Source organism: Lepus europaeus, chromosome 5 (assembly GCF_033115175.1).
Source record: "Lepus europaeus isolate LE1 chromosome 5, mLepTim1.pri, whole genome shotgun sequence".
NCBI classification, from domain to species: domain Eukaryota; kingdom Metazoa; phylum Chordata; class Mammalia; order Lagomorpha; family Leporidae; genus Lepus; species Lepus europaeus.
In genome coordinates, this window is record NC_084831.1 from 131,353,193 (window position 1) to 131,495,100 (window position 141,908).

At 49.7% G+C, this 141,908-nt stretch overlaps 1 protein-coding gene and 2 pseudogenes across 1 annotated transcript; 1 reads left to right on the top strand and 2 right to left on the bottom strand.

Moving 5' to 3' along the window:
• The first annotated feature begins 11,820 nt into the window (after positions 1-11,820).
• UCK2 (uridine-cytidine kinase 2) lies at positions 11,821-84,521 on the top strand. Its single transcript, XM_062192669.1, has 7 exons — positions 11,821-11,974; positions 72,151-72,310; positions 73,103-73,199; positions 74,432-74,574; positions 79,977-80,074; positions 83,182-83,230; positions 84,160-84,521. The coding sequence occupies exons 1-7, from the start codon at positions 11,876-11,878 to the stop codon at positions 84,297-84,299; spliced, it is 786 nt and encodes a 261-aa protein (XP_062048653.1). The 5' UTR covers positions 11,821-11,875; the 3' UTR covers positions 84,300-84,521.
• On the bottom strand, positions 41,191-41,327 carry LOC133761226 (U2 spliceosomal RNA; annotated as a pseudogene).
• A 41,250-nt stretch (positions 84,522-125,771) lies between the features above and the next one.
• LOC133761098 (peptidyl-prolyl cis-trans isomerase FKBP1A-like) lies at positions 125,772-126,095 on the bottom strand (annotated as a pseudogene).
• Between the last annotated feature and the right edge of the window lie 15,813 nt (positions 126,096-141,908).

Sequence of the window (141,908 nt, forward strand, 5' to 3'; positions counted from 1 at the left end):
GACAATCCTGGCCTCTGCAGCCATCATGCTCCAGGGCCCTCCGGGCTTGCAGAGGAGGCCCATGTCCCTAACACGCCCCTAACAAGAGCTAACATTTCCGCGATGCTGGTGACAGCTGCCTTCCTCTGGAGCTCACCTCCACCCCCTCTCCTGGCTACCAGGCTGATAAATCTGGCTGGGCCAGATAAGGGAGGAAGACACTACATAATTAAGGAATTGCAAGACTTAGGAGGAGACAGGGAAGTATTCCTGGGATTAATATTTATTTTATTTATTATTTTTTAAAGATTTATTTTATTTATTTGAAAGGCAGAATTTGAGAGAGATGGAAAAAGAGAGAGAGAGAGATCTTCCATTTGCTGGTTCACTCCCTGAACGGCTGCAATGGCCAGGCTGTGCCAGGTAGAAGCTAGGAGCCTGGAATTCCACCTGGGTCTACCATGTAGGTGGCAGGGGCCCATGTACTTGGGCCATCTTCTGCTGCCCTCCACATTAGCAGGGAGTAACTGGAGCTTGAACCAATGCTCATATGGGATGCCAGTGTTGCAGGCAGAGACTTAGCCCTCTGTACCACAGCAACAGCCCCTCTCTGGGATTAATATTTAAAGGTGCTTAACCCAGGGAGCCAGAATAGAACATTGAATTGATAGGAAATCACCAATGTGGGAGCACTTGCTCAATACAGATTTAATATCCTACCCAGGTCTCCAGAAGATTGGGTAAACTTGCTAAGGGCTTCTAGAAACCCAGGAAAAATAACGGCCAACTCTCTGCTGGTGCCGTGGCTCAATAGGCTAATCCTCCGCCTTGCGGCGCCGGCACACCGGGTTCTAGTCCCGGTTGGGGCACCGGATTCTGTCCCAGTTGCCCCTCTTCCAGGCCAGCTCTCTGCTATGGCCCGGGAAGGCAGTGGAGGATGGCCCAAGTGCTTGGGCCCTGCACCCGCATGGGAGACCAGGAGAAGCACCTGGCTCCTGGCTTCGGATCAGCAAGATGCACTGGCCGTGGCAGCCATTGGAGGGTGAACCAACGGCAAAAGGAAGACCTTTCTCTCTGTCTCTCTCTCACTATCCACTCTGCCTGTCAAAAATAAAAAAAAGGCCAACTCTCAAAAAAGTGGAAATACCTAACCTAGCCCTAACAGACTGTCCATACTGTAAATGATATGAGGCAAGAAGAGCTGTCAGAAAATTGTGTTCAGGTGGGAAGCCTGGAAGACAAACTGCTTGCTAAGGTCATGAGGAATGAGTTGGTAAAAAAGGTACTAGCAACCCTAAGAACTGTGGTGGGGGCTGACCTTGGTGGGCCAGGCTGACGTTCGAATGGGGTCACAGAGCTGGGTTCATAACAAAATTAGTGTTTTAAGGGACTGAATGGAGGACGAGTCTTTTTTTTTTTTTTTTTTTTTTTTTTGGTAACATCATTACATCAGGTAATTTGTTGTATATCTTGGAAGTTGAGTAGAAAAAAAAATGTTGACATACTCATTGCCTACTTTAACAACTGTCAGAAAAACATAATGGGGTAAGGAGGTGCTTTTTAAAAATTGTTCATAACTGTTATAATAACTTTAATTTATCTTGCATTTTACTGAAGTCTAACAGTGATTCTTTAAAAAAAAAAAAAAAGAAAGAAAGAAAACCTGGAAAGAAAAATAAGAATAGTTGCCATAAGAGGTGTTACACTTTTGACTAAAGCTGATTAAGCTATTTATTATCTATTCAAAAATTGGTTCTTTCATTCCATTGTATCACTATCATAATTTAGAATCATATTGAATTTGTCTACTCTTGTATTCTACTTTATGAACTGAGAGTCTGAAACAAGGCAAAACATGTTGAAATTATGTCCTAGGGTTTTTATTTGGTGATTGAAGGGCAAGTGTTAGGTTCAATATGCTGCTTGGGATACCTGCATCCCATAGTGGAGTGCCTACGTTTGAGTCCTGGCTTCATTTCTGATTCCCGATTGCTCCTACCTTGAGATGCAACAGGTAACGACTCAAGTAGTTGGGTTCCTGCCGCTCACGTGGAAGACCTGGATTGAATTCTGGGCTCCAGGCTTTGGCTTAACCCAGTCCTGGCTGCTATGGGCACTTGGAGAGTGAACTAGCAGATGGAAGACGTCTGTCTGTTGATTTTTGTTTTCTTGTTTTCAAATAACTAAAAATTAACCAAACAAGCAAAGAAAACAAAGTCTTACATTGTGGTGCAGCAGGTTGAGCTGCGGCTGTGATGCCGGCATCCCATGTCAGAGAGCCAGTCCTGCCTGCTCTGCTTCTGATCCAGCTTTCTGCTAATGTGTCTGGGAGGTGACAGGTGATGGCCCAAGCACTTGGGTCCCTGCCACCCATGTGGGAGGCTGAGATAGAATTCCTGACTCCGACTTCAGCCTGGCCCAGGCATGGCTTTTGAGGCCATGCAGGGAATGAGTCATCAGATGAAAATCTCTCTCTCTCTCTCTCTCTCTCTCTCTCTGCCTCTCTGTCTCTCCTCTCTCTTTCTCTCTGAGACTCTGACTTTCAAATAAACAAAGTTGACTGAGATAATCATTCTCTTTTATCTATAATAGGCTAACATTTTAAATAATACATCTTTTTTAAAAAAAGGTTTTGTCCCCTTTGACCTTTTCTATATTAAGGTATAAAATATTTTTCTCTATGCAAGAATATTTAAAAGTGTCCAGAGGCCTCAAGAAGCCCATCCATCCAGAGTTCCTATACATATATCTATCTGTAGATACACACTTTTTCCCCCTCTGCTATCTTAATCCCCTAGCCCTGATGATCCATCTGGTCAAGTGAAGATCCTGCAGACTCTCAGAAGAGGCACCTAGGAATCAAACCAGCCTCTTCCATGGCCCTGAAAGGAGAATTTGGATAATTGCCCCCCTCTCCCTATGGCTGTAGGTTATAGCAGGATTTCTTAAAAACAAAACAAAACAAAAAACCTCTGCAGCTCTGCATGGATGGACTTCTTGGGGGTCTCTGGACCCTTCTCAATAATACTCAAAGTACTCCTGTGTGTACATGTTCTTGCTTTCTCCTGGGGAGGCAAACTGCCATCCGTGGCCACTGGGCTCAAGGCAAGTCACCAGACAATTAACTACTCCGCTGAGGTCGATGCCGCCAGCAGCATCGTCCTCTGCTGCTCCTGTTGACAATTACCACGGTTGGGACCTGGGTGAAGCTAGGGAGATGCCTGAGCATAACACTGAAGGAGATGCTCCTTTTAAAAAATCTATTTGAAAGGAGAGAGAGAGAGAGAGAGACTCATCTGCTGAATACTCCAAATGCCAACAAGGGCCCCTGACTAGGGCCATTGCCAGGAACTGGGAACTCAATGTGGGTCTCCTAGGGGGGTGGCAGGGATCTAATTACTTAGGCCTTCACTGCTGGGGTCACTCCTTTATAAGTTTGCCCTGCCCTTGCACTTCTTTGCCTCCTTAGTTTTTAAAAAACTTTTAAGATTTATTATTTATTGGAAAGGGAGAATTACAGAGGGAGATACAGAGAGGGGGAGAGACAGATTTCTATCTGCTGATTCACTGCCCAACTGATCTTAAGGATTGAGGTTGGGCCAGGCTGAAGTGGGGAGCCTGGAACTCCACCAAGGTCTCTGGTGTGAGTGCAAGGGTCTAAGCACTTGGGCCATCTTTTGCTGCTTTTCCTAGGCCATTTGCAGGAATCTGGATAAGAAGTGGAGCAGCTGGGACTTGAACTGGAGTTCATATGGGATGCCATTGCAGGCAGCTGCTTAACCAGCTGAGCCACAATTCTGGCCCCAGCCTTCTTACTTTTTGTACCCTTGATGTCGTTCTTGTCTCACCCTAGTCTTAGGCCTGTACTACTAACTTTAATATATCCCTTATGGTGTGACAGAAAGAGCATTAATCCCAGGGGGTGGGAGGAGGCAGATTATTTGCAGAGGAGGTGACTCTGGAGCTAATTGGGAAAGATCAAGGAACTCATTGTAGACAAGTTGGGTGGGGGGTGGCATTGTGTTGTAGCAGGAAAAGCCGTCGCTTGTCATGCCAGCATTCTGTATGGGCACTGGTTTGAGTCCACTTTCTATTCAGCTCCCTGGTAATGTGCCTGGGAAAGCAGCAGTAGATGGTCCAAATGCTTGGGCCCCTGCACCCATGTGGGTGACCCAGATGAAGCTCCTGGTTCCTGACTTCAGCCTGGTTCAACCCTGGCTGTTGCAGTCCTTTGGGAGCATGAAACAGCAGATGGAAGATTCTCTCTCTCTCCTTCTCTCTCTGTAACTGTCTTTCAAATAAATAAGACATTAAAGAAAAGTGGGATACTAGGGATTTAGTTTGGGGACAGGAAAGCAAAGAGTCAGACAGGTCTAGAATAAGACCTGTGAACAACGCTGTGGCTCAACAGGCTAATCCTCTGCCTTGCGGCGCTGGCACACCGGGTTCTAGTCCCGGTTGGGGCACCGGATTCTGTCCCGGTTGTCCCTCTTCCAGGCCAGCTCTCTGCTATGGCCCAGGAAGGCAGTGGAGGATGGCCCAAGTGCTTGGGCCCTGCACCCGCATGGGAGACCAGGAGAAGCACCTGGCTCCTGGCTTCGGATCAGCGAGATGCGCCGGCCGCAGCGGCCATTGGAAGGTGAACCAACGGCAAAAAGGAAGACATTTCTCTCTCTCTCTCACTATCCACTCTGCCTGTCAAAAAAAAAAAAAAAAAAAAAAAAAAAAAAAAAAAAAAAAAGACCTGTGAACAGCATGAGGCTAACAGCTTAGAACATAGTGAACAGCTTAGAACATAGTGAATAGAATGGTGCCAAGGTCCGATATCCTGGTGCAGTGGGTTAAGCTGCAGCATGCAATGCTGGCATCCCATATTGGAGTGCTGGTTTAAGTCCCAGCTGTCCCGCTTCCAATCTAGCCCCTTGCTAATGCTCCTGGGAAGTCACAGAAGATGCCCCAAGTACTTGGGCCCCTGTCACTCATGTGGGAGACCCAGATAGAGTTTCTGACTTTGGCGTGGGCCAGATCTGGCTGTTGTGACAATTTGGAGGCTGAACCACTGGATGGAAGGTCTGTTTCTCCTCTAACTCTGCCTTTCAATTGAACAAACAAACAAACAAACAAGATGCTTGCTGGGAACTACTCTAATTGGATGCAGGCTGGGCAAGGCAACAGAATTATTGACTTTATCTCAGCCTCTTTTCAAAGAATCTACTAGAAAGTATGTCCTGGTATGGGGAGGAAAGAAAAAATATTGGAAAATCTTGAGCTAACATCTGCATGTTAACTCTTTCAAATGTCTGTAAAGGCTTCTTGGGACATAATGGAACTTCTAAGTTGAATCAACTAAAATTTAAGAGCTGTTAAATGACTATTATCTTTTTTGTTGTTGTTGTTTTAAATATTTATTTATTTATTTATTTGAAAGGCAGAGTTATGGAGTGGGAGGAGGGGATGGAGGGAGAGAGAGGGAGATCTTCCATTCGCTGATTCACTCCCTGAACTGGCTGCAATGGCTGGGTCTGGGCCAGGTTGAAGCCAGGAGCCTAGAACTCCATTTCAGCCCCCCAAGTGGGTGCAGGGGTTCAAGCACTTGGGCCATCTTTTGCTGCTTTCCCAGGTACATTAGTAGGGAGTTGGATCAGAAAGTGGAGTAGCTGGGACTCAAACTGGTGTTCCTATGGGATACCTGGCTTTAAGATAGCAACTTAATCTCTACAACACAATGAGGGCCCTGACTGTTATCTTTCATCAGGGAGAGTATGTGAATTCAACAAAACAACTTGCGTTTGTAAAATGTTTGCTAGGGTTACAAAATTCTCTCACATTGTCTTTTAAATGCTTAGGTATTTTGTCCATATCTGTTCCCAGTTCCTAAAAAACCCCCTCTCCTAGCCTACTTATTGACATTAAAAAAAAAAAAAAGGAATTAAAGAAAGTAACTTTAAAAATTTAAAATTTTTATTTGCAAGGCAGAGAGATAGAAAGATCTTCCAGCCGGCGCCGTGGCTTAACAGGCTAATCCTCTACCTTGCAGCGCCGGCACACTGGGTTCTAGTCCCGGTCATGGCGCCGGATTCTATCCCGGTTGCCCCTCTTCCAGGCCGCTCTCTGCTATGGCCCGGGAAGGCAGTGGAGGATGGCCCAAGTGCTTGGGCCCTGCACCCGCATGGGAGATCAGGAGAAGCACCTGGCTCCTGGCCTCGGATCAGCAAGATGTGCCGGCCGCAGCGGCCATTGGAGAGTGAACCAACGGCAAAAAGGAAGACCTTTCTCTCTGTCTCTCTCTCTCTCACTATCCACTCTGCCTGTCAAAAAAAAAAAAAAAAAAAAGGAAAGATCTTCCATCCACTGGCTTAAACCCCAAATGCCCACAATAATCAGGGCTGGGCCAGGCCAGAACCAGGAGCCCAGAACTCTATTTTTTTTTTTTAATATTTTATTTATTTATTTGAGAAGTAGAGTTACAAGAGAGGGAGAGATCTGCTGGTTCATTCCCCAAATGGTCCCAATGGCTGGGGCTGGGCAGATCTGAAGCCAGGAGCCAGGAGATTCCTCTGGGTCCCCCATGTGGGTACAGGGGCCCAAACACTTGGGCCATCTTCCACTGCTTCCCCAGGCCATAGCAGAGAGCTGGATTGGAAGAGGAGCAGCCAGGACACGAACTGGTGCCCATATGGGATGCTGGTGCCACAGGCAGAGGCTTAGCCTACAATGCCACAGTGCCAGCCCCCTGCCCAAAACTCTTATCTGGATCTCCCACATGGATGGTAGGAACTCAAGTACTTGGGCCTTCATCTGCTGCCTTCCAAGATGTACATTAGCAAGAAACTGGATAGGAAGCAGGACAGCTCTCGAGAGTTGACCGAGCTATGGGATGTGGTGGTCCCAAGCGGTAATGTAGGCTGCTGTACCAAATGCCCACACTGACACCTATTTTTGAAACTTCGTTGATCAAGACAGAGCTTTATCTCAGCTTTCTGAGGCTGTAATTCACATATAATTCACTGATTAAATTGTACTCATCAGTGGCTTTTATTATATTCAAAGCTGTACAACCTCTCTGACAATCATTCTAGAACATTTCCTTCATCACAAAAAGAAATTCTGAACTGGGTTAAGCCACCGCATGGGATCCAGGTGTCCCCTATGGGAGCTAGTTGAAGTCCCAGCTGTTTTGCTTCTGATCTAGTTCCCTGCTATTGTGCCTAGGATAGCAGCAGAAGATGGTTCAAGTACTTGGGCCCCTGCCATCCACATGGGAGACCCAGATGGAGTTCTTGGCTCCTTGGTTTGTCATGGTCCAGCCTCCTGCTGTTGTGGCCAGTTGGGGTGTGAACCAGTGGATGAAAGATCTCTCTCTCTCTCTCTGTATCTCCTTCCCTCTCTATATAATTCTGCCATTCAAGTAAATAAATAAATCTTAAAAAAAATTTAGAACCTATTTGCAGTCACTCCCCTTTTCCCTCTCCTATTAGCTGTAGGTAACCACTAAGCTACTTCTGACCCTATAGATTTGCCTGCTTTGGACAAAATTATCCTTTCATTTTTATTCAAAAGTGCCCTTGAGAATTAGGAGTTCTTACTTTTGGAACTACTGATTCCCAAATGGTGGATATCTGTGATAAAGATAAGAGAGCTGTGATAGAAATGGGAGGGAAGGGAAATGGGACTTACTTAACAACTGCTATAAGCTAGTATTGGTTCATTTTCACAACCATCCTACAAGCTAGGTATCATTTAACAGTTGGAGAAACTGAGGTTTGCAGGAATCAAGTAACTTGTCTAAGGTTGCAAAATCAGTAGCAAAGCAAAGCTATAAACCTTGGTTTACTGACTAGGGTTTATTCCTTTTTTTTAAAAAAAAAATTATTTGACAGGTAGAGTTATAGACAGTGAGAGAGAGTGACAGAGAGAAAGGTCTTCCTTCCATTGGTTCACCTCCCAAATGGCGGCTACGGCTGGAGCTACACCGATCTGAAGCCAGGAGCCAGATGCTTCGTCCTGGTCTCCCATGTGGGTGAGGAGCCCAAGCACTTGGGCCATCCTCCACTGCCTTCCTGGGCCACAGCCGTGCTTGACTAGAAGAGGAGCAGCCGGGACAAGAACCCAGCGCCCAGATGGGCTGCCAGCGCCGCAGGTGGAGGATTAGCCAAGTGAGCCACGGCGCCGGCCCAGGGTTTATTCCTTTTCTTTGCACTAGATCAGTGGTTCTCAAACTCAGGTGGGCACTAGAATCGCCCGGGAAACTTATATAACACAGATTTCTGAGCCCCACCCCCAGAGTCTCTGATTCACTAGTTCTGGGGTGGAGCCCAGGCAGATGCCACTGCTACTGCTTGTCTGAAACCAGACGATACTTGTATTGTGTTGCCTAACCGCATCTGAGAGAGTGATTGATTAAGGTCACAGAGCTAGCTGTTGAAGTGGCTTTACTATCATCTGGTCATCTGTGCAGAACAGCACTGATGATCTGTCAAAGCAACTGCTGATGGATAAAAGGTGGAAAGCAATCGGAAAGGCAACCCAGGGAACACAAATGCTTTGGATACTCGCTGAAGGGTGATAACTCTATTTTTCAGGTTGGAAAATGAGATAAGCAAATAGAGAATTGATCATAGTGCATGAAGCACCCAGAGGTAGAACATTTCTTTTGGATGCAAAATGCAATGTCCCTTGTGTGGTTCAGAACTGTGGCTACTTAAGGAGAGCAGGCAGGCAGGCAAAGATGGCCAACAGCAATGTGTCTTAAGTGCTCCTCGGCTACAGCTGCAGTTGCATACTCATGCTGACTTCATCCCCAAACGTTAACCAGGCCAGAATTTGATCAGACTGAAATCTGTATAAAGAACAAAGAAAGATCACAGAGAATGACAAAATATATTTCCTTGAGTTCTAACTCTGGATTTTATTTAAAATATCTGATTTTTTTTTTTTCTCTTAATGGAAGGATAAAGAAGGCAGCTCAAAATCACTTAATTCAGAACCTGCAGTATAATTGCTACTGTAGGCGCAAATGTGATTTGAACATCCCTAGCTATGGGATTTGGTGACCAGGCTCCCACGAGAGGATGACACAGCATGGGGAATAGCACAGGCAGCTTGCCTCGCCTTGTAGAGAGCAGAGATGCAAAAGTCCTTGTTGAGGTCACTGGTGCTGAGAGTATTCTTAATCATTTAAATGTGCACTGGTAACTTCCTTATGTGCAGGCAAGCCAGCCCTAGGGAAAGTGAAGCAAAGTGAAAACAAAGAGCACAGGGTGCAGCCGGCTCTCCTCCACTAATTAGGCCTTACCTTGCTAGAGCAGGCTTTTGGTTTTTGTCAGAGCACGGTGATGTATATTATCTCACGCCGAGATCAAATATTACTATTAAACAAGGAGCAGGGGAGTGTAGTGTGTTAGTTCAGCTGAGTCAGCTGGACTAGTTACTAGATACACCAGGACTAGATGTAGGCATTTACATTTACTCTGGGATGCCAGAAAAGCAAAATATTTACAAACCATAGTAACTGCATGGACATAATCAAAGGAACACCATCTTTGCTTTCAAAAGGGTGAAAAAGTGTTTCCTTGGTGGTGCCCTGGTACTTCCCTGTCTGTTCATTCATTCATTTACCAGTCCTGTACTGAGTGCCTCTTACTTGCCTGCCATTCTGCTGAGTGAGCCTGGCAAATGTAGAAATTAGACATGGTGTCTCTTCATTCATTTAGCAAATATTTATTGAGGTCCCACCAGAAACTGTTCTAGGTGTTAGGTATAAAGCACTTAAAAAAATATACATGTAGCTCAGTTTGGAGGAAGCTGATTCAAACTAACAAAGCAAAGGGAAATTAGTACTAGGACAGTACATAGCACACAGAAAGAGGAGGCGGCGGGCAGAGGACTGGTGATGTGAGAGAGAGAGAATGGTGCAGTGGTGATGGTGGGTTCGAGGCAGTAGGCAGTCCGTGTTTACTGTCAGATCTTTCAACTGTGTTTGAAATTTTTACAAGATTATGGAAAAAAGCTACAGTGATGATAAGAAAGCCGAAGACTAGGAAGCGTTCGTGAGGGTTGTGCCATTGCTTCGTCCTCGCCTTCTTTCTCCCAGCTACCTAACAGCCCCATGCTAACCCTTAGCTGTGGGTTCAAGTTCCAAATCCCAGCGGGCCTTATTTTGGGCTGTACAGAATTCTGTCAAAGTCCGACCTCTTTAATGGAGAAGAGTTTCTGGGGAGAAGAGGTCAAGCATCAACCAAACCCATCGCTGCACAGCCGCGTGGTAGGGCACCCTCCTCCTCCTGGTATGCTCTCGCAGGTGCCTGCCTCTGACACCTGTAACCACGCTCATCTTAGTCTCCTGTCTGAGCTGCCCTGGAGTTTGCTGTTGGATGGCGATCTAAACCATTTCCACAGTGGAAACAATGTTTTTGTTTTCTGATCATTTTAATTTTCTTTAGTGATGTTTTCAACATAGTTTTCCACTGAAGGCAGTTTACTAAGAGAATGCTATGGACTTGAGTTCAGTTTTAGACTCTAAGGGCCCAACAGCTCCTGGTTACCGATCCCGGATTCACAGAAGCAGGGACTGGAAGTTTCTAGTCTGGCCCTATCTCGCCCAGGCATGCCCTGGCCAAACTTCTCTTTCCAGTTTCTGTCCCTCAGGGGTCCTTTGCCTTCCAGCACTACCAGAGGGTCTTAGTCCATACCGGGCACTATTCTAAGACTTTACACAGACCGATTCATAGAATCCTGACAAAACTCTAGGGAGTGCACTGTCATCGTTATTGCCATTTCACAGATGGGAACATTGAGGCCCAGGAAGACTAACGTGCTCATGGTCCCTGATGTGAGCTGGGAAGTTTGGCTCCAGGGTCGGAGGCTGAGTGCTCTCTGGCACTAGCTGGTGCCGCATTTCCAACAAAGTGCCGAATCGCTGATCTCTGAAAAACCAGTTCCATCCAAGGCATTGACAGGACAGCACGGCATGAAAGGTTATTTTCACGTTCCCACAAAGCCTCACTGCACAGGAACCTCAGTGCCTTGGGATGAGGGGCCGTGGTTTGGATTTTCAGAGACAGGGCACCCTTCTCTGCGGAGTCACACGAGGACAGGCCTGCTGGACAGAACGGCGTCTGGGGGTTTCCAAGGCAGGAAATATCTAAAGCCAACGGCTGACATGTTATTTTGGCAAATGGGGGGTGGGGTGGGGTGGGGTGGGGTGGAAAGGAGAGATCTCATCTTCTGAAAACACAAGTTTTTGGCCTGGATGGTGGGTAAATGACATTAACTCTTTGTTTCGGCCTCACCTTCCAAGCTTGCTCTAATGTAGCTCCTCAAGCTCTAATGTAGCTTCTCAATCCCCTCCATTATCTGAGCTGCCCACGGAGCCCGGGCTCGCTGGCTCGGCATCCCGCTGGAAAAGGGTAGTGGCGCGCCACAGGAACGCGCAGCAGCCGGCCTCTTTCCCCAGGTGGTGGTGGTGGGGGTGCTGCCGGAGGGCGCCGGAGAAAGGGTTAAGGGCGGGTGGGGAGGAGGCTGGGCTCGCACCTTTCCCAGAGCCCGCGGGCGGCGGCGGCGGCGGCGGCGGGGCCCGGGAGGGGCGGAGGCTGGGGCAGCCGCCTCGCCGCCTCCGCCTCGGCGAATAGCAGCGCGCTGCCCGCCGGATTGGAGCAGCAGCATCACGCTGACCTCTGCCTGGGATGTAAACCGGGCCGCCGCTGCGGGCAGAGGAAGGCTCGCGGCTCCTGCGGGAAACCCAGCGCCACCAGCGGGCTCCGAGCGGCCAGCGGGCGGGCGACGGCAGCCTTGGCCCAGGCAGCGGCGGCTGCGGGCAGCGGAGGGAGCCGGCGCGGGCACGGGCGGGGAGCGTGCGTCCGTTCGCACAGCAGTGGGAGGAGGGGCGGCGCGAGCCATGGCCGGGGACAGCGAGCAGACCCTACAGAACCACCAGCAGCCCAACGGCGGCGAGCCCTTCCTGATCGGCGTCAGCGGGGGCACGGCCAGCGGCAAGGTACGGCAGGCCGCGGCCGCGCACCCTTCCCGGCCCGGGCCCGGCGGCGCATGTGGCCGGCGGCCGCGGCCCGTGTCAGTTGCGGCAGCCACCGCGTGGCCCGCGCGCCTCCTTCGCGAGCGGCCCCGCGTCTGCCCCCGCGCGGGCCCCGAGGCGTCGCGGTGCGGGCGGACGGAGACCCGGGCCGCCCAGGCCCCGGAGGTCCCCGGCCACGGTGGCAGGACGGGCGCGCTCCCTCTCGCTGCGCTCGGCCGCGGCGGCAACTCGTGGCCGGGGTCCTATGGGGGAGGGGCGGCGAGAGCGGATGCTTATTGTCTCACAAGTCCAATGTGAGGGGAGAGGGCGTTCCGCAGGGCCCCCCACAAGCCCCCGAGGGCGCCCCCTCCCCGGGTCTCGCGCGGACGTGCGCGCCCTGCGGCGCAGCCTGGGCGCCAAGGGCGGAGCGAGCGGGACGCCGGCCCGGGAGGGCTGCAAGCGTGGCGCGAACGCGCGAGGCGGCGTCCCGGGGAACGGGAGCCCACTTGGGGATTGCAGGTCCCCCCCCAACCCCAGGGGTGGGGTGAAAGCCCGAGGGTCGAATAGGTGCAGGGACATCAGCGAAGGGATACTACTGGGGGCTTCTGATGTGTTGGCTCTAAGAGGAGACGCGATCGGCTCCAATGAGAAAGTTGTGCCGGCTGCAAGTACTCGTCCGGGTCGTGCGCGTCTTGCGTCCGCGGAAAAGGGGCATCGTCTGGGGGTCTGCCTCCCCTCGGAACCAGTTTTCTTTGTTTTCTCAGCCCTGCGAGGGGAGCCCTCCCAGCTGAGCCCCGGGCTTTCTCCGCAGGTGGAGCGGGGTGGAGTGGCTCCCCCACCCCCCGACCCCGATGGCTTGCTCTCTGCGCCCCTAAGATGCGGTACTGGTTTCGCTGCGGTGGAACAGCCTCCGGCTTGGCTCGGAGCCAGGCTCCTCGAGGGGCGCCGCGGGGGAGCGGGGTCCCGCGCGCGGAGGTGCCGCCGCGCCCGCGGAGGGCAGAGCAGGAAGGCGGGTTGGCGCCATGAGGCGCGCCACGAGGTTTGCGCCGCGAGCCGCCGCGGCCGGAGCCCCTCCTCCATCTTGCTTTTACGCGCGCGCCAGGGGCGCAGAGGCGGCGCGGGCGCGGCGGAACTTCTTTATGGACCAACTCTACCCTCGTGCCCCGGCTGCCAGGGCTGCGAGCCCCCCTGCTTGTGTTTGCTCCCTAGTGGGCTTGTCTTTTTCTTTAATTAGGGATTTCTAAATGTGTTCTGCACTGGCACGTCTAGTTATTGGAAGCCAGCTCCTTCGGGAAGCCTGACCCGGGCTTATAGAACTGTTGTTGGCCTCGCGTTTTCCTGTTGCACGGGACCCTGTTTTGTCCCTGGCTGTGTTCCCAGCGCTGCCAGCCCGGTGCCTGGCATATACTGGGGATCCAGGCAGTCAGTCCGAAGGCCGGTCCTCTCGGGGAGGCACGCTGTTCAAACTTGCAGATGAGTGGGGCATTCAGAAACGAAGTGACCTTGAAAACCATCTAGATAAGTTTTTAGCCGCGGCAGACGGGAAAACGGAGGCCCTGGACGGTGAAATAATTCTATTATTCCGCGAGTTTCTCGTTGATTACCTGTTTCCAGTTGATAATTACTATATGTTTGAAATGTTAAGTGAGCCATTGGGGAACAGCTAATTCTCTGCTGTCCCCACTTCTCACCAAGGAGGAGGAGTAGAAAGGGTTACCAGAAAGGACGGATCTGTTTTCTTGTCATTTCCAAAAGTACATTTTGGAATATGATACTTTGTCATTGCTTAATATTATTTTTTATGTATATGTACTTAGTCCGGGGTGTTGGAGTTCTAAAATTCCATATGGTAAGCAGTTGACTATAAGCATATCCTGATTTTTGATATTCCAGTCTTTGTTGCTTTTCCTGCAAGGGATTCACAGAGTTCTTTGTTTTTTGGTGATCAGCCTCAACAACCCTACCTCCTTTGGAAGTCTCCCCCTGGCATACTGATGCAGGGGCCTCTGTGTGCTGGTTAGAGACACTGGGGAGAGGGAAAAGGGTTGAGAGCATCACCAATACTGATAACTTTTAGAGCTCGAAGGACCCTCAGAGCCTTTGGAATCCAACAGTTGAGAAAAATGCGGCCTGAAGTTAATACTGTCTTCAAATCGTCTTCGTAATGGTGGGGCTAGGACCAGACCAGGGCTGCTCAGTTCCTGCTACTGCCCTAAGGGTTGACTAGGGCATGGAGAGAGTACCAGCTAGCACGGTCCACTCAGAAATGACTACAGAGAGAATGTTGCATTTCCCAGGCTGTAAACCCAAAGGGAGTGGAGAGGCAGATGGCTTTGCACCCCACAGCCCCAGCACTCCTCTCCCGGTCCCTCTTCTCTCTGGAAGCACAGCTTCTCCGAGGGATGGATACCTTTGCCAGCGTGGCTCTAATTTGTCTCAATGTTGTGGCTGCCCAGGGTACAAATACTTTATCTCAGACTAAATTATTTGGGTCATAAACGCCAGGACCAGGGAGCTCCCTCTATTGTGTTTTGCAGTTTATTTTCTAAGTGGAGATGAATTAGAACTTGAGAGTAAACTCTTGCTGGGCCCTCATGGCCAACCATTGTTAAAAAACTCACCTCCAGGTTGCGGGTTGAGAAAGCCATGGTGACTGTGTTAAAAAACCAGATTCTTGAATTTCCTACTAAAGGACAGGGCTGGATGCAAGAAGTAACACTGGAAAGAGAAAAGAAAAACACAAAAGGCAAAAAACAATTTAAATTTCTTTCTTTTAAGGCACAGTCCTTGTATATAACCTATGTACATCTTCCAGTACACTTTATTTTTTTATTTGTTAAAGATTTATTTATTTGAAAGGCAGAGATATAGAGAGGCAGAGGCAGAGAGAGAAGAAAAGAGGTCTTCCATCTCGTGGTTCACTCCCCAAATGGCTGCAGTGGCCAGAGCTGGGCCGATCCAAAGCCAGGAGCTTCTTCCAGGTCTCCCACGAGGGTGCAGGAGCCCAAGCACGTGGGCCATCTTCTGTTGCTTCCCCAGGCCATAGCAGAGAGCTGAATGGGAAGTGGAACAGCCGGGTCTGGCCCATGTAGGATGCCAGCACTGCAGGCAGTGGTTTTACTCCCTATGCCACAGCGCTGGGGGTGAGGGGGTGGGCTCTCCCCCCAGTTTCAATTTCTTTGCCTCCCGTGTGCCCATGACTTTAGGTGCCCACTCCCTCTCCTTGCTTTGTTCTGCTCTTCCTGTGCTATCAAGGGAAGTGGTCTTCGTTAGTGAGCTCCAGGTGTGTCATCCTCCTTTGTGGAAACCTTGGGTGATTTCCCCTTCCCCTCCCCCACCTACCCCTACCCTTGCCCAAAGAACAGGTGAAATACTTCAGCATGGTACAGATGCCCCAAAGGGGTGCCAGAGTGTTCATTTCCCCCCACTGCCAGCTGCACACAGACTCATCTCAGTGAGATGCTTTCGCTTACATTTCTGCTCGGTCTGCTCCCAGTGGCCTTTAGTTCTTTCAAGGTTCAGCTCTGTTAAGACTTCCTCCAGGGAGCATTGCTGTCCATTTCCTTATTCAGATTCATTTTTCTGCCATCTCTCTTGCTTCTATGGATTTGCTGCATTTTATCTTGTGCTGTGCTGGCTGTCTGCTTTCCCCACCAGAGCACACATTCTGTAAGACAGTGCTGGATTAAGGATGTGAGGTTGAGAGGGGGGAATAGGAGAGAGCTGTCCTTAGTGTTTTACTGCTTACAAGCTGCTGAAGCTGGTTTTCCTATCAAGCCAGTTTATCACTCAAGAACTTGATGAGCTCTTCCCTTTGAAGTCCACAGGGCAGATGTCATGGGTGGCTTTAGTGGAGGATGAGTTCAGAACTAGGACTGGGACCCAGATTTTTTCTTTCTTCTAAACCTGTGCCTTTGGTGAACTTTCCCCACAAGCAGCAGCCACTTGGTGTAGGTATTTTTAGGGAGGTTGTCTGTGGATGAGTAATACAGGACAAGAGAGGAAATTGCAGCCCTCAGAGGTGTGGGCCGGCACCTCAGCTCAGCTTGACCGTGAGTCAGCAGCTGCTTTTGGAGGCTTCAGAGTGTGCTGTGTACCATGTCACCGTGGCTCCCATCCGATCTGCTCCTGTACCCACAGAAGCCATCCCAATGCCGTGAGATACGTATTCCACACCCTCCTTCTATCAGGTGCCCCCAGATCTGGGGCATGGGTTTGGTCCTTCCGCCCCATCTTTCTGAGCTGGCCTTGTGTGTTTGCATTCCCTCAAACTGCTGTCTTGATCCTGAAGGCCTCCTGTGATCCGGCCATGCCACCCCTCTGCGGCTCTACCCCTTGCTTGCCCAGTCCCAGCCACACCTGCTGCCTGGCCAGCTGCGCTTTCTCCCCCACCCCAGGCGTTCTGTGGCTCACTCTGCCTCGCCTACCACAGTGCCGGGTGTAATGAAGCAGCCGCAGCAAGGCTCATGGTCTCCTGCAGCTCCTTTCCCCTCTGCTGTCTTTCTTGCAGCTGTATTTCCTGTATCCCTTGGTTGTTTGAGTGACTTAACGTTCCATTTCCGATGCTCACCCTGTCTGACCACCCAGCTCCAGCCCCATCGTAGCATTCGTGGAGGTCTTCTGCATGACCCCGTGGCTCTGTGGGGCTGGTGTTGGTGAGGTGAGGGTCTTTGATGCAGACAGATGGTATTTGGGAATTCCACTGCTGAAAGCCTCGCCTTTTTTTTTGCTAGTCATCTGCAGTGGTGCTGTTGGAACTGCTTGAAATCTTATACTTGTGTCTCAATTTTTAAACTCAGTGCAAAAATAAAAAGGTTTGAGAGACTATCCCTATAAACATGTATAAGCTGACTTATTAAAGCATTTGATCTTATTTTCATCTTTTGTATATTTGAATTATATACATATACCCATATATTAATTGTGAAGTACAAAAGTAGGATTTATAAAAGGACACAAGAAAGATGAAGCAAACAGTTCTTTCAGTGACTTAAAACCTTTTGATTCTTGACATAATAGTTGTGATTAAAGAGTGTTTGATTTTTAAAAATCTTGTTAACTTTGTGAGTTTTGGGTGACCTTGGTGATACTAGCTTTGGTGATAATACATGACTGAAAGACTTGGTCTAAGTTTAGCCTTTTTTAAAAAAATTTATTTTATTTATTTGAAAGATAAAGTTACAGAGAGAAGTAGAGACAGAAAGAGGTCTTCTATCTTCTGGTTTACTCCCCAAATAGACACAATGGCCAGAACTGAACCGATTAGGAGCCAGGAGCTTTTGGGTCTCCCACATGGGTGCAGGGGCCCAAAGACTTGGGCCATTCTCTGCTGCTTCCCCAGGCACACTAACAAGGGGCTGGAACCAAAGTGGAACAGCTGGGACTTGAACTGGCGCCCTTATGGGATGCTAGTGCTGCTGGCTGGGGCTTTAACCCCTGCGTCACAGCACTGGCCCCTGTTCTGCCTTTTGAATTTCGATGTAGTCACTATCATATATTAAAAATCCCATAAAAAGGTCCAGGTGGAAGAAACTCATCATTTGTAGCACTTATCACTGAATCTTGATGTTCCCATCCCCCAATTATGCAGTGGCTTTACTGAAAGCCAGTTAGAAACTTTTTATCTTCTGTTATCCATCACTTGTTTCACAAACCAAGGTGCTACATCTAAAGTTTTCTACCTAGTAGATTAAAAACCTATTAAAGGGGCTGGTGCTATGCCAAAGCAGGTAAAGCCACCACCTGCAGTACTGGCATCCCATGTGGTTCGAGTCCTGGCTGCTCCACTTCCAGTCTAGCTCTCTGCTATGGCCTGGGAAAGCGGTGGAAAATGGCCCAGATGCTTGGGCCCCTGCACCCACGTGGGAGACCCAGATGGAGTTTGGGGCTTCTGGGTTTGGCCTAGCCCAGGATTAGCTGTTTTGGCCATTTGGGGAGTGATTCAGCAGATGGAAGACCTCTCTTTGTCTCTGCCTCTCTGTAACTCTGCCTTTCAAATAAAATAAATAAAACTTAAAAAAAAAAACTCTTAAAAATATATATCTAGGTTAGCAATTACAAGTTTTTACAAAATTATTTATTTATTTGAATGGCAGAGAGAAAGAGTGATCGCCCATCTGTTTGTTCACTAACCCAAATGCTTACAACAGCCAGAGCTGGTCCAGGCTGAAGCTGTTAACTGGGAATTTAGTGCAGGTCTTCCACGTGGGTGGCAAGGTCCCAGCCACTCCAGTCATTCATCTCTGCTTCCTCCCAGGATGTGCATCAGTAGAAGCCTGAAAGTGGGAGTGGAGCCAGGACTTGAATCCAGGCTCTCCGATGTGGGATGCAGGCATCCCAAGTGTCGCTTTAACTGCTGTGCCAGATGTGTGCTCCACAAGTTTTTCTTAGGAGGTTTACAGGTGTTTATGTAGTTTTTGGCAACAACGTTGCTTAACAACAGCCACATTGTCAAATAAGTTTTTGACAGATACTTTGATAGCTTTGAAAATGTGTTAATATTCTTTCAGTCCTATATCAAACAATAACAAATTTAAACAAAATTGAAACAGTGAAATATTTCCATATGAGCAAGTGGCTGCAAAATGTACATGAAAGGAAAAAGGAAGAAAGCAGGTTTTCTAGAAGACTGAATGAGAGGGGTAACTGGTCCCGCAATCAGTTGACAGACATGTGAGAGTAGAAGTCTGACATGAGAAAGCAAAGCAGTGATAATAGTCCTAGAGGTACCATCAGAAGACATGGATGCAGTAACCTGAGTAACAGCTGCCCAAAGCCCTCCAGCCTTGGGCTTTCAGGCCACTCCCTAGCAGTGGTTAAGGTATGATTTGAGAGAATTGGGAACAGTGGGAAATGTGGTCATTCTGGAAAACTTAGTCTGCTTTGCAAACTGGCTGTTTAAAATGCTCTTTCCTTGGCATATATACATATAAATATACTAAAGCAATTGTCTCCTGTGGGTTACTCTCCTGGCACTGCAGGCAAAGTATCCATACTGTTTCTGTGACCCACCATGCTTTTAGCATTCTACAGCAAAGATAACTAGCAGTACCTTTTCTGTCTTTCCCATGTGGTCTGTGGTAAGAGTTCCACCTGGCGCAGGCATGGCAGGAGCAGAAGTCTTTTATTATGCCTTACTGTAGAGTAAGTAGGGTGTTATTGCTTTAAACAGTCCATAGGTAAGCACCTGGCTCTGAACCACCACTTCCTCCCCACCCTTCACCCCGTGGCTGAACAGCAGGGAGCAGGGGCGGTTGTGTGCCATTTGCCCTGACCCATCTAGAAGTCCAGAGTTTAGCCGTTGGCTCTAGGATTGCCCTTTCCTTAGCAGGTGCATCCCTTCCTGGCCCTTTGCACCCTTGTAGAGAGAGCATGTTCCAGAGTGTAGGGGGCAAGAGTGCCAACTTCCGACCATGGTTTTCAAATGTGTTTGTGTTCATAGCCACTAAGGGCTTTTGGAAAATTCTGTCTCCATTTGCACATTTTTGACATCATATGAGGAAAGAGTTGCAAAAGAAATGTTTTCTAATATATTGTAAATGTTGACTTTTTTTTTTTTTTTTAGATTTTATTTGTTTGAGAGATAGAGTTACAGTCAGAGAGAGAGAGAGAAAGGTCCATCTGCTAATTCACTCCCCAAATGGCCACAACAGCGAGAGCTGGGCCAATCTAAAGCCAGGAGCCAGGAGTTTCTTCCAGGTCTCCCAGATGGGTGCAGGGGCCCAAGCACTTGGGCCATCTTCCACTGCTCTCCAGGCTATAACAGAAAACTGGATCGGAAGTGAAGCAGCCAGGACTCAAACTGGTGCCTATATGGGATGCCAGCACTGCAGGCAGTGGCTTCACCACTATGCCACAATGCTGGCCCCAAATGTTGACATTTTAAAACTGTTACATTACTCTTTTAAATGTATCTGGAGGGCTCAGACTACTGTAGTTATTTGACCTATTGTTATCCTCTTGAAAATACACGAACAGGGGCTGGCATTGTGGCATATTGCATAAAAGCAGCTGCCTACGATGATGCCAGGGTCCCATATGGACACTGGTTCAAGTCCTGGCTGCTCTACTTCGTAATCTAGCTCCCTGCTGATGTGCCTGGGGATAGCAGTGGAGCATGGCCCAAGTGCTTGGTCCCCTTGCACTTCACTTGGGAGACCTGGAAGAAGCTCCTGACTCCCGGCTTCGGCTTGTCCCTGCCCTGGCCATTGTGGCCAATTAAGTGGGGGGTAAACTAGCAGGTGGAAGACCTCTCTCTTCCTTTCAAATAAATAAATAAATAAATCTTAAAAAAAATAGATGAACAAGCTCTTATTTCAGTCTGAAATGTTTGTATTTTCCTTTTTCCTCTTTGAAATCATATTTAAATTCCACTTCCCACAAAATGTTAATTTCATTTAATTTATTTTTATGTTCAGGTCTTTTATTGATCGTTCTTTCATTGATCGTTCTTTCATAGTGATTTCCTCTTTTAAGTCTCTTAAGTGTTAGTTTCTTTTGGATTATAACACATCTACACTGACTGGTATAAGTTGATCAAAACAGGTATGAGATTACCCTTTTTTAAAAAGATTTATTTATTTATTTGAAAGGCAGAGTTACAGAGAGGAGAAAGGGAGAGAGATCAATATTCTATCTGCTGGTTCACTCCCCAGATGGCTGCAATGGCCAGGGCTGGGCCAGGCTGAAGCTAGGAGCCGGGAACTCTACATGGGTGGCAGGGGCCTAAGTGCTTCAGCTATCTTCTGCTGCTTTCCCATGTGCGTTAGTAGGGAGCTGTATTGGAAGTGGAGCAGGGGGCTGGCGCTGTGGCTTAACAGGCTAATCCTCCGCCTTGCGGCGCCGGCACACCGGGTTCTAGTCCTGGTTGGGGCGCCGGATTCTGTCCCGGTTGCCCCTCTTCCAGGCCAGCTCTCTGCTATGGCCTGGGAAGGCAGTGGAGGATGGCCCAAGTCCTTGGGCCCTGCACCCGCATGGAGACCAGGAGAAGCACCTGGCTCCTGGCTTTGGATTGGCGCGGTGTGCTGACTGCAATGCACCTGCTATAGCAGCCATCTGGGGAGTGAACCAACGGAAGGAAGACCTTTCTGTCTCTCTCACTGTCTAACTCTGCCTGCCAAAAGAAGAAGAAGAAAAAAAAAAAGAATGCCAGAAACTGGCAGCCTCTAGACTTGTAATCCTGCCTTAATTTAAGTCATTCATTTCTAGGAGCCAGCATTGTGGTACAGTGGGACATGTTGCCACTTGCATCCCATATTGAGGTGCGGGTTCAAGTCCTGGCTGTTCTGCTTCCTGTCCAGCTTCCTGCTAATGCACCTGGGAAATGCAGCAGACGATGGCCCAAATACTTGAGCTTCTTCCAACCTGTTGTAGCCATTTAGGGAGTGAACCGGTTAATGGAAAATCTTTGTCTTTCTGTTGCTTTGCCGTTCAAATCAATCCATCTTTTAGTCATCCATTTTCTAGTACCAGCACAAGTATTTTCATCCCTTCTCTTCACGTGGAATCCAGAGAGAGGACTCACGGACCCTTCTTCTGTAGAGTGAGTGAAGCCTGGTTGTGAAAGGGAAAGTTTGCAAAGGCAAACCTCCCATATATGAATTTAGGAAAGACTCCTTTTAGGGAAGTTGAGGATCAGGGACTTGATTAATGATTCCCTTAAAAGTGCCCTCGCCTCGGGAAACCTTCTTGCTACCTGAGTTTGAAGGCGCTTGGCCGAGGAGATGGTTTCTGGCTCCACTTTGCCACTTGCTTGGTATCTGTGTTACCATTTACAGGACATAGTGCATTGCCCTTCCAGTTTCACAGTTCTGCAGCCAGCCTCAAGGAACAATCCAGGAATTATTTCTCATGCTGGTCACAGTCACACATACCAGGTACCAGATCTGAACCTGTGGGAGTGCTGGCATCTGTAAGCTCCTTGGGTGAGATTCTGGAAGCCTGCTGTCCCTGGCCACTTGCTTGCACTCAGCTCGACTGGATAAGCAGCCACATGGCCTGGGACCCTGTATGCTTACTCTCACTTCCTTGCCCTTTTAGATTTTGCTTCTTTTGCTTGGAGCCCCCATCTTCACCCACCTTCCTTTTCCTTACCTAGATAATGCCTGCTGATGTTGCCATGTGCGTTTGTGTCATGAACCTGTCATAGGCCATCTCCTTCCCACCCGGTGTGTCCTTGGCTTGTGTGTCTGTTTCTCTATGCTGAGCTTTCAGGATCAGGGACTATGGTTTCTCTCACTGTTGACTCATGTTAACCAACAGCCTAATCCAGGCCAGGTAGGTTCTCAGATGTTTGCCAGATAGCCAAATATTAAGGCCCTCTTGCTCCAACTCCACTTAAAAAAGGGACCTCCATATGTCCAGTCTGTAACTCCTGACCAAGCATGCCTGCAGCCTTCTGCATCTCAGTGGGTCATCCTTCCAGTTGCTCAGGCCTAAAACCTGGTGGTCATCCTTGTCCACTCCTTGATTTGCTTCCAGTTCACTGTCGCGTCACAGTCTGACCACTTCTCACCTCCATTGCACCTACCCTGACCCACGCCTTCCTCTCTCGCCTCTTTCTGCCCTTGTCCTTACCACTCTGTCCTCCTCAGCAGTGACACACTGATCTGTGTTAACAGGAGAGTTGGACAATTCCCTGCTCTGCTGAAAACCCTGCACTGGCTTCCTGTCCTACGCCCAGTACAAGCCAAAGCCTCAAAGACCCACAAGGTTCTCCAAGTGGGTCCTTTGCACTGGCTCTTCACCTTGCCAGCACATCTTGTCCCCAGAGGGGAGTGGGAGCGGATACCTCAGCTACCTCAGTCCTAATGCTTCTAATAGCTAATGCAGGCTGGTTCATTTTCTTGCCTCCTTCAAGGTGTTTGCTCATCTGTGTCCTTCTCAGAACCCTTTTTACAAACTTGCACTTGGTCGACACACCTGTCTGTTGCACGAATGGTTGAAGAATGTGTTGCTCCTTTACTCAGTCTTATTATGAGTCTCTTGGTATTTAGACCTGGGTGCTGTGTCTCTTTATGGGAGACATGCCTTGTTGTCCCTTTACTACTTGCATTGATGCTTTCTCTTGGGGCCGGCTCGTGGGATATGATTGCTGTACCTGCTAGATAGACAGCTTAGATGCTCCTTTAACAGTACATTTTAAAATATACATATAAGGGGCCGGCACTGTGGCTCACATGGCTAATCCTCTGCCTGTGGCGCTGGCATCCCTTATGAGCACTGGGTTCTACTCCTGGTTGCTCCTCTTCCAGTCCAGCTCTCTGCTGTGGCCCGGGAGGGTGGTGGAGGATGGCCCAGGTGCTTGGGCCCTGCACCTACATGGGAGACCAGGAGGAAGCACCTGGCTCCTGGCTTCGGATCCGTGCAGTGCCGGCTGTGGCTGCCATTTGGGGAGTGAACCAACGGAGGGAGGACCTTTCTCTCTGTCTCTCTCTCTCACTGTCTGTAATTCTACTTAATAAATTAAAAAAAAATATATATATATATACACACACATATAAAATCGGCCAGAGAGCGATTTAGCAACTCTTGTCAAGTTGTAACAGGGCTGTCAGCCATTTTATTTGAAAAAGTTTAACTGAACGTTTGATATGAACTACATGTTTAACTCAAGAAATACTATGAGAGTGGAATTTGTTGGGATGAGCATTTGAGATTCTCATATCTGATATCAGTGCCTGAGTGTTGAGTGCTGGCTTTGCTTCCCATTGCACTCACTGCCACCCATGTGGGAGACCCAGATCGAGTTTCAGGCTCCTAGCTTCCACCTGGCCCAACCATGGCTGATGTGGGCATTTGGCGAGTAAACTAGCAGATGGAAGACCTGTCACTCTGCCTTTCACATAAAATGGAAATTGAAAGGCCAGTTAGAGTGAGAGAGCATCTGAGCATTTCCATTACTGTTTCACTCTCCAAATGGTTGCAATGACCAAGGCTGGGCCAGGCTGACAAGAAGCCTGGAACTTCATCTGGGCCTCCCACGTCAGGGGGAGGGGCCCAAGCATTTGGACCATCTTCTGCTGCTTTCCCAGGCACATTAGCAAGGAGCCAGCTGGGAGGCAGAGCAGCCGGGACTTGAACTGGATGCTAGTGCCACAGGCAGTGGCATGACCTGCTGCAACATGATGCTGGCCTCCAGAATAAAACTTTTTTTAAATGGTTTATTTATTTATTTATTTGAGAGCTAGAATTATAGACAGAGAGGGAGAGACAGAGAGAAAGGTCTTCCATCCACTAGTTCACTCCCCAGAATGGCTGCAACTGCCAGAACTGGACTGATCTGAAAAGCCAGGAGCCAGGAGCTTCTTTCGGGTCTCCCACATGGGTGCAGGGGCCCAAGGACTTGGACCATCCTCCACTGCTTCCCTGGGCCATAGCAGAGAGCTATGGATCGGAAGAGGAGCAGCTGGGACTCTAACCAGCACCCATATGGGATGCCAGCACTGCAGTCAGTGGCTTAGTTTACTACACCACAATGCCAGCCCCCTGGAAGCATCTTCTAAACTAAAAGGATTATCTTTCCTGCCTTAGAGAAAGATAATTGCAAGAAAGATGTTTGGGGAAAAGTATGTCTCCTTTGGGCAGCTTGCAGCATTCTCCTGTAGGCCTTTTCTGGCATGCACTGAAACTGGGAGAGGCTGAGCGGAGTGGGAAAGCCTGGCAGCTTCTTATCTGGGTTCTGTGTGCTTTGTTGGGAACCAAGCACGTCCTCATTGAGTCAGAGGCTAAAGACGTGACAGAGTCGCTGGGAAAGCCACGTGGACAACTCTGCATTGTCCTGTTTGGCTGATCAGTGTTCTTCCTTCCGTCAAGACAGATCTGTAATTTGTATTGCACGCTTTTAAAGTGTCTGCTGTGAAACAGCAGTGTTAAGATTGGTAACATCACTACTTAAAACATTTTTTTGTTTTTGGCTTTTGACAAAAGAAGCACACTGTCAATTGTGGTATAGCTATGGTCTTTTCCACGCTAGTAAATATGTGGTAGGATTAAGAAGAAGTAGTTCTGAGCGTGGGCAGTACTCAGAACCCAGGGCAAGTGTGCTGGGGGCTTGTGTGGGTCATAGGTTGGCATCTCTGCCAGCAGGTGCATTGGGTTGGCTGAGGCACGACTGCCCTGGAATGGCAGAGAGTTCCTAGGGCTCCGTAATGCTCCCTCATATGGCGAACGCGTAGCGGTGGATGGAGGGACTTTGTCTGGAATTTCTCCGGAAGTCCAAGCTTGGTGAGGAGGTTGGCTGAGAGCTTCGCTGTGACACACATCTCAGCCGGTGGTGATCCTGTCTGTCAGAGTAAGACAGACTTTAGTCAGTGTCTACGTTCTTTTCCATCTTCCTTTGTGGAGAAAGTATTTGAGAGCAGGCCGGCGCCGCGGCTCACTAGGCTAATCCTCTGCCTGCGGCGCCGGCACACCAGGTTCTAGTCCTGGTTGAGGCGCCGGATTCCGTCCCGGTTGCCCCTCTTCCAGGCCAGCTCTCTGCTGTGGCCAGGGAGTGCAGTGGAGGATGGCCCAAGTGCTTGGGCCCTGCACCTGCATGGGAGACCAGGATAAGCACCTGGCTCCTGGCTTCGGATCAGTGCGGTGTGCCGGCCCCAGTACGCCAGCCGCGGTGGCCATTGGAGGGTGAACCAACGGCAAAGGAAGACCTTTCTCTCTGTCTCTCTCTCACTGTCCACTCTGCCTGTCAAAAAAAAAAAAAAAAAAAAAAAAAAAAAAAAAAAAAAAGAAAAGTATTTGAGAGCAGAAGAGAATATGGAGTGTCACCCAGAGAACAGTCTTCTAGAAGGAGATAGAAGCTGAGTGTGTGCTCCGTGTCTTGATTCCAGAGGACGCCAACTGAAGTGCACCTAGGTTGACTGGGTTCTGGATGCAGAGTGGTCAAGAGACATCCATGCTGGAGGCGGAAGAGCTTGTGTTCCGGACGTGGCCTCTGGGAAGAGTTGCGTCGCAGGCCTGCTGTAGGGCTCCACTGGCCGGGTTTTGGTGAGGTTTCAAGTCCTCCATGAGACAGCACTGAAGGGTTATGCTGTCTCTACTTCAGTTAGGATTGAGAACCTCTGCTTTGTCCTGCTCATGCCCTTTTGGTACATTAGGCCCCCAGAGCTTGATGGGGTGAGAGACACGTGGGCTTTGGAATCAGGGCCTTGGGTTCACCTCCCTGCTCTGTCACTGCTACTGGTTTCTTCTTATGCCTGCTCCCAAATCCGCCACAAGGAGATGAGGTCTTGTCTGCAGAGCTGTTAGGCTTGAATGGAGAGATCGGTGCAAAAGTATACACATAGAGCATTTCTGCAGTGGGGAGGAGTTGCTTGCCTGCAATGTGACACATGTAACCATAGATAAACTGTTGCAATAGGCTTTTCTTTGGTCAACTAAAAAAGCCATTTCCCCTAAATTTTATTTGGGGTTTTGGGGGAGGAGAGAGAGAGAGAGGGAGAGAGAGAGAGAGAAAGAAAGAGAGACAGAGAAAGAAATCTCCCATTTGTGAGATCATTCCCCAGACACTGACAATGGCCAAGACTGGGGACAGGATTGAGGCCAAGCTGGATTCAGGGAATGCAATCCAGGTCTCCCATATGGGTGGCAGGGACCCAAGGACTTGAACTGTCATGGTGCCTCTCTGGGTCTGCACTGTCAGGAGGCTGGAGTCAGGAGCTGGAGTTGGGAACTGAGTCCAGGTACTCTGATATGGAACATGGACATCTAAATTGCTGGACTGAATGCCCAAAACTCAATCACTTGAGCCATCATCTGCTGCCTCCCAAGATGTGCATCAGCGGGAATGGTATATATTTTTAAAGATTTATTTGAAAGAGTTACAGAGAAAAGGAGAGACAGAGAGAGAGGTCTTCCATCTGCTGCTTCACTCCCCAATTGGCCGCAGTGGCCAGAGCTGTGCCGATCCGAAGCCAGGAGCTTCTTCTGGGTATCCCATGCAAGTGCAGAGGCCCAAGGACTTGGGCCATCCTCTGCTGCTGTCCCAGGCCACAGCAGAGAGCAGGATCAGAAATGGTGCAGCCAGGTCTTGAATTGGTGCCCATATGGGATGCTGGTACTGCAGATGGTGGCTTTACCCACTATGCCACAGCACTGGCCCCATCTTTTTTATATTTTTAAAACATTAACTTTTTTAATTGGCAAAAATTTTATGTATTTATGGAATACACATCGATTTTTTAATACTTTAAGATTTATTCATTTGAAAGGCAGTTACAGAGAGGCAGAGAGAGAGAGAGAGACTGAGAAAGAGAGAGAGAGAGAGAGAGGTCTTCCATCTGCTGTTTCACTCCCCAGATGGCCACAATGACCAGAGCTGGACCGAATCAAAACCAGGAGGCAAGAACTTCTTACTGTCTCCCACGTGGGTGCAGGGGCCCAAGGACTTGGGCCATCTTCCACTGCTTTCCCAGGCCATAGCAGAGAGCTGGATGGGAAATGGAGCAGCCTGGCGCTCATATGGGATGCTGGCACTGCAGGCGGTGGCTTTACCTGCTATGCCACAGCACCAGCCACAAAATTGATGTTTTGAGATACGTGTGTGTGTGTGTGTGTGTAGTGGAATGACTAAATAAAGTTAATCAACATATTCATTACCTCACTTATTTTTTGGTTGTGAGAACTCTTAAATGTACTCTGAGCTGGGCAGATGATGTGGGGCCATGGGTTGAGTCACCACTTGGGATGCCCACATTTCATATTGGCGTGCTGAGGATTAAATCCCACCTCCGCTTCTGATTCAGCTTCCTGCCAGTGCACCTTGGAGGCAGCAGATGTTGGCCCAAGTACGTGGGTTCTTGACATCCATGTGGGAGACCTGTATTGAGTTCCTGGCTCCCTGCCTTTGGCCTGGCCCATTCCTGGCTGTTATGGGCATGTGGGGAGTAAACCAGTAGAAAGCACTCTCTCTGTGTCTCTACTTTTCAGATAAGTAAATAAATCTTTTAAAGTGTACTTGTGAGTTTTCAAGTATACAATACATTGTTATTAATGATAGCATGTCGTATAGTGGTGTGTTGGACTTCTTCCTCCTCTCTCTAGTCAATTCTAACAGGCACCACTCCCTGATGACTTCCAGGAACGGTGGCATTGATAATGATAAGGACCCACTAGTTATGGTTTGATTCCCACTGCCTAATGTGATGTTAATTACTTAGGCAGTTGCCTTTCTTCTTTACCCGTAGGCCCCTAGCTGGTCAGATTGGGCACCTTCTCCTAGAGTTGACCTTCCAGTTTTCTTTAGAAGAACTATTTCTTTAAAAAGAGTTGAGATAACTTTTTTATGATTGGTACTTGGAGGCAGAAAAAGCAATTTATTAGTATTAGCTACTTTAAAAGAATTTTTTTTTATTTGAGAGAGAGAGGGAGAGAGAGAGAGAGAGAGAGAGAGAGAGAGAGAGAGAGAATAGGAGTGCTTCCATCCAGTGGTTCATTCTCTGAATTTTCATAATAGCCAGGGCTGGGCCAGCTTGAAGCCAGGAGCTGGAATTCTGTCTGGGTCCCCATGTGGGTGGGGATCACCTGCTGCCTCTCAGGGTGCACATTGGCAGGAATCTGGATCGGATGCTGAGCAGCTGGGATTTGAACCCAGACACTCCTGTATGGGATGTGGGTGATCCAAGTAGCGGCTTAACCACTGTTGCACAGTGCCCACCCCTATGAAAGCCCCCCCCCCCCCATACTTTGTTGAGAGGTAGAGTTAGAGAGAGAGGGAGAGACAGAAAGGTCTTTTATCAGCTGGTTCACTCGCCAAATGGCAGCAATGGCTGGAGGTGGGTAAATCCGAAGCCAGGAGCCAGGAACTTCTTCCCGGTCTCTCACGTGGGTGCAGGAGCCCAAGCACTTGGGCCATCCTGCACTGCCCTTCCTAAATATGTATGGAGCTCTTACAAGCGTGCCAGGCACTCTGTGCGGCGCTGAGAATGCAACTGTCTGATGGAGAGAGCTGCTGACTGCGCAGGCTTCCGCGTCTGGGGCTACCTCACCCATGTTAACCCCGAGCACCGCAGGGTTCCCACCCACCCGCAGGTGTGTAACACAGAGTCTGCCAGAATGAGCCACCTAACGCTCCCTCTCCTGGTGTGTTGGGGCACTGGTCCCCTTGCATCAGGGTTGGCAGTTCAGCTTCCAGGATTCTGGAGCGTAGGTGATCCGTCCCGTGTCTGCAGCCTCTTGTGTGGAGAGGGCTTCAGTCTGCCGTTGAAGGGCCGTGAGTGCCACGGATGTGGTGTGGTCCCTTAAGTGTTGTCGTAGATCAAGAGGGGTTGGGACGTGGTAGTGGCCCTGGTAAAGCTTTCCTTGCTCAAGTCACCCGCAAGCACGCAGCCTCCAGAGCCTGTTAAAGCTGTCCTTGTCTTCCTCTTCTGGGACGCTGGGCTCTGCCCAAGTCCTCTCGGAGCCGCCACACTGGTTAACTCTCTGCCTCTCGCGTGTTTCGGATGTGGATGTCTCACAAACCCAGTGGGTCCCTGGGTCTCTGTATTCTCCTTTGGTCAGTGGTTATCTCATTGCTCGTTTCCTGCCCCACATCCTTTCCTGGGCCGCATTCTCATTCATTCAGTGAGTCAGGGGCATTTCCGCTGGATGTTCTGGACGGAGTGTATCAGGAACCAGACTCCCGATCATCCCCAGGCTCCTCCACTGCCAGCCACAGACCTGCAGCACCACCTGTATTTTCACCCCTCCCAGGCACAGAGGCCAGAAGCCCTGGCACATCCCGCCGCTCGCCTGGTGCCCGCCATCCTCCTCTCCTCCTTCCAGGCTGCCCCCATCGTCTCTCGCCTGGGTAGCTCTCCGGTGGCCGACTGCCCAGCCGCCAGTCTGGACCTCCTCCAGAGCATTTGCACATTGCTGCTGAAGCGATCTTTGACGGAAACGCAGCTCCCATCATGTCTGTCACTCCTCTAGAATTCTTGAGTGAGCGGCTCTCCTTCCCGCAGTCTTGCTGTCAGCGCTTCCTCCCAGCTAAGCATGGGAGGGAGGATTAGGGTTTCCACCCTCATTCCCAGCACTCCCACGTGCCATACCTGTCCTTTCCCAGCTGCTTCCTGTTCCCAGATCTGAGTGCCCATCCCCCGTCTTTGCAGTGTACCCTCCCCTAGGAAGCAGCCCACTGCTGTCTGAATTAAGTCCCTAGCCAAGGTGTTTCTTCTCTTCCTGCTGGAAGGTAATTTTTTTAAAAAAAGATTTATCTTATTTATTTGAAAGAGTTACAGAGAGAGGGTAGAGACAGAGAGGTCTTCCATCAACTGACTCACTTCCCAGATGGCGACAATGGCCAGAGCTGTGCCGATCCGAAGCCAGGAGCCAGGAGCTTCTTCCGGGTCTCCCATGCGGGTGCAGGGGCCCAAGGACTTGGACCATCTTCTACTGCTATCCCAGGCCACAGCAGAGAGCTGGATCGGAAGAGGAGCAGCCGGGACTAGAACTGGCGTCCATATGGGATGCTGGCAAGCTGGGGCTTTAACCCACTGCGCCATAGCGCCGGCCCCCAGAAGGTAATTTTTAAGGCCACCGTCTTTTAGCTCTGTTCATGATGCCTGGGATATACTAGGTGCTCAGAAATAGTTGAGTGAATGAATCAGTATTTTTTTTTTTTTTTGGCCATGAATGGGGAAGTGGGTTATATTAGGGGTCCATTGGGGTCATCTCCTTCTTTAGTGTAACATTGGAATGTAAGATCTGAAAAGTTAGTCTCACACGTCCAGTTCTTGGGAAAGTCAGCTTTGACTGAACTCTGCCTTTAAAGCAAAACCTATTCCTCTTCTGTTGAGTGTTTCAGCAGATGGTTCAATTTCAAGAAGTAGATGGACATAGTTTTTTTTTTTTTTTCTTTTTTTCTTTTCTGAGGGGTGATTCAGGCTTGTAATTTATTGGAAAGAACAAGTTGTATCAGGTTTTGTCACCATTTTTCCTGTAAAACAGCTGTAGTTCTATCAGCATTCTCACTGCCACTCTATTCTGCTGTATTTCATTTTCCTTACATCTCTTACTGCTACCTGAGTTTATTTATGTGTTTATTATCTGTTTCCTCTCAATGTGCGTCTTCTCACAATAGCCAATACATCTGTGCACTGATGATGTGCTAGGTGCTGTGCTGGGTGTTAGCTTCTGTGATCCTCCTAAGAGCTCCCACGAGTTAAGTTACTGTAATTGTCCCCAGTCTCCGCATGAGGAGACTGTAGCACTCAGAAGTTGAGTATCCCCTATCCCCGGTGCCATGGCCAGGAAGTGGTGGGCCTGGATCCCGAGTGCAGAAACCCGGTCGGCTCTAATGAGTCTCAGGGCAGGTGTTTGACAGGGCAGGTGCACTTCCTGGTGCCGTATCTGCAACCCAAGAATGACACCGCTGCATAGTTGCATCATGAACCTGACGGACCTCAAGTGCAAAGAAAAACAGACTCCTTCAGGACCTGTGATCCTGGGAGATAATGAGAAATACATATTTGACCTCTGCTCTCTGCTTCCTGGCACAGAGCGTGTAACTTTGTTCAGGATGGCCCTGTAGATAAAGGGCACTAGGAGAGCCATTCGTTACAATATTTGGTCTGATTGCTGCTTCCTGACGCAGAGCCCCTGAGACCTTTGTAATTTCCTGAGTGATAACAGCATCTAAATCCCTGGGGATTTCCTGTGTGGTGGGAGCATCTTTTGTTCCAACAAGGCAGCTCTGGGTGGGCTCCAGGATAGCCTCAGGATAGGGGCTGGTTGCTAGGGGCACCCGCCCCATGATTAGAGGGTTTGACATCCCAACCCCCTCCTCCTGAGGAAGGGAGAGGGAGGGACTACAGTTTGAGATGAGCACCAGTGGCCAGTAGTATGATCAGTCATGCCCAAGTAATGGGATTCCCATGAGATGCCAGAATGACAGGGTTTGGATGAGCTTCCAGACAGCTGGCTCCGTGGCGTGTCTTCCTCCCTCTCCCCCACCCCAATCCCACATACAAACCAGAGGGCTTTCAGACCACTCTTTCTCAGAGTCTGCAGTCTGGTTGTTTTCCTGATGGAGACTTTTTTCTTCTTCTTTGAGTTAGTGCCCTGCGCACAGGTAGAATCCTTTCTAACACGTTTGTTTCCCTCCACGACTCCCAGGGGATCATGTCCCTTGAGATAGGACATTATCTCAGCTATGTACCTGATGCTCCATGTCAGTCTCCTGAGGTTTGGAAGCCTTTTAGTGTCCCCAGCAGTATCCTGGGGGTGCAGGTGCTCCCGCAGGTGGCTGCTGCCACCTGTTGCCTGTTGATTCTTGCTGGAAGAGGTCATTGCTGGAGAAGGGAAGTTAACGTTCCTGAATTCCTGATGATAACCTTTGGGATTGTGAGCATCGTGGTGAGGATTGACTGTGGTCGTTTCCTAGTCCCTGTAACTGTGCTGATGAGAGAGAGAGAGTGAGTGAGATGGACCCTTTTTAAGATACGTGGATGCTGGCTGAGTCTTGTCTCAACCTTCCCCTGTAGAGGCGACCTGCAGTGTCCTTGGAGGCATTGGTTCTTGGGGCGTCCTGAGGCCCCTGCGTGGGCTTCAGAAGAACCGTCGATCCCCTGAAGCTGTGTGCGGGTCTTGTCAAGTGTGTGCTGGTTCCTAGGGCCCACGTTCCATCCCAGATCTCAGCATGCAGGCGGACAAGAAAGAGCCCCCTGTGATAGGGGCGGGGTGTCAGTGCAGTCCCCGTCTCCTTGGCAACAGGATCCTGGAAGCTGACTGGATTTGGGGATTCAAAATATTTTTTTTTCCTAGTCTTGGAAAATGAGGTGGGTGGGAATAAAACCAGAGTTCTTTCTTGTCCAGGGACATGTGAGCCCAGCCTGTGTGCAGGGGGTACCAGTTAGACCAAATCGTCACAATACGATCGTTTAATTGTAGCCTGGAACAGCAATGTCATTGTCATTGCCTGCTCTTGTCCTCTTTAGAGTCTGTACTGTGCTGTACTTGCAAACAGCTCGTAACCTTGTATTTACCTAACCGTTTTTATTTCCAAATGCCACTGCTGCAGGTTGTGTGTGCATGTACATCATTAACAGTTTTTTGTTTTTTGTTTTTTTGGTTTTTTTTTTAAGAAAAAGGTGTATTTATTTATTTGAAAGGCTGAGAAAGAGCTTCCATCTGCTGGTTCACTCCCCAAATGGCTACAACAGCTGGGGTTGGGCCAGGTTGAAGCCAGTGGATCTCACGTATGTGTAGCAGATGCCTAAGCATTAGGTCATCCAGGAATTTGGATCCGAAGTGAAACAGCTGGGACTTGAACCAGTGCTCAGCTATGGGATGCTGGCATGGCAAGCTGCAGCTTAACCTGCTGTACAACAATGCCAGACCCCATCATTAAATATTTAACCTATAAATTATCACTGTGGTAGAGGTAAAAGAGCATATGGTTCAGAAAGACAAACCATGCTGTCTCTGCTCATAGTAGCTCTGCCACTTCTTAGGAGAGAGTGATCTTAGGCAGTTAGTTGTCATGTCTCATTTTCTTCACATGTAAAACAGGCACCAAAATAATGCCTACCTTGATTATGCGGGCATTTTTAGAAGTTTAAAATTTTATTTATTTATTTATTTATTTGGGATGCAGATTGGGGGGGAGGGCGGGGAGATCTTCCAGCCTCTGGTTCACTCCCCAAATGGCCAGAATGGCTAGGGTTGGGCCAGGCCAGAAACAGGAGCCTAGAGCTCTATCCATGTTTCCCACGTGGGCTACAGGGACCATCCTCTGCTGCTTTCCCAGGTGCATTAGCAGGGAGCTGGATCAGAAGTAGGGCAGCCGGGACTCCCACTGATGCTCAGATCAGGGGTGGCTCGCGGATGGTGGCTTACTCCGCTGTGCCTTAACACTAGCCCCAGTTATTACACAAAGTAATGTAGAAAAGGCAATTGAAGGGTAGCCTCAAGACATGGTAAGCAGACAGTAGTGCTAGCTGTTAGGGTGGTAGTGGTGAGAAAAGGATAACGGAACTACCCCCGCTATGATGCCTGTGGCCAGGAATTGGTGGGCCTTCCACCTGCAGCTCATCTCATTGCCTGGAAACAGCCACTTTCAGCTCTTCTGCTTATTTCGCCTGTTATTTGTATCCATATTTCAAAAAAAACACATGTACATTGCTATGTCCCAGCCCCCCTCCCAGTATTAGGCATTCTTGATTGATTTCTAATGTAGATTAGGTTTTAGCCGATAACCTCTTTCTCCACACTTAAGTTTTGACTAAATTAGCACTTAGTTTTTGTTTATAATTATTTATTAAATGTTAAATTATGTTAATTTAATTTTTATTATTTTCATTTATATGAAAGGCAGAGCTGTAGCTCTCTTTCTCTCTCCCTCTGTCTCCGAAGAGGAAAGTAATCTCTTGCATCCACTGATTGACTCCCCAGATGTCCATGACAGAAGCCAGGAGCCCAGACCTCAGTCTGGGTCTCCTACATGGGTCGCATGAAACGGGAGTGCCACCACCCGGAGTATGTATTAGTAGGAGGCTGGATCCAAAGTGGCGCTGCCAGGATGAAACCAAGCTCTTCGATATGGTGTGTGGGTGTCCCAAGGAACATCGTAGCCACTGCCCCAGACATCTGTTCAAGTGAGGGAACTTCAAAAAATTCATGGAAAATGGAATTGGAAAATAAGGAGCATTTTCCGTGAAATTTTTGAATGCCTTTCATGTTGTCACGGGTGTGTGAGCATTGTAACTGGTAATCTGCATTGAAGAAAACTTTGCAAGGGCTCGTGTTGCCTGGTCTTTGGCTGTGCGTGTGAGTAAAGGCACCGTGGCTGCTATCTGGCTTTATTCTGTGAGTCGCCCACTTTTCTTTTCAGCCGCTCAGCTATACCCCCGAGGTTCGGGTGCGGCAGCTGGGACTGTGGAGGAGAATCTGTAGAGAGTAAACAGTTCTTTTGAGAGTCACGGGGCTTCGCAGGTAGAGGAGGAGTTTGGGTCATGGTCCCAGCTGCCCTTCGTGCCTCAGGCCCGTGTCACCTGTAGCCAGAAAAGCTTCACTACTGTCAGAAAATGTGATGGGTCATAGGAGTGCACACCCGGTTAGTTGTGCATGGCTTACAATGTGCCCGTCATGGGAAAAAAAAAGGCAAAATAGTTAGATCAGGGAGAGTCGACAGAAATGATAGCAGAAAAGAGCAGTTTCCTTAAAAGCACATTGCAGATTCCCCACGTTGGAATGCCAGTGGTGACGCCCGGGGCTGGGGTGTCGGGCAGAGGCTAGGCAAAAGGGCCCTGTGGTTTTGTGGGTCTCGAGTGTTCACCAACAAGCTGGAGAGAGGAGGGCAGGTGGCAGCATGTGTCCGCTCTGAGTGTCACGCTGGGGGCAGGCATTGGTGAGACTGTGGGCTCCAGGCCAGCCGAAGCCAGCTTTCTCACTGGGGCTGCAGTGCATGAACCGGCCCTGAGGCGATCCTGGTCAGGGCCTGAGATTGGCAGGAAAGGGGAGTGAGGCCGATGCTTTTCCTCATGTGGCAGCCAGTGCTTGGGCACTGATTATCGTTTTACCCAAAATGACAAGACCCAGCAGGGGTACAGAAACGTGTTATCTATTTTTTTCTTAAAGATTTATCTTATTTATTTGGAATACAGAGTTACAGAGGGAGGGAGGGAGGGAGGGAGGGAGGGAGGGAGGGAAGGAAGGAGGGAGGAAGGGAGGGAGGCAGAAAGAAAGAGAGAGAGAGAGAGAGAGAGAGAGAGAGAGAAACTTCGGTCTGCTGATTCACTCCCCAAATGGTCACAGTGGTCATGGCTTGTCCAGACTGAAGCCAGGAACTTCTTTCAGGTCTCCCATGTGGGAGCAGGAACCCAAAGACTTGGACCATCTTCCGCTGCTTTCCTAGGCTGTTAGCAGGGAGCTAGATTGGAAGTGGCACCCCTATGGGATATCAGAGACAGCAGCTTTACCCACTGTGCCGCAATGCTGACCCCAATGTGTTATTTACTTCCTTCCTTATTTATTTAATTTTATTTTTTTTAAACATTTATTTATTTATTTGAAAGTCAGAGTTACACACAGAGAGAAGGGGACGCAGAGAGAGAGAGGGAGAGAGAGAGAGAGAGAGAGAGAGGTCTTCCATCCTCTGGTTTCACTCCCCAATTGGCCGCAATGACTGGAGCTGCACCACTGCACCGATCCAGCCGAAGCCAGGAGTTTCTTCCACGTCTCCCATGCAGGTGCAGGGGCCCCAAGGACGTGGGCCATCGTCCACTGCTTTCCCAGGCCATAGCAGAGAGCTGGATCAGAAGTGGAGTAGCCTGGACTTCAACTGGCACCATTCGGTATGCCGGCTCTGCAGGCAGCGGTTTTACCCACTCTGCCACAGCAGCGGACCCTCTTCCTTATTTATTTCTAAGATTTTTATTTATTTGAAATGCAGAGTTATGGAGAGAGGATCTTCCATCCATTGCTTCACCCTGCAAATGGCTGCAATAGCTGGGCCTGGGCCAGGCTGAAGCCAGGAGCCTGGAACTCCATATGGGTCTACCATGTGGGTGCAGGGGCCCAGGTACTCGGGCCATCTTCTGCAGCTTTTCTAGGTGCATTAGCAGGGAACTGGATCAGAAACTGATCAGCTGGGACTCAAGCCGGCACTTAACATGGGATACTGGTGTTATAGGCAGCAGCGTAACCTACTGGGTCACAAGCTGGTTCCAAAGAAATATGTAATTAGTTTCTGCTTAAAAGAGGGCTCCTGGGGCCAGCGCTGTGGCGTAGTGGGTAAAGCTGTCACCTGCAGTGCCAGCATCCCATTATGGGTGCTAGTTTGAGTCCTGGCTGTTCCACTTCTGATCCAGCTCTCTGCTATGGCCTCGGAAAGCAGTGGAGGATGGCCCGAGTCCTTGGGCCCCTGTCTTTAGATTGGCGCAGCTCCGGCCATTGCAGCTGTCTGTTGAGTAACCAGCCGATGGAAAACCTCTCTTTTCTGCCTCTGCCTCTGTAACTCTGCCTTTCATATAAATAAACAAATCTTTTTTTTAATAGGGCTCCTTTTCCCAGATTTGGCACTAGGTGTTTTGGGGAATCAGTGGCCCGTTTTGGAGAGCATAGAGAGGGACTGTGATAAGCCTAGGAACGTGGAGCAGGCTGGCTTTAGAGAAGCAGCCTGTCTGTTGAGCTGGGTCACAGAGGATTTTCTCTCATTCAAGGTGATTTTTCTTCCTTCTCTGTTCTTGGTGTGGTGCCTGATTCCATGTTTTCCCTGCAGTCTCGGCTAAGTCTTGCTGGCAAGGCATCCCAGCCTCTGACTTGGTCATCTTCTGCGTAAGGGAGGCATAATTATTAACAGGCAGAGATGGACTGGATCCACAGGCACAGTGACTTGGGTAACCCAGAGAGGGTGTGATTTGGTGAAAAGGAGCTGAGTTGGCTGCTCGTCGCCCAGCCAGCCGCCTAGGGTGTAAATCAAGGGAACTGGGTTCAGCAGCTTAAAGTCCTTCCCAGGGCACCGAATCCAAGCCTCTGGGAAGGCAAGCCCAAGCTTCTGTCCCTCCTTTCTCCCTGTCTCATCTGTGGAGCTGGTCCAGTGCACCTGCTGTCTGTGAGCTCATTGGTCCTCCTTCCCAGTGGGGGCTGCAGGAGTGAGCCGTGGGGGCGTGTGAAAGGCGGCGTTGTTGAGATGGTTTCTCTCTGTCTCTTGGCTTCACCCACAAGCACAGGCTCTCAGCTTCTTGCCTTTCTCTTAGCCTTTCTTTGAACATTTAGGAACACTTGCTCTTTGCCCTTGTTCTTTTTCCTGGATTTGGGCGTGGTCCTCAGGGATGAATCTCAGAGCCCGACCTGAGTACCTGGTGCAGTTTGGCTCAATGTGAAGATTCTGAAAAGTCCTCTAGTAGAGTGATGAGAATCAAAATCAAGTGACAACGCTGCTGCTGTTGCTTTGTGTAGGACAGTTCCTTCTTCCCTCTACCCCCGCCCCACATTTAATAAGTAACATACTCAGGGTAATCTTGACACTGCTTGTGGTCCTTTTTTTTTTTTTTTTTTAAACATTTATTTATTTATTGAAAGAGTTCCAGAGACTCAGAGAGGGAGAGGTAGAGAGATCTTCCATCCACTGGTTCTCTTTCCAAAATGACTGCAATGGCTGGGAATGGGACAGGCCAAAGCCAGAAGCCAGAACTCCATCTAGGTCTCCCACATTGGTAGCAGGTGCCCAAGGATTTGGGCCATCATCTGCTGCTTTCCCAGGGGCATTAGCAGGTTTAGAAATAGAGCAGCTGGGACTCAAACTGGCACTTTTATAGGATGCAAGTGTCACAGGTGGCAGTCTAACTCACTGTACCACTGTGTGTGTGTGTGTGTGTGTGTTTACTTACTTATTTATTTGCATTAAGAGCTTCACCTGGCCATCAAAACTTTAGGCAAGAGATAGGCATTTGGTACAGTGGTTAAAATGCTGCTTGGGATGCCTACAACCCATACCATAGGGTCTGGGTTTGAGTCTTGTTGGCTCCACCTCTCTCTCTCTCTCTCTCTCTCTCTTTTTTTTTTTTTTAATTTATTTGGAAAGCAGTTAGAGAGAGAGAGATTGATCTTCCATCTGCTTATTCATTCCCCAGATGTCTCCAACAGCTGGGCCTGGGTGGTTGTAAACCAGGAGCCAGGTCTCCCGGTTGCGATGGCTGAGGTCTAAACACTTGAGCCATCTTCTGCCACTTTTTCCAGGTCATTAGCAGGGAGCTAATGGCTCAAACCTGCGCCCTTATGGAATGTTGGCATTGCAGGCAGTGCTTTTCCCACTATGCTGCAGTGCTGGTCCCTTGTGTATCTTTTTTTAAGGTTCCTAGGTCAGGGGGCCCACGTGGAGCCCCACCACTAGGTCCTAGTTCTCTTTTCCCTGCCTGTTGACGTCTGTGTTCTCCTAAGTCCTCCCCATGTGGGTAGGAAGGATGGAGTGTGCGCTCGTGCGTAAGACTGCACTGGGAAAGGAATGGCACGGGAAGTGTGACCACAGCTCTGCAGAGACTGCGGGGATATGGTGTCGGACTAGTGGATCATCAGACATCTCTCAAGTGACAGAGTTGTCTTCCTCTTAAAGCTTGTTCCCCAGGCTGTCCCCTCCTGGTGCCTTGATGCTGATTTCTTTCAGCTTGCTTCTTTTTCTGGGAGTTGACTTGTTGTGTCAATACCAGGGCTTAGTCTGTCCTCCTTGTGAGCCCCAGGGGCCAGGATCCAGGAGAACCGGCTGTAAGACTGGGCTGGAGTCAGGCTCACATCTGATGATGTCTCCTTGGTCTAAGTTGAGGGAGTTGAGGGAGGGGACCGGTGTTTGGATGCTGGGGAGCAACTCCGTGTAGAACAGATCTCCTCAGTGGTGTTGATGCCTACTTGTATTTGTAAAAGCAGCTAGATATTTCCCTGTTGCGTTTCCTACCCCTAACTTGTTAAGCATATTTGAGATTTGTCTTAGAGAAGAAATAAACAAACCATGCCAACTATACCAAATGAAAGAAGTGGTGTTGTGTCTGCCTGCTTAGTCCAGTGCGTTCTGGCTCCCCTTCCAACCAGGTGTTGGCAACAAGGATCTTTCTCCATGAAGGAGTTTGACTTCGAGGTTGTCTTGCTTGACCTCTCTGCCGCCTCCCCTGAGTACGCGGCTCCTAGAAAATGCTTCTTCCTTCTCTACCCTCTGCTCCCCTTGATGCTGGCTGCTCTGTTTATCACCCCCAGCGTTACCGGGCTCAGTAATAGCTGGGAGCTTCTCCCGCCTTTGTCTCCGTGCCTTAGTGGTGTCTTCCTTCTGGAGTGTTTCCCTTCTGGGAGACATGTGAATTACTGTCTCCAGGACCCGTAACTTGGATTAGCTGTGAGGGCTTTTGGAATGTCCACTCCCAGGGTAATTGTGTTTACTTACTTGAATATCAAGATGTCATCTGTCGGAGTTCCTTCCTTAATGGTTGTAGATTCTCGGACACTGAACTTTCACCAGCATTTTCAGAAGTCTGGAAGTCAAGGCATCATTCACATCCCTGGTTTTTTTTTTTTTGTTTGTTTGTTTGTAAGACTATCTATCTATCTGTCTGTCTATCTGAAAGGCAGAGTGTCGGTGAGAAAGAGGGAGATCTTGCATCCACTGGTTCACCCCCCAAAATGGCCACAGTGGCTGAGGCTGGTCCAGGTTGAAGCCTGGAGCCTAAAACTTCAGCCGAGTCTCCCGCATGGGTGCAGGGGGGCCCTTCTGCTTCTTTCCCAGGAGCTGGATTGGAAGTGGAATAGGCGGGACTCTGGCTGGTACAGACAGGCAGCCTTTCCCCCTGGGCCACAACTTTGGGGGGCCCCTAACACCCCTCTTTGTTCTGGGTTGCACGTTGTGAGGCAGAAAACCCTGAGGGCTTTTGAAGGAGGGGGCAGGCAGCAATCAAGCAGGGGGATCTGCAGTGGCTTCACCAGGCACCTGTCAGCCACAGCAGCCCTGAGCCCACAGGAAAAGACTTGGCCACAGGGCAGGCATTTTAGCCTAGCTGTTAAGATGCCTGAGTCCCTTGTCAGAGTACCTGGGTTGGATTTTTGGCCCTGACACCTGATTCTGGCTTCCTGATAATGCGGAGTCTGGGAGTCAGCAGCGATGACTCGAGTGATTGGGTCCCTGCCACCCTTGGGAGACCTGGATTGAGTTCCTGGCTCTGGCCCAGCCCAGGCAGGCATTTGGGGAATGAAGCAGCAACTAGGAGTGTCACACAGACACACATACACATATACACACACGTGTGTTATCTCCTGTTGGAACTTTATAGCAGCTGCCACAGGGAGGGGTGGAGAGCAAGTGGCGCCTGGTCCTTGGGTATTCAGAACTTCATTCTGGTAATTCCTTGTAGGACCGTGACCCAAATAATGCAGAGACCCAGCAGCTAGTGAGAGGACTTGGGCCATCTTGTACTGCTTTTCCAGGTCATAGCAGAGAGCTGGATCAGAAGAGGAGCAGCCGGGACTAGAACCGGTGCCCATATGAGATGCCAGTGCTTCAGGCCAGGGCGTTAACCTGCTGCGCCACAGCTCTGGACCCAACAATTTTAAAATTTATTCTCATTTTTATCTGAAAGACAGACAGAGATCTTCCACCCACTAGTTCACTGTGCTGTAAGTGCCTGCTACAGACAGGCTGGGCTAGGTTGAAGCCAGGAGGCCAGAACTCAATTCTGATTGCCCATGTAGGGGGCAGGAACCCAGGTACTCGAGCCATCATTTGCTGCCTCTCAGGGTGTGCATGAGTAGGAAGCTGGAATCGGAAGCAGAGCTGTTAACTGAATCTAGGCATTCCAATATGGAATGCAGGTATCCCAAACAGCATCCCTGTGCCAAAAACTTAACCTATGAATTACACTTGATCTTAGCCAAAAGGCCGAGAAGCGATACCCCTATGAATTAATCTTATGTATGTGTTGGAAAACAAAAATCAAATAGTTTTTTTTTTTAGTATTTTAAAGGTTTATTTATTTATTTGAAAGGCATAGAAGAAAAGAGAGAGATAGAGATAGAGATAGAGAGAGAATCTTCCATCCACTGGTTTGTTCCCCAGATGGCCACAACGGTCAGGGCTGGGCCAGGCTGAAGCCAGGAGGTAGAAATTTCTTCCAGGTCTCCCAAAAGGGTGGAGGAGCTCAACTACTTGGGCCATCTTCTGCTTTTCCCGGGAGCATTAGCAGGGAGCTAATCGGAAGTGGAGCAGCCAGAACTTGATCTGGTGCCCTGATGGGATACTGGTACTACATCCGGTGGAGGCTTAACCTTCTGTGCCACAGTGCCAGCCCCCCCAAAACACATAGTATTAAGGAGGCTGGTGCTCTGTGAGATTTCAGGCATCTGCTGAGGGTCCTGGAACCTCCTGGGGCAAGGGGAACGACTGTATTGCAGAATATTCACCAGGCTGTTGTTTTTCTACCTGTGTCTTTTTCTATCCTAGAGGGATGGATGCTAGTAAAATAAGCACAAAGGACTTTCTGTATCTCCGGACTGACATTAGATTGTAATTTTTCAGGGCGCACCGGAAGCAGAAGGCCTGGGTATATGCAGTGTAGGTGGGTAGGCTTTCTGAATTCCTTCCATGAACACAGATTCCCAGTCCCTGTTTGAGTCTTCATTTGTTCTGCAGCAGAGGTGTCCCAAAATAAGGTGCTTAAATATAGCCAGGGAGCCTGCTTCCTCACAGCTTGTTTCAGAGCAGCTCACACAGTTTAATGCATTGCAGCAGGCACACAATCCCCCACGGTAGGAAGTCAGTCTGTTTTTACATATGTACGTATATCCAGTCACTTCCTACTTTTCTTTGCTTTTTGGCTCGCAAGCTCCATCTGTCCTGTGTGAGCTGACTGGCGTTTCCAGGGTTTCCTCTGGGGTCTGAACACACGCAGGGCAGTGGAACAAGGGCTGCTTGAACCTGGCTTGCACTGTCTGTTCTCAGACAGCTGCAGTGTGTGGACGCTGAAGCACCTGTGATGTGGAATGTGCAGGTTCCGGGAGTGTGTGTGGTTACGGGTGCAGCAGTGTCTCAGAGCAGGGTGGAGACACAGAACTGAGTTTCCTTGTCCTGGCCAGGGTGGGACATTGGGAAGAACTGTGGAGCAGAGAGGTTGAGATACTCTGAATTTACTCTCTGCTCAGCTTCTGTGTACTCGGGTTTAGGGAGACTAACCTCTGATTTTCTATCATCTGTTTAGTGGGAGGGAATCTGTCCTGTGGCACCTGGGTGTTAATGAGAATACAGTATGCAAATTGGTATAAAAATTTCTTTTTTGAGAGAGGCAGACTGACAGAGCTTCCATCCACTGGCTCATTCCCCAGATGTCTGCAATGGCTGGGTCTGAGTTAGACGGAAGGTGGGAGCCTGGAGCTCCATCCAGGTCGCCCACATCATAGCAGGGACCCAAGTACCTAAGCCACTGCCGCTGCCCCCGCCCCCCTGGGTGCACATTAGCGGGAAGCAGTGGAGTCAGACGTGAAGCTGAGACTCCATCCCAGGCCCTGTACCATGGGCTGCGCGTGTCCCACCTGGCAAGTTAACCACCGGGCCAAACTCCCAATCCTGAAAACCTTTCTACCTCTCTGTAACTTTCAAATAAATAAAGCAAAACTTTAAAAATGCCATTTAATATATATGTATAAGTTATACAATATATTACATAGTATAAAGATACTTCAAAAAGTTCATGAAAAATGGAATTAAAAGATTATTTTGGTGCTAATAATTTTTAAATTCATGCATACAAGCAGTTGTCCAAAAAGTTTGTGGGAAAGGCATATTTTTAATAATTACACATGGATTTCAAAAGGTTTTTTTTTGTACCAAAATAAACTCACCTTTGATTCTGTATTCTGCCTGTTTTTTTTTTTTTAATTATATTTTTTTAAAAAAGATTTTATGTACTTATTTGAGGGGTAGCGTCCGAGACAGAGAGAGGGAGAGACAGAGAGAAAGGTCTTCCATCTGCTGGTTCACTCCCCAAATGGCTGCAACAACCAGGACTGGGCCAGGCTGAAGCCAGGAGCCAGGAGCTTCTTCCAGATCTCGCACATGGGTGCAGGGGCCCAAGGACATTTACAGTTGTCCCTTGGTGTCTGAGGAGGATTGGTTCCAAGCCCTTTAGGTAAAATGCTATAATATTTACTAGAACCTACATGCATCATCCCAGGTAGCTTAACTGATGTTTAGATTACTTATAATTCCTAATGCAATTCAAATGCTACATGCCAGTTGTTACACTGTATTGTTCAGGGAATCATGATAAGAAGTTTGTACATGTTGAGTACAGATGCAGCCTGTCTTGGTTGGTTGACTCTTTGGGTGTGGGCCCTGAAAGTAACACATCCCTCATTGTGTAACGTATGTGTCCTCCTCCATTTATAGTAGATGAGAGAACTAAGCCTTTTTCATAAGAAATGAAAGCAGCGGTGGGCATTTGGTGCAGTGGTTGAGACACCTGCTCCCCATAATGGAGTTCCTGGGTTTGAGTCCTGCCTCTGGCTCCTAATTCCAGCTTCCTGCTAATGGGTACCCTTGAGACTAGGCAGTGAAGGCTCAGCTGGTTGGATCCTTACCACCCACGACCCTCGTGGGAGACCCAGGTGGAATTCCTGACTGCTGGCTTCAGTCTCCTGCTAATGCACACCCTTGGGAGGTGGCTATGATGGATGGCTCAAGAGATTGATTCCCTGCCATCTCCCATGGGAGACCTAGATTGAATTCTAGCTCCTGGCTTCAACATGGCTCAGCTCTGGCTGTTGCAGGCATTTGGGGAGTGAAACAGTGGTTGAGAGATTTCTCTGTCCCTCTTTGTCTGTCTTTATTGCCTCTTAAATAAGTAAGATAAAGCATTACACACACACACATACACACACGCACAAATACATACATACACACACTAACTGGTCAGAGCCCACAGAAGCAGTAGATTATTTATACTACTAGCCATCTGATGTGTTGATTTACTCGGCAAACTCAAACGCCTATCATATCCTGAGTGTCTGGCTTTTCAGGAATTAGGTGGCTTTTATTTGCTTGCTGTCTTTCAAATTTTCTTTCTCCTTAGTAACCACTAATGAAATTCAAAGGCACTGAGCTTTTAGAAACGTTTCCCCCTCTTTTAACCCATGCCTTCATTGGTTCTTCCTCTTATATTCTAAGTGGACATTCCTGGGTATATTCATCTTGCCGGTGGCTAGAGTGGCATCTCTTAGAAAGTGTGACTGAGAAGTGATTTCAGTGGGTGAGCTGTGAGTTGTGACATGCAGTCCTAGCAGGTTGCTTGTTCGGTTGGCCAGGAGATGATGTCACTGCTAGCCGTCCCGACGTTTCAGCATTGGGCTTCTCTGGTGGGAGCTGGACAGCGCTAGCAGATGAATTCATTGGAACACACCTCAGAGGCAAGTGTCACTGCTTTGGCTGCTGCAGGTGTCAGCTGGGACAGAATTAAGGGCATGTGTTCCACACAGGCACGCCAGGCCTCAGGGGCTTTCTCTGTACCTCTTGCTGTCCCAGATAGGACTAAGAAGGCCTTTGTCCACGTGTCGTCCCTGTGCAGAGAATGCTTGAGGGGCTTGGGAAAGCCCTGGGCTCTGGAGAGCACTCGCAGTTGCTGGAGTTCTCTCTCAGGTGAGCCTCAGTCGACCGCAGTGCCGGGAGCTAGGCGCCAACATCGTCCCTCCTGGTTTAAGACGCGGTAAAACCAAGGTTCAGAAAGGAAAGGGTCTAGGGTTCCAGGGGTGGGGAACGTCCAGTCCACAGGCCTTATAAGGCACACAGAATCGTTTGTTCTGGCCCTGCCAAGGCAACCACAGGCGGGGCTCGAAATTCAATCATTGTGTAGCAGGCTTCACTTGTAAGTTGATAATTTTGCCTGGTCCGCAAATGATGTTATAAATATCCAAATGGCCCTTGGCAGAACCAAGGGTGCTTACCCCTCACCTAGACTGTTTTCTCCTGCATCCTGCTTGCTCTCTGCTAAGCTGAGCAGGGTCCGCCGAGGCAGTGGGCAGTGTAAGGCACTCAGTACCACTTGAGTCACTGGCACGCAGAGATGAGTAAGGCCGAAGACGGCTGCTATTACCGATGACAGTGCGCTTGAGTGAGTGGCATAATTCGGAGCAGAGTGCCATGGGAATACCCAGGAAGGCGGCGGGACTGCCTGGGGTGGGGAGTTGAGAAGGCAGACAACAGGAGATGATGACTGCACTTGGATTGGGAGCATGAGCAGGAGGTAGCTAGGTCGGCGGGGGTGGGGTGGGGGTGCGGACAGGCACAGGGTGGTGGGCAGACAGAAGTGCAGGGAATGGCAGCTTGTGCTCATGCTTGGTTCATAGCAGGGTGAGGGCCAGAACAGCAGCCTGAGGCCAGCTAGACAGCCACGTGCCACGGGAGGCGTTTGGCTGATGTCCCGTTACCACTGTACGCAGCTCCAGCTGACATCTGGCCCAGTCCCCCTGTCCCGTGCTCTGGCCTTACCATCTCCTCATTACACCTCTCAGCCTTGGCCTTAGGCTGTCGGTGTTGACTGCATCCCCCCAAAAAGGTTCAATCTGTCTTCAGGAGAGACTTCCTGATGTCCGTATGTGCTGGAAGGATAGAGAGGGCTCGGGAGCCTTGGACAGGATGGTGTCTAGAGTTAACTGAGAGAGTGGGAGATGTGAGCATGGTAGAAGGATTGCTCCTTCCCAGCCCTTATGAGAACTAGTGAGTTCTCATAAGGTTTGTGTGTGTGTGTGTGTGTGTGTGTGAGGTTGGCGTGTGGGGCACTAGTAGCATTTACTGAGTATTCCAGCCACTGTGCAAAGTGCACATAAAAGATGATAACCCGTAGGTTCCCTTCTGGAAGCACGAGGGCCTAGCCCTGGGTTGCAGGAGAGAGACCAGAGGCTCTGAGTGGTTAAGTAGCATACCCAGGGTTCCTCAGCCAATAACAGGTGGAACCATGATTCCCGTCTGGGTCTGTCCATCCCTTCTTGTATGCCCTGTGCCTCCCACACAAGCAGGTGGGTCTGTTAGTGGTGCCCTGAGTGTCATACAGAGTCTCTGTGATTCCCAGTCTGCCCCCTTGGCAGCCTTGCCTGCACTAGCTCTATTCGATGACAGGTGAACAAGCAAGCAGCCAGCTCTCTGAGAGGCTTGGGAACTGATCCCTGGAGAGAGTAGCCAAGTCCAGGAAGGTTACGCCAGGCCTTGCAGTAGAAGTGTCTGGACGTGTCAGAAAATCTGTTGAGCCAGCGGCGGCTGCTTCACCTCCCATTCTGTAGGCCCCTCGGTGATTCCGTGCCCTCAGTCCAGGAGAGGTCCATTCGATGGAGGCAGAGTTTGAGCAACTTCAGCACCTGTGCTTTGGGGAACTTCCCCCTCTCTCCCTTTCCTTATCTCCTGCCTCTGCTATAGACACTTTCTCTTCCCTATCTCCTGGTGTGGCTGTTCACAGTGCCCTGGCCAAGGGCCATTTCTTGCAAGGACAGAGAGGTGAATTGCTGAAGAAGCAAGGGTGACTGAGGAGGCCAGGCGTCCCAGCTGTGACCAGAGCAGCGACAGTCACTGTGGAGCAGCTGCTGTCTTATTAGCCGTGTGGAGTTTTGCTGCCAGGTAAACCATGTGTGCAGCTCTCCAAGATTGGCATCTACCGGATAAATCCTCTGCTGGGATTGCTTTCTGTTGTTACAACTCATTTAATGACCTTGTGTTTTGAAGAATGAGAATGATCCGAAAGGTCGCTGAATTGCAGCGTTTATGACACGAGGATATAATTAAATCTACATTAAAAGGGCACATTTCCCCATACGTACTTTGAACTTCCTGGAACAGGTGTTCTGAGCAGGTGCCACTTTCTCAGCCTTCCCTCCAGAGGAGTCGGCAGCCTGGGAGTGGAGGGTGATGCCCGTTGCTACCCCTGCATCTTCTGAATGATCCCAGGAGTCGCTCCCCTCCAGAGCTCCCATCCAGAGCTCGCCAGGCTGCTGGCTCATCCCTGGCTGCTGACTTGGTTAACAGTAACCAAACCTCTGTGCGGTCCCTCCACATACTCCTTGTTCCAAGTGTGTTGCAGCTCATGATGCAGTGACCTGCTGCCCTCTGGGCCCAGGTCCCCGAACCTTCCCCTGCATGGCAGACCTAGAGAGTGCTCTGTCAACAAGATCAGTCCTGTCCCAAAATCCCCTTTTGGACGCTGCTTCCCTCACCTGCCCACCCTGCTTTGCCCATCACGGCAGGCCTCTCCCCTGCAGCCCTGCCTCACTCTCACACCCCAAAGTCTCCTTATGGGTGGACACTTCTCACTCTTCTTTGAGCTGCTGTTTGGTGTCGAGCCCTCAGCGTTCATTACTCACTTCTTTGAAGCAGGCTCAGATCCCCATCGTGTTTTGCTGATCAGCTCCGCATGCCTGCCCTGACTCTGTGTACACCTGCTGCCCTGCAGAGTAGATATGAGAGGCTCCCACCTGTGTCCCACTATTTGCAGATTGATAGAAAGAGATCTTCATTCACTGGGTCATTCCCCCAGTGCCCATAATAGCTGGGGCTGGGCAAGGCTGAAGCCAGCAGCCAGGAGCTTCTTCCGAGTCTCTCATGTGGGTGCAGAGACCCACGTACCTAAGCTGTCATCTGCTGACTCCAGTGGTGTGCACTAGCAGGAAGCCGGAACAGAAGCAGAGTCAGGACTCGAGCCCATGCACTCCCGTGTGGGATGCGAGTGTCCCAAGTTGAGGCTTGGCCTACTGCACTGCCAGGCCTGCCCCTTTAGTTGCTGTCTTTATCCACCTTTGTCCCCTTCCTCTTCAGTCTTGTCTCCCGGCCACACAGCTCTACTTCTGAGTTGTCCTTTTCTCTGTAGAAGCACTCCCTGTGTTCCGCTGTTGGGAAGAGGGCTGGGGACAGTGACCACAGAATGCTAGCTCTCCTTTGCTGCAATTTTGCATGAATATTTATGCCGAGTAAATGGTTGGGCAATCTCTGTCGCTGCCTTTCACTCCTTTGTTTCTGTTAGTGTCCTTGGAACTGGCGTGCTTGATACTTTGCCAGGACTAAGAAGATGCTTGAAACTGATTTTTATTGGGGAAACAAAAGAAAAGCAAAATCCCTTAGAGTGTGCAATATAGACAACAGGAGTTGACTGGTCACGATCCTAAAGGCTATTGAGTATCCAGTGAGGACTTGTTTCTGCATCATAGGTGGTGTCTGTCTTGTGTCCTCTCATGGCAGAAGGGCAAGAAGACTCCTCCGGGTCTGTCTTATAATCCCGGCCACAAGGCCAGAGCCCTCATGCCCTAATCACTCCCAAAGGCCCTGCCTCTTAATGCCATTGCACTGAGAATTGGGTTTCCACGTGTGGATTTCAAGGAGCACAGATACACAGACCATACAGCAGTTTGTCAGATAGGATGTTTTAACTGCAGGAAAACGGATGGGCTAAGGCTTACCAAATTTAAGGTAGGGGTCCCCCACCTGGCCCTGTTAGAGATGAAGCAGCTCAGGCTAAGGGAGGTTAACTGCCTTGTCTGAGGTCAGACACAGCCACATCCAGACTCAAATACAGGCTTGTGCAACTCAAGCCTGTTTTTCTCTTGGTCATGTTATGCTGCCTGTAGCCAAATACATACCAGTTCTATGATTCCACTTTTGTGACCTCAGCAGAATATTTTATCATTTTCCTGGAGTGATTGGAAATTACTGGGGCAGTCTGGAGACAGCAGGGTTCCGATAGAGGCGCTCATCCGCTTGTCTCCTCCCCCCCCCCCCCCCCCCCCCCCCCCGCCGTCCTTGCTTATTGAAGAGAAAATCCTCAGTGCTCTTATCTGTGATCCTTCGTGGAAACCCTTAGCTAATTACTTCATTGAAAAAATTAAAGCCACCTGCGTTGACTCTCATCAATCTGTTGATCTGCTTAGTCTCTTAATCTCTGCTTTCCTTCCCGTTTTGAATCCAGAGCCTCAGATGATAAAGCCCTCTGAAGCTAATGCCTTCACCCTAGCCCTGGAATGTCTTGTGTTGCATTACAAACAGCTGAAGTGCACAAGTGCTCTTGCGAAAGCAGTCAGGGCCAGGACAGCGCGGCATTCCAGGCCAGAGACAACCCCGGTGTGTACAGTCTGGCTCTGGCTCAGTCTCTGTACCAGGCAGTGAGGTGCAAAGCTCATCCATCTGCCTCCTTGGGGGAAGCCGCCTCTCAGTCGGCCCCTTTAGGGACCAACACTTGGGAGACCTTGATTTTAGAGAGCAAATTATGGGGAAGTAGTCCGAGAGCCACTTTGTTTCCTTAAGGGGCAGGTAGCGAATGGAGCCCCAGGCTAACTCTCAGCTTTTTGGACTTCGTTGGTGGCACAGTCAGGTGGCTTGCTGGCTGCTGGCAGTGGCCATGTCTCTGCTGACCTCAGAGCCAGCCAGGTGGGCTCTGGTTTCAGCTCACAGGTCTTATGTTGGTGCTAAGTGACCTTGAGAAGACACCGGAAACTTCTGTTTCCTTTTGTACCAGGGACCGAGAGAAGCACGCAACAGATGCTAGGCTCCCTCTCTTTCGCTTCCCTTTTTAGGCTTTCAAAATCTGAAAATGAAGGTTGGATTTCGTTGCAATAAAGAGTAAGTAACAGGGCTTTCCTCTGTAGAACAGGGAAACTTTATTTCTGTTGGGGATTTTTGGATAGAGATCATTTCTACCATCTAGTTCCCAGCTGCCCCCAGTCCAAAGGAGAACTTAGGAACCTTTGGGTCCAGAGCAAGGAGGCGGACAGCTGTTGGCAGTGGTCATTCAGAGGGCGCGGCACTTCCCATGGCCAGGTGCTCCGGGGCAGGGACGCTAATGATCTGCTTTGCAGAGAGACTCCCCAAGGTAATTTATGCACTTGTGGGCTCATCTGGGTGGACACACAAAGCTTGCAGAACCAGGGAGGTTTGGGACAGAAGTGGGAAGACATGTTGCCAATTCTGCACAGCCAGGGAACTTTTGGATGGTCATGTGTGTGTGTGTGTGTGTGTGTTTGTGTGGGTGTGTGAGTGAGAGAGCGAGCGAGCGAGCATGCCTGCTCAGAACTGCCTTCGGGGTGTTGCATAAAGAAGGAAACATTCCTTGCAAGCCAAAGGCTGTGGTGGGTAAGGGGAGTCATCATTGGAACCAGATGCTAAGGAAGCATGCTGGAAACCACGTTGCACCTGACCTTAGCACAGCTGAGCCTCCATAACCTCCAGCAATGCAGAGTGGACGTGGTCATGGCCTAGCCGTCGTCTAGTGCTTCCTGGTGGCTGGTCGGCCGGCTGCTTTGATCCAGGACGGAGATTAAATTTCTCTGAAATTTCTGTACAAAGCATTTGTGGTGCATCTTAGTTTCTTGTTATGTTTCTTTCTTTCTTTTCTTTTTTCTTTTTTTTTTTAAGATTTCTTTTTGTATTTGAAAGTCAGAGTTACACACAGAGAAAGAAGGAGAGGCAGAGAGAGAGAGAGGTCCTCCATCTGCTGGTTCACTCCCCAATTGGCCACAGTGGCCAGAGCTGTACTGCCAGGAGCCTGGAGCTTCCACTGGGTCTTCCCAAGGACTTGGGCCATCTTCTACTGCTTTCCCAGGCATAGCAGAGAGCTGATTGGAAGTGGAGCAGCCAGGATTTGAACCAGCTGCTGCATGTTGGATGCTGGCATTGCAGGCGGCGGCTCTTCCTGCTACGCCACAGTGCCGGCCCCTCTTGTTATGTTTCATAAGATGTCATTTATTTTTCAGCAGTTCAGCCTTCTTCTTCACCATCCAGATAAGTGAACTCATGGGTGAGTCTGCCACCATTTGGTGTCTTCTGTGGCTTTTCCCTCCTTCAGTTAAAACATTTTATTGGAGGGCTCCTGTTGTGGTGCAGCAGGTTAAGCCACGATAGCATCCCAGTGCCTGTTTGAGTCCTGTCTGCTCCTCTTCCAATCCAGCTCCCTGTTGATGCACCTGGGAAGGCAGCAGAGGATGGCCCAAGTACTTGGTCCTCTGCCACCCATGTGGGAGAGCAGGATGGAGTTCCTGGCTCCTGGCTTTGGCCTGGCCCAACCATGGTTCTTACAGCCATTTGGGAAGTGAACCAGCAAACAGAAAATTTTGCTCGCTTGCTCGCTCGCTCACTTGCACTCTCTCTGTTTGTCTTTGTTTCTCCCTCTCTGTCACTCTGCCTTTCAAATAAATAAATCTTTTAAAAAATACATTTGAGAGGTGCAGAGACAGAGAAAACGAGCAAGCGAGTACTCCCATCTACTGGTTCACTCCCCAGAAACCTGCGACAGCCAGGGCCAGAGCAGGGGAACTCGTTCCAGGTCTTCACTTTGCTGTTCAGAGCCCAGTGGATTGAGCCGTTCCAGGTCTTCACCTTGCTGTTCAGAGCCCAGTGAATTGAGCCGTCACTGCTTCATCGTCATTTTTAATGAAGGAATTGAGTTTTGAGCTAAAGGTTAATGGACAGACTCTTCCCCCGCCCAGTCAAGGTTTCAGGGGCCCCCTTTTAGCAATCCAAACCTAGAGGATATCTTGATTTTAGCAACTCTTCCTTGAGAAATTGTGAGTTGCCTGCAGCATCGTTTTTATTGAGGCAGTAGCAGTGTACAGAGATTGGTACAATGTGATCCTTGCTCTTCACTAATACAATCTAGAGGAGGAGAAGGGAGTGGTAACATAAGTAATTTTTCTCATTGTGGTTAAAGCTATTATAATGTAGCAGTTAACTGTTTTACAGTTTTGTGGCATTAAGTACACCTGCATGGTCTCAGCCATCATCAACATCCATCCTGCAGCCTTTCATCTTCAGCTCAGGCTGTGTAACTCTTCATCAGCAGCTCCCTGTTTGCCCCTTCGCCGGCCCCCGGCAGCCACTGTCCACTCTGCCTCTTTGGTACCTCGTGGAAGCGGAGTCATACAGTATTTGTCTCTTTGTGACTCAGCTCAATCCCTCAAGGCTCACCATGCTGTATTGGGTGTCAGAATTCCCTGACTTTTTAAGGCTGTGCTCCAGTGTGTGTGTGTTTTAAAGATTTATTTATTTGAAAGGCAGAGAGGCGGGCCTCTGCTGTGGCGCAGCGGGTTAACGCCCTTTCCTGCAGCGTCAGCATCCCGTATGGGCGCTGGTTCATGTCCCAGCTGCTCCTCTTCCCATCCAGCTCTCTGCTATGGCCTGGGAAAGCAGTAGAAGATGGTCCAAGTCCTTGGGCCCCTGCACCCATGTGGGAGACCCGGAAGAAGCTCCTGGCTTCAGATCAGCCCTGCTCCGGCCGTTGGAGCCATCTGGGGAGTGAACCAGTGGATGGAATCCCTCTCTCTCTGTCTCTACCTCTCTCTGGAACTCTGTCTTTCAAATAAATAAAATAAATCTTAAAAAAAAAAAAAAGAGAGAGGCAGAGAAAGAGAGAGTTAGAGAGAGGTCTTCCATTTGCTGGTTCATTCCCCAAATGGCTGCAACAGCCAGAGCTGGGCCCATCAGGAGCTTCTTCCAGGTCTCCCACGTGGGTCAGGGGCCCAAGCACTTGGGCCATCTTCCACTGCCTTCCCGGGCACATTAGCAGGGAGCTGAATCAGAAGCGGAACAGCCAGGACTCGAAACGGTGCCCGTATGGGATGCCAGCACTGCAGACCACGGTGGCTATACCCACTGTGCTGTAGTGCCAGCCACTCCATTGTACCTTACTCACTGGTCTGTCAGTGCATACATGGGTTGTTTCTAACCTTTGGACTGCTGGGAATAATGTTGCTATGAACGTAATTGTGCAGATCCTGTTGGTCCTGAATTTAAGTTCTCCTGGGCACATATCCAGAAATGAAATTGCTCGATCATAATGGTAATCTTATGTTTGTTTCTATGTATATTTATTTATTTGAAAGAGAAAGATGGAGAGAGAGAAGAAACTCCCCCATCTACTGGTTCACTCTCCAAATGCCAGCAACAGCTGGAGCTGGGCCAGGAGCTGGAACTCATTTGGTTCTCCCAGGGTAGCAGGGGCCTAATTACTTGAGCTATGACTTCTTGCCTCCCAGGGTGTATGTTAGCAGGAAGTTGGGATCAGGAGTGGAGCCAGGACTTGGAATCCCTGCATTCAGATATACATGCAGGTGTCCCAGTAACCGGTGGGCTAGCGGCTATGGCAAATGAAATGCCCATCCCCCTTTCCCATGCCCTGCAGTCCTTCCTCTAGCTCAGCCACAAACACCCCCACCCCTTTTAAAACAGTTGCTATCCCATTGGGTATGAAAGGGTATGTCATTGTGGTTGTGATAGACAGCAGGCGGGGAGCTTCCTTGAGGAACCTTCTAGGGTCTATTTCTTAGACATCTGCAGGAATCGTTTCGCGTCTGGAGGATGGAGGGGGAGGGAGATTAACAAGTTAAGATTAGAAGCCCATGGTATATTTTGTGCTTATTCATGTCTTCAGTTATATATGCATTGTTTGGACAACAGACATTCCTCAGTACTTAGTATGGGGTGTTTTGGGGGGAGGGGTGGAGTTCTTTTGTGTGTGTGTGCGTGCTAGTGTGCACTGATTTTCCTTATTTGCAATGGCAGGAAGCAACAGGATTTCACAGTCTGCAGAGGGAGAGAGAGTATACCTTGGGTTTAAGAAGAGCCTTAGAAATGGCCTTCATTTGTGCAGCTGTTCTGCCGATGCGCCAAGTTGCCCTTGGTGTGATGCTGGGGACCAGAGAGGGGAAGGCAGATCCATGTCTCCCTGCTGATGAATTCCAGAGGGTCACAGCTGCAGGTCTCTGTACCTCCTTGTGTGTGCACAGGAAGCTCCTTACCACCCACTCGTTTCTTTTCGATCCCTTGTCTGCACCCTGCCTGGGTGTCTGGCTCATCTCTAGAGGCTCCAGGGAGCTGCTGGGCTGGCGCCCTCTTGTGGTCCTCTTTTGATATGTTTGTGCGCTAGGGAGATGAAGGCAGAGCGCGAGAGAGCCACTGAGTCAGGAAGGCATGACATTGTGGAAAAAAGGAAACTTGGAGGAGTTAAAAAACAAATCTTTGGGGGTGGGGTGAGGAAGCTGTTGCTTTCTGTAGCGTGATAACACAAGATCAGTCATTTTAACTACATCAATTAAAAATCAGAAAACGTCTCTTCAGAGTAAAAAGATAGCTAACTGGAAAGAATTTGTGATACAAATGAGAAGTAGTCATTTTTCTTGATATGTCAGAGCTTGATAAGTCAATGAAACTAGTCGCAGAAGGGAAGTTAGGATATCAACAGACGAGCTCCGAGAAACAGAAGCCTTTTCGTAATACAAGAGATATTTATCTTCATTTAAAACAGGAAGGCAAAACTAAACACTGAGGAGCTAGATATTCCCAGCGTGGGGAAATAGTATATGTAGACTGTTGATGCTGGGAGCTATCTGGGCTTATGATGGAAATAAAAACCAGATTCTTTGCTGTAGCAACGTTTGTTTTAGCAAAGGGTGAACATAATTTGAATGTCTGTTGGAAGACTAGGCATGGTTTCTTCGAAAAATGGAATAGTATGAAGCTCTTAAGGAGGCAGTCCTGGGTCAGGCGATTAACCTGGTAGTTAAGATATCCTGACTCCACCTTTCTGTTAATGCATATCCTGGGAAGCAGCAGTGATGGTCCAAGTTTTAGGTTCCTGTGAGCCCTGCGGGAGACCTGGATTGAGTAATTGGACCCCAATTTCAGCTTGGCCCATTCCTGGCAATTGCAGGCTTTTAGGGTATGAACCAGTATGTGGGCGCTCTGCCTGTGTGTCTCTCTGGCTCTCAAATAGATTCTTTTTTTTTTTTTTTTAAAGGCTTACTTATTTACTTGAGAGGCTGAGTTATAGAGAGAGAGAGAGAGCGCGCGAGAGCGAGCGTGAGAGAAACAGAAAGAGGTCTTCCTTCTGCTGGTTCACTCCCCAAATGGCCGGTGGCCAGAGCTGTGCCAATCCGAAGCCAGGAGCCAGGAGCTTCTTCCGGGTCTCCCATGTGGGTGCAGGAGCCCAAGGACTTGGGCCATCTTCCACTGCTTTCTCAGGCCATAGCAGAGAGCTGGATCAGAAGAAGAGCAGCTGGGACTAAAAACGGCACCCATATGGGATGCCAGTGCTTCAGGCCAGGGCTTTAACCCACTGTGCCACAGTGCTAGCCCCACACAGGCAGTCTTAAAGACACTGAAGGCTTTGTAGGAGGGAATGATGGTGCAGGCCACAGGTGTGTGTGTTTGAAAGTTTACACATACTCATGGTTTTATTTTAAATTTATTTATTTATTTGCATTTGATTTGAAAGGAAGAGCGAGACACACACATACGCATACACAGAAAATCTTCCGTCCATTGGTTCAATTCTCAGATGCCTATTAATAAAAAATGTTATTTTCATTTGTTTGAAAGGTTGAGCAATTAGTGAGACACAGACACAGAGACCGAGAGAAAGGTCTTCCACTTGCTGTTCACTCTCCAAAAGCCCACCAAAGTCAGAGCTGGGCCAGGCTGAAGCCAAGAGCCTGGAACTCAATCTAGACCTTCCACATGGGTGCAGGGCACGGGTACTTGAGCCTTCATGTGTTGCCTCCCAGGGTGTGCATTAGCAGGAAGCTGGAATCGGGAGTGAAACCACGAGTAGGAAGCAGTCACTCTGGTACGGGATGTGGGTCCCCCAAATGGTGTCTTAACTGCCAAGTTCTCACCCTGCTCGTGCTGTCTGGAAGTGCGTGTGCAGGGAATTGAGCAGAGCCAGAGACACAGCGAACCAGGTGGCCAGGAGATGAGGAAGGAGGAGACAGGTTATGTGTCCTATATTATTCTCTTGTTCCATATGAATTTCATACCATGTTGGGGATGCGTTTAAAAAGTTAACTACCTTGAAACATAGATAACGTGCAAAGGAAAAGGTTGATCTTCTCAAGTAGAAAGGACAAGGTAAGAACTCAAAAAAAATAGTCAGGGTTGGGTGTTGTGGAGCAGTGGGTTAAGCTGCTGCCCCTGACTCCAGCATCCCGTGTTGGAGTGCCAGTTTGATCCTGACTGCTAATGCACCTGGTAATCAGCGGATGATGGCTCAAGTTCTTCGGGCCCCTGCTCTCCCATGTGGGAGACCCAGATAGGGTTCCTGGCTTTGGCCTGACCCAGCCCAGACTATTGCAGGCATTTGGGGGATGAACCAGCAAGATGGAAGATCTCTGTCTGTGTCTCTGTGTCTGTCTGTCTCACTATTGCTCTGGCTCTCAAGTAGGTGAAGATAAAATTAAAACATTTAAAAAAATTCAGAATTTCTCATCTGGTTTTTAGATTTGCTAACGTAGGGACTGCTGACAGAATTCTGACCTAAAGAGAGAAGAGTGAAGGAAGTGGACATATGATTGATTGCATAGACCTGGCCGCTCAGTGGAGGGATGGCTTGCTGGTCTAGGAAGTGATGGGATGGCAGTCATCTTGACAGGCTGCCGCGCTCACAGGGGGTCCCAAAAATGTCATAGAAAACACTTCTCACGGTAAAAAGCATGCAGGACTCAAAAAAAAAAAAAATTGTGCTGAAATATACTTATCTTTTAATTCAGTTTTCCCAGGAACTTTTTCAAGTTCTCGCAGCTATATATAGAGATGTCTGGAAAAGTGCTTGCCAAAGTGGCTACCACATTTATCTCTGGTGCTGTGCTTTAGCCAGTATTATTTTTTTAAATTTTGTTTTACTTTTGGTATCTTTTAGAATGCATCATTTTAATTAGGGAAAGTAGAGCTCCCAGTCTCTGTGGCCTCTGTGGCCTCTGCTCTCGCCCCTCCTGCCCCCAGGGCGCTCCTGCTTCATCATCTCGGTGAAACCTCCTGCTTCCTTTTCAGCCCCCTTTTCAGACTGTGTCCTTTACCTGTTCCCTTGAAACTTGTCTTTCCTCACTTCCCCTCTTTCCCAGCCCTCCCCTGCAGGCGCAGCGCCTGGAGCTGGCCTGGGCCCTCTGTGCTCCTCACTTTGGTGGATCCACTCTCACACACCCAGCTCTGGATCTAACTGAAGAATCGCTCACTACTCCTGAGTCAGCTCTGCCTGGTTTTTATCATTTCCTTGCCTTCTTGTTGCTTTCTCCCCAGTACGACTTTGCACACAGAAGAATGGCAGATGTTCCGAAACTTTCATTTCATGTATTTCTTCCTGGGAGAACAGCCTTCAAGCTTACGGATTCACGTTGTCATCTTCTTTTTTTAAGATTTATTTATTTACTTGAAAGTCAGAGTTAGAGAGAAAAGGAAAGGCAGAGAGAGAGAGAGAGAGAGAGGTCTTCCATCTGCTGGTTCACTCCCTAACTGGCTGCAATGGCTGGAGCTGCGCCAATCTGAAGCCAGGAGCCAGGAGCTTCTTCCAGGTCTCCCATGCTGGTGCAGGGGCCCAAGGACTTGGACCATCTTCTACTGCTTTCCCAGACCATAGCAGAGAGCTGGATCGGAAGTGGAACAGCCGGGACCTGAACTGATGCCCATATGGGATGCTGTCTCTGCAGGCAGTGGCCTTACCCACTACGCCACAGCATCTGCCCCTGGATTCACTTCTTTACTATCTGTAGTGTAACAGCAGAGCAGACACTGGTGTCAGGAATTCTCCCCTCCTGGAGCACTGTTTCTGGGACTTCAGAACCCTCTGGGCCATTTCCTGGGCCACCCAGCCTGCTCCTGAGTGAGTACGTGTGGCTTGATTCATGCACAGAGATCTCCTTCATGTAAAGATCCCTTTTCTTCCACCATGAATTTTTTTGGTGGTGTTAAACTTTTTTTAAAGAGGTATTTATTTTATCTGAAAGAGTTACAGGGAGGGAGGGGGAGGAGAGGGAGAGGGAGAGGGAGAGGGAGAGGGAGATCTTCCATCTGCTGGTTCACTCCCCAAATGGCTACAGTGGCCAAAACTGGGCCAGACCAAAGCCCAGGAACCAGGAGCTTCTTCTGGGTCTCCCACGTGGGTGCAGGGGCCTAAGACCTGGGCCATCTTCTGCTGCTTTCCCAGGCCATAACAGAGAGCTGGATGGGAAGTGGAGCAGCTGGGACATGAACCAGTGCCCATATGGGATGCTGGCACTGCAGGGGGCAGCTTAACCTGCTCTGTCACAGTGCTGGCCCCCCACTATGAATTGTTAAACAGATCCTTTTATAGATGGTCTGGTAAGGAAGGCCCTCCAGGGGAGGTGCTGGCTCCTGCCCGGGTGTTTGCTCTGGTGGCTGGGGCAGGAACGCCGACTATAAGGAAGCAGATACTTTTTTTTTTCCTGGAACATAATATATCAGCACCGGTGTACTGCTGTCATTGTGGCGTGTAGCTCAGCGGTATGATAGTGTAGTTTTGGACCAAGTATATACTGACGGTTATGGATCGTGGTAAAGTTTTCAACTGTGTTACCAAAAAGAAAACAATAAATAAATCAGAATGCTACCTTATGGGCTCTTCAGGCAAGTTTTGAGTGAGGATTTGAGGCATCTTCAAGAAGAGAATGTTCTTTACTGAACACATATTTTGGGCGGGCTTCTGTCTTTGCAAATCAGCCCATAATACTAAGGCCCATTCCTGGATTGGATGTTGTTCTGTTCACCGTTACAATAAGGACACCAGTTCTCAGAAGTCAACTTGCGAGAGATGTACCCTGTGTTGGATAGTCGGGAATCGCGCCAGGCCAGATTCTAAGAGGACCCCGCTTTTGCTTCTTGCCCAGGGGGCATCTCTGTGGGAGCACACAGGCTCCTTAGGGCGTCTCAACACCTGTGCAGCCTGGAAGCTGCTGCTCGTTGAGAGGACCCTGGTGCCCACTGCCCCACCTGGAGGTGACTTCTTGGTCACTAGGGGAGCGGTAGATGACGCCGGGTGCTCAGGTGGCTTTTTTACTTTTTGAGTGTTTATTTAGTATGTATGATACTTATTAACCAGGATATTTGGTGAAGCAGACACGCCTACACTACAGATAGCTACAGTTTATTATTAGAGCAAACAGAAAGTGCCAGGAAAAAATTGTGCAAGAAAAGACTATAAAATGCAGTGACAGGGAAGGAGCGAAGCGCCGTCTGCGCGCAGGACTGCACACACATACGAGTCGAAGAAAGCAGTCGTGTCCTCTGGGACTCGAAGGAAGAGATTGAAATCAGGCTGCAAACTAAGATAAAATAAATAAAACAAAATAAGGGTGTTAGTTTCCTGGGACTGTGGGAACAAATGGCCGCAAGCTGGGTGAGGAGACCGGAGTCTAATGTCCGGCAGCATTGCTTCCTCCTGGGCAATCTGAAAGACATGTGGCCCTGTTTTTCTTCTAGGTTTTGGTGCTGTACCTGGCGCACGCGCGCCTCACTCCTCTGTCTTCAGGCGGCGTCCCCCCATGTCCCTTTGTCTTCACCTGTTCTGTCTCTTCCAAGGCCCACGCTATCTCAAGGTCCTTACTTTAATTACACCTACAAAGACCTCCCCCCCCCCCCCATAAGATGACCGTCTGAAGTTCATGGAGTTAGGACATTCTCCTTATCTTTTATAAAATTATTATTATTTTTTTTATTTGACAAGTAGAGTCCTAGACAGTGAGAGAGAGAGACAGAAAGGTCTTCCTTCCGTTGGTTCACCCCCCCAAATGGCTGCTACGGCCGGTGCGCTACACTGATCCGAAGCCAGGAGCCATGTGCTTCTTCCTGGTCTCCCATGTGGGTGCAGGAGCCCAAACACTTGGGCTATCCTCCACTGTCCTCCCAGGCCACAGCAGAGAGCTGGACTGGAAGAGGAGCAACCGGGACTAGAACCTGGCACCTGTATGGGGTGCCGGCCACCGCAGGCAGAGGACTAACCAAGTGAGTCACAGCGCCAGCCCCAACATGCTCCTTACCTTCAGGAGCAGCAGTTCACCCCACTCCCTCAGAATTTTGAAAGAGAGGCTGAATTTTGGGATAGAAGAAAAGGCAAATAGCATTCATTTCTCTCTTTTTTCCAATAAAGTTCTTTTTTAAATTTTATTTTATTTATGTATTTGAAAGTCAGAGTTACACACAGAGAGGAGAGGCAGAGAGAGAGAGAGAGAGAGAGAGGGAGGGAGGGAGGGAGAGGGAGAGAGGTCTTACATCCACTGGTTCACTCCCCAATTGGCCGCAATGGCTGGAACTGCACTGATCGGACGCCAGGAGCCTCCTCTGGGTCTCCCACACAGGTGCAGGGGCCCAAGGACTTGGGCCATCTTCTACTGCTTTCCTAGGCCATAACAGAGAGCTAGATGGGAAGTGGAGCAGCTGGGACATGAACCGGTGCCCATATGGGATGCTGGCACTGCAGGTGGCAGCTTTACCCGCTACGCCACAGCGCCAGCCTCACAATGAAGTTCTTATGTTGAGATCTTTGTAGGTTCACGTGCACTTAGGAGAAATAATGCAGAGGTTCGTATGTCTTTTGCTCAGCGTCCTGCATGGAAATAGCTCACAGAACGTACTACCAGGGCATTGGCCTTCGTATAGTGAAGAAGCACAGCATTTGTATCACCAGAGCATCCCCCGTGGCCTCATTGGCTAGCCATCCCTGCCTTCCTCTTTCTTCCTCCTACCCCCTTCTCCCTAGCCCTGGTCAGCCATTAACCTGCTGTCTCTGTTTTTTAAAAAAGATGTTACTTATTTATTTGAAAGACAGAGAGAGACACTGATTGTCCATCCTCTGGCTCATTCCCCAAATTTTCACAATGGCTCCGGCTGGGCCAGGTCAAAGCCAAGGAGCCTGAGACTCAGTCTGAATCTCCCATGTGGGTAGCAGGGGCCCACGTAGTTTGACAAACATAGCTTCTGTGAGTATTTCTGTACATGTTTCTGTGTGAACATGTTTTTTCATTTCCCTGGAATAAATTACCACGAGTACAGTTGGTGAGTATGATAGCTGCATGTTTAGTTTTAAGAAATAGACTTCAGTTCAGTTGTGGTTTCACAGCAACATGGAGTGAAAGGTACACAGATTTCCTCTCTTCCCTCACCCCGTATATGCAGAGTCCTGGTTACCAGCATCCTGCACTGGAGTGGGCCCTTGAGTCCAGTGGATGAACCCACATTGACACACTGTGAGCACCCGAAGACCGTGGTTTCCCCTGGCCTTCACTCTGGGTGTTGCGTATTCTGCGTGATTGGACAATGTGTACTGACAGGCGTCCACCATTGTACTATTATACAGAGTGCTTTCTCTGTGCTAAAAAACTCTCTGTGCCCTGTTTATTCATTTTTCCTTGCCTCTGACCCCTGCCAAATTATGATTTTTTTTTTTAAGGTTTACTTGTTTGTATGAAAGGGAGAGTTGGAGAGACAGAGAGAGAGAAAGCGAGCGAGAGAGTATCTTCCTTCCATTGGTTCACTTCCCAAATGGCTGCAACAGCCTGGGCTGGGCCAGGCTGAAGCCAGGAGCCAGGGGCTTCTGGGTCTCCCACGTAGGTGCAGGGGCCCAAGGACTGGAGCCATCTTCCACTGCTTTCCCAGGTGCATTAGCAGGGAGCTGGTTTGGAAGTGGAGCAATTGGGACTTGCACTGGCCCCATCTTCTGATCTTTTTATGGTCTCTATAGTTCCACTTTTTCCAGAAAGAGTTAATTTTTATGTAAGATACTGGTTTAGGCCGATTCATATGTTTGATCTGTGACTGTGCCACAATGCCAGTCCTGGGATTTCTTTTCTTTTGTGCATTTTTTTGTTTTTATTCTGGAAGGGATTTGGGGACCCTAGAGTTGGTGACCAATGACGAATCCAGCAAAATCTGGAAGGATACACTCATGGGATTTGAGACTGCTAACAGAACCCCTTTCTTCAAGCGCTCCGGGGAGTAAATACTAAATTGAGTTTTCATTGAAGTAAAAGAGACTCAGAGGGGAAGGGAAGGGCAGTGGGTGCCTGACACATGTTTTCTGCTTCCCCCGCCTTCCCCAGCTGCTGTCAGTTGGGCATTAGATGCGAGGCTGGAGGAGGACTAGAGATTTTCTGATAATCAGGTAGTTGACACCTGCTTTCTCAGGGTTGGACAAGGATTATGGGGTAGCGGAGTTAATTGAAATACACTGTGCAGTTCAGTCCTGTTGGGCACTGCCTGCCCATGTGTGGCCTTGGGTTAGGAAGGGTTCAGCAAAGGAACCGGCAGGCATGAGTGCTCAGCTTTGTGCAGCCATTGTTTCAAAGAGAGGAGGGTCAGCTGGCTTTCTTTGACTGTTCATATGACCTGGCGTCTGTCCTTGAACCCCTTGTTTCTGTGACAGGTCCTGTCTTTGCTCAGCAGCAGGCTGCAGCAGGCAGTGGGTTTCGATGTGCCTCCCAGCACCCGCGGCTCGGGGCTGCGCCATCCTGACTCGCCTCCTGACCCCTCCCCAGTAAAAGAAGGAAGCACGAGCCTGTTTTCCGGCTGGCCCCCTCTCTGCTCCTGTCTCATATACAATAAACTGATCAAAGCCCCCAGCAGGCTGAGAGCTATTCTGTTTTGGGGGGACGGTGGTTGGTGGTGTTGGCAAATGCGTGTGCATGGCGTGGTGCATTTTATGTTTGTCCCATGGGGATAGATACGAAGGAGAATCCACAGATTGCATATTCAGGCTTAGGCCACGCAGAGACGGGCTCACACTCACTCCCGTTTCCTAGGAGATGATTCTTATGTGGCCAAGCTGGGAATGGAGCCGCCGTAAGGGGTGTCTCTTGCCTCGCCTACGTGCCGGGTGGTGTGGAAGAGTGACACCAGTTGTCATTTCTGACGGGTTGTCTCCCATGCCTCCCTGCACGTTTCCCCAGGTGCTTACTTGGTAGTGGTCGCAGTGTTGGCTCCAGCCTGAGGTCTGCCCTCCTGTTTGACATTCACACGTTGTCCTTGAACCCTCCCTGATCTCATGGTCAGGCTACCTCACAGTGAGAAGCTGGGGATGTCTTTGGGAGCCTTCCTCTGTGCCGCTTTCTCCAGGGAGTGGCCAGTTCAACACACGGCAGCCAGTGTGTGGGGTAGGGGAGCAAGGGGCTTCAGACACTCAACTCTGGCAGGCCATTTCTGCACACACACACACACACACACACCCGTATGTGGGCTCATCTGCTTCTCAGAATGTCAATGCCAGCCCCTTCACGCATCTAGTTAGCCACCAGAGAGCAAATTGTGCACAATCAGAAGTGACTCTTTTCTCTCTTTAACTGGTAAAATGTCCGTCAGAACCCCTGACTGCTCCGGAAGCTCAGGAGGAGTCTGCTTGGCAGAGCCCCGCCTGCGTAAGTCACAGAGCTTTCCTGGGAGTGCTCTGGCTGTGTGCAGGCATCGCACGCCTGTGTGGGCCATGGTGGGTCTTGGGATGAGGCAGGTCTCCCCTTCCTGATGGTGCAGCAGGGCCAGCAGTGTGCAGAGGGGTTAAGTGTGTGCGTCTTGAAGCCAGCCTGTCCCAGCTGAAGACCGGTCGAGCTGTTCTCTGAATGAATGAGCCTGGGCCAGGTCACCTAATCCGCCGCTCTTCGATTCAGTTTGCTGTTACGTAAGAGGGAGATCATCGGAATGCAGTGTAACAGTTTGCATAGCATTTGCATTGTATCAGGTATCATGAGTGACCTACAGATGATTAAGTACATGGGTGGGTTATATGCAAATGCTGTGTCATTTTACCCAAGATTCTGGAGCATTTTGGTATCCACAGATCCCAAGGGACAACAGCCTGAGACCGCTTCTGGCGTGTAGTCTGTTATCGATTGTAACTGACCATATTGCTGTTAGTTCTGAGCCAGTTCACTTTCCAAGTGCTGGTGACACCAAAGGGAACAGAGCCAAACATGCCATTTGATGATTCCGGAAGTGGATTTTCAAGATGTCTCTGTAGAAGTTAATGAGATTAGCATCCACCAAAAAGCCCTGGGGACCTGCTCTTGCTGGTGGCTGCTGACCAGCCAGAATGGTTCAGAGACAAAGCCTCCCTCCCCTCGGGGTCTTCTTGCAGCACCACCTGTGGGTCAGGGGTCAAAGCTGGTGGCCTCTGTGTGTGTGTTGGGGGGTGTTCCGTCTCTGCATAGTCTTTGCGTGCCACCTCCTGTGTAGAGAGTGTGGTCTGCAGTACAGGCAGGAGCTGGAAGTGGGGAGGATGTTGAAGTCAGTGCTGACATCTCTAGGTAAACATGGCCTGGCAGGAGACAGAGCGGGCCAGTGGTCTGGGGACCCTGGTCCAGGCAGATGCTCCCCACCCTACCTTCTGATACTCGAGTGGAAGTGACCCGGCTGCTGAGCTCCCTGTGCTGCTGTGATGATTAGCACAGCCTTTGGGCTAGGGTGAGAGGATTTCCCAAGCTCTCAGGAGAACATTGACACCGGGCGCCTCCACTAAGGTGTGCGGCTGTGTGGGTGTGGACATCAGTGTTAGGATCCCTGCTGCTGGAAGTCACAGAAAACATCAATAAAACAGGAGTTAGGGGCCGGCATTGAGGTGTAGCCGGCAGAGCCACTGCTTGCAATGCCGGCATCCCATATGGGCGCCCATTCATGTCCTGGCTGCTCCACTTTCTCTCCAGCTCCCTGCTAATGTCCGGAGAAAAGCAGCAGAGGATGGCCCAAATCTCACCCGGGTGGGGAAGACCTGGATGAAGCTCCTTGCTCCTAGCTTTGGCCAGGCCCAGCCCTGGCCATTGCCATCACTTGGGGAGTGAACCAGCTGATGGAGAGAGCTCTCTCTGTCTCTCCTTCTCCTTTATCTGTAACTCCAACTTTCAAATAAATAAACCTTTAAACACAAACAAACAACAAAAAAAACCAGGAGTTCAACAAGATAGCTTTCCTTGCTGTCTCAGACTGTGCTGCTGTAACCACGTGCCTGAAATCGAGTCATCCATTTCTTACATGAGGGCTGCACTCTGCTTCTACAGTGGTCCTTCTTGCCGCATCTCCTGTGTCCTCACATGGGAGAAGAGAATGAACCCACTCTCTCAAGCCCTTTTATCAGGGCCTGAATGCCACCGGTTAGGAGGATTCTAACCTCATGCCTTAATCTCCTGCAGGCTCTGCCTCCTAATGCCACCACACTGGGGGTTAAGTTTTAACTTGAATCTCTGGGGGGCACATTCAGACTTCTGTCCTCTCTCTCATTCTTCTCTCTGCTCTGAGGTCATTCGAATCTTGGGCCTCTTAGGTTCCGCTACTCCCTCACCCTTCGTTGGCAGCGTTGCAAGGTGGCTGCTTGAGCTTCGGCCATCAGGGCTTCATTCCAGCCAGCAGGAAGGAGGGCTAAGAGAGGGGACAGTTACTTCTTGGAGAGTCCAAGAAGCCGCCACTTGACACTGGTACTTATCTAAGTCAGATCTTACTGTGGCCACCAGGAGCTGCGGAGGAAACTGGGGGATGGGGTCACGGGCCCAGGTGAAAGCCGGGTCTGAGTTTGGGCACACGAGCAGTATGTCTGCTACGTGTGTCATATAAGCTTGTTTGGCGGCTGGGGAGGGTGGCCTGAGTGTTGGCCGATGATAACAGGGAGCAGAGCCAGCGTTACCTTTATAGTTCCAGGTGTATGTGAAGAAAAATGAGGGCTTCTGATGGATTCTGACATTGCCTATGGTCGTCTAACAGATACTCGAGTGAACCCCAGCCCCTCCCCCGGCCATGTCTCTGTGCCAGGACCCTAGGAATAAAAGCTGAGTCACCCTGGTCCTTGTCCTTAGAGCACTGGATCAGCCTGTGGCTGCCTTTGGATATTGGCGACTCTTTCTAAATAGTCGTTTAGCGAGTTTCCGATTCAGATCTCGTGTGCACATTGGTGACTGTGTTGCACCTAGAAGGGCTTGCCCTGCACTGCCGGGGCAGGGGGACCTTCCGGAATGCCTGGATTCAGATGGCCTTGAGATGATTCCATGGAAGCCCCACCCTACTGTGCCGCCTGCTTCTGATTAGAGTCAGGTCAGCAGGTTTGAACTTTGTTCTCAGCTCACCCAGGGCTAATGACTGGTGCTTTGGTTTTCTCGTGCCTATAAATTAGAGCTTCTGCACTGTATGTGGGGAGCAGTCCTGCCCCCAGAGGAGTGACGTGATGTCTGGGAGGGGGGCATGCTGGTTCCTTTGGGACGGACACCATGTGAGTTAGTGGGTATGCTTCTGACTTTACAAAGGGGAGAGCCACTGCTGTCAGGTGTCACATTGCATGGTCCTGGAGCTGAGGAGGATGAGCCTCTGGCCTTATTGCACTAGTCCCTGCTGGGTGCTGACCCCAGAGCAGGTGTTAGCCACATGTTTGCTCCCTGTTCCCGAGAGCGGGAGGAAGTGATGGGTCCCTGCTCCCTGGGCTGTGGGCTTCCTGGGTTTTCTGCCCTCTCGTTCTAGAGCAGCTCGCCCAGGAGTGACAGACCACATGTGGGCAGAGTGACCCTTAGCTGGAGCAGTGGCAGCCCAGTGCCCCTGGGACACTGACTGCAGCCTGAAGCCCTCCCCGGGGCTGAACTGCTCTGAGCTACTCAGCGTTGGGCTCCAGTACCTTGACGCTGGGTTCTTAGCACCTTGGCGTTGAGGAGTGTGGAGCACAGGTGACCAAGTAGCTGTCAGGACTTGATTGCCCCATGTGTCTTACTCATTCGACAGTATCATAATGGGACAGGAGGGTCCCAAGCGCTAGGTCCTGGAAGACACACACACACACATTACACATTACACACACCCCAGAAATAGCACGGTAAGAAGGAGCCAGGGCTATCCAAGCCACCTCCCAGGAAAGAATGATGCTAGAGACACAGCCTTTCTGTAGCAGTGCAGGGACCCAGCAGCTTCCTGAAGGAGTTCATTGTTGAGCACATCTGGTGCCCTCTGGCTCTTAACAGCTGGATTCTTTGAGCTTCCGTCAACATTTCAAGAATGGTTTTGTTTTGGGGGTGCACATCCCTTGCTGTGATGCCGTGGGATGAGAGTTTTCTGTTTGGGACCCCTTCCCTCCCCGAGCAGTGTCCTCCGGGAGTGGAGTAGCTCAGTGGAACACGCCGGGGCAGACGCCACCACCACAGCTGTAGTTCTGACATAGTGAGAAGAACTGCGGCTTTGGAGCGGGACGATCGATGGTTTGGGCCTCAGCTCTGTGACCATGCGCAAGCCGTTTAACTCGATCCATTCTCTAACCACCTCTTTCCTCGTGAGAAAATAAATGAATAAAATAATATCTTGGAAGGAGTCTCATGAAGTAATGTCTTCAGAGTATCCTACAAGTGAGGAAATTAAAAATCACTTTCATGGATCCTGCCATCCATGTAGGTTTTTTTTCTGCTTTTTTTGAGGATTCCTGGACGTACTGAGCTGACCTTAACTTTGCATTCAGACAGCAATCTGTAGTCTCAGCGGGCCTATCCCTCTGCTCCTCCTAAGTGGCAGTGGACAGAATATAGGCTGGGTACTCTGTGCCACACATGGACATCTCAGGCAGAACTGAGCTGAGCCAGCTCCACAGTGGGCAGTGGCTGCCTGCCTGTGAGGTGGCGCAGGGCAGCTGTGTAGGAGAGGTGGAGTCTGGCACTGGAGCGTAAGGGCTGGAATCCCGGCTCCAATGGGCGCATCCTTTAACCTCTCTCCCTCCCAGCATTCACCCCCAGCACTCATAATTTCCATCTATAAGGTCACAACAATTGAAAAATTTTAAAGTGCGGAGCCCAGTGTCCAGCATGTAGGAAGAAACTTGGCTCATGTTATAAGAATTACTACATTGCATTGTGCTAACATACATGTTTTAAAACTTAACCATCCTAACCGTGCTTGCGTGTACACGTCAGCAGTGTTGAGTATTTGCATGGTTGGACAATTCCCCAGAACTTTCTTGTCCTGTAAATTGAAGCTGTATCCTTTCAGTCACCCCCCGTTTCCATCTTCCTGCACCCCTGGCAGCCTCCAACCAACTTGGCTGTTTCTAAGGACTTGGCTGCTCATGCACCTGGAAGTGGAATCATACGGGCTTTTTCTTGTTGCTCCTATGGTTAAGTGTGGGCCCAGTTACATCCTCTCCAGCCCATAGCTTTCTGTAGGCTCATCATTGTCTGCCTTTTCAAACCCCAGCCCTGGGTGAATTAGTTCTTGTCTTAAAGGAACAAGATGACACTCTGAAACCTCATTTTAGCCTTATGAAAAGGCGGCAGAATTAGGGAAAAAAAAAAAAAAAAGATCCTTAAAGGATCCTTAAAGGAGGTGTAAAGAAGTGGGTGTGGGCATTAGGTAAGGAAGAGACCCTTCCCTCATGGCAGAGTGGAGCCCACAGAAAACCTGTAGGAAAACAGAGACCACCACCACTATCAGCCCCTATGGACATGTCACTCAGATTCAGCCGTTCTCTTGGTCTTGTAAGATTCCATTTCTAACACAACCCAGGAGTAAAGAAATACCTTAAAAATGTAGATGACTGCGGAGGCAACTTTGTTTTGCTCGTTCATGTGGTGGTGTTTATCTCTGGGTTGCGACTTCTGGGTGGAGATCAGTAGGAGGCAGGGCTGCAGGATGGTGGGCAGGTCATTTACCTTGCCCTCCTCCTCCCTGATGGAGAGCGCCTGTGACTCCTAAGGGTGGCTGGAATGGAGCACTTGGCATGGGGCCAACCATGGAATAAGCAGTCAGGTGCAATGTCAGGCAGTGATGGTGTTTCTGTGGAAGGAAGGGTCACCATCCATCCCTTGAAGACAGGAGACGCGCAGCTGTGAGCTAATGAGGCTTTGCAGTGAGCACTGGCTTTCCAGAGCCGTACCTATCGTGGGAGCTCAGCTTTGTCTTGGGTTGTGTGGGTCGAGGGAAAGGGTTGTCTCTCTGCAAAGTTGGGTGGTATGACTTTTATATATATATATATGACTTTTTCAGCAGTGATGCGATTACTTTGCGTATGAACAGCGTTTTCTGAGTTTTAATTATAGGTGAAAAGTAGTATGATTTTGAGGGCCGGCGCCGCGGCTCAATAGGCTAATCCTCCGCCTGTGGCGCCGGCACACCAGGTTCTAGTCCCGGTCGGGGCGCCGGATTCTGTCCCGGTTGCCCCTCTTCCAGGCCAGCTCTCTGCTATGGTCTGGGAGTGCAGTGGAGGATGGCCCAAGTGCTTGGGCCCTGCACCCCATGGGAGACCAGGAGAAGCACCTGGCTCCTGGCTTCGGATCAGTGCGGTGCGCCGGCTGCAATGGCCATTGGAGGGTGAACCAACGGCAAAAAGGAAGACCTTTCTCTCTGTCTCTCTCTCTATCCACTCTGCCTGTCCAAAAAAAAAAAGTGATTTTGAAATATCTAGAAGAAATTCTAGTAGTAAAGGTTATAGTAGATTTTACCCTCACAGAACCTTAGGATGTAAGAAACAGCTGCCGGTAGTAAAAGGAAAGCATGGCCTTCTGATATTTAACAGTTCAGGTTTATAATTGCATAGAATCTTTCATTCCTCTCGGATCATTTCAACCACAAAGTTTTGTTTTGCTTTAAATAATTTGAAAGTCGGAGGAGAGAAAGACAGAGGACCCTGTCATCCACTGTTTTACTCTGCAGATGTCTGCAACAGCCAGGGACGGAAGCTTGGAGGCTGGAACTCAGTTCGTGTTCCGCACACGGACAGCAGGAACTCAGTTCCTTGAGCCGTCATCACTGCCTCCCAGGGTCCACCTCAGCAGGGACATGGGTGGGAGCTGGTGCCGGGGGCTCTGACACAGGGGGCGGGGGTCTTTGCTGGCATCCTAACTGCTATGCCAAACGCCTGCCCTGCATTTTCACTTTTGAATACAGTTAAAGTCATGGCACAACTTCTATCTACCCTGTAGTCCAAAGTAGCTTAATATGCTTTTCAGTGCTAGTATGAAAGAGTATGATGGAAGTAAAAGAACTTATGTTCAAATAATCAACAGGTGATGATGATGATGGGCATCAATGTTTCCTCAAAGAGCCTGGGTGGGGTTGGGTGTCACAGCTTGTACCACAGAGCATGTTGTGCAAAACTGTTGAATTTATGTAGACTGGAACAGCAGGAATGGCGGGTTTCCTTATGCTCAAACACATCAAATGACTTTATAAGAATTATAGCTTAAAATATCTTCACAGCTGTCTGTGTTAACGTCAGTTGGTCTAATAAAATAAGCTCACTATTAGGCATCTAAGGTTGAACCCAAGAATCCTCTGGATTCGTTTATTTTTTAAAACTCGATAATTGGCCCACCACTTCCGCAAGGAGGCTTAAAGTTATGGTTTCTAGGGTTTTTATATCAACATTTTTTTATGTTACTCTTTGCGTCAAAAGTGAAAAAAAGTGAGTTACTTTATAAACATAATCCTTATTTTGAATGTACTTGTTTTTATAATTTTCCTTTTAAAAGGAGTGTATGTTATTGGGGAGAAAAAAATAGATATATGAGGGTACTTTATTTTTTTTTTTACTTAACAAATATAAATTTCGAAAGTACAGCTTTTGGATTATAGCGGCTTTTCCCCCCATAACCTCCCTCCCACCTGCAACCATCCCTTCTCCCACTCTATCTGAGGGTACTTTAAAAAGTTAATGGATGGCCAGCGCCACGGCTCAATAGGCTAATCTTCCACCTGTGGCACCGGCACCCTGGGTTCTAGTCCCGGTTGGGGTGCCGGGTTCTGTCCCAGTTGCTCCTCTTCCAGTCCAGCTCTCTGCTGTGGCCTGGGAAGGCAGTGGAGGATGGCCCAGGTCCTTGGGTCCTGCACCTGCATGGGAGACCAGGAGGAAGCACCTGGCTCCTGGCTTCGGATTGGCGCAGTATGCTGGCCGCAACGCGCCGGCCGTAGCAGCCACTTGTGGGGTGAACTAACAGAAGGAAGACCTTTCTCTCTGTCTCTCTCTCTCACTAACTCTGCTTGTCAAAAAAAAAATAAGTAAATAAATAAATAAAAAAAGTTAATGGATAATGCAGTTTTATTTTGGTGCAAAAAATTTTGAAAGTCATGTAGTTCGCCCGTTCTTCATTCCTTCCTTAAAAAAGATTTATTTTACTTATTTGAAAGGCAGAGTTAGAGAGAAGGGGGAGGTACAGACACAGAGACAGAGATCTTCTATCTGCTGGTTCACTCCTCAGATAGCTGCAATGGCCAGGACTGGGCCAGGGTGAAGGCAGGAGCCTGAACTCCATCCTGGTCTCCCACGTGGATGTCAGAAACCCAAGTACTTGGACCATTATCAGCTGCCTTCCTGGCACGTTAGCAGGAAGCTGGGTCAGAAGCAGATTAGCCGGGACTTGAACTGGCACTCGATATGGGGTGCAGGCATCACAAGCAGTAGCTCAACCTGCTGCACCCCAGTGCCCGCCCCAGTGTGCAGCTTTGAGGTCTTTTGGAACAGGCCTCCCTGCCCTAAGTGGTTGTTGTAGGCATTGATGATGTATGTGTCTCACATCACTCTGAAGCTGAAGAGGTCGGTGCCTGTGGACTAAAGCACAAGTAACCAGCAGAAGTGGGGGTAAAGCCTTGATCTTGGCCTGACCCCTGGCTGTGACTTTAATTCTGTCACTGTAGAGGGAATTGCGGGGGTTCGAGGGGTGTCCCACGGGCAGTGCAGCTGCCTCTTGATTCCCGGGGCCAGTGTCATCCGTGTGCCCTCTGCCCGTACCAGGGAGCAAGCAGGCAGAATCAGGTGGTGACATCTCTTATTAGAGGCTTTGGGAAGGGCTTACGTCACTACAGAGGCCTGAAGAGCAGTGACTGTGCTAAGCAAAGGGGGAAGGGACCCCTGTCTCCCTGCATCCGTTCTCCCTGAGCCCTGCAGCTCTCTCACGGTCCTTTGGTTTGTTCCTTCAGAGTGGGTGTCAGCTCAGTGGCCCTGCCACCCACACTCCTGTCTCTCACTCCTTGGTACTCTCTTCCCTCCACACAGTCCTCTGTCTGCGCCAAGATCGTGCAGCTCCTGGGCCAGAACGAGGTGGACTATCGCCAGAAGCAGGTGGTCATCCTGAGTCAGGACAGCTTCTACCGCGTCCTCACGTCCGAGCAGAAGGCCAAGGCCCTCAAGGGCCAGTTCAACTTTGATCACCCGGGTGAGTCAGGGTTTAAAGGGACGAGTGGTGTGTGTGTGTGTGTGTGTGTGTGTATGCACGCACATGTGTGTATAAGAGAAACAGAGGGAGAGAGAGAAGAGAACACACGTGAGCTTGTTTGGGAGTGGTGGGTTGGGGGCAGTTTCCTTGTCCTGCTCACGAGGAAGCTGCTTTGCTCCTCTGTCCCAGTGTATAACATAGGGGCCTAATAACCACCTGTCAGGGCCATGCTGGGGCTTATGGGAGAAGGGATTTTGAAATGCTCCCTTGTAGCCCTTGCCTCATATCTGGGTGAGTCTGAACATGGTGACTGTCTATGAGCCACAGACAGAGCACACACGCCAGTCCTGGCACTCACTCTGACCTGAGGCAGCCTCTGTCTCCCTGGTGTGGGTGCACCCAGTGGGTGGGTTCAGCCCAGCGGCCGGCAGGAAGAGATGGCGAGTTTGGGTGCTGCCTGAGCGAGTTTGTCCTGGCCGCCCCGATCGGCACTCCTTGCTCTGGTTTGGGTTTCTTATGGTGGTTCGGCGTGGTGCCCGTGGAACATACCCCACCTGCTGTGAGTCAACTTTCCAGACTGGCAGATACCAATCTCAGGACAGCAGCTGAACCTCGAGGCGAGAGAGAGCTGCCTGAGGCCAGGGCAAGGATGGTGAAGAAGGAGAGGCGAAATCTGGCCAGAGCTTGGCTTCTCTAGTGCGAGGTGCACCGTGGGGGCGAGGGGTAGGGGCAGGACAGCAGGAGAGATCTTTTTAAAGCTGAGAACCATTGGTAACAGTGCTTCTCCTTCAGATGCCTTTGACAACGAACTCATCTTCAAGACACTCAAAGAAATCACAGAAGGGAAAACGGTCCAGATCCCCGTGTACGACTTTGTGTCCCATTCCCGGTAGGTAGACGGTTCTGGACTGGGTTGTACCGCTTGCAACCCAGAGTGTCCCCCTTGGTGTGCGCTGGGCCTGCTTCCCCACTCAGGACACTTGGGGCCTCTGCCCTGGCCCTGCAGCAGCGGGTGGCAGAGCAGTGGCTACACTGTGGGTTGCACCCTTGGCAAGTTCACCTAGGCTCTTCCTGGAACTGTCCAGCCGTCCTGTCTCATTAACGCTGAAGGAAGAGATCACGACTGGGGCTTGGTTGAGGAACTGCACCAAGCTTGTTCTGATCAACACCCCTGAGCTGTTGTTCCTGGAACACACGAGGAGGAGGGGTGGAGGGAAGGTCAGGAAGAACAACAAAGAAAACAGTTTTTTCTGCTCTCCTGGGTGAGCCGGGCTTGGACCGAGATGGAGAGGTGTGAGGGTGTGCTCCCAGAATTCCCTCCAGGAAGCATGCCAATCCCATCATGCCAGCCCTCTGAAGGGAAGCCTCTGTTTCCATGACCCTGAGTAGGAACAGAGTCATGGCTTAACCCATCACACCCCAGCACCAGCCCCTATAGCAACCTGTTGAGAGCAGGCAGAGCCGGACCCAAGCAGACGCTCCCTCTTGGAGCCATTGATTATCCATTTTTGGAATTTCTTGTCCCCACCTGCCTTGGGGTGCAGATAAGGGCGGCTGCCCCCAGGGACCTGTGTCCTGACCCGCGACCACTGTGCTGGCTTGGGGTACAGTCAGATCAGATAGAACTCGGGACCTGACTTCTGCAGAGACGCCTTGTCTGGTCTGTCTCCTCTTGTTCTAAGCCTTGTGTCCTCCTCTCTTCTGTCCCGGTCTCTGTTCTTTCTTCCTCCTTTCATTGGCCTCAGGACCTGGGGGAGGGCTGGGGCTGCTGAGAGAAAATCGAGCCTCTGTGTTTCAAAGTTCACGCCGCGAGGTTCCACAGATGCCTGGCACAGGGCATTCCTAGGACGCCCCCGGAGAAGCAAGAAGTGGCGTCTGCTGTTGTCTGTCTGTGTTCTGCGACCCACAGCAGGTTTTTTTGTCCTCGTGAAAAGGATGTCTGCCCTCTCTGCTTTGTGGCGAGAGCCCAGGAGAGCTGGTCAGAGGAGCCCCTTGTCCTCGCCGTGAGCACTTCCTCTTGGCTCCTGGGTGGCGTGGAGGGCTATTCTGTAAGGCCGTGGGAGCCATGCTCCTTGACCCCTGCGCCGGCCCAGCCTGCCCTCATGTGCCCTCTGCCTGCAGGAAGGAGGAGACGGTTACGGTCTACCCCGCCGACGTGGTGCTCTTCGAAGGGATCCTGGCCTTCTACTCCCAGGAGGTCCGGGACCTGTTCCAGATGAAGCTCTTTGTGGACACAGACGCCGACACCCGGCTGTCCCGCAGAGGTGCGTTCCTCAAGGCTGTAGATGGCTGTCTGGGACCAGGGCTGGGGGTGGGGGTCAGGAGCCTGTGACGGGCCCTGAGCAGGAAGCATGTGCCTTGCCTGGGGCAGCTGTGTGGCCCAGCCCAGCTGCGTCTGTCCAGCCCCAGGATGTCCTCCTGCCCAGACTTCGGTGACATTTGAGAAGGGATTAGTCACTTACTGTTTTGGATAACGAAAGGCCTGTGAGGTCACTGAGACAAAATAAGAAGTTGACATTCTGGTTTTGCTGGGAAAAAGTGTGGTGCGATGCCCGCGCTGCCTGTGAGTTCCATCCCCTCCCCGCCCCCTTTGCAAGGTATCAAAACCAAGATGCCTCGATGATGGGAACTAGCCACAGGGCATCTGGGGACAGGAGCCCTCTGTGCCCGCAGTGCTGGGCAGCTCATCCTCCCAGCCTGCTTCCCTAGCCCCTTCGTCCTGCAGAGAGCTTTGTGGGGCCCTGCTGCCCTTCCCAGCCAGCCCAGCGGCCCTGTTCCCTCATCAGGCTTTCCTGAGTGAGCGTCTGCGCCCTGCTGAGCCGGTACCTGGGACGGGAGGCACAGGCGCTCAGGATGGGGGGCTGGTCTGTGATTTAAGCTCCGTAGACACCGGGTGGAGTCTGCTTCCTGCAGACTTCCCGAGGCTTCATGCTGAGAGAGGGTGGGGGTGGGGCGGATGGACAGCATCCAAGAAGGCGCACGTCGCGGGTGCAGACAGAAGTGGCTTGTTCTGAGAGTGGCGGGTGTCTGGAGCGTGCAGAGGATTGTGTTGAGGAGGTGCTAGAAAGTAGGGCAGGGCCAGGCTGTGAGGACGGAGAGTGACTTGGTCTCTCTGGGCAATTTTGAGCCGGGGGAGGCAGATGAAGTGACCACCGCCCTGTGCTGCACCGCCATTGACTGAGGAGGTGTTGAGTGAGGACTGTGGCCGGGGAGTCTGTTTGGAGACTGCTTTGCTGACCTGGACACGGGCCGTCGTGCTGCTGTGTGGGAGATGGAACGTGGGCTGGGGAGACTTGCAGAGGGCATTAGCAGAGTGAGAATTGACAGGACCTAGCACGGGTGGTTGAGAGGTGGGGTGACTCATGAGGAATGAAAGGTGACCGAGGTTTCCGGCTCTGTTGTGCCCGGGAGGAGGGAGGCGGGGAACGGCAAGCTTAGCTCCCTATCACAGAGCACATTCCCAGTTTTGTGGGCCCCGGCCGAGAGCCTTCTCCCTCCCGAGGTGGGTGGCTTCCATTTCTTGGTTGGTGAAGCACATCTGTCACCATCCAGGTGCGTGCTGTCGTCACAGGGGCTCATCCTACAGAAGAACCAGCCCTGGCGTTTGCCCCAAGAGCGGTTGTGAGTCAGGGTGGGGACAGGCGGGACCACGTGGAGGACAAGAGTGGGGGGTGGGTTGCTGTGGTTTAGGCCCTCCACAGAGCCTCCTGGAGGCTTTGTGGCACCTCAGGCTTGGGTTTCGTTATGGGGAAGCCAAGGGGAACAGGCCTCTCGGGGGGGAAGGCTCTAGATGAGGCAGGATGTGTGGTCACCTTTGAATCAGTGAAGCCCCAGCCTGGCAGCCCCCAGGGTCTGGTTCAGCACCTTTGCCAAGTTAGGGAGGCAGCACGGTGTCTCAGGAGCAGCACATTTTGGAGTCCCGTGAACTGGGCTGAGTTCCTGCTTCCCAGGCCTGCGACCTTGGGCAGATGGTGTTCTAACCTCTGTGTGTGTCATTTTCCTGCTGGATGATCGTAGCCGATGAGTGTTCCTAAGGCAGGTGAGGTGCCAGGTGGAACGGGCATTCGTCAACGAGTGTCTGCCCGGTGGATGAGAGTCTGCTTTGGCTCAAGCCACCCACATCCTCTGATTTGCCACTAGGACAAACCACTAGGTCAGGGCCCCAGGAGCTGGTGCCAGCATTGTCCAGCAGGAGGGCCCAGGGAATTAGAGCCGTATCAGGAGTTGTGGCCTTGACATTGGAAAGTCAGTGAATCGTGGGCCTCTAACTCAAATTGGGGTCATCATGGTGTGAGTTGAATAGAACACTCTCCCACTTTCTTGTCCTGGGACCCTTAGGAGGAATGGGGGTAATCCCCAAGGTGATGGGGCTGTCCCTGGGGGCTTCTGTGGGCCAGGTCTGCCAGCGTCTGCCTTCCCTAGAGCTTCCTGTCTCGGACCTGCTGACTTGTCACCTGCCCACAAGCCCTCCCCTCCCCCCATGCCGATCACATGAACCCATTCTCTCTCCACGTAGGACAGGAAACATGCCTGGCATGTGCTTTGGTGGGGGGAGGGAGGGGAATGGGTTAGTCAGGAGCAGCTGTTGGGCTTGAGAACATTCCCAAGTTGCTTCAGGATTTCACCCATCTGTTTGTCGCCCTCCTGGGCATGAGACCCCCACACGAGGGGGGAGGGGCCTGATGAGGCACCCCTCCCTCCCTCTTGCCGTTCAGAGGCCTTGGTTTCTAGCAGTGCCGGCCTCTGTGTCCCTTCTTGCTTGTCCTTGACTCTGCCCTTGGCCACAGGAACAGGGCAGGGCTGGGGGACTTAGCACAGTGGACGCCTGGTCCCCTCTGCACCATTCTTTGTGCCTGGATCACATAGAATTGGGGCCGCAGTGGCCTTTGGGATGTCCAGTCTGTTCTTTTCCTGTGGGGTAGCATGTTTCCTCACCTGGCTTCGGAAGTGAACTGACTTAGCCACTGTGTTTTGGGTCCTTCTAAATGTGCCCTCATCCTGGGCTGACCAGAAGGAGTTCTGCTGGGTTTGGAAGGGCCTAAGCAGACGTCCAGGCAGGGGCTCTGGGTAGACCAGTAGCTTCCTACCCTCTCCTCCCTCCTCTGAAAGGGCCTGTCCTGGTCCAGCAGATGAGCTGGGGTCCTAGTGAGGCCAGGGGCAGCTGGCTCTGTGTCTTCGGTTTCCCATTTGTGCCCTGGCCCGGTTCAGACTGCGTCTTTGGCTTGGCCCTGTCTCTGGGCTGTGCCTGAGGGGCAGGGCGTTTCATCACAGCCAGCTGGCTGGCCCTGTGTCATCCTTGGCTTGAGGAAGGGCCCAAGGCTGTTGGGGAGCAGAGGTGGGTGGTACCCTTGGCTTTTGCGTGTTCCCTCTGTGTGGGCCTCCTGCTGACCCCCATCTGTCTCTCTTCTCCCCTACCTGCCCTGTTTCTTCTACGTTACTCTGTCTTGCGGGGTGTCTGCGTCCTGCGGTCCCCTCCTGGACCACACCATCACCTGTCCAGCTGCGCTGCAGGACTCCCTGCTTTACACTGCTCTCCTTCCTGCCCGAGATCCTGGTTCCTGTGCTGCCATTGTGCTGTGTCAAGGAGCCATAGCTCTGAAGAGGGTGCTGTCATCACAGTCATTTCAGAAACGCGTGTGCATGGGTGCTGTGTCCTGGCTTCTGTGCGGAAGGGTTCTGTGCTCCTCTCTCTGTATCCTGCATAGTAACTTTAGGAAGAAGGTCCTGCTGTTGCCGCTATATTACCACCAAGGACATGGAGGTTCAGAGGTCACAGAGGAGTTGCTGGGGTCAGCATTCACATGCAGGCCAGTTTTCACCCACAGCAGGTAGTGCTGGAAGCAGTCTGGGCTGCTCGGCAGATGCCCCGTGAGTCACCTCCTTCCAGGCTTCTGCATGGCCACTTGCTTCTCTCCGGTGACAGAGCAGATGAGGCCACCATGTCTGCCAGACACAGGGAGCCAGAAGCTGGGGCCACGTGAAGGAATGCGGGCGTGCCGGGAGAGTGGCAGAGGCCCCCACGTAGCCAAAGCCATAAGCAGTCGTGTGAAAAGCACATCTCGTAGAACAAACTTGGCATTGGGCGTTGGCAGGGAAGTGAGCACTGCCCGTGTATGCGTGTGTGTGTGTGTGTGTGCGCGCGCGCTTTAACCCCAGCCCTGATATCCTCCCGATCTGGTTTCCTTTTTCCCTTGACCTTTTTCTGGAAACGTGTGAAGAGCCGGAGGCTGCACTCTGTTTTGGCCACGTTGCGCTCTTTGGCTATGTGTGCCAGAGCTCGGAGGACTCCTAGGGGCCGGCCACGTGGCAGCTCCTCAGGACTCCCTCTGGGCTGAGCATTCCCAGCCGATGCCTGTGTTGCAGTGCGGGAGAAGGCCGTTTCCTGGCCAGGCTGGGCTGGGCCAGTAGGAGGGGTTGTGAGGCAAGCCCTGACACATTAAAGACCAGGCAGCCGTCTTATTACCAGGACGCATGTGCTAAAAATCCACTTTGTAAATGGAGGAGCTGGTGTGAAAGTCGGATGGTGGCGTCATTAGTCCCCGGCTGGCTCCCTGGAACGCGGACTCCCTGACGGTTTCCTAGCCTTCTGATCTGAACCCTCGCTGCATGCTTCCTTCCCTGCCCCTGCCGGTCTGCGCATGTGCACCTGTGGTATTTGGAACCACAGCTTTCCAGAAATGAACAGCGATTGCCTGTGTTTGTTGACAGAGAGCTTCACCCCACCCTGAGTCTGCTAGCTGAGAGGTGGCCTAGGAGGAGCTGAGGGGCCGTTGCCAGTGACTGTGGGCGGATCTGGTAACCTCTGCCGTGGTGATGAAAGACTTGGCAGCTGGGGAACAAGTTGTAAAATAACATCCGGCGGGCGAGGCCATTTTGATCTGAGAGCACCTCCTTCCAGAGTCAGCCCTGAAGGGGAAACCGAGGCTCCCAGGGGTTAATGTGCCATGGCACCATCAGGATTCTGCTCCCTTTATTCCATTTCTTAAGCTCTATTAAAAAAAATGTGGGTGAAAAGTCCCTGAATAAAACTGACCGGGGGAAGAAAGAAGAGGAGAGAAGATGGCGACTTAGGGTCTACCTGGGCTTCTCCACGGCTCCAGCCCACAGTTTTCTAGACCTTGGTTTTCTCCTCTTCGTGAACTGATTTTCCTGTGTGCAAACCTGTGTACGTGAGGGCGGCGGGAATAGCTACCATCCCGGCATGCTCTGCCTCCCCACCGTCTCTCAGGGAGTGTGGGTGGGAGCCAGATGCAGCAGGTTGCTTGACTTGCGAACACAGGTAAGTGCAGGGGACAGGAGGAGGCCCCAACACCTTGCTTCCTGTTAGCGGTGAGCTCTCCAGGGCTGTTCTTACCCCCTTCCCTCTTTTTTGGGGATGACATTGCTTTTTTGTTTGGATCAGATGTAGAGACAAGAAGGTCGTTGGCTCTGGCCAGGCATTCTTCTTGTTTCAGAGAACATTTTGTCACAGCAGAAATCTGACCATAGTAAACCAAAAAAGAATGTAAACTTGGCTATTTTCTGAAACTGCTGCTGATCAGATCTTGGCCAAGTCTCTCTGGACTCCGGCATGTGAATCACCCAGAGCAAATGTGGGGCCTGTGCAGGCCTGGCCTGCCTCACGGGGGGCGGGCATGCTGGCTGACTCTTTCTCCTTCTCTTACAGTATTAAGGGACATCAGTGAGCGAGGGCGGGACCTGGAGCAGATTCTGTCTCAGTACATCACATTCGTCAAGCCCGCCTTCGAGGAGTTCTGCTTGCCAGTGAGTGGGGTTCTTTGGTTGGTTTCTGCTGACTGTAGAATCTGGAATTTTTTTTTTTTTTTTGGTAAGATTTATTTATTTGAAAGGTGTGGAGTTCCAGAGAGAAATCTTCCATCTGCTGGTTCTCCCCGCAAATGGCTGCAACAGCCAGGATCGGGCCAAGCCAGGAGCCAGGAGCTTCTTTTGGGTCTCCCACGTGGGGAGAAGAGGCCCAAGCACTTGGGCCAGCCTTTGCTGCTTTCATTTACAAAGGCACATTAGCAGGGAGCTTGATCGGAAGTGGAGCAACTGGGTCTCGAACTGGTGCCCATGTGGGATGCCAGTGCTGTAAGCCACTGAGCCATAGTACTTGCCTCCTTGATTTATTTTTTATTTACTTAAAAGGCAGAGTTAGAGAGAGAGAGATATTTTCCATTTACTGCTTCATTTCCCAAATCTGTGGCATGCTGAAGCCAGGAGCCTGGAGCTTCTTCTGGGTCTCTGGGTACAGGGACCCAAGCACTTGGGCCATCTTCCACTGCTTCTCCAGACACATTAGCAGGGAGCTTGATCGGAAGTGGAGCAGCTGGGTCTCGAACTGGTGCCCATATGGGATGTTGGCGTTGCAGGCGGCAGCCCTACCCATTACGCCAGAACACCAGCCCCAGAATCTGGAATTCAGGAAAGCACGCAGAGATATTTGAGTAACTCTCACTGCTCACATGAGAGGGCAGCCTGGGTGCTTTGAGCTCTGCTATTGTGTCTCCAGGTAGCCCTTTTAGGGTAGAGCCAGTCTTTGGGTTGCCATTTTGATCCCCAGCAAGTCCTACACATTTTTGTGTGGTGGGGTTGTGGTGTGGGACCCTCTGTTCAGGTTGTGTCCTACCTCATGATGGCTCTTAGAGGAGCTGTGACAGTTGGAGTGAACCTTGCTCAAACCTGTCTTTGGCCCCTGGAGAGGTCCCAGCAGGGATAAGCTTCCTGACTCATGCCCTGGCATAGACTTCAGGTCCTCCTTGTAGTCCTCCCCATGGTGGTGGCTGGGAATTCTCTACAGAGGTAGCTTTCAGAGAAGAAAGTAGGGCATGAGGGTGGAGTCCGCAGCCCAGGAGACACCATCTACTTCTGGGGTTGGGCAGGGGTGGCACAGAAAGGTAGACATCACGGGAAGTGGGGGAGATGGTTTAGTCTGGGGAGGAGGAGAATCCTACACCCGAGTCATTGTGCCTTCTCCAGCTTGGCCACACCGTGATCAGACTCCTCAATTATTGATAATTTAGCTTCAAAGCGGGTGGAGGGCAGGGAGGGAGAGAGGTTGGGACTTGATCTGGTCTTGGGAAAGGTCTTCTGGGGTGCCTACCATCTGGGAAGGCCTTGAAATGGGTTTAGAGTAAAGCTAGGTTTGGGGATTTTTCTGTTTAACAATTAACTTTTTCTCCTTCTCTCCTGGAAAAATGTGTTCTAAACCTGTCATTGTTTCTTTACATCAAACCAGACTTCTGTTTCAGATCAGGGGCAGGTGGACTTTCTGAGTTTGCTGAGTAACCTTGAGGCCCTGTTCATTGCCTTGGGGACGGTTAGGTTACAAGATTAGGTTTCTGGGAAGAGGACAGAGTGTGCCAAGGAGCTAGGAGATCCTTTCCTGTTTTCTTTTTTTAAAAGAAAAAATTTTTTTAAAAAAATTTGAGAGGTAGAATTACAGACAGAGAAGGAGAGACAGAAAAGTCTTCCATCCACTGGTTCACTCCACAAATGGTCACAATGGGCAGAGCTGGGCCGATATGAAGCCAGGAGCCAGGAGCTTCTTCCAGGTCTCCCACACTGGTACAGGGGCCCAAGCACTTGGGCTGTCTCCTACTGCTTTCCCAGGCCATAGCAGAGAGTTGGATCAGAAGAGGAGCACAAACTGTGGCCCATATGGGATACTGGTGCTGCAGGCAGAGGCTTAACCTACTACACCACAGCGCCAGGCCCATCATCTCCTCTTTTCCATCATCCATTTCTCTCCTGAGAATCGTCCTGCTCTAACTTAATAACAGAAAGTGAGTTTATTATTGGACAGTGAGTTGAGATGACCGCCAGTTTCCTGCCATTTGACTTAGTTGTCATGCAGCTCAGAGTTACAGACAGACACTTCCTGGGCTGCTTTTGTTGATCCTACTGTCCAGCTACTCCCTGCTCAGGGAGGACCAGCACATTGCTTTGCAAGCCCAGAAGCCAGACCTGATGTACACCTGCTTTGTTTAGGCTGGCTTTGGGCCTGCTGCAACTGCATTCAACAGCATCAACATGGAAGCTGCCTGGGGGAAGAGGGGCTTGTGCTTGTCATTACTAGGGTGTTGTTTGCTCTTAGGCTAAACTGAGCTCCTACGCCAGGACATGGGTCCTTGTAAAACAGCCCACAAAATCTCAGCAAGGTCAATAAAAGCAAAAGAAATGGGTCTAGCTCATGGTGCCCCCCCCCCCTTTTAAAATCTTTACATTGTATAATAACAGCCAGTGGCACTGGCTATGGGTGGGGATTACTTTCCTGGCTTTGTCCTTGCACCTAGGGGTCAGCGGTGCCACCTCTTAACCCCGAGCATAAAAGGCCAAGGTGAACTGCTCCCTTTTCACGTTTAGGCTTCTCTAATTTATGTTTTTCTTAGTGGCAAAGATGCAAGTATGTACTTGGTTTCAAAGACCATGTCCTCTGTATAGGTTACAAGCGGAGACATCGCTAACAAGAACTTAAGCAAAAGCTGATTTATTATCATTCAAAGTAGATAAAAATTTGGGATAGATAATTAAAATGTCAGATTATTAATTGGTTTTGAATGAGCCACCCAGTCGGATCATTTCACATTCACGGGAACATAAAAGTCCTCATTCCTTGTGCCTTATTCTCTGCCTCCCTTCTCCCATCATGTTCCAGCTAAATAAGGCCTTTGTTGGGGGCCCCCAAACCTCTAGGTGTGCCTCTGCCATGATGAAGTGGTGCACAGGATCCTATTGGACGCCTCTTGCTGTGCCCCCTGGGGTTGGTAGTAGAAGGCTGGCCCTTTCCCGTGTTCCCTTGGAGGAGGAGCTCGGGCCGGTTTAATCTCTGAATAGTCCCATTGATGTCTTGGAAATCTTTTTCTCCACAGACAAAGAAATACGCCGATGTGATCATTCCTAGAGGTGCAGATAATCTCGGTGAGTCTGGGCCGGGCGCCGTGCTTTGGTGTGAAACCTGTGCCCTTTGGTTAGGCGTACTGTGGGGCAAGATGTGGGCCCTGCAGGCATGTCTGTGCCACTAGCCCGAAGCTGTGAGCGGAACAGTTCTGCTGCCTCACGTGGCTGGCCTCATCCAGGATGATTTGCCACCATGCTCATTCACGGCCCCAGTGTCGTCACCCAGTCCCGGAAGCTTCCGGTTGACAGGATCTCCCATAACCCCGAGACGGGCCTCAGCTCCTCCGCCTTTCCTGACACTTTTTTTTTCTTTCAAGAGTATAGACCCATTTTTCATTAGAACGGTCCTGCATGTGGGCACATCCTTTGCTTCCTTGCTCTGGGCGTGAGCTGAACGGTCAGGAGGGAGTATTGTGCATCACATCAGCAAAGGCTGGATGCTTCCTCCTTATTTGGAGACGTTGGCATTGATCGGTTGATTGAGGTATAGAATTTATTTCCAAGGTTAATAACAGATCTCCGTCCTGCATTTGTGGTGGAGGGAGAGAAGGGCTTTCTATGGGCAGCTGGTGGATATCCTGGAGGAAGGGTCTCCGGACTTCTGCGGTCAGGACCGTGAGCAGGCCTCAGGTCGGCAGTACTTTGCTTGATTGCTTCCTCCAGTGGTGACTCCTGACCATCTTCTGCTAAGAAGCCCCTTCATGAAGGGCTGCCTGAATGCCAGGCATCGTCTGCCTTGTTCCTTTGCACTCTGCTGTGAGAGGTTGCTGCCCCGTCACAGGCCCCGGAAGGTTGAATGATTTGCCCGCTAGGGATGGAGCCACCTCCCTGGAAGCCTGCCTCTGGTTCCTGTGTGTCCTTCCACCCAGACAGACCTGAGTGTGCCCACAGCCCTGCATGCGCTCTCGTCCCTCCCTCCTTTGCTAATGCCTCTGGTCTCTGCCCCACAGTGGCCATCAACCTCATCGTTCAACACATCCAGGACATCCTCAACGGAGGGCTTTCCAAAAGGCAGACCAACGGCTATCTCAACGGCTACACCCCTTCACGCAAGAGGCAGGCATCAGAGTCCAGCAGCCGGCCGCATTGACCCCTGCCTCCTTCAGACCCCGGCCCCTATCTCCAGGAGACAGAGGAGGGGTCAGGAGGCACCATCCATCTGTACATATCGTTTCCTATGACATTACTGTATTTAAGAAAACACCACGGAGAGGAAATGCCTTTGATTTTTTTTTTTTTTTCTTTTTGTACTTTGGAACGGCGAAATGAAAACAGAACTTGACCCTGAGCTTAAATGACAAACTGTGCCAACTACTACTGGTGATGCCTAATTATGAATCCAACGTGTAACCAGTTATAAATACATATATATATATAAAAGGATCTATTTTTGTGTAAATGTACAAATACTGTAAAGCTGTTTGCCGTAAGTATTTTGCAGGAGGGCCTGTACTGAGTGTTTGGGGTCTGGAGCTGGAGTTCCTCCAAGGGGAAATGGCCTCATGTGTTCTAGATGGGACAGGCTCGGGCACCCGTGGGGTGCGTGGAGGGAGGAGGCTGGCTAGCGCCTGGCTGCCCTGATGACCTCCAGAATGGGGTTTGAAACCCTTTCCGTGTTCCCTCCCTCCCTCCCTCCCTCCCTGCCTCAAGTAGAGCTGGAGCGTAGTGACAGATGGGTGAGGGACACTCCTATCTTTTTTTTTTTTTTTTTTTTTGAGTTGAAATGAGTTAAGATTTCAACTCAAAAGTCAAACTCAGGGAAGAGGCCCACTGCGGAGAGCCTGAGCCTGCCCTGGCTGCCTGCCTCCGGCTGCTGGGGTGGCCCTGTGACGCCCTCCTTGCTGCTTCTCAGAACCTTCGAGAAGCCAGAGTGGCCCGTCCTGCCCGGTCAGGGAACTTACACGGGACTCACTTCACGAACGCAGTGAGGAAGGAAGGCGCGGAACCGTGCCTCCTGCGGCGTCCGGGGCAGCGCCGGCTCTTTCCGCTTCCCAGAAGTAACGGGTCACATCCCTTGCGCATCTTCCTGGATTGCCAGGCGCACGGCGGCCCCTTGGTGGCGGACTCGCGCTCGCAGGGTGGCGTTGCTTGGGGCGTGGTGGTGGTGATGGTGGGCGGTCGTTTTTGTCCACTGTGACCGCTAGGGTAGTGGGCAGGCATCTTTCCCCCACCACGGTGGCCGTCTGCGGCGGTTCATATCCAGTGTGGCCCAGCGAACTTGGCGCTGCTGACCAGGAGGGGCCTGGGGGTGGCGGAAGCCGCTTTCCGGAAGTGTTTAAAAGCAAGGCTTGTAAATCACAGGCACCTATGTCGGAGTCTTAGATTGAGAACATCCTGGGCCGAAGCTCATTGTCTGAAAGGACTGCGGATTCCCGACCTTGTGGGTGCCGGGGTGGAGGAGACGGGAGACCAGACAGGAGGGGACTTGAGCATCGTCAACCTCTCGGTTTCCGCATCTGTATTCCTAGTGCCTGGTGGGCCACGCTCTCTGCGGACGCCCTTGGAGACCCTCCTGTAGCCCTCAGAGCCCCGGCCGAGCCGTTTTCAGTTAAACCCGACTCTGTTACTCTCGAACCCACGCCGAATCACCCACCTCGGACTCGGCGCCGTCCAGGCCGCCCGAGTCTTCGTTCTTCTGGACTTAAAATTGGGGCTCCAGATCTGTTTGGCTATTAAAAACGAAAAGTCAAACCTAGTCCCCGAGAGCTCAGGAGACGGCACCGCCGGCCTTGAAGGGAGGCCTGGTGGTGCCAACCGTGACCTTGAAGCGGGGATGGCTGCCCCGGTGCGCTCGTGCGACTGGCGCGTTCCAGCCTTGGTGTCTGTTCTCTCCGTAGCGTGCCTCGCACGGTTCTGGGGTGCAGGGTTGACGGCAGGCCTGGGTCAGGATCCTGAGGACGCAAGGGCTGCCGGTCTGTGCTAGGGGAAACCTCTGCCGTTCAGTGGGTAGGGCGCTCAACTTTACTTGAAGAAGCTCCCAGGTGCCAAACCATTTAGTGCCTTGGCTGTCTATCCCACTGCCTTGGAAGAGGGATTCTTCTCATCTCTGAGCCTTGACTCACTTAAGCTGCTTCCTCATTGACCTGTGGTGTTGGGACCAAGCCTCCAGAATGAGCAGCCCCCCTCTACTGCCCTGCCTCTGCTAACGTGGCCACTGGAGCGTGGCTGGGACACAGAGCATTGGTCCTGGGTGCTGTGGCACACCATGCCCGGGGCCAAAAAGGGCTGGGAAGCTCTGCCCCACTCTGTGGCTGCTCTGCCTGTATCCGTTCATATATCTGAACTTGAGCTTACCATAGGACAGGTTGTGGCCTTCATTCTTTTTTCAATCTCTGATTCCATTGGAGAATTAGACCTCCTAGAATGGAGCCATGGCTGTGGCATCTGTCATCTGGGTCCTCTTTGCTCTTCAGGGAGAGGCACAGAGGAGCAGAGTGGGGTGAGGTTGCTCGCAGTGGGCATGGGAGTCCTTTGGCTTCAGAGCCACCCAACGGTGCTTGCTTCCCCTTCCCTGGGTGGTTGCTTCCACTTCCACGGGTGTTGTCTGTGGACCACACCTTGTGTCCAGGGAAGGCTTGGCCTCATACTCTGTCATACCAATGGAACTTCTGCTGTCCTGAGTTCCTACTAGGGTGGGCTGAGACCAGCATGGGTGGAGAGACAGGGTCCGAAGATGAAAATTCTGTGACTTCCAAGATTCTTTTGGTTTGTAGTGGACAGGGCGGACTGTTGAAGAGGTGGCGGGGTGCAACACCAGGACCTCCAACAGAAAGGGCAGGGCAGTCTCCAGGCCACCTCCCCCAAGGACGACCTTAAATCACCTCTGCTTCTGCCCTTGGCCCACAGCGGGGAGGGGTGCCGGCTCCTGCCTCTCCTGTGCTTGGAACTCGATATTTGTCATTGTGCCTGAACGGGTTGCCTGCTTCTCCTGGAGCCACCGGGGCAAGCCAGAGGCTTGTGTGCTCCTCGGAGCAGTTGGGAAGTGGAGGGACTCCAGCAGGGTTGGATGGTGCCTGACTTCCCTTGCTGCCCTCTGTGGTGTAGTTTCCTCTGTTAGCAACCTTGACCTTGTGCTGGCACCCAAGGCTGCAGAAAGGAAGTAGCCTCGTGCAGGCAAGTATTTCCCTCTGCCCCAGGGGTCTCCTGTGTGCTGGGCTGCTTTTGGCAAGGCCAGGGTAGGTTTTGGGGTGCAGGGCTGTGCTTCTGGGAAAGACCAGCTGGACTTCGGCCACCCTGGTCCGTCACATTCGGCTCAGGGTGGAGTCGGGGCAACATTCTTGGTGTCAAAGTGAGGGAAAGGGGTTGGGAAAGGCACGGTTGGGACGCAGTTGGAGCTCCAAGTCCCCTTAAATCACACATTGTGGGGCCTTCTCTTGCCCTCACTGGGCCAAGCGGCTGGTCTTTCCCACACACTGGAGGCAGCGAGTGCCCACCTGGTCCTGCCTCAGGACAGGGTTAGTAGCTACATACAGGCTTAGACGTTTGTTTTCCTTGGAGATGCTTGCTCTGGCTCCTTTTCTTTTTACCGCCTCACCTTTATTGTTAGCAGTTACAGAAGTGGCCACGTATTATGTACTTTGCTGTCAATAAAGACTGAACAAATGTGACCCAACTTTCGCCTGCTTTGTGGTGCTTGGTCTGGAGCAGCGCCCCAGGGTGAGGGGCGGGTGTGCTGAGCCTCGCAGGTGCAGATGTGGGGGTCACCCAGCCTGCTGTGGCTAAGCCTGTCGGACCTGGAGTATAAGTGGGTAGACCCCAGACCTCAGCTGGGCTTGCAAAGTGGACTTGTATTTCTCTTAAGCAGGAAGCCTGGGCCAAAGTTTCTGTGAGGTCTTGGTTCTTGGGACTTTCTGGCTCTGTGTCCTCTCTGCTGTCACCCAGCTTATGCATCCCCCTCCCCAACCTCTTTCCCTGAGCCAGTCACTCAGCCCATTCCTGCCCTTTGATGTTAAAAGTGAAAACAAGGGGCCCAACACTGTGGCATAGTCTATCTGCTTATGGCCTGAGAAAGCAGTGGAAGATGGCATGAGGGCTTGGGCCTCTGTACCCAGGTGGGAGACCCTGGAGGAAGCTCCTGGCTCCTGACTGTGGATTGGCCTAGCTCTGGGGAATGAGCCATCAGATGGAAGACCTCTTTCTATCCCTGTCTCTCTCTGTGGCTCTGCCTCTCAAATAGATAGATAAATCTTTAAAAAAAAAAAATAGTAAAACCAAAATTTTCCAAGTGGGAACTTTTGAGTGGGGTGGGCAGTGGCAAAAGGAATATTTAGAGTTTTTCAGTGCAAACAAGGCCAAGTTGGAGCCATAAACAGCTGTGTGCTCTAGAATGAGTATCTGTATGTCCCTGTTTTGAAAAGACCTAGGTCATCCACCCAGGATTTAAAAATGATTGGCTTTTGTGCTCATGGTAGCATCTAGCCCCTGCCAGCTGTCCCCCTCTTTACCAACTCCCCTTTCATCCCAAAAGACCCTCACCAGTGAGCAGAGCTGAGCAGCTCTCCCAGGCCACTTGCTGGTTTTGGACAGTTGCAATCCCATCTGGGCACTGAGCAGCTCTTTCATCAGGATGCACCCTTAGGAGGCTGCTGGGTGTTTCGAGTAACTGCTCGGGGCCGCCACAAGAGCGGCTGTTAGCAGGCAGCACTGTGCTTGGTGCCTGGCTTGTGCTTGATGCCATGCAGTAGCAGTGGAGCAAACTCATGCTTATCTGGCCTGCCGTTTCCCTGCTCAGCGTCCCACTGTCCCTGTGGGCCACCCCTGGACTCATGCTTTGCACGGTTGCCATTGGAGGGACAGCGGTGCAGGCTGGCAAAGCCCTCAGGGACGTGTGCTTGGTGACAACGCCCTCTGAGCCAGCTTTCTGCTGCACAGCCAGGAGACACCTGTTTAACCAGTGCTGTTCTAATCAAGCTGTGAATGAGGTGATTAACAGAAGCCTGTTAGAACCTGCTTCAAGGTTTTAGAGGAGAGGTGGAGAAGGAGAGACTTAACGTGGGAAAGTCTGCCTGGGGAGGATGGGCCCAGAGATGGCTTTCTATCTGTTCTCGCGGAGGGGTGTTTAGAGTTCTGTTTTAAACCAGAACTTAATTAAATGATCTACTTAGAATTTAACAAATTAAATTAAAAAAAATTAAACCCAGAATGAAGAATGAAAGGTAAACAGAGGTGGAGGGATCTTTCATCTAGTGATTCATTCCCCCAAAGTCACAACAACTGGGCTGGACCAGTCCGAAGCCAGGAGACTGGCACTCAGTCTAGGTCTCCCACGTGGGTGGCAGGGACCCCTGCTCCTTGAGCCCTCACCTGCTGCTTCCCAGTGCGCACATTAGCAGGAAGCTGGAGTGGAAAGCAGAGCTGGGACTTGAACCCAGGCACTTCGATATGGGACCAGCATCCCAAGAGGCATATTAATCAGGTAATTTTAGAATGGCATAAGTACACTTGCTGGATTTTTTAATTTCAAGTTGGTTTATCTGACTGGCAGAATGAAACACACACACACACAATCTTTCACCTGCTGGTTTACTCCCTAAAGGTCCATATCAGCCAAGGCTGGGACTTGCTGAAACCAGGACTCAAGAACTCCATCCATCTAGGTTTCTCACATAGGTGGCAGGAACTCAAGTACTTGGCCTATTGTCTGTGGCCTCGCATGTGCTTTAGCAGGAAGAGCTGGATTGAAAGTGGAGTTGCCAGGATGCAAAACCAGCACTTGGATATGGAATGCTGGAGTCCCAAGTAGCAGCTTAACCTGCTGTGTCACAAAGCCTGCCCCACTTGCTGGATTTCAAACTATGCCCATGTATGTGCTTATATGTGTTTTCAATAAACCATGGGTTAAACTAAAGTAGCCAAGTGAATCAATGTGAGTTAGAAAAATCCAGTCATATTTTCAGTTAACGGATTGGTGGCAAGGGGCAGGAAAACCTGGGATTGTGCCTTACCACATGCATTTTTTTCAAAAAAATCTTTATTTGAAAGGTAGAGTTGTAGAGAGGCAGAGGCAGAGGCAGGGAGGAGTCTTCTATCTGGTGGTTCACTCCCAAAGTGGCGGCAACAGCTGGAGCTGTGTCAATCTGAAGCCAGGAACCAGGAGCTTCTTCCAGGTCTCTCATGCAGATGCAGGGGCCCAAAGATTTGGGCCATCTTCTACTGTTTTTCCAGGCCATAGCAGAGAGCTGGATTGGAAGTGGAGCAGCCAGGATTCGAACTGGTTCCCATATGGGATGCTGGCACTGCAGGCAGAGGCTTTACCCACTACGCCACAGCACCGGCCTCAACCACATGCAGTTTTCATGCAGCCAAGTCGAGACATGGATTTGTCTTACACTGAGGATTGGTTTCGACTGGATTTGATGGCACCTACAACGTATTGCTCTGAGTGAAGATGACCTGGGTGCAGTGCAGTGCTCACTGAGCTCTGACTGTCCTGGTCCAGGTGTCCAGATGGACTTCTTCCTCTGTTAGTGCCATATGTAGTTTACCTTTTGTTTCTGACTTTTCAGCTTCATTGTAGTCTTCACATTTGACTTTAAAAAAATATTTGTTTATTACAGAGAAAGAGAGTGAGAGAGACATAGATATTCCATCCACTGGTTCACTGCCCAGATGGCTGCAATGGCCAGTGTTAGGCCAGGCTGAAACCAGGAGCCGGGCGCTTCATCCGGGTCTCCCACGTGGGTGCAGGGGCCCAAGCACTTGGGCCGTCCTCCGCTGCTTTCCCAGGCGCGTTAGCAGGGATCAGGATCTGAAGTGGAGCAGCCGGGTCTGAACTTTGTCCATCTGGGATGCAGGCATCATCTGCTATGCCACAGCGCTGGCCCCGACGTTTGACTTTCCGCTTCTTAATTACACCTTCACTTTGCTTCATTTTATTCTTAAAACAGCCCTGCACAGTATGAAAGGAATGTGATCATGCTTTGTTTACTGAAGAGGAAACTGCTGAACCCAAGTGACTGCCAGGGGTTAGGACAATCTGTCTGGTAGCCAGGTTGCTTGGTGTGTGTCTGCCACCTAGTGGTAGGATTCGGATCGCAGCATGTCATTTGCTTAGTCACCGTGGTGTTTCTAAATTGCCCATGTGCCCTTAGAAGTCTAGCTACTAATATGTGACTTATTTATTGCTAAGTAGGAAAGCCCTCACTAGGGAAGATAGCAGCTGACCCTCTTTCTGCATTGCTACAAACCATTGCAATGATTCCACAAGTTGGCTGTCGTAACCAGTGAAGGACTTACTGAAAAACGTTACTGGGGCAGGGCAGGCCTAGCAATTAAGATACGAGCATCCCACTTTGGAGTCCCTGGGTTCTATTCCTGGCTCAGGCATCCTGAAAGGCAGAAGGTGATGGTTTGGGTTCCTGCCACCCGTGCAGAAGACAACCAAGATTGAGTTTCCAGCTGCCAGCTCTCAGCTTTGACCTTGGTCCAGCCCCGGCTCTGTGGGCATTTGGGGTATGAACCAGCAGATGCGCTCTGTGTCTTTCTCTCTCTCTCTTATATAAATAAATTAAATAACCTTAAAAATGACCTGGGTGTGTCCCCAAGAATTCTGTTTCTGTAGGGGGACAATGTTTTATAACCGTGCAGTAGATCAGACACATAGGGTTGGAAACCAGGGGGCCTTATGCATTTCATCAAGAAGACCATGAGACCTGTGCTGCTGCCAGCATTGAGGGTCCCGCTTCTCCCACTGGGTGCTGTGAAGGCTGAGATGAGGCTGTGAGTGTGTCCTCAAGCCCATTCACTGCTCTCTCAGCGTGTCAGAACCCAGCAGGCCTGGGGCTGTGCCCACCGTGGCAGTCTTCCTCGGGATGTCTGCCAGAGCTGGGCAAGCCTGTAGACACCCTGCAGGTTGGTGGCCTTCAAGCACGTCTTAGTCACTGAGCCCTGCATGAACCTGAAGTCTCAGGGTAGAAATCAGAGACGAGAGGGGCACGTGTTTGGCATGGTGGTTAAGCCGTTGCTTGGGATGTCCACACCCCAGCTCATACTGGAGCGCCTGGTCTCAATTTCTGTCTCCATTCTCCATTTTCCGTTCCCGTTTCTTATCCTGGGAGGCAAGAGTGATGGCTCAAGTGCTTGGGCCCCGCCACCCATGTGGGAGACCCCAACCAGGCCCAGTCCAGGCTGTTGCAGGCATTTAGGGAGTGACCCAGAGGATGGGAGATCTGTCTCTATTTGTATTAAGTAAATAAAAATTCAAATAAAAATTTTGAAGAAATAGCAAATTTCATTTTGAAAAATAAGAGAAAGAGAAAAAAAAAAAAACAGACTCAAAAGCCAGCAAGGGACCTGGAATTCCATCTGGGTTTCCTGTGTGGATGCAGGGGCCCAAGCACTTGGGCCATCCTCTGCTGCTTTCTAGACACATTAGCAGGGAGCTGGATAGGAAGTGGAGCAACAGGTGCTCTGATAATGGGATGCTGGTGTTGCATGTGGCGGCTTAAGCTGCTGTGCCAAACGTCGGCCCCTGAATCAAGGCTTTGGAGAGAGACTTGAACACATCCAAAACTTCCGCTTGGAAGTTGGGGACAGCTGTGTTCTGTGAAAAGCATTCCACCTTTACAAGGGTTTCAGTGTTGACTGAACAAGGAGGGAATGTGCTTGAGAATGTAACTCTGGGTTATGCAGACCTAGACTGCAAACTTTGCTCCCTCACCTACTGCTAGCTTGGCTGTTTGGCCTCAGTGGCTGCCACTTGAACCCAGCGCTACCCTCTGCCTTGTCTTGGGTGTTGAAGGCCGGTCCCCGTCCTGTGCGCGAGTTGCCTGGCACGGCGGTGGTTCTTGAGTTTCTGGTGTGCCCCAGTGTTGGGCTGGGTGGGTGAGGCTGTGCTCCTAGGAGCAGCCGCTGGCTTGGGGGAGGAATCCCTGTGCTGATTTCTCGGCACCTGCTGCTGGAGCCAGCTCTTGGAGAGGCAGGAATTTAGCAAGAGCAAACCAGGAAACTTTGGCCCAGAGACATTCAGAGCGGGTTTCAGAGCAGGCCTGTCCCTGAGGCTCTGAGCTGTCCAGGCCTGAGACCCACCCACTTCCCGGCTTCCACTTGCCTATCCCGACACCCACCCTGGAGCGAGGTTCTGAGGGGGAAGTTGGGCTCCTGGGTGGAGTCAGAAAGGATGTGAATTGCATATATGATTTAGTAATTTTAAATGTATCCTAAAGCTTAATTGTACGTGTCTTAGGACCTCAGAAAAATGAGCGCCAAAAAGTTGTAGCATCAGAAACAAAGGGATGGATATTGTGACCTCTGGCTCTGCAGCTGGGGAGGGCCTGCCCTGATGTCACACAGGCCTAGGGGCATTGGCATTAGTGGTAGGACATTGTTCCTGGAGCCCCTTCAGGGCCAGGGTCTTCTACCACTAAGATGTGCCTGGCTAGCAAAATGCATTTTTCTCAATTAGGGACTTGCATTTTTTTTTTAAAAGATTTATTTATTTATCTGAAAGTCAGAGTTACACAGAGGAAGGAGAGGCAGAGAGAAACAGAGAGGTCTTCCATCCGCTGATTCCCTCCCTAATTGGCCGCAACGGCCGGAGCTGCACTGATCTGAAGCTAGGAGCTAGGAGCCAGGAGTTTCTTCCAGGTCTCCCATGCAGGTGCAGGGGCCCAAGTACATGGGCCGTCTTCTACTGCTTTCCCAGGCCATAGCAGAGAGCCAGATCAGAAGAAGAGCAGCCGGGACTTGAACCGGTGTCCATATGGGATGCTGGCACTGCAGGTGGTGGCCTCACCCGCTACACCACAGCACCAGCCCCGGGACTTTCATCTTTTTTAAAATTTAATTTTACTTTTTGGTGCCAAAGACCTTCTGGCAGAGGGACCTCTTCTCATGTTGATGTTTTTATCCACATGGAATTAAATCCAGTAACCATCAAAGGAAATCAATTCTGTTGAGATACAGTGATGTGCGTGTGGCTTCAGTAACACCCAGATCCCGTGGCAGGTGCACCGCAGCTGTGGGGCAGTGATGGGCCCACATGATAGACTGCAACTCTGCAACCACTCTGTGTTGTGAGGTGCCCAGGGCTCCTGTAGCCAACAGATAAGAACACCTAATGTTCCACTGATTTGTTGCTTCCAAATTGTCTTCCTGATGAACGGAAATGTTCAGTTTCATTTAGAGGCTCGTGAAAAGGAAGTGTCATTTGTCAAGTGCCTGGATCGCCTGAATTCCCAGGGTTTTGTCCTGAATCCTCAGACTGAGAGGCCCTAGTCTGATCCAGATTGCCTAGTCAGCTGGGGAACCTGGTAAAGAATGGTAGACCAGAGGTGTTCCCGTGACCCTGTGTGACTTGAACAGTGCTGGGCTTCTGTACTGCCTCTGACCAGCACACACGAAATGGGGGTCACAAATACAACTTAGCATGTTCTTGGAACCACATTTGACAGAGTAGAAAGCAGGTGAAATTAATTTGAATTATATATATAAATACTATTATTTCAACAAGTAATCAATATTAAAATTACTCATGAAATATTTTGTATTCTTTCATTGTTTAAAGTCCTTGATGTCTATTTGGCACTGATGGTACCTGTCAGTCTGGGCCAGCCACATGTCAAGGGCTCAGCGACTGTACAGCTGGTGGCTACCTCATTGGGCAGCACAGGTCAGTAAGTTAGAATTATGTTGTGTCAGGACCCTGGTTGGATGGTCCCCTTTTGCCTAAAGGGATAATAGGGCCCAGAGAGAGGAAGTGACTGACTTACCTGGGATTGTGGCTCGTTAGCTAGAGAGCAGGGCTTCGGGTAGCCCTGGTCTCGCGGGCGGTCCTGTTGCTGTTGGGTGAAGAATGCATTTTTCCATCCCTAGGGCTAAGGAGGCCTTGAGCGTTTCAGGAAGAGCGTAGGCTTTGGGGTGTCCCTTCCTGAAGCCCAGAGAAGGAGAATGCTGGGAGAACCGCTGGAAGGAGCCGAGGAGAGAACGGCCTGGGGAGTGCGGGGCTCGGAAAGTGTCTGGGATGGAAGATGGGGTGGGAGGGCAGGATATGTGCTGGCCACACAGTGGGTGAGGATAAGATGAATATTTTACATGGGAATTCAGGGAATTGGAAATCGGAAGAAAGCTATCAGTAAGGAACACGGTAAAAGGATTTTGTGACAGTATTGAGTGGATGGGAATGCATTAAGAATCCATTTATTCCACAGAGGTCTGGATGAAATAATTATGAAATGGAAGGTAGAAATGGCTGGTCATTGAAGGGAAAGAGGAAATACCAGAATTCTCTGGTTCTTACCTACAAACAGAAGGGAAGACACCGGGGAGTGTTTCATCACATCTCAGCGGTGTGTAGTTAAGTTGTTTCCTGGGCTGGCATCTCTGTGATGGTGGAGAGGCTGTCTGGCTGCTCGTAGTATTCCCAACACTTGGCAAGGTGTGATTCCTGTCCGACTGTCAGGTGCTGGGCACATATTCAAGGAACAAATGAGGATCAAGGAACGGTGACTCGGGGGGAGCTGTGCCTGCCGCGCAGGAGGGGCGCACAGCCAGGGCCCCTCGTTCTGGACTGAGCTTCCCACTCTTGCCCTGGTGTGCTGGCCGGTGGCTCACTCGTGCCAGCCACGTCCTCCAAGAACTGAGAGCCTAATCCCGGCCCTCCTCAGCCTAGGGGTCCAGTGGAGCATCACATGGAGTCTCAGATTCAACAAACATGAGAAGCAAGGAAGTGGCTCATGCGAGCCTGAAGCTCTTTTATTTATTTTCACTACAAAGTGCAATTAGGCCAAAGTGCTGAGAAGAATGCTGCACGTTTGGCTCAGACCAGTGAGCTGAGGAAGGCCAGATCAGAGCAGATGAGATCATCCAAGTGGATCCAAGGGGTCAAAGCCGGTGTCAGTCAGGTTTGGGGCCGTGCCAACCAAAGTGTCGGCGTGTCACAGATCTAGCCCTGCCCGCTGTCTGGAAAGGGCCAGGCATCACTGAGGGAAGAGCCCTTCCAGGTAGGATTGGGTTCTATTGTGTATCATAGGAAAACAAGCTAGCTCACGCCCCAGGTAAGTGACTAGGGTGAGGTAGAAGTTTGTTCTGCTTGTAAAAGAAATCTAGGAGTTGGAAGTTGAGGGCTGATAACAGTGTCGTCTTCATGTCACCTGAGACTCCGGCTACTGTGTTTATATCATCTGTACTTGGTTTATATTTTATTTTGTTTAGATTTTATTTAAGCTACACAAATTTCATGTATGTCATAGATACAGATTTAGGAACGGAGTGATGCTTTTCAGCCCGGCCTCCCACCCATGCTTCCACCTTTCTTCCTCCTCTCTCTCCTATTCCCACTCAATTTTTACAAAGATCTATTTTCAGTTTAATTTATATTCATAAGATTAACCCTACACTAAGTAAAGAGATCAGCAAATAGTATGGAGGAAAACAAAACAAAACACTGTTCCTCAACAGTAGAGACAAGGGCTGTAAACAACCATCAAAGCCCAAGTTGTCAATTTCACTCTATTAGTTACTCTATTAGTAACTCTATTAGTTACTACAGATCAGGGAAAACATGGTATCTGTCTTTTGGACGCTGGCTTATTTCACTAAGTCTAATGGTTTACAGTTGCATCCATTTTGTTGATATTTTATTTTTAAGTCTTATTTATTTATATATTTGAAAGGCAGAGGAGAGAGAGAGAGGGAGAGAGAGAGATATTTTCCATTTACTGGTTCACTCCACAAATGCCTGAAACAGCCAGGTCTGGGCCAGGCCAAAGCTAGGAGCCAGAAATTCCATCCGGGTCACCCATGTGGGTGGCCAGAGCCCAAACACTTGGGCCATCTCCGTTGCTTTCCCAGGCACTTCAGCAGGGAGCTGGATTGGAGGCGGGGCAACCAGGATTCGAACCATCCCAGTCAGGACTTAATCTGTACTCTTACATGGGATACCAGCAGCATTGCAGGCAGTAGCCTAACCTGCTATCCCACAACACGGGGCCCATTTATTTTATTTTTTAAAAAGAGAGAGAGAGAGAGAGAGAGAGAGCGAGCAGTCCCGTTGCTGACTCACTCCTGAGATGCCTACAATCTCATGGTCCTGGCCAGGCAGAAGCCAGGAACCAGGAACTCAGGCTGGGTCTCCCAGGGGGTGGCAAGGATGCAACTACTCAAGTCATCACCTGCTGCCTCTCAAGATCTGCATTAGCTGGAGGCTGGAAGTAGGAGTGGAACACGGACTCAGACCCCAGCACTCTGATACGGGATGCAGGCATCCCAAGTGGCGTCTTAACCACTGTGCCAAATGCCTGCCCCTGGCGTATATTAAAAAAATCGCTATGAGGGCTGGGCTTGTAGCATATAGGATAAAATTGCCTCTTGCAGATGCTGACCTCCCACATGGGTGTCAGTTCATGTCCTGGCTCCTCCTCTTCCTCTTCTTTTAAAAGATTTATTTCTTTATTTGAAAGGCAGAGTTATAGAGAGACAGAGGCAGAGAGTGAGAGAGAGAGGTCTTTTTTTTTTTTTTGACAGGCAGAGTGGATAGTGAGAGAGAGAGGCAGAGAGAAAGGTCTTCCTTTTTGCCGTTGGTTCACCCTCCAATGGCTGCTGCGGCCGGCACATCTCGCTGATCTGAAGCCAGGAGCCAGGTGCTTCTCCTGGTCTCCCATGCGGGTGCAGGGCCCAAGGACTTGGGCCATCCTCCACTGCCTTCCCGGGCCATAGCAGAGAGCTGGCCTGGAAGAGGGGCAACCAGGATAGAATCCGGCGCCCCGACCGGGACTAGAACCCGGTGTGCTGGCGCCGCAAGACGGAGGATTAGCCTGTTGAGCCATGGCGCCGGCCAAGAGGTCTTCCATCTGCTGGTTCACTCCCCAGATGGCTGCAATGGCCAGAGTTGTGCTGATCTGAAGCCAGGAGCCAGGAGCTTCTTCTGGTCTCCCATGCAGATGCAGGGGCCCAAGGACTTGGGCCATCTGCTGCTGGTTTCCTGGGCCATACCAGAGAGCTGGATCAGAAGTGAGCAGCCGGGACTTGAACTGTTGCCCATCTGGGATGCCAGTGCTGCAGGTGGCAGCTTTACTTGCTACGCCACAGCACCGGCCTCTGCTCCACTTTTGATCCAGCTACCTGCTAATGGCCTAGGAAGAACAGTGGAAGATGGCTCAAGTGTTCGGGCCCTTGCAACCCACATGGGAGATCTGGATGGAGTTTCTGGCTCCTGGCTTCAGCTTGGCCCAGCTCTGGCCATTGTGGCTACTTAGGGAGTGAACCAGTGCATGGAAGATCTCTCTCTGTTCCCTGCCCCGTGCCCCAGTAATTTTGACTTTCAAATAAATAACTCTTTTTTTAAAACTTTTATTTAATAAATATAAATTTCCAAAGTACAGTTTATGGATTACAATGGCTTCTCCCCCCCCATAACCTCCCTCCCACCCGCAACCCTCCCATCTCCTTCTCCCTCTCCCATTCCATTTGCATCAAGATTCATTTTCAATTATCTTTATATACAGAAGATCAAGTTAGTATATATTAAGTAAAGATTTCAACAGTTTGCAACCACACCGAAACACAAAGTGTAAAATACTGTTTGAGTACTAGTTATAGCATTAATTCACATTGTACAACACATTAAGGACAGAGATCCTACATGAGGAGTAAGTGCACAGTGACTCCTGTTGTTGACTTAACAATTTGACACTCTTGTTTATGGCATCAGTAATCACCCCAGGCTCTAGTCATGAGTTGCCAAGGCTATGGAAGCATTTTGAGTTCGCCGACTTTGATCTTATTTAGACAAGGTCATAGTCAAAGTGGAAGTTCTCTCCTCCCTTCAGAGAAAGGTACCTCCTCCTTCTTTGATGGCCCCGTTCTTTTCTTTCCATCTGGGATCTCACTTGCAGAGATCTTTCATTTAGGTTTTTTTTTTTTTTTTTTGCCAGAGTGTCTTGGCTTTCCATGCCTAAAATACTCTCATGGGCTCTTCAGCCAGATCGGAATGCCTTAAGGGCTGATTCTGAGGCCAGAGTGCTGTTTAGGACATCTGCCATTCTATGAGTCTGCTGTGTATCCCGCTTCCCATGTTGGATCGTTCTCTCCTTCTTGATTCTATCAGGTAGTATTAGCAGACACTAGTCTTGTTTATGTGATCTCTTTGACTCTTAGATCTATCATTATGATCAATTGTGAACTGAAATTAATCACTTGGACTAGTGAGATGGCATTGGTACATGCCACCTTGATGGGATTGAATTGGAATCCCCTGGCACATTTCTAACTCTACCATTTGGGGCAAGTCTGATTGAGCATGTCCCAAATTGTACCTCTCCTCCCTTTCTTACTCCCACTCTTATATTTAACATAGATCGCTTTTCAGTTAAATTTAATCAAATAAATAACTCTTAAAAAACAGAAACACTATGGCTCAGGAAGCCTGCTGGTGGTTCAGCCAACAGATTCTCATTCAATATGGAATGAAGTAGAGAAAGGCATGCCTCATTCCCACTAAAGAAGACTTCTCAGAAGGACCACATGACACTTCTGCTCACATCTTATTGGCCAGGACCTAGTCTGTGTCTACATTTACCTGCTGGGAAAATTGGGGAATGTGATCTTTTTAGCCAAGTACATCCTACCCTGAATAAAGGAAGAAATGCAAAAGATAATATAAGAAAGAATCAATGTGATTTTGTTTTATTTTCTAAAAAGCAGTTTTACTGAGGTTTGATATTTAATAAACCACATATTTGAAGTGTATGATGTATACACCTTTGGAACCATCACCTTCTAAAAGTTCCTGATGCCCTTTGATTTCCTCTCTCCTACTCTAGTACTCTGCCTTATTATGGATTACCTTGTACTTTCTTGCAAAAAAGTTTGTTTGTTTTTTTTTCCCCCTGGGGTTAGCATTGTGGCATGGCTGGTTAAACCTCTGCTTGCAATGCTGTCGTCCCATATGAGAGCCAGTTTGAGTCCTAGCTGCCCTGCTTCTGATCCAGCTCCTTTGCCGATGCACCTGAGAAGGCAGCGGAAGATGGCCCATGTACTTGGGCCCCACCACCCATGTGGGAGGCCCAAATGGGATGTTTGGCTTCTGGCTTTGGCTTGGTCCAGACCTGCTTGTTAATGGCCATTTGGGGAGTGGACCAGTGGGTGGCGGCTCTCTCGCACTCTCTCTGCCTTTTCTTCCCCCCGCCCACCCCCTGTTGCTCTACCTTACAACTTAATAAACCTAACAACAACAACAACAACAACAAAAACCATTTTTATTACCTAAAAATTATTTATTGGGGCAAACGTTGTAGTATAGTGGGTTAAGCTGCCACCTGCAGCACTGGCATCCCATGTGGGCGCCAGTTCAAGTCCCAGCCTCTCTACTTCTGATCGAGCTCCCAGCAACTGGGAAAGCAGCAGAGGATGGCCCAAGTGCTTGGGCCCCTGCACCCACATAGGAGAACCAGAAGAAGCTCTTGGCTCCTGGCTTTAGCCTGGCTTAGCCCAGCCATTGCAGTCATCTGGGGAGTGAACCAGTGGATGGAAGATCTCTCTCCCTCTCTGTCTCACCTTCTCTCTCTCTAACTCTTTCAAGTAAATAAATAAATATTTAAAAAAATTAGTTATGGGGCCGGCGCTGTGGCGCAGCGGGTTAAAGCCCTGGCTTGAAGCGCCGGCATCCCATATGGGCGCTGATTCTAGTCCTGGCTGCTTCTCTTCTGATCCAGCTCTCTGCTATGGCCTGGGATAGCAGTAGAAGATGGTTCAAGTCCTTGGGCCCCTGCACCCACGTGGGAGACCTGGAAGAAGCTCCTGGCTTCGAATTGGCGCAGCTCTGGCCATTGTGGCCATCTGGGGAGTGAACCAGCGGATGGAAGACCTCTCTCTCTCCGCCTCTTCTTCTCTTCTCTGTGTAACTCTGACTTTCAAGTAAATAAATAAATCTTTAAAAAATAAAAATAAAAAGTTATTTATTTATTTTGTTATTTGTTTGAGAGACAGAGAGAGAGAATGAGTGCTCACATCTGGTGGTTCACTCCTCAAGGACCTGTAACAGCTGGAGCTGGGCCAGGCTGAAGCTGGGGTCTGGGAATTCCATTCACGTTTCCCACGTGTGTGGCAGGAACTCAAGTACTTAAACCACCATCCCCTGCCTGCCAGGATGTGTTTTATCTGGAAGATGGAACAGAGCTGGGATTTGAACCCAGGCACTCCCATGTGGATTATGGGTACTCAAAGTGTATCTGAACTGCTAGGCCAAATGTACAACCTATTTTGTATTTTCTAGAGTTTTATATAAGTGGAATCATATAATATGTAATTCTTTCTGTCTGGCTTTTTTCTACTCAACTTAATTTTGAAATTAATCCATGTTGTATGTATCAAATCTTTAGGGGGGGTTGTTTATTTTCTTATTGAATTTTGAGAGTTTTTTTTAAAAATATATCTGCATACCAATCTTTTGCAGTTATGTTTTGCAAGCTTTCTCTTATTCTATGGCTTGTCATTTTTCTCCTAAGACAGAGTCTTTTGAAGAACTAATGTGTAAAATTTTGATGAGGTCTGATTTGTCAGATTTATCGATTTTTTTCCTTCTATTAGTTGTGAATTTGGATTACATCCAGGAAATCCTTGTATAACTCAATAGCACAACAATTTTCTCTTGTTTGACTTCTAGAAGTTTTGTGGGTTGTAGATTTGTCTACACTTAGGTCTATGATCCATTTTGAGTTAATTTTTGGGGGGATGTGAGGGGTAGATGGAAGTGCATTATTTTTGCATGTGGTTTCCATGTATTTGTTCTTGCACCATTGTTGAAGACTGTCCTTTCTCCGTTGAGTTGCGTTTGTACTCTATGTCAAAAAATTAGTTGTTCGTATATATGGGTCTGTTTCCAGGTTCTCTGTTCCACTAATTTGTCTATTGTGGTGTCATACCACACTGCCTTGTTTATTATAGCTTAATATTAAGTTTTGAATTGAGTCCTGTTAGCCTCCAACTTTATTGTTTTTCAAATTTTGTTTTGGCTGTTGGAGGTCGTTTGCATGCCTATATGAATTTCAGAGAATCAACTTGTCAATTTCTATAAAAAATCCTCTGCTGGAACCTCCGTTGGGATTGTGTTGAATCTATAAGTCAATTTGGGTGAGGATTGACATTTTATCAATGTTGTGTCTTTTGACCTATGACCAAGGTATAACTGTCAGTTTATTTCGGTCTTTTAAAATTTCTATCAGCAATGTCTTGTTGTATACTGAATGTACAGATTTTGGATACCTTTATTAGAGGCCTCTGCATATCTCATATTTTATGATGCTATTGTAAGTAGTATTTTTTTAAAATCCCAATTTGTAATATTTTTTGCAAGTACATAAAAATACAGTTGACTTTTAATGCATTGGTCTTTTATCCTGTGATCTTGCTAAACTCACTGGTGTTATTATTTTTAGAGTGGTTTACGGAGGGAGCAGAGATGAAACATTGTTTCAATACATGTTTTAACCAACAGTTCTTGATCTTGCTGTAACAGCTTTTTATTGTCTTTCTGCATTTGGAAAATAGATGTTATTGTCTTTAAAATATTTATTTGAGAAGGAGAGGGAGAAAGAGTGGGAGGGGGATGGCATCCTCCCATCACTGGTTCGCTCCTCACATGCCTGCAGCAGCTGGGGCTGCAAGGGACTGGGTCTAAGCCCGGAGCTGGGAACTCCAGGTGTCCCACATGAGTGGCAAGTACTCAATGGCTTGAGCCATCACCTGCTGCTCCCAGGTACTGCACTGGCAGGAAAATGGAATCCAGAGCCAGAACTGGTTATCAAATCCAGGGAGCAGGATGTGGGATGTGGGCGTCTTAACCAGCATCTTAACATTCTATATTTTTCATACCTTAATGGTTATCTTTTCCCCCAAGGTTGTTTGTTTGTTCGAGAGGTAGAGTTACAGACATAGAGTGGGAGATACAGAGAGAAAGATCTTCCATTTGCTGGTTCATTCCCCAAATGGCCACAATGGCCAGAGCTGGGCCGATCTGAAGCCAGGAGCCAGGAGTCTCCTCCAGGTCTCCATGCAGGTGCAGGAGCCCAAGGACTTGGACCATCTTCCACTGCTTTCCCAGGCCATAGCAGAGAGCTAGACCAGAAGAGGAGCAGCCAGGACTCGAACCGGTGCCCATATGGGATGCCGGCACTGCAGGCGGAAGTCTAGCCTTCTACACCAGAGTGCCAGCCCTTCTAAAGCACATTTTTAAGTGGTTCTTTGACAGACGGCATTAGAACCTCTTTGTTGGAAGATGTCTTTGTTTTGCCCTCATTCTTGAAAGACAATTCCACTGTTTCCACATTTTGAACAGATTTTTCTATTGCTTCTGACATTTTTTTTTTCAGTTACCTTTGTTGTCTTTGATGTTCTGCAGTTTGTCATGAAGTGTTGTGATGTGGATTTGTTTTTCTTTATCCTGCTTGTGCCTGTTCCTCCTGTTGGCAAGATCTGTGTGTTTCTTCTATTCTAGAAAAACTCATACCTATTATCTTTTCTGATGTTGTCTTGTTAACCTATTCTCTCCTCCAGATTTGCAGTTATGTGCATGTAACTTTGTTCTTTCCTTTATGTTTCTTAACTCTCTTGCTTTATTTTTCACCTTTTAATGCCTCAATGCTACATTTTAGCAAAATTGCTTACATCTAGTTGTCTCTGCAGCCCTGTTCAGTGTGCTATTAAAAACCTATCTAGGGGCTGGCGCTGTGGCTTAGTGGGTAAAGCTGCTGCCTGTGGTGCCGGCATCCCATGTGGGCGCTGGTTCGATTCCTGGCTGCTCCACTTCTGATCCAGCTCTCTGCTATGGCCTGGGAAAGCAGTGGAAGATGGCCCAAGTCCTTGGACCCCTGCACCCGTGTGGAAGACCCAGAAAAAGCTCCTGGCTCTTGGCTTCGGATAGGCGCAGCTCTGGCCATTGCGACCAACTGGGGAGTGATCCAGAGGATGGAAGACCTCTCTCTCTCTCTCTCTCTCACTCTCTCTCTCTCTCTGCCTCTCTGTAACTCTGCCTTTCAAATAAATAAATAAACAAACCAACCAACCATTAAAAAACCTATATATTGAGCTTCTTGTAGCTTTTTGACTTCATTGGCCACATATTTAGCTTTTCTGTTATATTCCCAGACCTTCTTACTGATCTCTACAGTGTCTTATTGTTATGTTTTCAGCTCCTATCCTTGGCCCTGTAAAATTTCTTTTTGTTCTATGTGCTCAGCTATGCATTAGGCAGGACTTAATTTTTTTTTAATCCAGAACTTCCTGATATTTTCCAGAAGGAGAGTTTTCTGCTTATCTGATCCACGATGGTGAAGAAAGTAAAAGTGTCTCTGTGGTGTTCTCCAGCCTTTTTTCTCCAGAGGAGTTCAGCTTTGTCCACGGGATCTTGTGTCACTTTGGAGTTGCAAGACTGGCCTTGCTGTACGTAAAGTGGGATGCCTGGGCACGGAGTGCTGCTGCCACAGTTAAATCCGAGGCTCTGCAAGGTAGGGACTGTGACACGTCCCCCACTCTCTTCATGTGTCTCTGCAGAGTGCTTGCCCATATAATCAATGCCTGATGAACAGTTGGCCCATTGGTTTGTTTGACTTTTGCTTTAGAACCAGACTCTACTAGTGTGAGTTGTGCAAGTATTTTTTTAAAAATGTTTATTTTATTTATTTCAAAGGCAGAGTGAAAGACAGGAAGGGGGAGACACACAGAGAGATCTCCACCCACTGGCTCACTCCCCAAATGGTGGCAATGGCCAGGTGCTGATATCAGGAACCAGAAGCTCCATCTGGGTGGCAGGGACCCAAGTACTTGAGCCACCTATTGCTGCCTCCTAGGATGCATTGGTAGGAAGCAGGGTTGGATATAGAGTAGCCAGGACTTGAAGTTTTGCTCCAAAATGAGATGCGGGCATTGCAAGTGGAGGCTTAACCCACTGAGCCACAGTGCCCACTCCCCACCCCCCCGCACATGTGTTTTTAAGGAGTTTCACAATTATCTGTCTGAGTTGCTCCTAACGAGAACAGTGCACTGAGGTCCAGGTATGACTGGGCCTCCACGCTCAGCGCCCCTGCTATTCGTCGCTCTCAGAACTGGCCACTAGATGGTGAGAGTGAGCCACAGCACAGTGGAGACCTGTAACCTTCAGAACAGGGAAAGGACAGGTAATGCAAAGACCTTAGGGAACTCCTGGCCTGGAGTGTGCCAAGCACCTGTCTGCCCTCAAGGACTCATACATAGCGCAGGGCCACTCATGTGTGGACATAACTCTCATACAAAGCAGAACAGAACACACTCAAGCAGGTGCAGTTCCAACTCCCAGACCTGGGGGTGTCTCACAGCAAGGGGCAGCTGTGACGTCTGCTCTGTGGGCTCAGGTTGGCCAGTCTGTAAGGGAAATGTATAGGGCCTGAGTCGCCCACCCTGCAGTCTCACCCAACCTTGTAGTGCAGTGGTAGCTTGTGCATACGTCTTCCCACTCCCTGCCACTACTAGCCGTCACCAGGCTTAGCTTTGCAGTTGGCTGGTTGCATGCTCCTGGATTAACCACCCTCTCATCCTTAATCCCTGTATTTAGGGATGGTAATGCCACGTCCTTACCCCTTCACAGGCTTGTGCCAACCTTAAGTGAAGCAATGCCCCAATGCTTGAGAGTTCGTAAGTGCTATATATTTATGAGGCCTGACAACGCTTGTTGATAGGAATTTCTGCACTCTCCAGTGCTCAGGAGGGCTGGGCCTGCTGTGGGCATTTACAGAGTTGGTAAGAATGTAAACACTGCTGCAGGCAGAGCCCCGTGGCTGCCTGATAGATGCCAGGCTGGTTCAGACAGAGCCAGGACAGCAGTGTCAACAAAGCATTGGGCTGGCCCTCGCCAGGAGCTGATTCAACCTGGCATCGGAGAGGGGTGATCCTGTGGGTGGGACCTGCCCCAGCCTGGGGAGAGGAGCTCCCTGCCCCAGACTTTGAGGGAGAGTGGATGTGGGATGGAGTCAGGCTGTGTGGATGGAGGGAAGGCTGCTCTCACCCTTGGGAAGAAAAGCCAATGTCATTTCCAGGGCCACAGTGGTAAAGGAACTGAGTGGCCAGTCTCTGACCCATGGGAGGAGGCCAGAGGAGGACAGGGCAGAGTCCCCATGCTTGTCCATGTGTTGCACCAAAGAACACCCCCATGAGCTCCTCAGAACTCTATCCCTTCACAGGCGATTTAAAAACAGTCTGGGGGTTGACACTGTGGTGTAGCGGGTTAACTCGCTCCCTGAAGCACCATCATCCCATATGGGTGCCGGTTTGAGTCCAGGCTGCTCCACTTCAGATCCAGCTCTCTGCTATGGCTTGGGAAAACAGTAGAAGATGGCTCAAGTGCTTAGGCACGTGCACCTGCATGAGAGTCCTGGAAGAAGGCCCCTGGCTTTGTATGGGCACAACTCCAGCCATTGTGGCCATCTGGGGAGTGAACCAGCAGATAGAATTCCTCTCTCTCTCTCTCTCTGCCTCTCTGTGACTCTGCTTTCCAAGTAAATAAATAAATCTTAAAAAAACCCAGTCTGTTTGTTGATTTGATCACAACCAATGTTTAAAAACTTTGGTTAAGGCGAGAGCTCCATGCAGGCATCTATGGTGTGTATGTGAGTGTGTGTGTGTGGGTGGGTGGGTGTGTGTAGAGGCTGATGGTGTGGGCTCTGCAGGAAAGGCTGTTTTAGAAGAGCATTTCCTCTTGGAGGGTTGTAATCTGTGCTTTGACTGCTGTTTTCACATTAGAGATTTTTTTGTTCAGCCAGGATCCTGCAGTCCACAACAACACCATCCAGTTTGCTAATAATTTGATGACAGAGATCTCGAATGCAGCTCTAACACACTCAGATCTGGAGATGTTTCCTTTGTTTGCGTGCGGCTGTGAGAGCACAGGCAGAGGGACTGATGCATGGCTTCCCCTGCAGCAGCTAGGAGGATCTGGCAGAGTTAGACTCTGTGTTGGCCACAAGTCCTGTAATTACACCATTTCATTCTCCCCGTGCGAGGTTTCAAAACTCCACCAGGGAGCGGAATCGCAACTTCTCCCCTTCATTTCATTCATCAATCGTTTAGCTAGGCAGTCTCCCCAGCGTGCCTGTCTTGAAATGCATTGTTTTGTTTTAAAGCTCATTAGAATCCTGAGAGGTAGAGTATAATGCCCCTTTTTCCATAAAGGGAGTTGAGGTTTAGGATAAGTTAAGTAAATTGCACCAAGTCAGCAATACCTGGAGAAGCTGAAATGTGACCCTGTGTTTTCCTGACTGCAAAGCTTAAACCCCTATACATGCCCTTACCTGGTGCTGCAGCCTCGGCTACGACATGCTGTCTCAAAGGCCGAGTTCTGTCCTCCTAGGCTCCATGGATCCTGGGTATACTTACAGGGTCTCTAAGGTACTCCATGGAAGCCACTGTCCACCTTAGCAGGCAATGATTACCATGGGTCCCTAGCCTTGCCCTCGTGTTCCCCTATAGTATCCCCACCCAGAACATCATCATTCATATCTGCGTTTTATGGGCACTTTCCCAACAGACAGGTTTCGAGCTCTGTGGCTTGGCTTGAGCCTCCCTCCCGTGGCTGTTCCCTGATCCCGCAGTGGCTTTTTAGGGGAGGGATATTGCTTCAGAGAGAAGCAATCATTAAGCCTTTCCCACCCAGTGTTCTCAGCTCAGGAGAGTGGAAGCAGGCGGGTGCAGCCTGAGAAGTGTGGGCTTGAACTTGTCCTGGGGAGGATGCAGGGGAAAGTGAGGTTTGCTGGGAGCAGAGTGGTCAGCAGGGGCCTGCACCAGGGGCTTCTGTGCAGAGAGCTGGACGAGCTGTGACTGGGGGGGGGGGGGGGGGGGGAGCAGCAGGGGGCATCCAGGGAGTGCTCCAGAGTGCTCCTTCGTGAGTCTCCTGTCCGTTTCCTGTTGCTGTCCTGGGACATAGACCAGAGGCTGGGATAGGAGAGCAGGAGAGCAGGGGGTGAGTCTTCTCGTAGTCTTCACACATCTCACAAATTGAAACCATTCACTTGGAGAGTGTGGTTAAATCCAAACAAGGAGACTGCCCAGGGATACTGATTTATTGCATCCATAAGGGCATGTCATTCAATAGTACTTTCCTAAAGATGGGGTGTGGGAAACCTCGCTACCTCTGCAGAGTGCACGCCTGTGTCACTGAGCACAGGAGAGGACACTCCAGCACTGGATTCTGGAGCTTCTCTTTGGGACTGTCACCTGCCTCCGACTGACCAGCCTGGAGGGTGCAAGGGAACAGCACAGACTGGGATGTGGCCTGGGGAAAACAGTTTTGTGCCAGCCAGGCGGGGGAAGTCTTCCCACCCCTTATAGGATCCCTGAAAATCCTGGCTTAGGACACTCACAGACCTGGGTGCAAACCTCAACTCCAATAGCAATCCACGGGGTTCAAAGTCAGGACTTGGCTTGTGAGGGCACTTCACAGTGTTCAGGGAAAATGGAATACAAATTTATTTTTTGATGCAAAAATTGAAACACATGCAGTTTTTTTCCCCCTACATTTTCTGTGAGCTTTTCAAAGGCCCCTACAATGCATGAATGTCAACATTTTTTATGCCCCAATAAATTTATCTTTTAATTCCATTTTACATGAATTTTTGAAGTACCCTCATAGCTTTGGGAAGGAGAGCAGAGATTTAGGAGAGGCAAGAGAAGGACTTCAGAATCAAAAGATTCTGTTAATTTAGGGTACCGGCACTGTGGGATGGTGGGTTAAGCAGCTACCTGCGATGCAGGCATCCCATATGGGCACTGATTCAAATCCTGGCTGCTCCACTTCCAATCCAGCTCCCTGATAATGCACCTGGGAAAGCAGTAGAAGATGGCCCAATTCCTTGGGCCCCTGCACCCACGTGGGAGACCCAGAAGAAGCTCCTGGCTTGTGGCTTTGGCCTTCCATAGCCCCTACCATTGGGGGCATTTGGGGCGTGAACCAGTAGTTGGAAGAGCTCTCTCCCTCTGCCTCTCTCTGTGTGTTTGTGTCCCCTGTAATGCTGCCTTTCAAATAAATAAAAAATAAGTCTTAAAAAACATTCTTCTAATTTAAAAACATTAATTAATTAATTGAGAGGCTGAGACAGGGAGTGCTCCCATCTGATGGTTCACTCCCCAGTGTCTACAATAGCTGGGGCTGGGCCAGGCCACAGCTGGGAGCCAGGAACTCAGCGCAGCCTCCCTCATGGCCCCAACTCCTTGAGTCGTCACCATTGCCTTCCGGGGTGCACATTAGCAGGAGGCTGGAACCGGGAGCAGAGCTGGGACTTGGACCCAGGCACTTTGATGTGGGATGCAAGCGTTCCAAGCAGTATCTTCTAGGCTGTGTGCCTGCCCTAGATTTCTGGTCTTGATCATCTTGACCAGGGTGGTGGTTTCTGACTGTGTTCTCAACGTGACCATGTGCCCAACTGTACACTTAGGCTTTGTTATCTTTTCTGTGTGTACATTTCAGTAAAAGATACTCATCTTAAAAAACAGCCAAGTTTCCCCAGTGACTGATCTTGTGGTTGGATGAGCCTCCTTGTGCCACAGCCTCACCATGAATAGCACTGCCTGTTCATGGTGTTGGACGAAAGCCTGTGGGCTTTCCGGGCAGAGCATCGTTCCCTGCTCAGTGAAGATTTCTTGTCTGCTGCAGCTCCCGTGGCTCAGGCCACACGGCCCCCTGGGTGGGACTCCTGCATGGGGCCCTTGCAACTCCTCCAGGGCTCTGCTCACGTGTTCCCCTCCCTGAGCATCCGCGAGTCCTATTCAGGCCATGCAAGGAAGCCCCTTTTCCTTGCCCTTAGGTTTATCCTTCACTCCTTTTCTCTCTCTCTCTCTCTTTTAAAGATTTATTTTATTTATTTGAAAGACAAGAGTTACAGAGAGAGGTAGAGACAGAGAGAGAGGTCTTCCATCCTCTGATTCACTCCCCAGATGGCCGCAACGGCTGAAGCTGCACTGATCCGAAGCCAGGAGCCAGGTGCTTCTTCCGGGTCTCCCACGTGGGTGCAGGGCCCAATGACTTGGGCCATCTTCTACTGCTTTCCCAGGCCATAGCAGAGAGCTGGATTGGAAGTGGAGCAGCCGGGACTAGAACTGGCAACCATATGGGATGCCGGCGCTTCAGGCCAGGGTGTTAACCTGCTGCGCCACAGCGCCGGCCCCTTCACTCCTTCTCTGTGTCCCCCACAGCCCACCCCCAGCCCTTGGTGAATGACTCAATTGCCACCTCCCTCCCCACCAGCAGGCAAAGAGCACAGTGCCCTGTCCCACAACTTGGTGCCCCCGCAGACCCCTGGCCAGCCCGTGCTCAGGAACATGGATGAGCCAAGGCATCTGCAGCCCCTTTGGGGGCCGTCCGGTGAGGCTCCCTCAACGGGAAGGATTTGGCGTGCTTCCCCCAGAGTTGTGCCTTTGTTCCACCATCTTGCATTAAAGTGGCCCGCTGTGTTTCCACTCCTGGGAAAATGTCACATGCAAAATACACAGCAAGTGTTAGATGGCGCATCTGGTCTGCCGTCTTGACAGGAGAGGCATGAGGAGCCACGGAGGCCTCAGCGGCTGGGGCTGGGCGTCAGGTTGGACCTGCGGTGCTGTCCCAGTGCATCCACTGCAGAGGTCCTCGGCCAGGGAGCTGAGTGCAGAGCGGGCTCAGCTCTCATTAGCCAGACTCCTCTCTCACTGTGCATTCGTCCTCCCAGCCTGCTCCTCAGCTCTGTCCTCTCTCACCGTGCATTCGTCCTCCCAGCCTGCTCCTCAGCTCTGTTCTCTCTCACCGTGCATTCGTCCTCCCAGCCTGCTCCTCAGCTCTGTTTCTTTCCCTGCTTCTGGGACAATGCCGTCCCTGCTGTCTTCACAACCGATCCCACATCCGCTTCTTAGCTTGTCCATCACCTGCCCTCTGTCTGTCAGTGAAGTGCTGTAGGGGCCTCAGACTGGCCTGGGCTCCCTGCTCCCGGTCTTGTCTTTTCTAGCCTACTCTCCCATAGCAGCCATTGGCCATATTTTACAAAATGTAAGTGCAGCAGGTTCAGCTGTGCTTGGGATGCCCGCATCCCATACCAGAGTGTGGGTTCGAGTCCCACCTGCTCTGCCTCCAATTCAGCTTCCTGCTAATGCCTCATGGGAGGCAGCTGATGACCATTCAAGTGTTTGGGCCCCTGCCACCCACATTGGAGACTCAGATGGAGTTCCAGGCTCCTGGCTTCAGCCTGGACAAGCCCTGGCTGTTGATGGCACTTGGGGAGGGAACCAGCAAATGGGAGATCTCTGCCTGTGTCCTTGTCTCTGTGTGTGTGTGTGTCTCTCTTGGCCTTTCAAGTAGATGAAATAAACATGTAGAAAATAAAAATAATAGATGGGAGTAAAATCAAACCATTACTTCCATAATCCTCCAGTTCCCTACACACCGAAGAATACAGCTCATAACCAACAAGGCCCCAGCTGCCAACTCTAAGCTCTCGCCTCTCACCACCACCCCTCGTGCTTGTTTCAGCCATCATGCCTCACTTGCTAGTGCTGGCTGGTGCTGATGACTGCATTGCTCCTTTGCACTGGGAAGTTCTTCCTCTGATATCCATATTTTCTCACTCCATTGGGGCCTCTGCTGTCTGACCCTCAGAGCAGCCGTCTTTGGCCAGTCCGTGTGTCCCTTAAGCCCGATTTAATATTTTTGGTGAATGTTTCTGTATCTGTGTCTATCTTTCTCCCAGCCGATAGTTTGAGGTCTCTCTCCCCACTAGAGTGTAAGCTTCTGTGGTCAGGGGTTTTGGGTTGTTCCCTACTGTGTTCCCAGGATCTAGAAGATTGTCTAGCACGTAGAGATGTTCAGTAATACTTAGTGAATAAGTGGATGCAGCAAGATAGTGAATGTGAAATACCTTGAAAAGTATAAGTGTTACCTCTTTTTTTTTCAACTATTTATTTATTTGAAAGAGTTACACAGAGAGGCAGAGAGAGAGAGAGAGAGAGAGAGAGAGAGAGAGAGATCTTCCATCCCCTGGTTCACTCCCCAGATGGCTGCAATGCCCGGAGCTGTGCCGATCTGAAGTCAAGAGCCAGGAGCTTCTTCTAGGTCTCCCATGCAGGTGCAGGGGCCCAAGGACTGGGGCCGTCTTCCACTGCCTTCCCAGGCCGTAGCAGAGAGCTGCAAGAGGAGTAGCCAGGACTTGAACCTGCACCCATATGGGATGCTGGCACTTCAGGCCAGGGCTTTAACCTGCTGAGCCACAGTGCTGGCCCCTACCCCTTGGTTGAGACAGCTGTCCTCTACCACACCCAAGTCACAGACCAGTTAGCAGGGGCCTGGCTTCCCCTAGACGAGTGATGGGAGCCTGGCTTTGGAATGCACTCATTGGGTCCAGATGGCAATTCTATAGCTTGTTAGTTGAGTGTTGATAAACTCTTAGTGTTCTCTGCTGTTTAAAAAAAAAAAAAAAAAGCCATACGTGTGTCAAGTCTTATGGGCGGTTGTCGGAGGTGCAGATGACACACCCTTGGCCCAGCGTGCCACTTACATACTCACAAATGCCTGCCACGTCACCCTGCATTCAGGAGGGACATATCAGGAAGTCCCCTGGGCCACAAAGCTGCCTCATGGTCTCCAGTTCAGCTCTACCAACAAAATGGATTTTTAAAAGCACACCATCTCATTTTTGTCTTTTTCCTCCATTGGTTCTGACCCCAGAAGGAGAAGACATACGTGTTATTTCTTGGGCCCCTGTATGCCCGACCTTATTCCCCACACTGGTCAGGTGGGCAGGAGCTCATGTCCTCCCTGCTGGCGAGGGCAGTGAACTGAGGCTTAGACGTGACGTGGCCTGCGTAAGCTCACAGCTAACAAATAGAAGTGGTGAGTCGCACTTGAATCACCTAGCCCAGAACCCAGACACGTCCCCTTTTCCCACGGCTGTGTGTGGGTGCGCATGGGCCAGGGCGTGACCTTTATGTGGGCAGGAGAGAGGAGAAGGTGGAGCTGGTGGGGCGTGGCAGTCAGAGGCACTGGGACTGAGAGACAGTACCCAAGGCAGGTTTGGGGATGTGTTTAGTGGGGCCACAGGGGAGAACGGCACAGACTCCTGCTCTCCCGGCCTCTGTAGCATGGACTGGGAAGTGCCCGGCAGCGGATTAGCTGGAGCCCTGGCCTCATCAGAAGCCCCAGCTGAGGCCAGGGTGCTTGTCAGAGACAGGCAGGGGGGTCCATAAAGCCGGGAGCCTCCCCCCACTGCAGAGAAAAGAAAGGAGAAGCAGCCTGGCTAGGAAGGCTTGAGTAAGACAGAAAAAGCAGCTCTCTGGGAATCCAAAGCTTCCAGGCCTGGGTAAAGCCCTGTCACATCTCACTGTCTGCACTGTGGCCACGTGCTCCTGGCTGCTCACTGCCGATGGGACCGGAAGGGCTGCAGTTTGAGCCACTACCTGTGGTTGGGCTGAGCCTCGGCTGCAGGTAGCCCCAGCCCCAGGCACACGGGGGCCGGCTACCCTGAGCCAGGCTTGGAGGTTTGGCAGTGGTACCTGGGTCTGCGCTGGGACTCCCATCAGGGAACACCTGAACTGTACTGACTGCTGCCCCAGGCACAGCCTGGGCCTGGCCACTTGCCTTGTTTCCTTAAATGCTTCCACAGCATCCTTCAGCTGGGGCCCTACAGGGGCAGGGGGTGGGGGTGGGGTGGGGTGGGGGTGGGGGTGGAGGTGGGGATTGAGGGTGAATACTCCACGCCCTGTGAGGGAAGCCTGGGGCCTCAGGATCTCAAGAGAGATCCTTAAAGCTTTTGTTATGCAGGGAGTCCTCATTGGTAATAATTTGCCTAAATTCTACCTGCCTCTTAGGGTTATTGTGTTCTCAAAACTAGCTGTCCTTATGCCCCCCCCCCTTTTTTTTTGATACATTCATTTATGTGAAAGGCAGAGTGACAGAGGAGGAGAGCCAGAGACAAAGATCTTTTATCCTTGGTTCATTTCCCAAATGGCTACAACAGCCAGGTCTGGGCTGGGCCAAAGCCAGGAGCCAGGAACACCATCCTGCTTTCCCACATGGGTGGCAGGGGCCCAAGGATTTGGTCTGTCTTCTACCACCTTCCCAGGTGCATTAGCAGGAAGCTGGATGGGAAATGGAGCAGCCAGGACTGGAACTGGTGCTCCGATATAGCAAGCCGGTGTCGCAAGCTGGGGCTTCAGCACTGTGCCACGATGCCTGTCCCCACCCCGTTCTGTCCTACCTTTCAGGCCCCACAGTTTTTCGTGGAGTTGCAAGTTTCCACATCTGTCATTCCTTTGAGCCAAAAAATCGTCTCCAAGAGACCTCTAGGAACAAGGTAGACGTGTTGCCTGGATCAGCATCTCAGCGGTGGGGGGATGGGTGGAAAGTCAGCACCGCTGACCTTAGCCCCGGGGAAGTCAGGCCTTCAGTGAGACAGGAGCAGCAAGGACTGAGTCCAGAGAGAAAGGGACAGAGGCGAGGCAGGCCGTGACAGGACCCAGAACACTGGGCATTATCTTGGAAGAGGGGCCGGCAGGGCGAGGGGAGAGGAAGGCTGGGGGCCCCGAGGGGGCTCTGAGAGAGGGGCTGTGATGGAGGGAGCAAGGCAGACTAAGGGTAGTGGTGGCGGACAGCTACTGGCTGTTGACCAGAACGCTTGTCGCTGGGCCTGGGGAGGCTCTGGCCAACCACTGTGTTCACCTGCCAGGAGCTCACAACATCTCCATGAGTCCTTCCTCCAGAGAGGACTCCGTGGCAGTGCTGGGGCAGGTCCTGGCCGGGCTCTGCAGAGCCGATCACTCAGCATCCATGCCCCGAGTGTTGCCAGGTCCCCAGAGCCCGGCACTCAGAGGGACTGCCTCACATGGCCACGGATGAGCAAGATGCAGTCCTGCCCTCAGGAGGGTCTTGGCCAACAGAGCTTTGCCAGCTCCTGGCATCAGGTCCCTGAAGGCAGCCAGCCTCCCACCTGCCTTGGTCACGCTGAGTAACTGTGTCTCCTGCAATGCACTGCTCAGGGAAGTGGCACAGTCATAATGAATCACTTAATATTTAAAGGTCCCATCCCTTCCCAAGCTAAAAATAATTCATCGTGGAGAAGGCCTCACTGGGCTCCATTCTGTGCTTCGGCTGCCATGCTGGGTGGAGCTGTTCTTTGTGAGTGGACTGAAGGCTGCGTTGGATCTCTTAGGGAGAGGTACCCCCGTTGACTTTCACCAGGAAATGTTGAGGGTTTTTTCTCACGGTTGTAGCCCTGGTTCTTCCATGGGTGCTGGCACATAGTAGGGGGTTGATAACATATGCAGCCTTGTGTTGCACCCTGACTTGTATAGTTTCCACTCACAGCAGTGATGGGGTGACTTGCCCAAGTTTGCCTGCAGAAGTGGGCAGGCTGAGAGGTGAATCACGCATTCATTCAGTCACGGTTTGCTGGGAGGCAAAGGGAAGGGTCACGTGGTCCAGTCGCACTCTGCACCCTCTCATGGACCTCCTAAGTGGTCACACTAGGCAGACAGCTCTTTTTCTCTCCTCTCTCTCCCTGCACATGGTCTGACATTCCGTGGATCACTTGTGAGGAACTGAGAGTGGAGGGGCAGGAAGCTCTGGGGTGAGCTGCTGCTTTTCTGATACTTCACCTGTAGCCTCAGAGAAGGTCTGTGAGCTTCCCTTAAAAGCAGATCCACCAGCTGTGTCAGGAACGTGCTTGAAGCTAGAGTTGATCCTTTCCCACCTCGGTCCTGCCTGATCTCTAGATGCGAACCTGTCATCCGGGAGCCAGTTTGTCCCTGAGGGCCAACAACCTGTGACCCTGCTGGGGTGTTTGGGAGGGAGGATTGTAGTCTACTCTGTGTGTGAATTCAAGCCCCCCACTAGTGGCTTGAGTGCAGATGTGAGATACCCACGGTCCCCAGTCTCCTATCCAACATCCCTTAGCTTAACTCACTAAATTAAGGAGAAGTACAGCTGGTTCTACAAGATTCTTTCCTTTTTTTTTTTTTTTTTTGACAGGCAGAGTGGACAGTGAGAGAGAGAGAGAGAGAAAGGTCTTCCTTTTCCATTGGTTCACCCTCTAATGGCCGTTGCGGCCGGCGTGCTGTGGCTGGCGCACCGCGCTGATCCGAAGCCAGGAGCCAGGTGCTTCTCCTGGTCTCCCATGGGGTGCAGGGCCCAAGGACTTGGGCCATCCTCCACTGCACTCCCGGGCCATGGCAGAGAGCTGGACTGGAAGAAGGGCAATGGGGACAGAATCCGGTGCCCCGACTGGGACTAGAACCCAAGGTGCTGGCACCGCAGGCGGAGGATTAGCCTATTGAGCCGCGGCACCGGCCATGGTTCTACAAGATTCTAATCACCAGACCCGTGAGGCCATTTGCTTCTGCAACAGATAAAACCTTGGTGGTCAGTATTGTCTTGAGAGAATTTCAGGTCTGCACAGGGGCCTTCCTGGTCTGTCTAAGGCAGGAAGTACTTAGCATATGCGTGTAGCCCCCAGGCTGACGGAGCCCACCTGACCGTCTTACCAACCAGGTGACATTGTGCAGGCTGCCAAGGTCATGCAGAGCATCTTGCTGATGTGTCAAGCCTCCGGCTTGTCCATGTCCTAAGGCACACATTGCCTTGTTCCCTCTCTCAACTTCTTTTGCAGACAACCAGAGGAAAAGAGAAGGGATGTATAAAGCCTCCGTGCCTGGCCCTCAGAGACTTACGGTTCCTTTGTGATATTTGGAAGAGTTAGAGAGGGGGAGAGAGAGAGAGAGATTTTCCATATTCTGGTTCACTCTCCAGATGGCCACAAAGGCTGGGGTTAGGCCAGGCTGAAGCCTGGAGCCAGGAGCTTCATCTGGGTCTTCCATGTGGGTATCAGGGGCCCAAGTGCTTGGGCCATCCTGCACTGCTTTTCCCAGGCCATGGGCAGGGAGTTGAATTGAAAGTGGGTCAGCTGGGACATGAACTGTCACCCATTTGGGAATGCTGGTGTCACAGGTGGTGATTTTACCTACTATACCACAACACCAGGCTCAAGCCAGGTCTTCTTCTCCTGCTCCTCTTCCTCCCCCTCCCCCTCCTCCACCTCATCTTCCTCCTCCTTCTCCTTCCTCTTCCTTTTCTTCCTCCTCCTCCTCTTCCCCCCACTACTTCTTCTTCTTCTTCAAGATTTTTTTACTTATTTGAGAAGCAGAGTTACAGACAGAGAGAGGGAGAGAGAGAGGTCTTCCATTGGTTCACTCCCCAACTGGCTGCAGTGGCCAGAGCTTCTTCCGGGTCTCCCATGTGGGTATAGGAGCCCAAGGACTTGGGCCATCCTCCACTGCTTTCCCAGGGAATCAGCAGAGAGCTGGATCAAAAGTAGAGCAGCGGGGATTCAAACCAGCATCCATGTGGGATGGTGGCACCACAGGCGGATGCTTAACCTAGTGTGCCAGAGTGCTGGCCCCATCCAGGGTTATTCTCCTGGGAAGATGCTATGAATGCAGTCTCAGACCCTACACCAGACTTCCTGCAATCCGTGCTGCAACAAGTTCTCCTGGTGATTCTGGTGCATGTTCAAGTTTGGGAACCACTGATCGAGATCTAGATCAAGCTTGCTTACCCTCAGTGCTGCTAACATTTTGGACTGAATGAGTCTCTGCCGTAGGAGCCTGTCCTGTGCACTGTAGGATGCTTGGCAGCTCCCTGGCCTCTACTCACTGGAGGCCAGTAGCATCAGATTTCCAGGTGTGACAAGCAAAACTGTCTCCAGACGTTGCCAGATGTCCACTTGTGGGTCAACATCGTCCCTGTTTGAGAACACAGAGCCAGACTCTTGCTTCTCAAAATACAGTCCAGGGTCCTCTGGCATTAGCCTTATAATAAGCTAAGACTCTTGGGCTTCAGCCTAGATCCACGGAATTATAATCTGCATTTTAACAAAGCCCTCAAGGTGGTTCAGATGCGGTTAAAATGGACAAGCACTGATCTAAACCAACCCCTTCACTTTACAAACGAGATGGCATCCCAGAAGGGGATGGTTTGCCCAGGGTCAGGTCTTCTGCATGTGCAAGGCTTGGTGTTCATTGACTGTGGTTTTTTTCTGAAATTAGAACTGCCTTCCTGGATCCCGGGGCTGTGGTTTTCACAAGGCCTTCGAGATAAGGGACCGAGGGAGCAGGGAGCAGAGCTCTTATAAATGCCAATTGCTGTAGGTGCCAGTATTTTAGTGGTTTTGAGGAGAGCTGGTGAGTTATTTTGTAGAAAGTCCCTCCTCTGGGATCTGATGTTTTTATCACAGTTAGACTAGGGTATGAGCTTTTGGGGAAGACCAGAGAGATCACATATCACTTTCATCACATCATAGGGTAACCCTTATGTTTTCTTCCAGTAACTGATTATATTTTCTTGAAAACAAAATGCTCAGGTACCCCACCACCAGCTACCCAGCAGCAGAGCAAATATGCTTTGCCTTGTTGAATGCAAAGTAAATCTTATATAATGAAGTGTTTTTGGACTGTCCCAGCAGCTCCTGGCCAGAGTCTCCCATGGCCAATAAAACCTAGACAGGTGATATTAGTGCCAAGATTTGATGCAGAGTCCCACCTCTTTTTCATTAATGGGGAGTGATAGGCATAGCCCTTCTCTGATAGGCGGCCAGCCTCTCAGCAATTTTCCTTTCACGGTTCCCATTTCTGATCATCGCACATCCCTAATTAGCCAGGTTGACAGCAGGCTCCCGGAGAACAAAGACGGCAGCCACCAGTTCCAGGAGACAGGCAGTGGGAGGGCTGGGGAGGCCTGAGTAGGAGGAGGGCTCTGCGTGTCCACCCTGACCAGACCTGCCCGAGAGCAATGGCTGCATCCATTTCATTCTCTTTTCACTTAGCTTTCCACCCAGGGGAAGAATTTTGAGTTCCTAAAACGTACAGGATACTGCCAGTTTCAAAAGTGATGTACACTACCTTCCCTGTCCTCAAGAAACTTTCAGCACAGTGGAGCAAACAGACATGCAAATCAGTAACTGAAACATGACACATTCAAGGGCACTTCAAAATGTTCATGGAAAAACAGAATTAAAAAATTATAGTGGGCATTTACAGATAGAATTAAAAAAATGGGCATTAAAAATAGAATTAACGATCAGAGTAGCATTTAGCCTAGTAGTTCAGATACGCACATCTCCTGCGGTGTGCCTGAGTACAATCACTGGCTTCTGACTCCAGCTTCTCACCAGTGCAGACCTGGGAGGCATCAGTGACGGCTCAAGTACTTGTGTTCCTGACACCCCCATGGGAGAGCCAGATGGAGTTCCTGGTCCCTGGCTTCCCAGTGGCACAGCCCTGGCTGTTGTGGGCATTTGGAGAGTGAATCAGTGGTTGGGTGCTTTCTCCCGCTGTTCACCTGTTTCTTTTTCTCCCTCAAGTGAATAAATGAATGCTTCTTTAAAAAAAAAGGAGGGTAAGATTATTTTGGTCCAAAAATTTTTTTGAAATCTGTTTATAAATTTTTCCTTTTTGAAATTCCCGGTTTCTCTCTTTTTAAATATCTGTTTATTTTTCTTCTCCTTTTTTTAAAGATTTATTTACTTATTGGAATGTAAAAGTTATAGAAAGAGAAAGACTCACACAGAGAAATCTTCCATCTACTGATTCACTCCTCAGATGACTGCAACAACTGGTACTGTGCCAGGCCGAAGCCAGGAGTCAAAAGTTTCTTCTGGATCTCCCACATGGGTGGTAGAGGCCCAAATACCTGGACCATCATCCTCTGCTGCTTTTCCCAGGCCACAAGAAGGGAGCTGGATTGGAAGTAGAACATCAGGGACTTGAAATGCCACCCATATTGGATGGCTTACTTGCTCTGCCACAATGCCAGTCCCTAAATGTCTATTTTTCATCTAGTTGAAAGGCAGGGGACGGGGATGGGGGAGAGAGAGAGAGAGAGAGAGAGAGAGAGAGAGAGAGAGAGAGAGAGAAATGAATATCTTCCACCTGCTAGTTCACTCTCCAAATGGCCACAACAGCCATGGCTAGTTCAGGCTGAAGCCAGGAACCCAGAACTCAATCCAGGTCTCCCACATGGGTGTGTGGGAAATAAGCCCACCCGAGACCACCTACCCATCAAAGGACAGACTCAGAAGCATGAAGGCAGCAGAGAGTGAGGTGTTTATTGATACCCCGTCTCAGGAGTGGTGACAGCTGGTGGAAGCAGGCATCACCCTCAGACATTCAGATCCTTTTATGCCTTTCATGCAGAGGTCCCTTTCCCCAGTTTCTCACTGGTTGAGGAACTGGGGAGTTACAATGTAAATCTCACACAGTGCCTGAGGCAGAATGAAGGAGGGGTAAGAGGGCTGGGTGGGCTGGGCAGATCTAGTACAGGGGAAGGGGAGTTACACTGTGGTATCATCAAGGCTCCAGGAACTGAGATGCCAGAGCACTGTGTACAAATTACAGAACTGTTGAAAGTTACAAAGATAGCAAGTGGTGCACTGTTTGCAAGGCAAGCTCAGCACTTGACCTAATTTGGGGTTTTTACCGCCCTTTATCCTACATACTGCTGAGGCCATGGTATCATGGGCTAAGCCCAAGTCTTTTATGAAAGTGCACCATGGTCATTTCTCACAGGTGGCAGGGACCCAAGCACTTGAGCTGCTTCCTGGGATGAATTTTCAGGAAGTTGGTTTGGAAACTGAGTAGCTGGGTCTTGAGCTGGAACTCCAGTACGGTAAATGGGCATCCCAAGTGAAGGCTTAACCCATTGTACCACTATTCCAGCCTCTAGATTTTTCATAATATCCATTTTAAATGAACTTTTTGGGGACTCCTCATAATACATGGATTTCAAACTTTTTTTAAACCCACATAATTTTTAATTTTATTTCCCATGAACTTCATAATGTGAAGTGCTGTGGGGTTAAGAAGAAGGTGAGCTCTGAGGGGGCAGGGTGTGTGCTGAGTGCAGGTGTTCGGTAGGCACCACGGAATGAGAAATTGCAAAAGAGGGATAATCAGGGGCAAGTTCAGAGAGTGATGATGATTAACTTTGCCAAGATCATTGCACCCACTCCAATAGGAAATAGAAGAAAAGATCAGGTTTGGCTGTTTGCGACTGGAAAAGATGTTCATTTACCATCAACAAGGAAACACTTGAGGTTTGGGGGAGGAGCATGATACATATAATGGTTTCACCGGGATGGGTGTGTGGTACAGTAGGTTAAGCTGCCACTTGGAGTGCCTGCACTCCACAGTGCTGCCCCACTTCCCCAGCTTCCTTCTAAGGTTGTCCTGGGAGGCAGCAGGTGATGGCTCTGCTGGTTGCACCCCTGCCACCCATGGGAAGACCCAGATAGAGTTCCAGGATCCTGGCTTTGATCCAGCCCAGCCCTGGCTATTGTAGGCATTTGGAGAATGAACCAACAGATAAGAGATCTCTTTCTGCCTTCCTTTTCTTTTTTTTTTTTTTAAGATTTATTTTTGTATTTGAAAGGCAGAATGATAGAGGAAGGGAGAGATAGAAAGAGATCTTCCCTCTGTTGGATCACTCCCCAGTTGGCAGCAACTTCTGGGGCTCAGCCAATCTGAAGCCAGGAGCCAGAACTCCATTTGGGTCACCCATGAGGATGGTGGGGGCCCACGTATTTGGGCCATCCTCTACCACTTTCTCAGACACATTAGCAGTGAGCTGGATCAGAAAGTGGAACAACAGGGATGCAAACCAGTACCTGGATATGGGGTGTCGGTGTCCTAAGCAGTGGCTTAGCCAGCTGCGCTATGCTGCCCCACTCTATCTGCCTTTCACATAAATAAATAAATAAACTTAAAAAAGACAAGGACAACCCTACAACTGCACAAACTTCTTATTTAAAAGTTCATATAATGGGGCCGGCGCTGTGGCATCGTGGGTAAAAGCCTGTGTGTGGTACCAGCAACGCATCTGGGCACTGGTTCACATCCCAGCTGCTCCATTTGTGATCCAGTTCACTGCTAATGCTCCTGGGAAAGCAGCAGAAGATGGCCTAAGTGCTTGGGCCCCTGCACCCACGTGGGAGATCCAGATGGAGTTCCTGGTTCCTGGCTTCAGATCTGGCAAATGAATCAGCAGATAGAAGATTCTCCCTCTCTCTCCCCCCACCCCTCTCTTTTTCTGTAACTCTGCTTTTCAGATAAATAATCTCCAAAAAAAAAAAAAAAAAAAAAAGAGGTTCGTATAATGGAGTTAAAAGATAAGCTTATTATGATGCAAAAGATTTTGAAACTTGTGCACTGTTTTTTTCATAATACGCAATTTCCGTGAACATTTCGAAGGCCCTCTGTGGAGTTGTACATTAACAAAATATTGACAAATAAGGAGAACTGCATTCCCATCCCGTTCTCCTGGGCTGAAACCAAGAGGGTGCACAGACAATGAGGAAAGATGGCAGAGTTTCCTACTCCTCACTGATCTGTGAAAAGTAAGAAGCGCCGAGACCATGCTCCATGCCACTGTTTGTAAAACCGCCAATTCCCTGGGCTGGCAGAGTGCAGAGAGCTGTGACAAGAAGCTCTTTTCCCCAAATCACTGAGCTGCCAGGTGCTGCATGCATCTGGTTGAGGAAAAACAACCACATGGAGATCTGTTTTTTACTCAAAGTTCCCTCTAGGTGGCCCAAAACATCCCCCAAAATAGCTAAAAGAAAAGAGAGAAGGTCAGGGAGAGCTTCCGCAAGTAGTCGGTTGCTTGGTGGTGTCTGTGGCTGTTGGAAGAAGTTTCCCGGAAGTGTGTTCAGGAGAAGAGAAACCTGTTCTTCAGGTGCATCTCTGCAGAGGTTCTGGTGGGGATTCTGCCAAGTGACAGCAAATGTCATCCACGCTGATGAAAATCGAAACACAGCAACAGCAACACCAGATCACGCTTAGCAATGGATAATCCTTGGGATTGCAATCTGCTCATCCGGCTGTGATTTCTTCTTTTTCCTCTTTTCCTGCTTGTCACAGGAGGAAAATGAGGAAAGGAAGGGAGAAAGACCCAAGGGGGTGCTTAGAATTGGGAAGAATGGAAACCAGCACCCATCTGCTGAGTCTGGATGGGCTCAGTATGGTGCCGCTTCCTTTCTAGGTTCTACAGGGACTGGGGCTAGCTCACCAGGACTGGCTGGCACAGGGTACCCTCATGCATCCAGAGACTATGAGTGGAAGTCTCTCGGGTCAGAAGAAGAAAAGCCAGAATGCACTTAAACTAGTTAAAAAAACTTAGATGAGAGAAGTGATTAGAAATTATCAGAATTACCTGGGGCTGTTATGAATTCTTTTATAGAAAATTAAAACATATACAGAATGGCATAAAAGTGACAAAGTAGGGAGCTCTAGACTTCTGTCCCTACACGAAAACAATGAATAAGTGGGTAAGAACTCAGAATCAACTTTTTCAGAACTCTAGAATCTAATAAAAAACTTACAATAACCAGGAGAATGCTAAGTGAAGAGACAAACCCTTGAGTTTCAGGAAGAGAACACTAAATTTTTTTTTTACTTTTAAAAACATTTATTTACTTATTTGAAAAGCAGAGTCATGGGGAAGAGAGAGAGAGAGGGAGAGAGGGAGAGAGAGAGAGAGAGAGAGAGAGAGAGAGAACCTCCCATCTGCTGATTTACTCCCCAGATGTCTGCAATGGCTGAGGCTGGGCCAGGTCAAAGCCAGGAGCCTGGAACTCTATCAGGGTCTCCCATGTGGGTGGCAGGTCCCCAAGTACTTGGACCTTCTTCTGCTGCTTTCCCAGGTACATTAGGAGGAAGCTGGATCAGAAGTGGATTGGGACTTGTACTGGTGCCCACGTGGGATGCCGACATTGCAGGTAGCCTTAGCCTGCTGTGCCACAACACTGGCCTCACTGAATTGTTTTAACTTACCCACTTAGCAGTTCCCACTCCATCCAGCAGCGACCACAAAAACAGTGACCTGTGTTCCTGGAGAAGCTTGCTGGGACCAGAGGAGGCAACACTAGCTTTATGTCTTCAACAAAGAATCATGGCTGTCTGTTTTATCTGATCTGGTGGCTCCCTGGAAGGTAGGCTCAAGGGCTTTCTTTAGTTTCTCTTAACTTGGATCTTTCTCAGGGCTGAAGTGGCTTCCCCAGGCTTTTCTTATTTGGAAAGCAAATATACTGCAGTCACTACAGCAAGGGATAAACATCAGGGCAGCAGATGGAAAATGCTGGGTAGGAAGAGGCTCGGGGAGGAGACACAGTAGGGAGTAAGTAAGGGCTTTGGAAAGCTCTTGCATGTACCTGGGAATCTAGGGCTGAACACATAACTCAAAAGAGCCCCGAGAAGACCCTGAGCTTCTGCCTCTGGCTCACCTATAGGTTCTGTGTAAGCAGGAAATGAAGACTAGGGCAGAGTTGGAAATGTCCTGGCACAATGTTGGAGGAGTGCCCCAACACAGCCAATAGTCCGAGACTGGGAAAATATGTTATCAGTTTCCCTTCCTTCCTTCCTTCCTTCCTTCCTTCCTTCCTTCCTTCCTTCCTTCCCTCCCTCCCTCCCCCTCCCTCTCTCCCTCCCTTCCTTCTTTCTTTTTCTTCCTTTTGAGAAAAGCCAGCACAAAAGACTTTATTGCAGTAATAAAACCCGAAACTCATATGTTGTGCTGGAGAGAAGTGGGGACATCAAGTTTCTCTCACCAAATCACTACACAGGAGAGCAGAGGGGTGTGAAGGGGCTGGGAGAAAGAGCTGGGAAATGCTAAGAACAACAGATACAGCCAAGCATCAGTCACCGGCACTTGCTGAAGCTGCAATGACCAGCATCACTTTCAAGAGGACGCTCAAGGATGTGTTATGATGGCTGGGCTTTTGCTGGGTGATGGTCTACAAACAGCACCTTCAATTTAAACTTTTAATTAAAGTTTCTTAAAATTTAGGACGCATTGGAGTCTGGATAGTTAGGAGATTATAAAAATTCTGAAAATTCACTAGAAAAACCACAAGGTGGGAAAAAAAAGCCAAGTAACAAAGAAGGCTTCAGTGGTCCCTGCTGGCCCAGGGACAGGCACCTGTGGTATCCAGCATCACAGGGAAGTGATCTGGCTGTAGAAACAGAGGATTTTGGGGAGGCTGGGCTGGGGCTGTGGAGGCAAAGGCTCTCCCATTCCCACTTCAGTCTGGGCAAGGCTGTTAGTCTACTCTGAGGACTCCTCTCACGTCGGAGAATCATTCAGCCCTCAGCAGCGTCTCACTTCTGCTGTGGCTTTGCAAGACTGTTTAATACATAATAAATACAAATGTCAACCAAAAAATAAAAATAAAATGAAAATTCTCGCAAACCCCATCCCGCAACACCAATTCCTGTTCTAAAGTGAACCCATCACTTGTGCTGTTAACACCTGACCACATCTTCACTGGGAACCCAGACCCAAGACGGAAACTGAATCTTAACCCCAAAACAAGAACAGGATAAATCGAGTCACTTGAGGTTTATGGTGTATGGTTTAGGTGATCACAGGTAGGGAGGGGAGGGGAAGAGGAAGCTGAGTGACAGAACACATTCAGTCTGTCAGTTTGTACAGAGAGCATAGTGGAACCATAGGAAAAGCTCCGGATGAATTCATGTGCACGCGTCTGGAGCACCAGACCCCTCCATGGCAGATCCAAGAACAGGAAGCTAAGCGAGGCGGCCATTCCTGTCATTCCAGTTTTAGAAGCTCCATGTCAAAGACAAGAGTGGCATACGGGGGGATGACGCCCAGGTGCCCAGTGGCACCATAGGCAAAGTCTGGGGAGATGGTCAGTTTGGCTCTCTGACCCACACTCATCTGGGCAGCCCCTTCCCAGCCTTGGATCACCTCCTGCTTGCACAGCATAAACTTAAGGGGCTTGTTTCTGTCCTAGGAGGAATCAAATTTCTTTCCATCTTCAAGCCTCTCAACGTGGTGCACCTTGCAGGTCTGGCCGTGCTCCGGGAAGATGCGTTCGTCTCCTGCGGAGATGGTCTCCACCTGCACTCGCATGGTGGCACTGGACGCTGGGCGGGCGGCGAGGCAGGCAGCCTGGACTGAGACAGACCTGGGCAGTGGTTCCCTGGTTCCCTCTGAGCGTCTCCTGCGCACACGTCTTTTTTTTTTTTTTTTTTTTTTTTATCCTGGTGTTAAAGGACTTGTCTGTAAAGTCATTAGCTGACTACTAAGCTAACAGGACAGACTCTACAATGGGCACACATAACTTATAATACAGTGTTTACATGTACAGAATGGTCTGCATATCCATCACCCAGCTTCAACAATTATCATTCACCCTCCAATGGCCACCGTGGCTGGCACGCTGCGGCCAGCGCACCACGCTGATCCGAAGCCAGGAGCCAGGTGCTTCTCCTGGTCTCCCACACAGGTGCAGGGCCCAAGGACTTGGGCCATCCTCCACTGCACTCCCGGGCCATAGCAGAGAGCTGGCCTGGAAGAGGGGCAACCGGGACAGAATCCGGCGCAGCAGGCGGAGGATTAGCCTATTGAGCCGCTGGGTGCCAGCCCATTCTTTTTTTAAAAAACATTTTATTTCAGATTAGTTTTAAATTTGCAAAACAAAAATTGTGATGCAGTAACACAAAGAATTCTTACACACCCCTCACTCCATTTACCCTGTTTACATCTCATATTAGTGTCTTTGTCACAATGAATGAACCACACCCAGCTCCTCCTGTTTCTAAACCCAAAAACCTTTTTTCTCCCCTGTCATTCCCAGCCAGTTGTTGTTTCAACTTTAGCTTCCACATACAAGGGAGAGCATGCAGTATTTGTCTTTCTGTGTCTGACTTATTTCATTCAACATGATGTCCTCCAGTTCCATCCATTTTGCTGCAAGTGACAGGATTTACTTCCTTCTTATAGCTGAATAATGCTCCATTATGAATATAAACTGCATTTTCTTATTTTATTATTTATTTAACCACATGTTCTTTATCCATTAATCTTATGATGGACACTTTGGTTGATTTCATATTTTGGCTATTGTGAACAGTGCTGCTATTCATCCAAATTATATCTTCCGACTGGGCAATTTAATTCATTTACAGTCAAGGTTTATATTTACAGATGAGAACTAACTCCTGTCATTTTGTTTATTTATTACTAATTGTATATACTATGTTAGTAAATTTGGTACTGTCATATGTCTTCATGATGTTTACTTCTAATGTAGCACTCTCTTCAGAATTTCTTGAAGGGCTGGTGTGATGATCATGAATTTTCTATTGTTGCTTGTCTGGGAAACACTTTATTTCCCCTTCACTTCCAGTATCACTGGATATAATATTCCTGGTTAGAAATTGTTTTCTTTCAAGGCATTGAATCCCACTCTCTTTTGGCCTGTAGGTTTTCTTCCTAGAAGTCTGCTATTTGTTTTCCTTTATATGTGCCTTGACATTTTTTTCTTACTATCATTAGGGTCCTCTCCTTGTCTTTGATAATTTGATTATACTATACCCTGGGAAAGATCTTTTTTGATTGAATTTTGTTGGTTTTTTTTTTTTAGCTTCCTGTATCTAGATGTCTGCATCCATTTCAATACTTTTAATTTTCAACTATTATTTCAATCAGTAGGTTCTCAATACATTTTCCCTTCTCCAGGTATCCTTGTAATATGAATATTTTTTCTCTTAATGGAATCCCATATGTCTTGTAAGCTTTCTTTATTCTTTTTACTTCTTTTCTCTTTATTTTTGTCTGGTATGAAAGTTTCAAAAATCTTGTCCTCCATATCAGAAATTCTTTCCTCCACCTGGCCTATTCTGGTTTGAAAATCTCTACAATCTCTACTGTATTTTTAACTTCATTGACTGAAGTTTTCAGCTCCAAAATTTGTTTGGTTCTTCTTAATGATTTCTGTCTCTCTTTTGAATTTCATCTATTGTTTTCCTCAACTATCTATTGGCATTCTCTTGCATCTCATTGAATTATTTTAGTTTCTTTTCTTTCTTTTTTTTTTTTTGACAGGCAGAGTGGACAGTGAGAGAGAGAGAGAGACAGAGAGAAAGGTCTTCCTTTACTGTTGGTTCACTCTCCAATGGCCACCGCGGCCGGCGCTGCCGCTGCCGGCACACCACGCTGATCCGAAGGCAGGAGCCAGGTGCTTCTCCTGGTCTCCCATGCAGGTGCAGGGCCCAAGCACTTGGGCCATCCTCCACTGCACTCCCAGGCCACAGCAGAGAGCTGGCCTGGAAGAGGAGCAACCGGGACAGAATCCGGCGCTCCGACCGGGACTAGAACCCGGTGTGCTGGCGCCGCAAGGCGGAGGATTAGCCTATTGAGCCGCGGTGCCGGCCAGAGTTATTTTAATTTCTTTTTCAGACATTTCATAGGTTTCCTCCAGATTGGGATCTATTTCTGCAGAACTATTGTGTTCTTTTAGAGGTGTTATGCTTCTCTTTTTCTTCACTTTGTGTCCTACATAAATATCTCTGCATCCAGCGTAATAATTCCCTTTTTTATGGAGTAGGTTTCACTGGAAAAGACTTCTGTGTTTACATGGAATTTGGAGTGCCACGTGGGTGATTAATTTGTCTGCAGTGTTAGGTAAGCTCAGAACTGTAACCTCTGAATGATTTTCCAGTGGTAATCAGTGTCAGCAGTGTCTACAGGTCCCACAGTTGTTTAGTCTGCAACAGTTTGGGGAGGTGGCAGTTTGATTTTGAAGCGAATCGGTGCTTCCACAGATGTGTGTCTTTAGTGCCAGAGAGTTGGATATCAACCACACTAAGGTTTGTGATGGCTGTAACAATGTTTCTCATGCTGTGGGACACAGAGGAGGTAGCTCCTCATCCTGACAGAAAAACATGAGTGATGTTGGGGCTTGTGGCACCAAAAATTATTGTGTTGCTTCAGACTGTATGATGTGGCTAGGACCTTACCTAGGTCCTGTGTGTGGGCATAACTAATCTGAGGCTTACAGTACTAAGAGCCCAAGTCCCAGTACTGGGCAACGTTACGAGGACCTTGCCCAGTCACACAGGGTGAGTATCAGTTATGTTGGGGATTGTGCACCAGTAGATGAGGATCTGAAGGACTGAAACACAGGTAGGTTGCTCCCCAGGTCCTATAGGGTATGTCCCAGAGACTCTGAGGAGCAGGGTATCTACAGGATATGGTGAGGTCCTTACCCACGTTTCATGAGGCGAATACCAATTATCCTAGAGATTATGGACTTGCAGTCACCATCCTGGAGCAGAGGAATTTGAGCAGGACACAGGTGTAGTACAAAGTACTACAGGGCTTATAGCTTCACCAATGAAAATCCTAGAGTTGCAGGGTATAAAGGGGACTGTTCCGGGGTGATGCTGGGACTTGCAGTCTGGCCCCCCAACACGCTGGGGCAAGAAATGCAAGAGGGGCTTCCTCAGATTTGCTCCTCTGGGATTGCATATGGGCTGCTGTTGGGGATGAGCCCCAAGAAACCATGAGGACAAGTTTCCTTTTAGGTGCTCATTAGTTGTCACAGATCAGGGAGAGCATATGACATTTGTCCTTTTGGGACTGGCTTATTTCACTAAGAATGATGTTTTCCAGATTCCTCCATGCAAATGGCTGGATTTCATTTTTTTTCACCACTGTGTAGTATTCTATAGAGTACATATCCCATAATTTCTTTATCCAGTCTTCTGTTGATGGGCATTTAGGTTGATTCTATATCTTAGCTATTGTGAACTGAGCTGCAATAAACCTTGAGGTGCAGATAGCTCTTTTATTTGCTAATTTAATTTCCCTTGGGTAATTCCAAGGAGTGGTATGGCTGGGTTGTGTGGTAGGGCTATATTCAGGTTTCTGAGGAATCTTTAAACTGTCTTCCATAGTGGCTTTACCAGTTTGCATTCCCACCAACAGTGTACTAGTGTGCCTTTTTCTCCACATCCTCACCAGCATCTGTTGTTTGTTGATTTCTGTATGTAAGCCATTCTAACCGGGGTGAGGTGAAACCTCATTGTGATTTTGATTTGCATTTCCCTGATGACTAGTGGTTCCTCATAGAGCTCCAAGTTGAAGGAGACCTCACAGTTTCCCTGTCTCATACCCTCAGATGAGCCATCATCCCTGGAGAAGTAAGCCTAGCAAGGGTGAGTGAGAGTCATAAGCAAGCCTTCCCAGACAGAGAGGTGCTTCTGCCAGTCAGGGAGGGGCCTGGCCTCCCGGGGTGAGAGAGGATTCCATTCCACTTCCAAACAGTGAACTTTCTTCACCTTTCATTGTGACTTATTCTGCAAAGTCCATTCCAAGCTTCCTCTCCCACCCTGCGGCAGGGAGCTGGAGGCTTGTGGAGACTGGCAGGGCATGGTCCCAAGAAAGTCTTGAGGCAGTTATTTTTGATCAATTATGGTTGAGACATCTTAACCCAAATTCCCTAGGAAACACCTCAAGGCAAAACTTCTGAGCTCATGCTCTATTGGAGTACAATCCCAGGGAAGAGAGTGAGGGAAAAGGGGAAATGCAGTAAGGAGCGAGGGAAAGCAGATATAAGGAGGTATGTCACCCAGCTGGCTACTCTGTAACCAAATAGATACTGCTCTTCTCAATGGAGTGTCTCGAGGGAGGCTGTACCAAAACACCACCTGATAACGGAATAGTGGGAGAAGGAAGAGAGAAGAATTGATTTGGTGTCTCCTGGCATCGTTCTACTCTGATCAAAGTTCTCCCCTATGAGGCCTTAACTCCTCTATTCCCACATTGTGTTACCTGATCCCTCTGGGAAGCTGCTGCAGAAGGCAGAAGGCAAATTCCATAATGTAGATGGCAGCACAAGCCAGCAGAATATCCTTGCCTGCGGGCCTGCAGCAGAAACCTTGTGTGTCCTGCAGTATGGGAGATGGCAGGCATGGGGAGCAAGGTGCCTTGCCATGCTGCTGTGCATGGGGTGGCATGGGAGATCGGGAGCAGCTGCAACAGTGGACCCAGCTGGCTGTACAGGTTAAGCATTATAATGAAGTGGCCTCTCCCATGAAGACAGTTCTGAAACTCAATGGCTCCTTCCCAAACCACCTTCTCTATGACCTCCAAGAATGTCAGAGTGCCAGGTGATCCTTCCAAAGGCTCCATGGTCACACTGAGCAGTAATCTGTGGCTGGGCTCATTTCAGAACACTCAGAAACTGGTCACTGTACAAGAAGTATGGGCTCAGAAGGCATGGTGGTGGTTAGGAGACAGAAGACCAGGAAGAGGGAGCGATGGGGCTTCCTAGAGAACTAGAGCATGCAGCTGTGGGGTCAGCCTCCTGCCTCTTGAATGGGGACTGTGAGCACTCAGAAGGCTGGGGCCATTATCAGGTCCTCATCCCGAGTGCTGCATATGGCACACAGTAGGAAGTGTGCCAATGAGATGGGCAGGGGACAGAGTGGTCCACCTTGGAGGAAGCCCTCCGCAGCATCTGAGCAGGGTAAATTCTCAGAGCCCTGAAGGGGGCGGGGGCATCCTGTGCTAGTGGCTGCCTGTGCAAAGTTGTGATTTACAGGGTTTTATGGCTCTGTTTTCAGATGTTCACTCACTGTTTACTACTCTGCTGCTAATAAACATCCTGTCGTAAATGATACACAGGGCATCTTGTGGGGGACGTGGGAGCCGTGTTCCACAGAACACCCAACCCTGCCTGCGGATTACATGGCCCCAGATTTATTTTTTAAGATCTGTCGTTATTGTTGATGTGACTGAAATCCAGGAGAGGCAGACTGTGTGACTGTTGAAAACCTCTGAAAAGAAAGGGCCGCGGACTGCAGGGAGCTGTCCAGGGTCCTGGGGTGGAGGGCACAGCAGCTGCTGAGCATTTGTGGCCATCCTCCTAAGGAGCTTGGTGAGCCGTGGTGGGGAGGGAATGAGAGGCCTTTTGGAGGTTCCAGAACGATGAAATGTCAGATTTCGCAGTGACCAGATGAGTGGCTAGAATATGAACTGAGATAATTGGAGAAAGTTGGCCTTTATGGTGTAGGGAAAGCTGCTTTGGGCACTAAGAGAGGAGCCTCCCCTAGTTCCCAGGCTTGGCAGCACAGAGCTGGTGCCATGTGCACCACCTGCAGACCCAGAGTCTTCTGTTGGCACCCCTGGCCCTTGTTCAGGATCCTCCTTTCCCTCCCTCCTCTCTTTTCCTCCCTTCCTCGTGCCCTCTCCATCCCTCCCCTGCCAGACCCAAGCTGCATGCCTGTTCCACGGTGGGGGGCTGAGATGGGGGAAGGGCAAGGATACAGAGGCAGCTTGAAGGTGGGCTTGTGTCACTCAGGGAGGGAGGAAAGAAGCCATCCAAAGGAAAGTGAAAAGCTTCAAAGTGACTGGCAACTGGGAAGAGGCCAGTTTGGGCTTGCCAACTTTGGATTCAGGCAGACATGAGGCAGCTGGTGAACTGCCTGTTGCCCATGACGCTGGCATTTCAAGAGTAATGAGAAAAATGTGGAGAGTTGTCAGTCTGCTTTATCTTGGAGAAGCAATAGGCCTCAATTCCTTGAATTGAAGGTTGCACTTGAAAATGGAAAGAGATATATTTATTCTGCCGTCTGAAACAGAGTGAGAAATTTCCATGGGCTTGGCAGAAGCATTGGTGCTTCAAGAGGCAGAATTGGTTTAGGACAATTCTCAGCATCCCTGGGTGTAAGGTTGAGTCTTATCTGAGTCCAGAGAGGCCAATCAGGTTGTGCAGTTATTCCTCCAGGGCCTCGGCTTTCTTTAAGTCACTCTGTGCAGCAGCGTGTGACTTCTGGGCATGATGACACATGGGGGGGGGGCGATGTTCTGGCTTTCTTATAGCAGAGGGGGATGTGACGTGTGTCCAAAGATTGGAAGAGGCAAGAGGAACTATAAAGACCTGCTCTTCCCACAGTTCACACAATTCAGCTAATTGTAGATTCAGCTGCATAAAAAAAAATCCTTCTTTTAAAATTAAAATATTCCCTGGAAGGGCTAAGACTCACACTGAAACACAGAGTTACTTACCATTTTTTTTTTATGTAGAGCAGCTGAGGCTCTAGTGCCTCTTCCCAGTTGGAATGGCCCAGGGGCTGCAGGGAAGAAGGGAACTGCTAGCCGCATCACCATCCTCTGGCACTAAGACTTTCAAGGTGCTGTTGAGCTGTAGGTCCTGCCTTGATCTCAGGACTGGGCAGAAATTCCCACGGCTCTGGGGCTGTGGGAAAGAAAAGTGCTGGCAGGCTTCTGCTTTTTTTTTTTTTAATGTCTTGGCAATAGTTATAAGAACACAGCTTTTTTTTTATTTGACAGGTAGAGTCATAGACAGTGAGAAAGAGAGACAGAGAGAAAGGGGTTCCTTCTGTTGGTTCACTCCCCAAATGGCCTCTATGGCTGGCGCTGCGCCGATCTGAAGCCAGGAGCCAGGTGCTTCCTCCTGGTCTCCCATGAGGATGCAGGGGCCCAAGGACTTGGGCCATCCTCCACTGCACTCCTGGGCCACAGCAGAGAGCTGGACTGAAAGAGGAGCAACCGACTCTAGAAGCCAGCGCCCATATGGGATGCTGGCGCCACAGGCGGAGGATTAACTAAGTGAGCCACGGTGCTGGCCAGAACATGGCTTTGTAATCACAGACTTAGGTTTGAACATCAGCTTCCCTGCTTAAGAGCTAGGGCAGTTACTCATCTTTGTCTGCTCCTTGTGTTGTGGAATGCAAGGAGGGAGTGTATAGGAGATAGCTGGCACACAGTAGGTCCATGTCAAACTAAGAGTCTCAGCAGGAGAGTTAATCAAGCTTTCTATCAAAAATGACAATTTTCTGCTCCAAATTGATGCTTCTTATTTATGTCCTTTGTCATGTTGAATTGTTTAGAGTATTATAAACAGAATAATAAACCATAAAGGAAGTGATGGGCATCTTTGTTTCGGTCCTGTAGCATATGACATTTAGAAATAATATCAATTGGAAATAGAATCTCTTTATCATGCTGAGAAACAACTCATCTATTCTCACATTTTAAAATGTTATTTATTTGTAGTGCATTCAAATTCTATTAAAATGCCCCTTTTGCACCTATTAAAATAATCATAAGCCTTTGTCCTATGTAAGTTGTGATAAGAAATACTCATAGATTTCTTAGTGTTGGACTAGTCTTATGTTTATGGGATACACTATCCATCATTGGAAATTATATTTTAATGTAGTGAGACTCATTGATAATATTTAACTTGTTTCCTGTCTTCACTCATTCAGCCCAAACTCCAGAAAGCAGCCAGAATTATCTTTCTAAAGCACCCCCTTGATTCACCATTGTAATGGAAATAAAGCAAAACTCCTTATCCAGTGTGTAAGATCTTTTATTATCTGACTCTCACCCAGGGATCCTTGCATCCCCTCCCTGTCCCTTGTTCCTTTAATCCATTAGCACTGGTTTTGAACATGTCAACCTTGCTTTGTCACAGGTCAGTGTTCTTTTCTCAGATATTGTGTGGGCCACCTCTTTCACATCCTCCATAACCCAGCTCAACTCTCCCTTCTTAGACTCTCTTGAACTTTATTTATTTATTTGAAGGGCAGAGTTACAAAGAGAGCGTCAAAGACACACACACACATACACAAGACACACACACACACATACGAGTGAGATTAATCTCTGTTGGTTCATCCTTCAAATGGCCAGGTGGAAGCCAGGTGCTCGGAAGTCCACCCAAGTCTCCCATGTGGGTGGTAGGGGCTCAAGCACTTGGACTATCTTCTGCTGCTTTCCCAGGTGCATTAACAGGGAGCTAGATCAGAAGCAGAGCAACCAGGCCATGAACCAGTACTCATATGGGATGCCAGTGTAATAGGCAACAGCTTAATCAGCTGCATTACAACACCTGCCCTACTTCCTGAGCTTTCTTCGTTAGGCGGCTTCACTATACCTCCACCAGTACATCCCCATATCCAACTTATTTTCTTTTTTATATTTTCCAGTGCCTGAAATGACCTTCTTCTGTTTCTTTGACCATCTTCCCACTAGAATGTAGGGGTTTTGGATGTCTGGTCTACATAATTTACTTCTCTGAAGAACTGTTGCCTATGTGTGTGATAATATGTGCTTAATAAGCACATTCACAAACAAGATTATCTTATATTCTTTTTTTCTTTTTTAATTATATATATGCATATATATATATATATATATATTTTGACAGGCAGAGTGGACAGTGAGAGAGAGAGACAGAGAGAGAAAGGTCTTCCTTTTGCTGTTGGTTCACCCTCCAATGGCTGCCGCGGGCCAGCGTGCTGTGGCCGGCGCACCGCGCTGATCCAAAGCCAGGGGCCAGGTGCTTCTCCTGGTCTCCCATACAGGTGCAGGGCCCAAGCACTTGGGCCATCCTCCACTGCACTCCCGGGCCACAGCAGAGAGCTGGCCTGGAAGAGGAGCAACCGGGACAGAATCCGGTGCCCCGACCAGCACTAGAACCCGGTGTGCCGGTGCTACAGGTGGAGGATTAGCCTATTGAGCTGTGGCACCAGCCTATATTCTTTTTAAAAAAGATTTATTTATTTTATTTGAAAGTCAGAGTTACACAGAAAGAAGGAGGGAGGGAGGGGGAGAGAGAGAGAGAGAGAGAGAGAGAGAGGTCTTCCACCCACTGGTTCACTTCCCAAATGGCCATAACAGCCAGAGCTGGGCTGATCTGAAGCCAGGAGCTTCTTCCGGGGCTCCCATGTGGGTATAGGGGCCCAGGCACTTGGGCCATCTTCCACTGCTTTACCAGGCTATAGCAGAGAGCTGGATTGGAAGTGGAGCAGTCAGGACTTGAACCGGCACTCATAGGGGATGCCAATGCTGCAGATGGAGGCTTAGCCTACTACACCACAGCACTAGCTGGTGCTGCAGGCAGTGGCTTCACCCATTATGCCACAGTGCCAGCCCCCCTTATTATATTCTTTAGTTTTTCATTTTTGTTCTTTGACCAAATTTTCAATAACTTCAAAACTTTGCTTGGATATCTTCTCATTTTTTTTATCCTGTGCTTGGGATCAGCTTATGTATGAAGGTACTTCAGAAAGTTTGTAGAAAATGGAATGAAGTGATAAGCTTATTTTCATGCAAGCATTTTTGAAATCAGTGCAGAGTGTTTTTTTAAATAATATGAATGTCCACAAACTTTTTGAAGATGTCTCATGTACATGGAACTCAAAATTGTTTTGCAGCAACAAAACTTATCTTTTAACTTCTTTTTGAAGTCAGAGCACAGGACTCTCAGAGTGGAATGAGACCTTACAAATTACTTAGATCCTTGGCTTGTTCAGTGCAGGATGTGTCCTGTCTATCCTGGAAGTGCCCGCTCAGCCACTGCAGGTCCTTCCAGGAGCTGGCGTGAGTATGGAACTGCTGTGCTCCGGTATACACCCTGAGATCTCGTCTTTCCTTCTTGGAGAAAGGTGACTGCACAAGGAAACCTGATGTATGTTTTGGGATCAACTAAGGGAAGTAAGTGTCTGACTTGAGTGAACTCTTATCCACCCTACATGTCTTTGAGCCATGGAAGGAAGCCTTGGTCTTTGGTGTCCAACCTTCCTAGAACCTGAGTGGCCCTAACAAGCTCACTGTCAATTGCTCTTGGTTCAGTTTGGAGATTTCTGCTCCAACATGGAGATACAGCAGTTTTCCCTTGGTATTCATGGGTGACTGGTTCCAGGATTCTCTGCAGATACCAAAATCCATGATGCTCAAATCTCTTCTATAAGATGGCAAAGTGTTTACACAGACTCCCATACACTTTAAATCATGTCTAGATTATTGATGAAACTTAACATAAGAGAAGTGCTGTGTAAATAGCTCTTATACCCTACCTATTCAGCAGATACTGTCAAACATTTTTTCTGTGGTTGGTTGAATCTAGGCCTGCAGAATCTGCAGACATGGACCCTCTGGGTATTAAGGGCCAACTCTATCTATTTCCCTTCTTTTTCTTCTTTTATTTCTTTCCTGTGTTGATTATGTCTTCCTTCTTCCTCTTAGCAACATTGTACTATTTATCCATAGTCTTTTAGGGAACAATGGCGAGGACAGAAACAACAACTAGCACCAGGTAGGTTCCTGCCCATCTCTGCAAAGGGGTTTCCCATTGTGTAGTACAATTCTCGGCGATGTCTCTGTCTGTTTCCCCTCGACTATGAGCCCCTGGGTGAGGGATTTGTCTTTAGATGCTCAGTGACATTTTAGTGTCTGCCATACAGCAGAGAAGGGATTCATACTGGATAAACAGATCCACAGCGTTGCTTCGCCAGTGACTCCAGGAGTATGCGTGTGGCACCCCAGAAAAAAAGGGGGCACCAGCTACCGTTACAACATCGAAGCTGTCACCTACTCACTGTATGACGCTTTAGTATTTTCTGAGCTTTATTTATTTTTTCATAAAAATGGAACTCTTAAATACCTTATAAGCTTGTAGAGAGGATATCAAGAAAAGGTCATAAATGCCTCCTGTTGCAGGTGCCCCATGATATGAGTGACAGCAGCCACTCATATTAATCTTTTTTGTTCTCTCAGCAGCCCTCAGTTTATTTACCCTGACTAATTATCTTCGGCAAGGGGGTCTCTCTACCCCCTCAACAGACCTAATTACCGAAGTGAAATCATATACAGGGAGCAGAGCTGCCATCTGCTCTGCGGCCCCTGGAACGGGTCTCCCCCTCCCCCTCTGGCGCCCTGGAGCAGATGTAGGAGGCTGAGCAGGCAGACTCTCCTTGCTGCTGGTAGCATCTGAATTTCTGGGAACCCTGCTAACAGCTCAAACCAGAAAGCTAAAACAGCTGCTGTTTCCTTGAAGACAGCCAGTGCTGTGTACATGTGGGAAGCCTTCCTACCCCCAGCCTCTTTTGCTTTTTCCTCCCTCTCCCCACCAATTTTTTTTTTTTTTTTTTTTTTTTTAAATTAAACTTTTATTTAATGGATATAAATTTCCAAAGTATAGCTTATGGGTTACAATGGCTTCCCCCCTCCCATAACTTCCCTCCCGCCCGCAACCCTCCCCTTTCCCGCTCCCTTTCCCCTTCCATTCATGTAAAGATTCATTTTCAATTCTCTTTGTATACAGAAGATCAGTTCAATTTTTTTTTTATTTTTAAGGAATTATTAGAATTTTCTGTCAATGGTAGTGATACAGGAAAGGGAATTGCTATCTGAACTTTGTAGCATGAGGACATCTGGGGCAGAGAGAGGATGTGGGTAGGTACAGGGCAGGTCCAGCCAAATGGTTTTGGGGTCTTAACAACCTCTTTCTCCAGGAGATTCATGATTTGGAGGAAGCAATATACAGGGCCCAGGGAGGCTGGAGCTAGGAATCACCTTGCTTGTCAGTGCATCTAGAGATGTGAGTGGCTCAACTTCCTATCTCTTATATGTGATGAGGGGTTGACCTAAGTGACTTCCAAGTCCTTTGTTCCAAAGGTCCCTGATCTCTTTCTGTATTCCTGGGTGTCTCTTCATATTATCCCAACGACGGGATCATGCCCCTGATCCTGTGCTTCATTCTCTAGACTGGCTCCTTGTGATTGAATCTTCTATAGGATGATGGATGAGGGAGGCGTACATTGTTACATAAACGTATTTTCATCTACCCAGGGGTCTTTCTTAAAAAGACAAAATATTTTCAAATATAAGAAGTAGAATTGCTGAAGTTAGAGCTTCAGACACTGTACAGGGAACAGGAGACTGTATGTGTGTGTGAGGGGTGAGTCAGGGCTGGAGGGTGGTGGTGAGAGGGAGGGGACTTGTCAATCATCCCTCATATCTCCCCATAGACACTATGATAGTATGGTAGGGCACACCATCCGTGCATCGCCTGACCTAGGCTGTGTTGTAATGACATTGGCTGTCACTTACTGTGTACCTGTTGGATACCAGGCATTGTCTGGATCAGTGTCTAATTCTTGGGAATCCTGCAAGGTGGGAATTCTGGTGTTTGTCACTTACAGCTCCAGTTATTCTTGAGCATCCTGGGGGTCTCTTGTGTGTAGCAACCTGCAGTGTGGTGGAAGCTGTTGGTGTTGTGAGCTGCGAGGTTGGATGCAGAAGGGAGCTCCTTGACTGGGGAGGGAGGATTTGACCACACACAAGTCATAACCTGTGAGCTGATAACAGTTTAATGCCGTAGCACAGCAAATGACTTCTTAAAGAAAGCCAACAACTGGTGTTCAGCATGTAGGTAACACAGAAATGAAGGGGGTTAAGGACAAGTGTCAAAAATAGAAATTTATGATAAAAATTAGAGAATTGAATTTAGCAGTGGCTCAGAATCAGCACACAAGTGCTCACCAAATTTTTACATAGGATTAAGATTCATAGAAAAAAAATTTTTTTTAAAAGATTCATTTATTTATTTGAAAGTCAGAGTTACAAAGAGAGAGAAGAGCCGGCACCGTGGCTCACTAGGCTAATCCTCCGCCTGTGGCACCGGTACTTTGGGTTCTAGTCCTGGTTGGGGCACCAGTTCTGTCCTGGTCGTTCCTCTTCCAGGCCAGCTCTCTGCTGTGGCCCGGGAGTGCAGTGGAGGATGGCCCAGGTGCTTGGGCCCTGCACCCGCATGGAGACCAGGAGGAAGCACCTGGCTCCTGGCTTCGGATCGGCGCAGCGCGCCGGCTGTAGCGGCCATTTGGGGGGTGAACCAACGGAAGGAAGACCTTTCTCTCTGTCTCTCTCTCTCTCACTGTCTAACTCTGCCTGTCAAAGAGAGAGAGAGAGAGAGAGAAAGAGAGAGAGAGAGAGAAATCTCCATCTGCTGGTTCACTCCCTAATTGGCTACAATGGCTGGAGCTGCGTCAATCCAAAGCCAGGAGCCAGAAGCTTCTTCCAGATCTCTCACATGGGTGCAGGGGTCCAAGGACTTGGACCATCTTCCACTGTTCTCCCAGGCTATAGCAGAGAGCTGGATTGGAAGTGGAGCAGCCAGGACTTGAACCAGTGCCCATATGGAATGCTGGCACTGCAGACGGCAGCCTTAACCGCTACACCACAGTGCCAGCCCCTAGAAACACTTTCTGGAAACTACTTTGGAGATTATTCCAGCCCATGCATATGACACTTTGACTCTCAAAGTGTGGATTATATAGGCTGTGAATCACAAGACTAGGGAGACCTAAAATCCTCCTCTCAAGAAGCTCACAGTCTGCTGAGGATAGATGTCCAAATATTCTAGATAATTCTATAAGATAAATTCTCATGAAAGGGGTGCTTCAAATACTATTGGAACTCATAAGAGGACTCATTTCTAACTCATTGTGATCATTTGGGAAGGCCCCCTCGAAGAAGGAGTTACTAGACTAGATTTTGTAAGATTGGTGGCGTTTTAGAAGGAAGAAGAAAAGACCTGCTCGTCAGTTGGTGCTGGATGTGGCTGGAACATGGCTAATAGACCGGTTGAACCGTACTGTGGGATTTTGTAAGTATTGAGCCAGCACCTCGGCTCAATAGGCTAATCCTCCACCTGCGGCGCCGGCACACCGGGTTCTAGTCCCGGTTGGGGCGTCGGATTCTGTCCCGGTTGCTCCTCTTCCAGTCCAGCTCTCTGCTGTGGCCCGGGAGTGCAGTGGAGGATGGCTCAAGTGCTTGGGCCCTGCACGCACATGGGAGACCAGGGGAAGCATCTGGCTTCTGGCTTCTGGCTTTGGATCAGCATGATGCGCCGGCCGCAGTGGCCATTGGGGGTGAACCAACGGAAAAGGAAGACCTTTCTCTCTGTCTCTCTCTCTCACTATCCACTCTGCCTGTCAAAAAAAAAAATAAATAAATAAAAGAAAGAAAAGCTTGGAAAAACTGGTGCTCTGATAAAAGGGAAAACCTTGAATGCCAGCCTAAGGAAATTGGATAGGCTACAATATGCTGCAAGAACAAACATGTGTAAGATTGCTGAGACTTGAATCCACAAATCTAAAATCTTACTCATGTCTCAAGTCCTTCTCAGGGCAGTAGGCCACCTGCTCCCTGTCCCCTTCACTCTGGGCTTATGCTTAAGGAGCTGCCACCATCTGGACTGTTGTAATTTGCTATGGCCTGGCTGCTCTGCTTCTGATCCAGCTCCCCGTTAATGCACCTGGGAAAGCAGCAGAAAACAGCACAAGTACTTGGGATCCTGCCATCCATGTAGGAGACCCAGATGGAGTTCCAGGCTCTTGTCTTTGTCCTGGCCCAGTTTTGGCTGTTGGCAGGCATTTGGGGAATGTACCAGCAGGTGGAAAATATGTTTCTGTCTTTGTCTCTGTCTCTCTTTTTCACTCTCCCTTTCAAATAAGTAAATAAATCTTTTAAAAAAAGTTCATCATATGTTCATGGGGAGGGGCAGGAAAGACAATCCCACCATGGGCTTCAAAAGAAGAGAACTGCAATATTGGTGAAGATAATTCTTTTTTTTTAAAAAAAGATTTATTTATTTATTTGAAAGTCAGAGTTACACAGAGATAGATGGAGAGGCAGAGAGAGAGAGGGAGAGAGAGAGAGAGAGAGAGAGAGAAATCTTCCATCCGCTGGTTCACTCCCAAATTGGCCTCAACAGCTGAAGCTGTGCTGATCTGAAGCCAGGAGCCAGGAGCTTCTTCCAGGTCTCCCACACGGGTGCAGGGGACTTGGGCCATCTTCTACTATTTTTCCAGCAGAGAGCTGGGTTGAAAGTGGAGTAGCTGGGTCTTGAATTGGCACCCATATGGGATGCTGGCACTGCAGGTGGCAGCTTTGCCTGCTATGCCACAGCACTGACCCCCGAAGATAACTCTTAATTGCCACTTAGAGAGGACATGGGAGTACTTGTGGGCTGATCCAAAACCAGGATCCAGGAACTTCTTCCAGGTCTCCCACAGGGTTTCAGGGACCCCAGCACTTGGGCCATCTTCTGCTGCTTTCCCA

Coding starts and splice junctions, on each gene's coding strand:
- UCK2 (XM_062192669.1), top strand. CDS start 11,876: ATGGCCGGGGACAGCGAGCAGACCCTACAGAACCACCAGCAGCCCAAC. Junction 11,975..72,150: donor GGGGCACGGCCAGCGGCAAG/GTACGGCAGGCC, acceptor CCCTCCACACAG/TCCTCTGTCTGCGCCAAGAT. Junction 73,200..74,431: donor GACTTTGTGTCCCATTCCCG/GTAGGTAGACGG, acceptor CTCTGCCTGCAG/GAAGGAGGAGACGGTTACGG.